Source organism: Oryctolagus cuniculus, chromosome 11 (genome assembly GCF_051225735.1).
Source record: "Oryctolagus cuniculus isolate XC-2025 breed Fujian yellow rabbit chromosome 11, ASM5122573v1, whole genome shotgun sequence".
Taxonomy (NCBI): Eukaryota; Metazoa; Chordata; class Mammalia; order Lagomorpha; family Leporidae; genus Oryctolagus; species Oryctolagus cuniculus.
The window spans coordinates 107,844,197-107,986,350 of record NC_142877.1 but is presented as its reverse complement, the minus strand read 5'-3'; the positions used below and the strand labels follow the sequence as shown (position 1 = coordinate 107,986,350).

The following is a 142,154-nucleotide window of genomic DNA, read 5'->3' as shown; positions in this document are numbered from 1 at the left end:
AGTATTTACTGCTGTGTTCTCACATGCAGGACAAAAGGGACAAACAGACTCTTCCAAGCCCTTGGATTAGGGTGCTACTCCCACCCTCACTGCCTTTAGTCTTAAGGCCGCTGCCTTGGCGATTAAGTTTCAATGTGTGAATCTTGGAGGGACACTTACTTCCAAGTCATAGAAGTAAGGCAGGCAAAATAGTATAGTCCCTGGCACATGGCAATAGCTACAGCAACATATATGTGCAATTATCATTATTATTATAACCAAAGGATTTTAAAATGAATTTCAATTTATTTGAGAGGCACAGAGACAGATACGGGGTGGGGTGGGGGTACTCCCATTTGCTGCTTCATTCACCAAATGTTCGCAACAGCTAGGGCTGAGCCAGGCTGAATCCAGGAGCCCAGAGCTCAATCCAGGTCTCTCCTATGTGGGTGGCAGGGACTCAAGTACTCGGGCCATTACCTGCTGCACATTATCAGAAAGCTGGGGTTGGGAGTGGAGCCAAGGGTGCTGGCTTAACCACAGCACCAAATGCCCACTCTCACCACCAAAAGGTTTTCAACAGCAGAGTGACAAGATCATATTTGTGCCCTGAATGGCCATCAGGGCCAGATCCCATCATGAGATGACCACTCCGGAAAGGGTGAGGTCCTTTCCCTCTCCCTCTCTTTCATTGGTCTCCACGGTGGCCTTTCAGACCTCAAGGTCTCCGTTCTCCCTGCAGGTCTTCGGCTCCCTCTTTTAGCTCCCATGGACTGGCTGCAAGAAGCAAAGTGCACGCACAGATGGTCAGTGCAAACACAGCTGGAGTCCCAGGAGTCCCGGGTGGAGAGACAGGAAGTTAGTCATTCAACAAACACAGAGCATTCAAGGTGAATCAGACCTGGTGGGTGAAGGGAGTGGCGTCCCAGGGCCAGGTAGCCTGAGCAGACTTCCTTCTTCTCTTTGGTTGCTGCCCTGGCATCTGGGAGCCTGGCTCTGTCACATCTGGGCCTAAGTAGCAGCATCTGTAAAACGGATGTGACCACTTTGACTAGCACGCACCCCCTCCCCTCTCCTTTCTTTACCATCATGGTTTGGAGTTGATGGCCTTGCCTCTTATCTTGCTGAGAACCAAGAAAGACAGGAAGGAACTCCTTCCTGCTCCCCCAGGCCATCCACCAACTCACTGTGCCCAGTATCTCTCTGAACCGTCCTTGTGGTTCAGCCCCACTCCTTGTTGTCTGCTCAGTGACTCTGCTCTTGTAATTGTCACTTCCCTCTCCCATGTTCCAACTTTTTCCCACTCTACTGGGTCATTCCTGACAGTAGACAAGGCATCTGAGGAACTGGCTCCTCCCCCCTCAGTTTCAGCCTTTCCCGTTTTCTGTAAGCTAACAGGAGTTAGGGTTATGCAGTTTGCGACAGAAAAGGTCCTGATGAATGCAGGACCCAGAAGTGCATAGGCAAGAGCTAGTGATTAACTTTGTCATTCTCCGCACCATAGACGAGGAAGCAGATTTGGAAAGGTGAAATATTTACCCAAAGTCTGAAGCTTTCTTTAAAGCAAACAAAAAATACCTCTCTAGCTCACCATCTCCTGAGGGTACTTCCCCTCCAACCATCCCCTTCCTGGAAGAGTTCTAGGAAGAACTGTCTTTGTTTTCTTTCCACCACCTTGCTTGGAAGTAAAACTGCTCTTATCAAAGTTGTACCAACAGCTTTCCTGTTGGCAGGCCCAGAGGTCAATTTCAAGTCTTTTCTCACTTGATCTCCTAGCTGCATTTGACATTGTGGGTCAAAGGCTTTTAGCAGGATTAGTACCTCTGAGTTTCCTATTAACAAGGTTTCTAGGGGCTGTATCCCTCTCCTCATTTTCCTCCAACCTCACCAGCTGCTAGATCTTGCCTTGGGCTCAGTCCCCTGCCCTCTCCTCATCTCCTCCCATTCTTCTCCCTCTATTCTCTCCATTCCAGCCACTCTGGCCTTTCCGCTCTTTCTCAAACTGGTGTGCATGCCTCAGGGTCTTTGCACATGCTGTTCACGCCAGGCTTTGCTACTCAATTATCTTACTCAGTTCTCAGCTCCAAGTTTGGTCACCTCCCGGAATCCTTCACCCCCATCACAACGTAAGCTCCATTAGGGCAGGGACTTCTATTTTCTTCAAGTTAAATCCTCAGCTTCTAAAGCAGAGTCGAGCACACAGCAGATGCTAAGCAGTGAATGAGTAACAGGCAGAATGTCACAGCATGATGGTGTCAAATGAAAGCAGATCATGGAAACACTTCCTAAACTCTGGAGTACTAATCATGTGTAACTTATAATAATACACATTACGTTTTAATAAGCATTCATCAAGCAATTGTTTTGTGCTAGGTAATGGACTAGGCACTATAATTACAGAAATAAATAAGAAAAAGATTCTGCTCACTCTAGCTGGAAGGCTGGGGTGGGAACAATTAGAGGTGTTATTCTAGAACAATCCAGCCAAGTGCCATGGATGCACATTGAAGGAAAGGAAGACCTACTTCCCTTAGGGGGACAGGAGGAAATGAAATGTTCACAGAAGCTCACGTTAATCTGGGATGTGAAGGTGGTAGCTGGGCCGGCGAGACAGGGAAGCAGGAGGAACGGCACTGCAGGCAAAGAACTTGCCTACCCCCTCCCCCCATGCCGTTTGCTGAGCATCTTCTCCAAACGGGTCACCTGAGCCCGGAGCACCCTTGGCAGCTGCACCTCCCCTCTCCTCCCTTCCGTCTTTCTTTTCTCATTCTCAAACCCCGAGTTTTTCTCTGACCTGGTCCCTTCTTGGGCCCTTTTTATGTCTCACGGTGTCTTTCCCCCATTGGTCTTCAATGGGCCAAAGGTTACATACGACTTGCAGGGGGCTCATCATCTCTCCCCGGATGTCATGGCAACTCCACACTGTCCATCTTCAAACCCCTGTCACTAACCTCACAGGTGTCCACGAATTTCAGATACTGTTAAGGGGATGTCCGAAACTTCACAATAGTTTTAAAAGGGACAGATTAGATTTTTAAAGCGTCTGGGATATTATATGAAGGTAATGTGAAATTAACTGAATTGCACTTGGTAGGAAATAGAGGAAAATGGAGCAGCACGTATGAGCATGATTCCCCTTCAGGGAAGAAAGTATATGGTGGGGAAACCAAGCAGGATGGAAGCCATAGAATGGCGCAGGCCAAGGGCACAATGACATCCCTCTTCCTCTGGCTTTCAGCTTGACCCTAACCAAGTCATTTAATTCTCTGCGTCCCATTTTCTCCTGTCCGATGACAGCACTGAACCAGATGTGCCAAGAGCAGGGCTGTCCTTGCGTGAAGTAGTGAGAATAACCGCAGCAAAATCCGTTCGCTCCTATCTCCTTCCATTCAGCAGGCTTTTCGGGTGCCCACAAGCAGATAAAGCCTTATCTTCCCACCCTAGAGACCCCTTTCTTCGGTTTCACTCATTCTACGCCCTCACTGCCGAAAGCGGAGCCCCAACACCGCAAGAGATCCCTCTGCGTGCAGAAGCGGAAGTGGGGCAGCCACACTTCCGGTACCTGGCCTGATCCCGCCACACTTCCGGTGCCCCGGCCTGGCGCTCGCCACACTTCCTGTTGATCCGGCCGGCTGGCCGGGGGCTGGGCTGGGCTGGCCGGGGAGGCGGGCCGGCGGGCGGGCGGCGGCGGCCACTGGGCAGGCGTGGGCGCGCGCGTGGCTACCGCGGGCACGGAGCGTCCGCCGCGTCGCCGGAGCCCACAGCACCCTGGACGGCCGCGCCTCTCGCCTTTCGTGCTCCCGTCCGGCCCTCGGCCCCGCCGCGCCGCGCCGCGCCATGCCCGCCGTGGACAAGCTCCTGCTGGAGGAGGCGTTGCAGGACAGCCCCCAGGTACGCCCGCGGCGTGAGGCCGGATCCTTCGGAGGGGGTGGGCGGGCAGACCCCGCGGCCGTGGGGGTCGTGGACGGTGTCGTGACGACCTTCCAGCCTCAGCTGAGACCGAGCTGTGGGGTGAGGACCGCCTGCCTTAGGAGCCGAGTGCTCGGGGCAGATCAGCGTTTGGTGTCTTCGCTTTGTCCTGTGCAAAGTAGGGGTGATGCGTGTCCCTCCTGGCTGTTGAGTGCAGTGGGGAAGTACCTGGAGAGTTGTGGGCTGGGTCTGGCGCGAGGTCTTGTCCTGTTTCACTGCTTGCGAGCTCCGTCCCGCGCTAGTACTGGTGTCATGAGACCTGGTGGGTTTCGGGCCAGGATGGGAGGCGAGGAGCCCGGATGCCGTCCCCGCGGCCCCAGGCCTCCCTGGCATCGTTGTCCCACTTGCAGAGAGAGGATTACGCTGCTTGCCCTATTTGTGGCACAGGGGAGCTTGTTTAGCAAACACGCGAGTCAAAGGCTCTGAGCTGCGGGCCAGAGCTGCCTGTAGGTTCAGCAAATGAGTTCCTGACCCGGAGCCTTTGCTCTGGGGTCTTTTGTTCCTCTTCCTTTTTTAAAAGATTTATTTATTTTATTTGAGAGGCAGAAAGAGATCTTCCATCTGCTGGTTCACTCCCCAAATGGCTGCAAAGGCCAGAGCTGAGCTGATCTGGAGCCAGGAGCCAAGAGCTTCTTTCAGGTCTCCTACGTGAGTGCAGGGACCTAACGACATGGGCCATCCTCTGCTGCTTTCCCAGGCCACAGCAGGGAGCTGGATCGGAAGTGGAGCAGCCGGGACTCGAACCAGCGCCCATATGGGATGCCGGCACTGCAGGCGATGGCTTTACCTGCTGTGCCACAGCGCCAGCCCCATTCCTCTTCCTTTAACATTTCCCCAACTTCAAATCTGCCCTCCTGTGTGCATCCTTGGGTTATTGAAATAAGTGTCTATTCCTTACTGTCTCAACTCTGGGAAAATCCGAATGCAGTTAAGCTGTTCTGGTCTTGCCTGGTCGTCCTGGGTCCCAGTCCCTTTTCTCCCTGGAGGGAATCGCGCCTCCTAGGGTGATCCTTGAGTGCAGGTCCCTACACCTGCTCAGCACCCCTCCAGCCCAGAATAGATCAGAAGCTCTGCGTGCCCATTCCTGCGTAACTGAAAGCAAGCTGTGGCTTTTCTTTTTTCCTTTCTTAAATTCACATCCACTGGGCTGCCTGACCTTCCCAAGGCCTCCTGTATGAGACTTGTGTTGTTCAGTGGACAGAAGACAGTTTCAGAAGGCACCTTACCCATCTGTACCTGTTGTGTGGGATCTGGACGTCAGAAAGAGGAAGTTTCTAACAGTCACTGTAACCAGGGATTTCTGTTTGCTCTGTGGCTGGGGATACCGAGGTGCTAAGATACACTGCTTTCCTTACCAGACGTGGTGATGGCCGAGCCACGTGAGGGAGGTCGCACTAACTGCTGCCATGTTGTCCTCCCTAAGGTCTTGGCTCCCACAAGCGAGTCTACACTGGGAGAGTGGTTTGTAGGGTTTACTCTGCCCTGAGGACGCAGTGAGCGGTCTGGCAGGCCTGGATTCTAATTCCGACCCTGTCCCTGACTTCTCCTGGGATGGGGGTGGGTCAGCAAATCCCCACCGAGAGGCCGGCCCAGTTAGCCCAGATCTGCAGAGCGAGAGGCAGGGAGCCCAGGTGTGTGCTCAGGGAGCCGCAGGAGCCGCAGCGGTCCGTCCTGTCTGCCTGCTTGTGGCTCTGCGCGTGGCGTTTATGACTGTGGACACTCATTGCGCTTGGACGTGCCTCTTCACGAAGGGAGTGCCTCTATCATTGCTGCCGACCTCGGCCGCACCCTGTGAGGGGTCCTGTTGTGCTTGTGGAACAGCACGCACGCGCACTGTAAGGTCCGGGACGCTCCGCAGAGCGGGTAGCGCTGGATGGCAGGTGGCCTGGCCCGGCCCTGCCCGGCCTCGCTCCCAGGGCGATTCATAGACTCGGACCAGAGGGAAGCTTGCCCAGCACCTTCCTCTTACGTGGAAAGATGAAGACAGCCGGAGCTCCTGAGTGCGTTTTATTGCCAGGCCCTGTTGTATCAGCTCACTGGATCCCCAGGCCATCTTTTATAGCTGGTCCTCTAGAAACGACTGGAGAGCAGAGAAGAGAAGGCACTGCCCGAGAGCTCGGCGGCCCGGCCAAGGGCCAGGACTAGAGGATTGTGCACGTTAGCCCAGGCTCCTGGCCCCTGGCCTGGCCACCGTCGGCCACCTAAAACGTTTTCCCCCAGAGGGGGAGATCCCAGAGCCCGTGCGTTTTGTTTCCTCTGGTTTCTGGGGAGCAGCTGCGAGGGAGGCTTTAGTCACCTGCTTGCACAGGACTGATGAACACAGAAGCTTTTGTATTTGCGCCGAGTGACCCAAGAAGAGCTGAATGGACGTTGACTGGCCCTGGACACATGCACTCATTCCCTCCTTTCTAGCTCGCGGTGCTGCTCCATGGTTGTAAGCTAGACTGTGGGCGGACGCCCGGCCTTTCTGCCTGGCTCTGACCTGAGAGAGTGGGAGGTTTTGGGGATTCGGATATTTGCTGTCCGTGGCTGTTGGCGAGCTCCTGCCTCTGCTGGCTGTGGGCATGTGGTGATAAGTGGGGGCCTGCCCCCCGCTGGCGCCCAGTCTGTTCTGGGGAGCCGTCCCAGTACGCCGTGAGCGCTGCTCTGGTAGGAGCACAAGTGAGCCGCGAGCCCCTGCAGCTCCTTCAGCTCCTGCTGCGTTGGGGGCTCGTCCTCTCGTCCTGCATGTAGCAGCTTTTGAGGTTAGGTGAAGACGGAAGCACTGTGGCTTGCTGTTTGGGTGTCTCGTGTGTTTTGCAGTTAGCATGACCGAAATACTGAGGAGTCAAAGAGGACAGGCTGGGTGGCCCAGCTGGGAGCAGCCGTCTCCAGCCACCTAGTCCCTGTGTTTGCTCAAGCCGAAGGCCTCACACATAGCCTGAGTGCTTTGTACATTTCACTGCTCAGGGGTCTTGCTCCATGGCTCTTTTCATTTATGATGCACTTTTTTTTTTTTAGAGATTATTTATTTGAGAGGCAGAGTTACAGACAGAGCGAGGAAGAGACAGAGACAGAGGTCTTGCATCTACCAGTTCATTCCCCAAATGGCTGCAACAGCTGGAGCTGAGCTGATCTGAAGCCAGGAGCCAGGAGCTTCTTCTGGGTCTCCCACGTGGTTGCAGGGGCCCAAGCACATGGGCCGTCTTCCACTGCTTTGCCAGGCACATTAGCAGGGAGCTGGATTGGAAGTGGAGCAGCCAGGACTTGAACTGGCTCCCCAAATGGATGCCAGGGCTTTAACCCTCTCTGTACCACAGCGCCAGCCTCTCTAACCGTCACATTGTTTCAGTCCTCGGTGCTGAGGCTGCCGTTGAGAATGTTAGGACTGTTTGGTTAGGTAGCACCCCGCCTGTTTAAGAGGAAGGCAGGATGCACAGCTGAGGCCTTATCCGAGGGTAAACGGGCCACTCACACTCCTGAGGGAGCAGGGTGGGCAGGACAGGCGGAATGCAGACCCTGAATCTAGCACTGTTACCTTTGGCCCCCTGAGCTCGTGTTCTGTGTGTAGAACTGCAGTGAGAGCCACTGCTTAGCTGAGTTGGCTGTGAACAGTGAGCAGCACGCACAGAGCGTCTCCATGCCCGCGTGCCGGGGCAGCTGGGAGTGACACCCACCGGTGTCTCCTGGCTCTCCTGGGGGAATTTGAGCGACTGGTCTGCCGTTGCCCAGCCCATGGTCTCAGGAATCCCTGTTGTTCCAGATAGAGTTTTGAGCAGACGTCCTGCTGGTGAGCGTCACGAGCCACACAGCGCCTGGCTCTCCGGTTGTGTTTTTCCCAGGGTGATCACGGTCTAGTTCACTTAGGAAGGGAAGACTGGAGTTCTGCCAGTTCTACAAGGTGTCTCACACTCAGTATAAAGAAAAACACAGAGCCGACACTAGTGATGCAGTTCCTTCCATTGCTGTAGGTGAGAGCTTTCCAGTGGGGTGACCGGAGAATCCGGCTGCAGCCAGCCCCTGCCCCACCCTGCCCAGCAGAGGCAGCCTCCTGCCGTGGAGGAGGGTGACCGGCCGTGCCAGCCGCCCTGGGTTTCCGTCCCAGCCCTGCTGCTTTTAGCAGTGGGAGGCTGAACAAGTTTCTTGACCTTGATGAGCCTCAGTTTCATCATCTGTAAAATGGGGTCAGTGCAGTCATGGTGTCTACATCGTCAAGTTGTTGGAAGGCAGAGGTGACCCAACAGACGCACAGCATCTTGCACGCAGGAGGGGCAGAGTCAGTGGTCGCTCTCGTTTTCTTTCTTCCCTCAACGTGGAGGACTTTTAGGCAGGCCCTCTCTCTTCATCTTCCTTCTATCTCCTGTGCCGTTATCTTCCGAAGAGTACTAAAAGCAGGAAATAGGAGTGAGCTAACTGGGCCTCGTAGTGTTGATTTTTTTGAAGAGCTGACCGACTGCGGTCTGGTTGTATCACCTCTTCCCTAGTCATGTTAGTAATAACCTGGGAAGGTACCAGAATCCTCAGCGTCGGGCGCCGTGAGCACAGGAAGTCCTGTGAGGAGCGGGAGTTTGGCCCGGGGTTGGTGCCTGTGTTTCATGTCAGAGTCTTGGCCCCAGCACCCAACTCAAGTGGTTGGATTCCTGGTCTCAGCTTCAGTCCTGGCTGTTGTGGGCATTTGGGGCGTGAACCAGCGGATGGCAGGTCTGTCTTCCTACCTCTCAAATAAGTTTATAAAAAGAACCTTGACTGTTCAATAACATTTTTGTTTAAAGATTTACTTGACTTATTTGAAACACAGAGTTAGAGAAAGAGGGACAGAAAGAGAGATCTTCCATCTGCTGGTTCACTCCCCAAATGGCCACAATAGCTGGGGTTGGGCCAAGCTGAAGCCAGGAGCCAGGAGCTTCATCCCAGTGTCTGATGTAGGTGCAGGGGCCCAAGCTCTTGAGCCATCCTCCACTGCTTTCCCAGGCATGTTAGCAGGGAGCTGGATCAGAAGTGGAGCAACCGGGACTTGAACTGGTACCTGTATGAGATGCTGGCATTGCAGGTGGCAGCTTAACCGACTATACCACAGCACTGGCCCCTAGGTGACATTTATAGATAATTATGTTGAAGACAGTTTTGCAGTAGCATTAAAATGAAATTATGTATTTTAAAGCACTTAGTACCTAGCACAAGGATAGTACCTCTAAAATATCATGGAAGTGGAAGGGCCACCTGTTCCCAGTGCTCGGGTCCCTAGCCCAGAGGGTGGCCAGGCCTCACGAGCCACTTCTCTGACCCCTTAGCTGAAAGAGAGAAGCAGTTGGAATTCGTTTGCAGGGAATAAGGAGCGTTCACCAGGACTCATCCTTCGTGAAACGCTCTTCTGTCACCTCATTAAGGGAGTTTCTGTAACTAACTTTCCATCTTTGCCTAGTGGATTATTTTCCGGAGATCATTGTGAATGTCGGAGCGTCCGTTCCCACTGGACTGGGCACTTTCACGCAAGACGCTTGTGTGGCCGAGTCTCTTACGGGGCGCCCTGATCCTGGCTCCTGCCCGCTGCAGTACATCACCGTCTCCTTGGTGTTTGCCATGTGCCAGGGGCTGTGCGGGGCATGACGGGAGACGCCTGCCTGCCAGTGACCTGGCTCAGCTGCCATCCCGAGCTGGCTTTGTCGTTCTGTTCCGTTTGAGTTTTGTGCCCAGAGCTACCAGTGGTGGGCCCAGGGCATGGGGCATTTCCTGGCCATGAGCTTGAAAGTTGGGTGAATAAAATGCGATGCAAACCATGGAAAGTGACTGTGGCATCCTAAGAGGAAAGAATGACATACTAGTATACAACGCTCACAGTTGCAGCAGGCAGCCGCACAGCTGGCGCTCTGGGGCGACTCCAGGCCCAGGTGCCCCAGGTGCACAGCCAGCTCTCGGCTCGTGCTCAGTTCGTGCATGTGAAGGGAGAGGCTGCCCTTTGCAGCAGTTTTTATCGGATGACCTTCACTGTTGCGTAGGTGGGAGCCCAAATCAGGCCAGATGAGAGCCCTTTAGTCTTATTAATCTTTTAAAAAATGGCTTTTTTATCTGGCCCTGACTCTCCCATTGTAAAGAAGTTCTGGGGGGCCAGAGCTGTGGTGTGGCAGGTAAATCCGCCGCCTACAGTGCTGGCATCCCATATGGGTGCCAGTTCAAGTCCCGGCTGCTCCATTTCCGATCCAGCTCTCTGCTATGGCCTGGGAAACCAGTGGAAGATGGCCCAAGTCCTTGGGCCCCTGCACCCACATGGGAGACCCAGAGGAAGCTCCTGGCTTTGGATTGGCGCATCTCCAGGTGTTGCAGCCAATTGGGGAGTGAACCAGCAGATGGAAGACCTCTCTCTCTCTGCCTCTCTCTCTCTCTGCCTCTCCTTCCCTCTCTGTGTGTAACTCTGAGATAAATTAATAAAATCTAAACAAGAAGGAAGCTCTGAGAGCTCCAGGCCCCCGGTCAGCAGGAGAGGCAGGAGGTGCCAGCTGGTGGACCAGCAGGTGTCGTCCTCTCCCTCAGTGTGCTGCGTGCGTGTGCCGGGTGCGGGGGCTGTGTGTGTCCCACCTCCCACGTGACCTCTCCGCTGAGCAGTCATCCAGCCCCTGCCCTCTTCTCTTGCAGACTCGCTCTCTGCTGAGCGTGTTTGAAGAAGATGCCGGCACCCTCACGGATCACACCAACCAGCTGCTGCAGGCCATGCAGCGCGTCTACGGAGCTCAGGTACACTGCGGGCCTCTGCCCTCCCCGGGGCATCTCTCAGAGCTTGGGAACGTTGAGATTTTGCAGTAACATCCGACTTAATTTTTCTCACTTCCATTCACCTTAAAAAAAAAAACCCACGACAGTCTGTTTGCGTTGTTTAGGAAAGAAGGTGATCTTCCTGTACCCAGACCAGTGCGAGGGCACCCAGAACAGCTTTGGGTTGCTTTCTACAAATCGTACCCCAGTGGGAGGCCTCCGAGTCTCCTCTCGTTTTTATCTTGTTCTCGTGGATGCGCAGTCCTGGATGGCAGCCTGGGAGGGCACAGATGGCTTTCAAGCGAGTTGAGTCACAGTTCTGAAACTGTTGGGTGGCTTCTTTGTTTTGAGGAACAAATATCTCCAGCTTGCAAAACCATGGAAAGTAAGTTGCTGAGTAGCCAGAGTGAATCTTTTTTTTTTTTTTTGGAAGACTTTATTTAATTGAGAGGTAGAGTCACAGACAGAGAGAGGGAGAGATGAGAGAAAGGTCCTCCATCTGCAGATTCATTCCCCAGATGGCTGCAACAGCCAGGGCTGGGCCAATCCGAAGCCAGGAATTTCTTCCAGGTCTCCCACGTGGGTACAGGGCCCAAGCACTTGGGCCATGTTCTACTGCTTTCCCAGGCCACAGCAGAGAGTTAGATCTGTCAAGAGGAGCAGGGCCAGGGCTATGGCCCAGCAGGTTGAAGCCCCGGCCTGCAGTGCCGGCATCCCGTTTGGGCGCTGGTTTGAGTCCAGGCTGCTCCACTTCCAATCCAGCTCCCTGCTAATGTGCCTGGGAAAGCAGCAGAGGATGGCGTGGGTCTTTGGATCCCTGCACCCATGTGGGAGACCCAGTGGAGGCTCCTGGCCTCCTGACTTCAGGTCGGCTCAGCTCTGGTGTTATCATTTGGGGAGTGAATCAGCAGATGGAAGACCTCTCTCTGTCTCTACCTCTCTCTGCAACTCTTTCAAATAAATAAAATAAATCTTAAAAAAAAAAAAAAGGAGCAGCCAGGACTAGAACAGGCACCCACATGGGATGCTGGTGCTGCACGGGGAGGCTTAGCCTAGTGCACCACAATGCCGGCCCCCAGAGTGAATCTTTTTAAGATCAAGCAGTGCTCACATAGGTTACTTTCTAGGAGAACATTTATGAGTTACTTAAAAATAAAATCATGTTACCCATTAAAGTATCCCAGCTACTGCCAGTTTTCATTATTGATTCCTTGCTACCATAGTTCTGTGTTAATGTTTCTTTTTCTAATTGATGCTGTCTAAAGAATGCCACATTCAGTAGTATAAAGCTCTAGTATAAAGTTGTGTGTAGTCAATTATTATATAGCTCTTAGTACTCCTGTTTTTACTCCCTGATTATTAGTCATTCACTCTTGTATAGGGAAGGACTCAGTCCTTGCCACTAGGGAGCTTACGGGTGGGTGGGAGACAGACTGATGTCCAGAGGGTTGCAGGTGATGCTGGGAGTGGCTGGTCTCCTGACCCGGAGCAGTTGGGCTGGACACCTAAAAGGAGGAGGATGGTGATCAGTGAGATTGACTGAATACTCACTGCTACCTGCTAGGACATTTCAGGGACTTTGACATTGATTACTTCCTTTACATTCTTTGACAACTCTGTGGAGTGCACATTGTTATTGTTACCCTATTCTTACACCCCCTTTAATCCTTAAGAAGACTTAAGGATTCTGCTGAGCAAGTTGCCCAGGTCCCCCCAGTTAATTCGTGGCAGAGCAAGTCAGCCTGAAACCAGACTCAGCCACCTCACTAGTCTGCTTGGGGCACCAGGGAAGTGGCCGTAGAGTACAAGGGAATAGCTGGGTTCCCGAGGCAGCTAGGGGTGAGATGCCACTGAGCGAGTGTGAAGAGGTCAGTGGGGGTGCATGCATGATGAATGATGCCCAGGTCTGGCTTGGAACAGCAGGGTGGAGGAGTGAGGGAACACAGGAAGAGGTGTGCGTGTGTGTGGATGTGTGTACATGACGGGGTGCCCAACGTAATTCTCTTGTGAAACACTGATTTTGAAGAGTGGGGAAGGGGATCTTGTTAAAGGTTTGATCTACAGTTGGGTGTTTGGCACAGTGGTTGAGACGCCACATGGGATTCCGATACCTCATAGCAGAGTGCCTGGGGTTGAGTCCCAGCCCGCCTTCCAGTCCAGTGTCCTGCTGATGGAAACCGCAGTAGTATAGCAGTGTAACTGATTAGTTAGAACTGGCTTTGTTGATGAAGGAAGTTGTGCTGGTTTGTGATTTTGCTTGTTTGCTTTGTAAGCCATTCAGAGTTTGGAGACATGAGTACTATGTCAGTTTTTAGACATTTATTTATTTACTTATGAGGCAGAGGAAGGGAGAGAGAGGGAACTCCGTCTCTTCTGCTGGTTCCCTCCCTGCATGGCTGCCGTAGCTGGGATGGGCTGGACTGAAGCCGGGAGCCTGGAACTCCATCCGGGTTCTCTGGTGGGTGGCAGGAGCCCAGTCACTCGAGCTGTTACCCCTGCCCCAGAGTCTATACTGGCAGGAATCTGGAGGCAGAAGCCAGAGGTGCGCTAATGTCTTACCTGGCGTCTTAACTGGTAGGCTAAATGCTCACTCTGTCGATTTTTAATTTGAAGCCCTGCTTATTTATGTGTTGTATGTTTTTTGTATTTTCTCTAAATGTTCTCAATTCAAAAACCCCAGTGTTTTTGACAGGACTTACGGCTGAACTTGTGTGCTGTTCAGTCATCTGAACATTGTCATTGGATGATTTATCTCTTATTGAAGGCTGTCTGTGCCCCTGCCCACAGTGCGTCTGCCTTCCACGGCTACCAGAACCGTTTACCCGAGGAGGCCACACACGCTCTTAACGCCTTTTTCTTTTGAGCCAGAAAACTACGTTTTGCCAACAATAAGTGGGTCTTGCATTCCCTAAGGCTGTCTCCCGGCACATGATCATCACGTGGGTTCTGTGCTGGCCAGGCGCTCTGCCTCCTGCTCCGAGTCCCGCGGCGGCAGAGCTGGGGAAGGCGTCTGCCCTGCGCTGCCAGGCTCAGCCACGGCCTGGCCATCAGTGCCGTCAGAGTGGCAGGCTGGGGGCCAGTGGGCTTTTCAGGTTGATTTGAAACCTCAGATGGTCTATCTGTTTCTTTCCAGTTTAACAAAGAAGTTTCCCGAGTGCTCTTTGACCAGTTTGTTTTAATCTATATTAAATATATGTATTAAATATATTCTCGATGTTTTCATTTTCCCAAAGTTATGTTTTCTTGGACTTATTTCATGTTATTCCTTAAATACTTTACACTTAAACATGTTGAATTAGGTTGATAGTTTTTTTAAAAAAATATTTTTTATTTAGGGACTGCAACTTTGTGCATTTAATATATACAGGTTTGGAAACACGATGCTTCTTTTCCTGCCTGCCGCCCTCCCACCCATACTCCCGATTTACAGAGTTTTGTAATTTCATTTTTTAAAAACAGGCGTTTATCAAGATGTGGCTTTTTCATGATTGTATGTTTCCAATCAGGTTTATGCTCAGAAAAGATATTTTAATCAGCCTGCATAGTAAATTCTGAATTCTAGTCTGTTGAGTTCCTTGCAAATCTCAGTTTTAGACAGAGTGACAAAAACTAGAGAAAAGTTCCGTGAACAGTTTTGCTGATGTGTGTGGTTTGCAGGAAGTTTTAAATTCTGTTGGTGTAAGCTCCAGAACGAAGCTATAGGCTGAAGCTGCTTCCAGCATCTCCCAGCAGTCCCTGGAGTCACGTCTGGTCACTTAGCCCGGCTGTGCCTTTGCCTGCGGTGGGAGCTGAGCGCTCCTTCGTGGGTCATTTGCATGGAGGAAGCTGTATCCATTTCAGTGCATTGACAAAGCAGACTGCTTTCTCACAGTGCTCTGCGAAAACTTCAGCAGTGTCTCAGTAGGTTTAGACAGGCACTTAAATCTGCTCAGATTTTATATTTAATACATTCCTGTGATTCTTGTCTTGATTTTGTATATGGACCGTAAGTTTTTCCTTCCCCCCCTAGTTTACATTTTTTTCTGGTGTTTACAGTGTATTTATTAGGGAGGGCCTTCGAGTGAAGTTTACTGAGACGACGTGCTCAGGGAGTGTCCTGAAATCCCGACCATGGCTGCACAGCCTGACATACGTGCGCACCTGTGCGTTCCGTGGTGGGAAAACCGGGCAGCTGCAACCTGTTCTCCTGCAGCTGCTGCCGAGCCTCTGTAATTGGTGCTGGCCGGTGGCATTTTGTGTGTGTTGTTTATTTCTGCCTTTATGAAAATTGATATTTGAGAAGAGGGAGAGAGAGAGAGCTTCTGTCTGCTGGTTCGCTCCCCAAATGTCCTCATGAGCCAGAGCTGGGCCAGTCTGAAGCTGGGGATCAGGAACTCAGTCTGAGTCTTCTCTGTGGGTGGTAGGGACCCAGGGGGCCTTCCAGAGTGCATATTAGCAGGGAGCTAGAATTGGGAGTGCAGCTGGGACTCTCACGCGGGAACTCTGATAGGGGATGCAGGCTTCCGAGGGACTTTTTTTTTTTTTTTTTTTTTTGACAGGCAGAGTGGACAGTGAGAGAGAGAGACAGAGAGAAAGGTCTTCCTTTGCCGTTGGTTCACCCTCCAATGGCCGCCGCGGCCGGTGCACTGCGGCCAGCGCACCGCGCTGATCCGAAGGCAGGAGCCAGGTACTTCTCCTGGTCTCCCATGGGGTGCAGGGCCCAAGCACTTGGGCCATCCTCCACTGCACTCCCGGGCCACAGCAGAGAGCTGGCCTGGAAGGGGGGCAACCGGGACAGAATCCAGCGCCCTGATCGGGACTAGAACCCGGTGTGCCGGTGCCGCAAGGCGGAGGATTAGCCTAGTGAGCCACGGCACCGGCCCAGACATCTTAACCTCTAAGCCAAGCACCTGCCCCTGCTTTTTTCTCCTAGTGGATATTAGAATTTTTTGAGGCCAGAACCATGGTTAATACTGATTTCAGCAAAGGAGGATTATTTTTTTTTTTTTATTTTTTTTTGACAGGCAGAGTGGACAGTGAGAGAGAGAGACAGAGAGAAAGGTCTTCCTTTGCCGTTGGTTCACCCTCCAATGGCCGCCGCGGCCGGCGCGCTGCGGCCGGCGCACCGCGCTGATCCGATGGCAGGAGCCAGGAGCCAGGTGCCTTTCCTGGTCTCCCATGGGGTGCAGGGCCCAAGCACCTGGGCCATCCTCCACTGCACTCCCTGGCCACAGCAGAGGGCTGGCCTGGAAGAGGGGCAACCGGGACAGAATCCGGTGCCCCGACCGGGACTAGAACCCGGTGTGCCGGCGCCGCTAGGCGGAGGATTAGCCTAGTGAGCCGCGGCGCCGGCCAAGGAGGATTATTTTTACAACATAGTCACAACTCTACAACCGTTGTTAACCATACCTTTTGCAGCACAAAACTACTGAAGCTAAACATTGGTCCTAAAACTCCTGTTCCTGAAAGCCTGGGTTTGAAGTAGGAATACTGTCTCCTCAAATTGGGATAAGACAGTGGGAAGAAATAGGAGTAAAATACTTGGGAAGGAAAATATACATGACTTTGGTATTATCAAGAAAAAACATTTTCATCTAAAATGATATATGTATGGGGCCAGTGCTGTGGTGGTGTGGGTAAAGCTGCTGCCTGCAATGCCAGCATCCCATATGGGTGCTGGTTCTAGTGCCAGTGGCTCCACTTCCAGTTCCGCTCTCTGCTATGGCTGGGAAAGCAGTGGAGGATGGCCCAAGTCCTTGGGCCTCTGCAGCCGCATAGGAGACCCAGAAGAAGCTCCTGGCTTAGGATCAGCTCGGCTTTGGCCATTGCAGCCAGTTGGGGAGTGAACCATCAGATGGAAAACATTCATTCTCTCTCTCTCCCCCTCTCCCCCTCTCCCCCTCTCCCCCTCTCCCCCTCTCCCCCTCACCCCCTCTCCCCTTTCTCTCTGCCTCTCTTTCTCTCTCTGCCTCTCTTTCTCTCTCTGTGTAACTCTTTGAAATAAATAAATCTTTTTTAAAAATGATACATGTAGATACCAAGGTAACAGGAAAGTTTATAGCTAAACAAGGTAACATGAAAGTACTTCAGAAAGTTTATGGGAAAATGGAATTAAAAGGTAAGTTTATTTGGGTGCAGAAAAGTTTTGAAATTCCTGCCTAGTTTCCTTCTTGGTACACATTTTCCAGGAGTGTTTTGCAGTGCCCTTATGTGCCGTGTGGGAGACAGAATGAGCGGTAGGCATCCGGGAGCGTGGGCCTGTGATGGCGTGTGGGAGGCAGGCGGGTCAGAGCTGTGTCTTCCTAACCGCAGCAGCAGCCTCCGTTTATGGCGCACGCGCATATATGGCGAGACATTGCTGTGCCTTCACTCCTTTGGCTTCCCCGGCAGAGGAGAGATGTCCTGGTGAAGTGTGCCCGGTCGTTCTTGGTGTCCAGGGGCATTGGTTCCAGGCCCTCCCCCCAATCCGTAGGCGCTTGCCTCCCTTATGTAAACAGCATGCTATGTGCAGGTAACCTGGCACATCCTGTGCACCACAGGTCATCTCCAGGTTACTGGTAATACCCGTGCTGCATAAACTGTTCAGGGAATAATGACAAGGGGACAAGCATACATGTTTAGTGCAGCTGCAGTTTCTGTGCCGAATATTTTCAATCTGGGATTGATGACGCAGGGCGCTACCTACAGAATAGGAAACCCAGACTCCAAGAAGTTACGTAATCTGCCCAGGATCACACAGCAGCACCAGACCTGGGCTCAGGTCTTTGTCTGCAAAGCCTGTGCTCTTAGCCTGTCACCGTGCTCTCTGTCACCCTGGTCCCCGCGGTGCCGGCGGAGGAAGTCAGGCGGTCAGAGAAGGCTCTCTTTGGCAGTAGAACAGCCTAGCTCAATTTCTCAGCCTGGCGCCCGTGTAGTGCGTTAGAGGGGCCCAGTTCCTTGTTGCATCTCAGAGTTTCATTCGTTTCTATCCATGATTGTTCCAATTTGTGCATTCCAGGAGCCCTGGGAACCAATTAAATTGAGGCTGATATGGCAGGGACTGTGTAGTACAAAGTATGAGGGGCTGGGCCGGACTGGTTTCTGCAAATAACCTCGCAGACTTGGTTCCTGCCCTGGATGTGTGGGCGGGACCTGCAGCTCTCCCTCACGCTGTCCTTGAAGGCTTTCAAACTGAGGTGGCAGATTGTTCTGGGCTAGGCGCATTCACTGAGGTTCAGGGGATAGGTGTGGGACTGTGGGCTTAGCAGGTCTGAGTTCCAGTCTTGGCTCAGCCTCTTGCTGTGTGACTTTGGGCAAGTCAGGTCACTTCATGAGCCAAGTTTCTTCATCAGCTACAAAGGCCATGCCTCATATAGTTGTTGGAGGGTTACTGACATTGACACCTGGACAGTGCTGGGCTCTTCTCTGCAGGAGAATCTCTCCATGTTAACGGGACCGTCTCCCATGGTCCCAATAATAGGTGTGGTGGCGGTGGACCCGGGCCACCCTGGCACTGTTACTGGGTTAAATGGAACTTTGGCCATCCAGCCCTGATTTTCTGGAAGGTGGAGACTGTCCTTGCGGTCCTCACTCTCCCCTCTCCCCCACTCAGGTGGGCACCACTACAGTTTGGTTTCCAGCTGCACTTGTGGAGGGGTTGCTAAGTGCCTGGCTCACAGTATCTCTCCACCCATCTGATCCTCCGCCCTGGGTCCCCTGGACAGACGCTGTCTCCCGCCTCTCCTGGTCTGCCCCGATCTTCCCTGCTGGGCTCCCTTTTGCTCCCTGCCCTTGGCTCTTGCTATTCTCCACAGTTCCGTTTGACTCTTCTCTGGATACTCTGTTCTCTCCTTGGGCAAGATCACTGGAGCGGTAGCTGGCTATTTCTGAATTTGTGTTTAGCCCTCGTCCCTTGGTGAATGAACCCTGGGTCATTCCAGACCACTGAGGCTGTTTGTCATGGTGTACAGCGAGTTTGTAGCTCTTTCCTGGGCTGTTGCAGCTTGCGCCCCTAGGGAGGAAGCTGCCTTCTGCCTTCAGTTCTTCCTCTGCCTCCCTTCAGTTCCCCAGGGTCGGCACGTGGCACAGGTGTCAGGCTGCCCCTTCAGGCTCGTCTCAGGCTGATCGAGGACGTTAACCGCCCTCTGCACGCACTGTCACGTGCTGTGCCGTTCCTGCTGCCCCAGGTCCCCATCAGCCCTCGCCTGGGGGAAGTGTCCTCAGCCTTTAAGGCTGGGTCACATCTGAGAAAGGCTCGGACCCCTTCCCCTCCGTCCTCCCCTCCGTTCCTGGCCAGAGTGCTTTTCCCCGTGCGACCTAGTGCCCCGAACACTTGGCGTCAGAGTCCCCGTGGCGTAGTGGGAGGGTTCCCTGTCCCAGTGTGGGACGCAGAAGATGGGCCCGTTCCAGTGCCCGGCCGTGGCCACGGCCCTTCCATGCTTGGTAGGCGGCTGTTGAGTGAAGCTCACGCAGGGGTCATGGGACATCTCCACCTCTCTCAGTGTGTCCTGGCCGTGGACTCTGCCGCTGACCCCAGATCCCGTCCCCTCCTCAGTGCCGTAACTAAAGGCCCTGGGGCCCCTGCCAGTCACCCTGGAAGCCCTGGTCCTCGGACTGCTCCTCCTGCTGTTCCCTCTCCACATCCTGCTGTGCCCCTTCCTGGCCCGGCTTTCTCTCTCAGCTGCTTCTGGTGGCCTCCTGACCAGCCCCTCATCGGCTCGCTGTGCCCCCGCCCGTTGCAGCCGCTCAGGGTCGCTCTGGGGCTCCTGTGTGGGCTCGTCCTTGTCCCGCCTGACTTCCTCAGCACTTCCGTTGCCTCCAAAATGAAGTCAGGCCCTCACAGGCGTCTGCTCGGGCCTGCCCAGGCTTGGTGTTGCAGCCTTGCCTTTGCCTCACTCCTCACTGCTCCCTGTAGCCCTACCTCAGCTCTGTGCGGCCTGTGGGCCTGGCTCTGAGCGCTCTGTGCAGCGTCTCTGGCTTGATGATGGTGTGCATCTGAGCAGGTGCCTGTGTGGGAGATTTCCTATGCTCTGGCCGTGGCGTTCACATTTGCCGGGGACGCTGCTCCCCAGAGCCTGGATGCCGGCGGTGGTGCATTTGAAAGCTCTCTGCCATGGGAGGTAAAATCCCTTGGCCGGGCACTCAGCTTTCCTTCTGGGTCTGCTCACCTGCTGTCTTTCTGCCTGGACAGCAGCCGGGGGAGGTTCTGTTTAGCATAGGAGGTGCTGTCAATAAACCCTTGGCCAGCCCTTTTCTGGGGCAACAGTTGGCATGGACAGCAGCCCGAGAGCTGCCCCAGGGCCTCAGAGAGAATGCTGCTCTACTTAGAATCTGAATTGGAGGCCCTCTGTTTGGCTGCGCTGCAGCTGGGAAAGTGTGAGGTTTGTGTTCCTCGCAGGGACTCCCAGGCACCTGAGGGCCGGCCAGGTGCAGCTGTGGCCTGCGGATCGGAACAGCATTGTCGGGAACCTGGGCTGTTCAAGTCTGGCAGACCCGCGCTGGGTCTTGGCCTTGCTGGTTTCTATTAGTCGTGTGATTCCAGAAGATTGTAGACGCTTCCTTTCGGAACCTTCCTTCGCGCCCTTGGTTGTCAGGGGAGGGTTGTGAGGGTCCTGTCCCCATGGATGAGGTGTGGTACCATGTGAAAGGCCCCAGCTGCCACGCTGTGTGCCGGGGGAAGACGGGGTGAGCGTTCGCGGCGGTCTTTGTTCTCGCTGGTGTTCCCTCTCCGCCGGAGCCCCGGCTTTGCAGGTCTTGCTTCAGAGATAATTGTGCACTGAGCACTGAGCACACAGGGTGGGGTTCGCTGAGTGCGCTGGTCAGGTGATTCATAAAGCTCTTGTGTACAGTAGATTAAAAGTGAGTGAGATTAAAGCTGCTTGGTTCAAAAGACTTCTCACGTCACGTGCACTGTTCGGGGCAGGTGGCAGGCCACCTCGAGGTGAAATTGTTCTGGTAGAACAGAACCTTAGCTGGCCTTGCAGCCTGGAAGACGCCCACGTGAGAATCCACGGCAGTTTCCTGAGGGCTTCCGGGCGCGATCTGGGGGAGTCCAGTGATCCAGCTGTTTTGTGGAACCTCTTGTGTGCTGCGCCAGGGTTGTGTGAGAGGCCCCTGAGCATCCGGCCCGCCAGCGCCCGGGGCCGTGTGGTGCTGGCGGTTCCCTGGACGGCTGTGCCTTTGCTTTCCAAGCACTTGTCTCTAAGTTCTGAAGAACGCAGGTGTCCTGTGGTCCTCGCTGGTTTGCAGGGCTTGGGAGTGCTGCACATACTTGATCAGTCTCTGAACGTGCAGGTGTGCAGAGTAATACTTCAGAGTGAGCTAAAATGAAAACAACCAATTAGAAGAGTAGAACATGTTCCTTGCTTACGGGAGGGCCGCCTGCAGTGGCTGTGGCAGGAGAACAGGTCTTTCGAGATCAGCTAATTTATTACTATTTATTGGAATGAAGACAGATTCGTTTATGGACTGTAGATATCTTTTTTTTTTTTTTTAAGTTTTATTTGAAAGGCAGTTACAGAGAGGCAGAGGCAGAGAGAGAGATGTCTTCCATCCACTGGTTCACTCTCCAAATGGTTGCAATGGCTGGAGCTGGGCCAATCTGAAGCCAGGAGCCAGGTGTTTCTTCTGGGTCTCCCATGTGGGTGCAGGGGCCCAAGAACTTGTGTTATTTTCCACTGCTTTCTCAGGCCTTAGCAGAGAGCAGGACTGGAAGTGGAGCAGCCAGGACTTGAACTGGTGCCTATATGGGATGCCGGCGCTGCAGGCAGTGGCTTTACCTGCTACAACACAGCACTGGCCCCAATGGCTTCTTTTGTGTTATGAAAACAGAGCTGAGGGCTGGCGCCATGGCTCACTAGGCTAATCCTCCGCCTTGCGGCGCCGGCACACCGGGTTCTAGTCCCAGTCGGGGCACCGGATTCTGTCCCGGTTGCCCCTCTTCCAGGCCAGCTCTCTGCTGTGGCCAGGGAGTGCAGTGGAGGATGGCCCAAGGGCCCTGCACCCCATGGAAGACCAGGAGAAGCACCTGGCTCCTGCCTTCGGATCAGTGCGGTGCGTCGGCCACAGCGCACCAGCAGCAGCGGCCATTGGAGGGTGAACCAACAGCAAAGGAAGACCTTTCTCTCTGTCTCTCTCTCTCACTGTCCACTCTGCCTGTAAAAAAAAAAAAAAAAAAAAAAAGAAAGAAAGAAAAAAAAACAGAGCTGAGTGGTTAAGACTAAGACAGTCCTCTTTCTCTCTGTCTCCTGATCTCTGTCTCTCTCTGTTTCTGGATCTCTCTGACTCTCTCCTTCTTCTTTTTCCTTCTTCGCCCCTTCCCTCCGGTCTGTCGGGTTTCCCCCAATAAACGCTTTCTCTTACTCCGGTGTTCGGTGTGTTTTGTGGCGGCCTTACATTGGTGCCGTGACTTGGATCCAGGCTCCCCCAGTGGCTTTGCTCTCCCTTCGGGGATCTCTGAGCTGCCCTGGGGTCCTGGATTTCTGCCAGTCACAAAACACACCCCCGGACCTCCTTCCACACCACTGAATGCTCCGTGATCTCCATCCACACACCGGCCTTCCAAAATCTGAGGTAAGATGCGGAACAGGAAATTTATTTTCACTGCAACTTCTACTTTGAGTTATGTTTCTACTCTTGTCTCCTGGTACCAGGCGCCAGCCACAACTCCCCAAGGCCTTTCGGTTTCTACAGACTCTGTGTCCGGGCAACAGTGCGTGTGGGTGGCGACTCAACCACCTGTTCAACTTCTACGGGATACGCCCTGGACTCCAGTGGGTGCTTGGGTGACGACCCCACCCTCTGTTCCCATATCCTCTTGTCAGTCGGACGGCTGGGATTTTGGGGACGCCCGATATCTGCCGATCCGACCCTACAGGTCGCCATGGGAGCTTCTTTCTTCCCGCGTTCCAATTACGTAACATGGTCCCTCTCAAATTGACTCCAGACCTCAAACGCCGACCCTGAGAGCTTTATCCCTTCTGTGAGCGATCGGGAAGATGGAAGGAGATCCCGTGTGCTCAAGCTTTTCCTGTCTTTGATCTAAACCTTCTGTGTGTACTTCCTGCTCTCCGGCCCAGGTCCTGTTTGCCTCTGAAGTTTCAGGTCAAGGGCCTGAGCTGAAATTAAAAAAAAAAAAAAAAAAAAATTATAATAATAAAAAAGACCAAGACGGTGGCACCCACAAGCCATAAATGTTTACTGTCTGGCCCCGTGCAGAAAAGGTTTGCCAGCCCCGGTGTGAAGCCCAGACCTTCTGTTCTTTCCTCTCAGTCGGATTTGGGATCTTAGGAAGTCGTGTAGGAGAGTGTGGATTTCACAGTCAGACCTGGATTTGCATCCCAGCCCTGCCACTAACTGGCCGTGTGACCTTGGGCGGGTGGCCTAACCTCTCTGTGCTTGAGTTTCATCATCTGTACCATTGAGTTAATAATTCGAACCTGCCTTACTGCATTACCAGAATTAAGTGAGGTGATTCATGGGATGCATGTCTGGCACAAAGTAAGTCCTGTGTGGCATTAGCTGCTGCCAGTGTGGTGCCTCGCGGCTCTGCAGATCACATTCGGATGGGCTGTCCTGGGGTGGGCGCCAGGTAGCTTGAGCAGATGCGCCAGCGCAGGAGGGGCAGGGCACACTTGTGGTGCGTGCGCGTTGGTGTGCTTGCTGGCTGAGTTGGAAAGCGGAGGGCCCCAGCGGGAGGCCTCGTTGCCCTTGCCTGACGTGGGGGCAAGGGGAGAAAGCCGCATTTCAGGGCTGTTCATGCCTGTCTTAGGCAGATGGAGGAAGTCAGGGAGCAGGTTGGCCAGTTGTCTGCAAAGAAGTCCCCGAAAAAGTGGCTTTGGCTCTGGTGGGTCCTGCACCAGGGGACTGCCAGATCTAAAGCAAGCTCCCGTGGGCTCGGGGCTTGCCCCTCAAGATGCCCAGGCCACTCAGAGCACGCGCAGAGGGCAAAGCACGAAGGCCACCCAGGGCCTTGTGTCGTCCGAACCGGGTCAGGCGTGGTGGTTCGGGCCCTCCCTTAGGAAGAAGCCCTGAGTCTGAGCCCAGACGGGAAGCGTTGCCTGTGCTTTAGACATGCGAGCCCTGTTTCCTAGGCTGCCGCATCATGGTGGGAAGCCGCCGTGTAGCCAGCCAGCGCCTAGAGGAGTGGACGAGGAGGCAGCGGAGTGCAGGGCGGGCCGTCTCCCATGCAGGGCGGGCCGTCTCCCAGGACAGCGCGGCTCTTCACCGCCATGCCTGCGGGGGCTCCCGGGGACGCTGGCGTGCGGCTGTGTCTGTCACTTCCAGCAGGACGGAGCCGGGGCTCCCCTCATGCAGAATCTGGGCACCCGCCAGGGCTGCTTCGCTCCACTGCCCTTCTGTGCAGTATGCATCAGGCCGCGTCCCGGCTCTGCGTCCCCGTCCTCCAGGCGGCCTGTCTGGATCGCTCGTCCTGAGGCTGAGGCCTGGGCTCCGAGAGCGTTCCTGAGGACGGCTTGTGCTTGGGGGCTGCCCGTGTGCTCCTGGCAGAGCCTCCGGGGCGCCGGCGGAACAGGGCTGCTCTGATAGCTGCTCCCAGCGAGCCGCGGGGACTGAGGCTGTGTGTGTCGGGCGTTGAGATGCGTTCCTACGTCTGTTCACCGAGCCGTGTATAAAGGGTTAAAGGATGAAAGCAGGAGTGGTCTCGTTCATGTTTTCTAAATACTGTCCGGACCAGACATGAGTTCACAGGCAGGCGCGCACTCACGTAGGAAGGGATCTGCGGGGTGGCGGTCCCCGCGCGGCCCGTGCCTGGACAGTTGTAACCTGCCCTTCTCCTGCCCCTGCAGAATGAAATGTGCCTGGCCACGCAGCAGCTCTCCAGGCAGCTCCTGGCGTATGAGAAGCAGGTAACCGCCCCTCGCGGGGCCCCGAGCACCTACACCTGTTCTGCTCCGGGCTCTTGAGGGCACTTCTTTCTTTAAAAATGCTTTTCACTTATTTTCATCTGTTTGAAAGGCACAGTGACAGAGATGGACAGAGACAGATCCCCCGCCTACTTGTCACTCCCACATGTGTAGCATTCAGGGCTGGGCACTCCATCCGGGTCTACATGGGTGGCAGGGGCCCGGCACTGGAGCCATAACCTGCTGCCCGCTAGCATGATGCGTTAGCAGGAGGCTGGGTTGGAAGCAGAGCCCGTGTTGCAACTCACCCTCTGATGGGGGACACCCGCGTTCCGGCCGCACCCCCTTGGCCCCGTTGAGGGGCTTTTTAAAGGAATTCTCCAGAGGCCTCCTCCAGAGACCTGCACGTCTGTCTGTCTGTCTGTCTCAGTTATTTTGTTCAATGTGCCACTGATAAATCCTGGCCGGTGATTTTCCCCGGTCTTTACGAGCTATTCTAGTTAGCCCGCAGCAGGCATCAGCTGTCCTTGAGGGTGCGTAGTCTCGGAGGGACTACAAGTGGATCGGCACTCACAGTTCAGGAAGGAACACTCGAATACAGACATCTCGTTCAGGCAGGAAGGGGTGATGGCCAGCGAAGGAATGGCCTTGGAGGGCTGCAGGGCTGGAGGGGCGGCGGCGTCCTGGGCTGGAGTTGCTCGTGTTCCCCAGCCGAGCGACAAGGAGGAGCAGGGCGCTGGTGTGTTGTGGGGGGCTGCGTGCTCCCTCCTCAGCGTGCGCTTAACACCCGGCTCTTTTGTTCTCTGCTCTTAGAATTTTGCTCTTGGCAAAGGCGATGAAGAAGTCATCTCCACGCTCCACTATTTTTCCAAGGTGGTGGATGAGGTAAGAGGGCAACACAGAACATTTTAATTAGATTCTTTCTTTTTTAAGATTTTCTGTTTGTTTGTTTGGTTTATTTGAGAAGTGGAGAGAGTGCTCCCAGTCCTCTTGTTCACTCCCCAGGTGCCCGCAACTGCTGGGGCTGGGCCAGGCCGAACCCAGGAGCCAGGAGCTCGGTGTGGGTCTCCCATGTGGGTGGCAGGGACCCTAGTATGTGAGCCGTTACCTGCTGCCTCCAGGGGTGCACGTTAGCAGGAGCTGGGGTTGGGCGTGGAGCCGGGACTCAAACTCGGGCAGTCTGATGTGGATGCAGGCGGTCCAGCTGGGGTCTGGACGGCGAGGCCAGACGCCCGCCCTGGTTTACTTCGAAGGTTTGTTTATCTGAATGTTGGCCCGCTTTCCATTTGTAAATGTCTGCTCTGAAAAAGGTATCTTCACTTGTTGGCCTTCCAAGGATCCTTTCCTAAGAGAAGTTGTGCGCTGATCGTTTGCTGCTAGTTTGAGGGGAAACCTTTGATGCACATGAGGAGTAGACAGACCCAAAGAATGGTTTCTGAGAATTTCATCTCCCGCGTTGGCTTCCCGGGGCTGCTATAGTAGGTGACCACGACTGGATGGCTTCACACAACAGATATGTATTCAGTCATGGTTCTAGGGGCTGGAAAACGGAAGTCAGGGCGTGGGCAGGGCCATGGCGCTCCAGAGGGAGAGTCCGTCCTGCCCCTTGCAGCTCCTGGTGGCTCCCGGTGACACTGCAGCATCACTCTGGTCTCTGACTCAGACTTGGCATGGCCTCCCCGCCCCCATGCTTTTCCTCGGCGTGTGCGGCTTCACTTCTGAGGACTTGGCATTGCACCTAGGGCTCACCCGTAGTCCAGGACGATGTCATTTCAAGATGCTTCATTAGATCTGCAGAGACCTCTTTTCCAAATACTCGCATGATCTGGGGGGGCATAGTTTTGGGTGGGAGGTGCACAGTCCAGTCTGCTACAAAGGTTCATGCACAACTGTTTGTGTAACCGTGTCACATATTTGGAAGACAAACCAATATTCTTAGGGGAAAAGTGCGTAAATCCTGACTATAAAAACCAGAGTAACTCAGTTGCTACTGCTGCTGTGCAGAACCCTCTGCCACGTTAGGTGGGAATCAACAGTTTCACCTTGGAGGGGTTTGCGGTATGTACCGACAGAAAATCTTGCCAGAGTGGACGAGAGAATGTGCAGGTCGGTTTCCCTGCCCACAGCCACTGCTCCGCAGTAGGTGCTGTCTCCAGCCTAGCCTGTGAGACACGGACCTGCTTAGACAGCGTGCTGGCGGCAGTTTCCTTCAGCAAGCTGCTGCTCGCTCAGCACCACCTGTCGTTCAGCTGACTCCTGTGTGGGCTCCGGGAATGCACCGGGGGACGTGGGCTCCAGGAATGCACCGGGGGACGTGGGCTCCGGGAATACACCGGGGGACGTGGGCACCGGGAATACACCGGGGGACGTGGGCTCCAGGAATACACCGGGGGACGTGGGCACCGGGAATACACCGGGGGACGTGGGCTCCAGGAATACACCGGGGGACGTGGGCTCCGGGAATACACCGGGGGACGTGGGCACCGGGAATACACCGGGGAATGTGGGCTCCGGGAATACACTGGAGGACGTGGGCTCCGGGAATACACCGGGGGACGTGGGCACCGGGAATACACCGGGGGACGTGGGCTCCGGGAATGCACCGGGGGACGTGGGCACCGGGAATACACCGGGGGACGTGGGCACCGGGAATACACCAGGGGACGTGGGCACCGGGAATACACCGGGGGACGTGGGCACCGGGAATACACCGGGGGACGTGGGCACCGGGAATACACCGGGGGACGTGGGCACCGGGAATACACCGGGGGACGTGGGCTCCGGGAATGCACCGGGGGACGTGGGCACCGGGAATACACCGGGGGACGTGGGCACCGGGAATACACCGGGGAACGTGGGCTCCGGGAATACACCGGGGAACGTGGGCACCGGGAATACACCAGGGGACGTGGGCACCGGGAATACACCGGGGGACGTGGGCACCGGGAATACACCGGGGGACGTGGGCACCGGGAATACACCGGGGGACGTGGGCACCGGGAATACACCGGGGGACGTGGGCACCGGGAATACACCGGGGGACGTGGGCACCGGGAATACACCGGGGGACGTGGGCACCGGGAATGCACCAGGGGACGTGGGCTCCGGGAATGCACCAGGGAACGTGGGCACCGGGAATACACCGGGGAACGTGGGCACCGGGAATACACCGGGGGACGTGGGCACCGGGAATACACCAGGAGATGAACTGTCTGGTTCTTGTTGAGCTTTGTCCTCTGACCCTCTGAGTGGTAGGAAGTTTTCTCCCACTGGTGTCTCAACACCCAGCGTGCTTCTGGTCCCCACAGCAGGTTGGTTTTTCCCACACGTGGCAGTTCTCTGATAGCAGGCCTACAGTTGTACTCAGTCCTAGCACTGTCCGCACAGCAGGTGCCCGGTTCTGCCAGCCCAGGCCCCTGTACGGTGGAGCTAGGGCGGCTCAGCCCTCAAGGAGACACTCACTGCGTTTCCCGTTTACGAGATGTTCTGGCACGCTTCCTCAAGTAGGCATGGTCGATGATGAGCCCAATCTCCGGCCCCTCTCCCTTTCCGGAAGATGGGGGTGGGGCGGAAAGGCACAGGCTTCTGGCCATGGCTTGGTCTTTCTGGGGGAGCAGCCCCCATCCTGGAAGCCACCAGTGGTCACCTTGGTAGAACAGAAGATCCTCATCCCCCAGGAATCCCAACACTGCAGGCTGTGTGTCGGGGACCAACTACTGGAACACAGTGTGTTCCTGGTACCCCGTTGCTCAGGAAGTTAGTGTCAGGAGTTCATGTGAACTGGATCCAGGCGGAGGCCCAAATCCATGTTACTCATCCTATCACAATATCAGACCCATTCCCGTGGAGCTCTCTCTGTGTTGAAATGGACATGAGGTGCAAAGAAATGTAACCGTAGAGACACGAAAGTGATTTGGGGAAGGTGGGAGGAGAATTTTGCTTCATTATCAGGGAATAAGTAACCCACGGGCAGAGTTGGTAGGCTGCACCCACTGAAGTCATGTGTCTCTTGAGGAAAGAGAGTTGCCAAGGGAAGGTGGTTGGTTGTCAAAACCCCAGCACCAAGATTTCCAGCTGAAAATATGTACTCACAGCCGTATGTTCACGGGCAGGAGTGGTGATTCCTTAGTGGGAGTGAGTCATCCCACAGGAGGGGCGTGTGAGTCCCTGGGGAGTAGGGTGGCACCCTGGGAGGTGGCTGCTGTAAGTCATCCCACAGGAGGGGCGTGTGAGTCCCTGGGGAGTAGGGTGGCACCCTGGGAGGTGGCTGCTGTGAGGACTTTTTCCAGAAGCTTCTTGACAGGAAGACCCGAGAGAGGAAGCAGAGAGCCCGAGGACCTAGATCCGGGAAGGGCGTGGCGTTTGAGGTTGTTGTCTCTACCTGGGCCCAGGCCAGGTAGAAAAATACACAGAACACCCAACTGAGAGGGATGGGTGTCGCCCATAGTTAACAGCTGCCTTGGAACGACATGTTGTGAATCGTACAGAGATTTCCATGCATGGTGGTTTCCCCAAAAGCAGGGTTCGGGGGCCCCATCTTTGGAGTGCACCTGAGCCAGAAGTCGTGGTCCTTAGGGGTGCCGTTGGTCCAGCGTGTGCGTGTCTGTGTCCGGCCCTCTGCTCTGAGAGCTTCCTGGTCATGTTCCTGTCTTACCTGCTGTCGCCAGGTGGGGAAGACAGTGTCGGTGGGTTCTGAAGCATGACACGGAAGGTGCCGGGTCCCTGCTTGGTCCACCGTCTTCAGGGGAGGCCCTGTGGTTTCCAGTCACTGCCTCGTAGACCTCGGAAGCCCCAAGTCAGAAAGTACGACACGAGCCCCAGATCCTTAGGAATGAGAGGAGCAGCCCGGGAATGTGCCGTTTCCCAGTGCACGGCTGTTGGAAAGCCACTTCTTGTCTCTGAGCGTTGGTTTCTTCACCTGTAAATGGCCAGCAGAAAAGCCCACTCGCTTGGGCTGTTGTGTGGATTATGTTAGATTGACCCAGAGCGTCAGGCACATGGCAGGTGTACTTGTTGACATCCATTAGCTGTTCACAGAAACGAGACGCCTCTTAGTGCAGTAACTGCAGATGGTCGTGGGCAGCGTTCTGCCGGATGGCGCTTACTGGCATCCCCGCAGGGGAGAGCTGTCGGACTTGGACTTGGTTGAGCGGCAAACATGAATGGCTGGGCTTCGAGCTCCCTTGTCTGGCAAGTGGTTGGCCCCCAGCCAAGTGTTTAGGCGTATCAGAGGGGCCTCTGCGGCCACAGCCCGGAAGGACCTAACCCCTCGGGAACTCCGTGGGCAGAGGCTGATGTGTGTGTGACAGCCATTGCCCCTGAAGGAAGTTGGCCGAGTGCAGGCAGCCCGTGTGGCTGCTGGGTGGTTTCCCTCGTCACCCGGCATGGACCTCCACACCCCCACTAGGACGCGTGCAAGTGTGCGAGCCACGGAGAAGCCTTCGCTGGGGTCTCTGCCACCTCCGGCCTGCCGTGCAGGGGATTGGTGGGCAGCTCTGAACCCGAAGGCCAGGCGTGTCCCGGGCTGCCTGCCGGGAAGAGCATGCGCTCTAGACCTGAGCAGCTGGACTTTCAGTCCATGTGCCATCTGGGCTTGGGGTTCTCAGCCTGTCTGTGGAAAGGTGGAAAGGTGGTAATAGAGGAGGTGAGATTGAGTGGTGTGAAGCACGTAAACCTGCCACACAAGAAGTGCTAAAAAATTAAAAAAAAAAAAGTGATAACGCCTGTGGTGATCGTTTTGGGCTCTGAGACCTACAAAGAGTGTTTACTAAGTCTTCGAGGTCGACTAGGGAGAAGGGACCGCGCGCCGTTAGGGACCCTGTTCGGATCCAGTCGTCTTGTTCTTAGTGAGGGCCTGTCCCGGCCACACAGGGGACGTGCTCTCTCCAGACTGAGTCCCAGGCCTATGGCTGCCTGTGGGCTCAGGTTCTAGTGTCGCCAGCAGACCTGTCTGTCCCACGTGACTCCTCCTGCTCTCAGACAGCTGACAGTGGCCTGGTGGGTGGTGACTTGTGATCCCTGCCAGTACATATAAGTGTTTCCATCTTCCCTCCCCCACTTCTCTGTCTCTGGTTTTTTTTGTTTGTTTGTTTGTTTGTTTGTTTTTTTTAAGATTTATTTATTTATTTGAAAGTCAGAGTTACACAGAGAGAGGAGAGGCAGAGAGAGAGAGAGAGATCTTCCACCCGCTGGTTCACTCCCCAATTGGCTGCAACAGCTAGAGCTGGGCCCATCTGAAGCCAGGAGCCAGGAGCTCCTTCTGGGTCTTCCATGCGGGTGCAGGGGCCCAAGGTCTTGGGCCATCTTCTACTGCCTTCCCAGGTCATAGCAGAGAGCTGGATTGGAAGTGGAGCAGCTGGGACTAGAACCGGCGACCATATGGGATGCCAGCGCTTTAGACCAGGGCGTTAACCTGCTGTGCCACAGTGCTGGACCCATCTCTCTTTTTTTTAAAGGCTTTTTTGCCCCCCCCCCCCGCCAAGATTTACTATATTTTACTTGAAAGTCAGTTATGGAGAGGAAGGGAGGGGGTGCAGGAAGTGCTGGAAGTGAAGCAGTCGGGACTCAACTGTGCTCCACGGGATGCCGGCGCTTCGGGCCAGGGTGTTAACCCGCTGCGCCACAGGCTGGCGCGGCCCAGGTCGAGAACTCAGAACAGAGTGGGCACCCTGAGCAGAGAACAGCCATGGGCTTGGAGGCGCCTTCAGCACGCGTCTGACGCCGGGCAGCTAGCACCTTGCGCTTGTTTTTGTGCGTCTTAGTCCTCTGTCTCACTGCTCTCTGAGCGGACGATCTGCTAAGGAGTCCGCCTGAGCTGTGCAGCCACACAGAACTCTGAGTGTCACTGCTGGGCGCATTGAGGCCGTGTGGTAGTAGTGTGTATATTTGTCTGCAGTAAAATTCTCTCTCTTCCAGCTTAACGTTCTCCACACAGAGCTGGCCAAACAGCTGGCAGACACAATGGTTCTGCCCATCATACAGTTTCGAGAAAAGGATCTCACAGGTAAGATAACTGGGTGATTGCCAGTTACCTCCAAAATACGGTTCACTTAGTAATTCCTGCTGTTGCGGCTTCTCCAAACACGAGCCCGTGGGAAAGGCCTTTGTTTCCGAGGGACTCTGTTCAGCTGACTTGTACCAACTCCCTGCTGTGTTCCTGGCTCACCTAAAGGAAGCCTCGGGCTGCTGCTGAGACAGATGTGAAACACATCACGGTCGTGGCGTGTGATCAGGTCGGAGGACAGCTGCACGAGTACTGGACACCCACAGAAACCCTTACCAGGGCTAGTGTGCCAGGAGGGCTTCCTGGAGAAGGTGGCCGTGGTGCTGGTCTCTGATGACTAAGTACACCCCAAGCAGACCACTGTGGTAGCATTGACAAGTGGGGACATTGTACAGGCCCCATTCTGGGGGAACCCTGAATGTTTGGCATTTAAAGTGGGAGGTCGGAAAGGGAGGGACAGAGTGGGGGCCTTGCTTTCCCTGTGCCAGCCTTGGGGGCGCAGTGAACAGGCAGAGAGGTCCTGCTCTCATGGGGCTCACATGGCGTGAGCCAGGGAACCCGAGACCAGTTCAGAAAGCCTTTGGGATTCATTTTGGTTCTTCAGCTACAGATAAGACTTTAGGATAATTTTGTATCTTAGAAATCAGTGAACATGTGTATAAGACAGAGTGAATAATCTTGAAAGCTTAGTTAATATTACAAAAGGGAATCCAGATTTTCTAGTCCCATTGTTCTTTCGTTGAAAATATTTATTAAAGATTTATTTATTTACTTGAAAGACTTAACAGTGAGTGAGACACAGAGAAAGAAAGAAAGAAATCCATCTGCCGGTTCATTCCCCCGATGGCTGCAATGACCATGGCTGGGTTGGGCGTAAGCCAGGAGCCAGGAGCTTCGTCTGGGTCTCCCATGTGGGTGCAGGGGCCCAAGCATTTGGGCCTCTTTCGCTGCCTTCCCAGACACCTTAGCAGGGAACTGGATTGCAAGTGGAGCAGCAGGGGCTTGAACCGGCACCTATATGGGATGCCAGCTCTGCAGACGGTAGCTTAACCCACTACCCACAGTACCGGCCCCAAAAATATTTATTTATTAAAGATTTATTTATTTGATAGGCAGAGTAGAGGCAGGTGGATGACAGATCATCCATCTGCTGGTTTACTCCCCAAATGGCTGCAATGACCAGGACTGGGCCAGATTGAAGCCAGAAGCCGGGAACTCCATCCTGGTCTCTCACATGAGTGGCAGGCACATTAACAGGGAACTGGATCAGAACTGGAGCAGCCAGGACTCAAACTGGCACTCTGATAGGGGATGTCTGCATTTCACATGGTGACTTAACTCACTATACTGCAATGCCAGCCCCACTGAAAATATTTACTGCTTAGAGATTGAAAGATTGTATTTTCTAGAAGAACATGTGAAAATTACTGAAGAAAAAAGGTCTAAAGCTGAATACTGAATGATATGTTCAGTATGGTACTTCTTCTTACACAGTGTTATCACTTAGCTTTTGCTTTTTTCTTTCTCTTTTTTTTTAAGATTTATTTATTTACTTGAAAGAGTTACACACACAGAGAAGGACAAGCAGAGGGAGAGAGAAGAGAGAGAGGGAGGGAGGGAGGGGTCTTCCATCTGCTGGGTTACTCCCCAATTGGCCGCAACGGCCGGAGCTGTGCTGATCCAAAGCCAGGAGCTTCTTCCGGGTCTCCCATGTGGGTGCAGGGGCCCAAAGCCTTGGGCCATCTTCTACTGCTTTCCCAGGCCACAGCAGAGAGCTGGATCGGAAGTGGAGCAGCCGGGACTAGAACCGGCTCCCATATGGAATGCTGGTACTGCAGGCAGTGGCTTCGCCTGCTAAACCACAGTGCTGGCCCCTTGCTTTTTTCTGTAGGCAGAAAAGATGCAAAGAAATCTAAGGGAAGCTCTTTATTTTATTTTTTATTTTATTTTTTAGACAGGCAGAGTGGACAGTGAGAGAGAGAGAGAGAGAGAGAGAGAGAAAGGTCTTCATTTTGCCGTTGGTTCACCCTCCAATGGCCGCCGTGGCCAGTGCATCACGCTGATCCGAAGGCAGGAGCCAGGTGCTTCTCCTGGTCTCCCATGGGGTGCAGGGCCCAAGCACTTGGGCCATCCTCCACTGCACTCCCGGGCCACAGCAGAGAGCTGGCCTGGAAGAGGAGCAACCGGGACAGAATCCGGCGCCCTGATCAGGACTAGAACCCGGGGTGCCAGCGCCGCAGGTGGAGGATTAGCCTAGTGAGTCACGGTGCCGGCCAAGGGAAGATCTTAAAAGCAAGGTGTCTGGTCCCTCGCTTTTCAGTCCCCTGAGGCCCGGGGCAGCACAGGGCAGGGTAACCTCTACCGGAGGCTGGTTTGATGGCACTAGAACTTGACACATGAAAGGCAGGAGGTCAGTGTGGAGGAGAGGCTTGTGTGAGCAGGAATTCTGGTGTTTTTCGTGTTGCTCATCTGTAATTGTGTGTGACGCAAACACCTACTGGAGCCGCTTATCCAGGACTGACGGAAAGCCTCGCTGTATGCTGAGTGCCCCTCGGCGCAGGCAGGGGAAGTGTGTGGGACATCACTTTGAAATCAGATGCCCCAGGTGTCGGGACGGAGTCGCCTGCCGTCAGATCTGTCTTTGGGGCTTGTCTGGGAGGCAGCCATAGGCTTGAGGGCCGCGGCACTGAGGGCAGCACAGTCCCGCGTGTGAATTAGCAGTGTTCGGCCACAGCGTGGATTTGTTGTTTGTTTCATAAAGAAGAAACTGTTGATCAGTAGCGAATAGAGAAGCACCTGTGGGAAAAGTTGGTGAAATTATCCGCTTCTGATGCCGCCAGTCTCACGTGTGAGGTGTTGGGCCGAGTCCACCCCGAGTGAGCCCCAGGCCGCCGTGAGCCTGGCACGCGCCCTGCTGCACGGGGCCAGCTCCTCGCTTTCACCCCTTTGCTCCGTGTACCCCATGCGAGCGACCATCTGAGCCAAGAGAATGGCAGGGACGTGTTTGTAAAGACTTCTGGTTCATTTTACTTGAGAGGCAGGGAGACAGAAAGATACAAAGAGACAAATGGATCTTCCGGGGCTGGTTCACTTCCCAGATGTCTGCAGTAGCCAGAAGCCTGGAACTCGGTCCTGGTCTCCCATTGGGTGGCAGGGACCCAAGTACTCGAGCCACCATCTGCCGCCTCCCATGGTGCGCAGTAGCAGGACGCTGGATCTGGAGCGGAGGAGCGGGGCGCGAGGAGGCACTGTGCCGGGGGCTCTGGCCGTCCGAGCAGCAGCCGCGGTGCCACAGCACCCGCCCCTGTGGGAAATCTTAACGAAGTTGTTCAATAGGCAGAGAATCAGAAAGTCTGCTTCAGGAGGAAGTAAAAGGTAGAAGCGAAGAAGTGGAAGCAAGGTGGGAAGCAGCCTGAAGGCAGAAGGGGGGGATGTGGTGAATAGGAGGGTTTTTGTTTGTTGGTTGGTTTTTTAAGATTTACTTACTTGAAAGGCAGGGTGTCAGAGAGATCTTCAGTCCACTGGCTCACTCCCCAAAGGGCTACAACCACAGGGCTGGGCCATGCGGAAGACAGGAGCTGAAGCCATATCGGGTCTCCCACGTGGGAGGCAGGGGCACCTTTGTGCACCTTTGCAGGGAGCTGGATCGGAAGCTTAGTGACTGGGACTGAGACCAGCACTCCGATATGAGATCGCAAGCAGCCCCCCGCCGTGGTTAAAATATTTGTGTATTTGAAAGGCAGAGTGACACGGTCAGGGGGAGGGCATGGGTAGAGGAATTTAAAAGCATGGCAGCTTGGCGGCAAATTGAAAAACACCTGAACGTCACAGAAAACATGAGGTGCTTTGCTTGGACAGTCACGACGGACTGTCTGTGCTTTAGGTTTTCCGTCTTGGCCGGTCGTGTGCTCGGTGACTTTGGTTTTGGTCTTGAACTTGGGTAAGCCAACTTTGTGGTGGTGAGTGCAGCACCCCTATGGGGTAAGAGGTGCTGGTGTTGGTTTGTTGCAAGTACACTGCACCAGATTGCAACAGGTGTTCATGGATGCAGCACCGCTTGTCCAGTGGTGACTCGAATTCGAGATGAAGATTGCAACGCCAGGAAGCCTCAGTTCTGGGTGTAGTGCCGACTCCGGTGTCATTAAGGAAAGACTTACTAAGACACAGATCTTCGCAGCTCCACAGTCAGAGCTTAAGTGTGCGCTCCAGGTCTCGTGACGAGTCCCTGGCCACCACGCTGTCTCGCCCGTGTCACCGGGGTCCCCTCACCACAGATATAGAGCGGAGGGGCGGGCCGAGTCATCAGGGTTGCCGGGAGTGGGGTGCAGCTACAGCCGCTGCTTCCAGGGGGACCGGGGTTCCAGCCAGGCCCCGTGAGGAGCACCGAGGGTGCTGGCAGGGCCTCCGTCCTCCGCACGGACTCTTGGCTTCATGCTCCTAGCTCCGTGGGTGGGCAGGGCTCCGAGCTGCCATGTTTGTGTGTCTGCGCTCTAAGTGTTTTCTTTTCTCTTGTTCAGAAGTAAGCACTTTAAAGGATCTTTTTGGACTCGCCAGCAACGGTAGGCATCGTCCTCCATTCCTGCGGCCAGAGTTAGCGAGCATGGGGGCGGAGACGTGGGATGCGTGCCCTCCCCCTCCCCTTCACCCCTCGCCCCTCGCCCCTCACCCCTCACCCCTCACCCCTCACCCCTCACCCCTCACCCCTCCCCCTCACCCCTCCCGGTGCTCTGCTGTCTGTTTCTAGAGCACGACCTCGCGATGGCCAAGTACAGCAGGCTGCCCAAGAAGAAGGAGAATGAGAAGGTGAGCACACTTTTCCCCTCGTTCTCTCAGGCTCCTGCTGGGCCTTCGTTCCGTGAGTTTCTGCCATGAACAGCAGTTGGTGAATGTCTTCCTTTCTCTTGCACATGGACTTTAAATGATTGATGCCACAACTCAAAAGTAGACCCCACTTCTGTCTCGCAGCTTCCCAAACTGGCCTATTCAGTGCCAGCAGGGAGCCGAGGTGAAACCTTGTCACAGTGAGGGGCGGTGTGCGTGACTCACGGCCAGGGCCCAGAGCTCCGAGCCCGGCTGCTGACTCGGGCCGCACCCCTGCGCTCTGCAGCTTTGGTGAAGGCGACTGTTGGCCTGCGTGGGACGTTGTACCTGCGTGACAGCACTTCTTAGGCTGTGGAACCCTCTATGCCATGCATGGGGTAGAATCTCACGAGTGAACCGAAACGTCTGTGGCCCTCGGGGCCTGTGCCCTGTTTACCTAAAGGCCGTGGCCCTGGGCGCTGCTCCCGGGGAAGTCGGCGCAGCCTCGCGAGCCCCGAGCTCTGGCTCCTCGGTATTTTCAGTTGATTCCTTTTCCGCCGTGGTGGAACCTTCTTAGTTACTGTGTCGGTCACCGAGTGGTCAGCAGCTGTGTTTCGGAGTCGCTGCCCTCAGGCGCCTGCGGTTCTCCTTGCGCCCGTTCCGCAGGTGAAGACCGAGGTTGGCAAGGAGGTGGCGGCCGCCCGGCGTAAGCAGCACCTGTCGTCGCTGCAGTACTACTGCGCCCTCAACGCGCTGCAGTACCGCAAGCGGATGGCCATGATGGAGCCCATGATCGGCTTCGCCCATGGACAGGTAGGGCCCGCCTCCGGGGAGAGAACGTAGCCGGTGACTGCGGTCTGGGGGAAACTGGACGTTGTCCTAGAGAGACAGGCACAGCCTCTCGGGCAGCTTCCTGGGCTCCCACACCTGGAGAGCTGCCAGGAGGGCCGGATCATCCTCAGCCGGACCGGTCGGGCTGAGTGTTCGGGAAGTGATGGCCTGGATCCCCAGCTCCCCTGGGAAGAGCCTGCGTGGCCCTGAAAAGCCAGGCCTGCTCCACTTTGCCCGACAGAAGCTCACCACCTGGGTGGGACGCAAGGTTGCAGGCTGGGTCTGCTTGCACGCCATCAGCAGGGCAGCCAGGCCTCACCTCCCCACTGCACAGGTGCACCTAGGACTCGCTACAGGGTCGCCCTCGGCCGCTGTGGTGGGGACCGCGCAGGGAGGCTGCAGGGTCGCCCTCAGCCGCTGTGGTGGGGACCGCGCGGGGAGGCTGCAGGGTCGCCCTCGGCCGCTGTGGTGGGGACCGCGCGGGGAGGCTGCAGGGTCGCCCTCGGCCGCTGTGGTGGGGACCGCGCGGGGAGGCTGCAGGGTCGCCCTCGGCCGCTGTGGTGGGGACCGCGCGGGGAGGCTGCGGGGTCGCCCTCGGCCGCTGTGGTGGGGACCGCGCGGGGAGGCTGCGGGGTCGCCCTCGGCCGCTGTGGTGGGGACCGCGCGGGGAGGCTGCGGGGTCGCCCTCGGCCGCTGTGGTGGGGACCGCACGGGGAGGCTACAGGCCCAAGTGCGCCGGGCGAGGAGGGCCCGGTCGCCCACGGGCTGCCTCTGCGCCGTCAGCCTCGCGGCGTGTGCGTTCAGTGCTGCTCCTCCCTGGGTGACTTCAGTATTTCCGGTCTTTCAGATCAACTACTTTAAGAAGGGAGCAGAGATGTTTTCCAAAAGTATGGACGACTTCCTGTCCTCTGTCGCAGATATGGTGCGAAGGTAACGCTGCATCCTGGGTGGGGTCTTGGGTGCCTTTCGCCTTTCCCACCGAATCCCGATCTGCGGATTCCGATCAGTGCTTCCGACCACACGGGGTCCCCGCCCCTGCCCACCCTGCAATGCTGTCACCACTTCGTAGCCCTCAGGTCCTCCCTCGGGGTTCTGTCCCACTGAGGCCCAGAGCCCCACCCACGGGTCCCCACCTCATCCCGTACTGTTTATCTGTTTCCCCGGCCTTGGCAGCGATGAGCAGGTAGAGCCGATGAGGGAGGTCTGGTCTCCACTTGCCCGTCATAAGGTCACCGGTCGGTGGCCTCCCTGGCCGTCGCACTCGAGTGGCAGAGGCCCAGGTCATCCTAGCTTGACTGCTCGCCCCCGGCCGTGGCACACAGGAGGGGAGTGGTGTCCAGGCGTAGGTTCTCTTCACTCCCGAGGACCCGCTGGCCCCGGCCCCCCGATGTGAGCAGCTGTCATGTGCTCCCTCCACATGTGACACAGGGGATCGTGGCGCGCCTGCTCTAGAGCTGGCCTCTGCAGTGGGCGGGCCGTGCTCCCGGGACTGCGTGCCCACGCCGTCTGCGCGGTGGGGTAGCGTGGGGAGACCTCACTTCGTGGCAGAAGGGCGGCTGCTGTTTCCAGCTAAGGCTCCCGGATGTCCGGGTGCGCGTGGAAGCCAGGGACCAGCGTTCCACAGCCTGGACGTCAGCCCGCCGAGCTCCTGTGGGTGGTTCCTGGCCAGCGGGCGCAGGCGGTCTCGGGGCGGCTTCTGGCGGTTGTGAAAGGGCAAGCGCTGCCTTGGCTTTGCTGCTGCACTTCCGGTCCTGTCTGCGGCGACCCTTTCCTGCCTAAACAGAGGGCAGGCAGAATGGCTGCTGTCGCATCCTTGCCTCTGTGGCATTGTCACGGCCGCTGTGCACACGGCCGCTGTGCTAAAATATGGATCCAGGGTTCCGAGGGGGAAGCGTGTCAGCAGCAAAACTGTGTCTCGGGCTCAGGCAGAGCCTCCTGGTATTCCTTATGTTCTGGCGTGTTTTGCTTAAGATTTGTAAATTTTATTTATTTGAAAGGCAGAGTGATAGATCTTCCATCCTCCCACTGGTTCCTTCTCCACATGGCCACAACAGCCAGGTCTGGGCCCATTGAAGCCAGGAGCCAGGAACTCCATCCTGGCCTCCCTCGTGGGTGCAGGGCCCACGCACTTCTGCCTCTTCCGCCACACTGGCAGGGAGCTGGCTCGGAAGCGGAGTGGCTGCTGCGGTACGGGATGCTGGCCTCGCAGGCTGTGCCTTAGCCCCTGCACCACAGCGCCAGCACCTCTGTGCTTGGTTTTCACCAGCAGTCCGTGAGCACTTGCAGTACTCGGACCCCCGGCATTCAGGGAGCAGCCGGGGGCTGGCGGCCCGGTTTGTAAGGCAGGAAGCCGGGGCGGGGCGGCGGCTCTCCTGCCCGTCGTCAGGGACGGGCGCTGGACAGACCCCTTCCGTCCTAAGCATTCAGGTGGAGCTGGAAGCGGAAGCGGAGAAGATGCGGGTGGCCCAGCAGGAGCTGCTTTCCGTGGACGAGTCCGTCTACACTCCGGACTTCGACGCGGCGGCCCCGCAGGTCAACAGGACCCTCATCCAGAAGGCCGGCTACCTCAACCTGAGAAAGTGAGGACGCGGGGCCCGCTTCCCCCAGAGCTGTTTCCCGGGGCACAGCTGCAAAGCAGGCCAGCAGGCTGACGGCGGGCGGGCTGGGACCGCACAGCACCCCTTCCACCTGCGGCCCGGCCCCCGCTGCCCGGGGTGGCGGACTCCGCTCACCGCGGCCTCGTTGACTGTCATCCTCGGAGACCCTTGGCGGCTACTGCCCTGCCTCTGTGCTGCCCCCCACCGCCAGCAGGGTGGGCACGTGCCAGGGACCCGCCCCGGAGGCAGGCACTGGGGGAGGGGCTTTTAGAGCCAGGCCTATACAGATTGAGTCCCACATTGGACACCTGGGGTTTCCAGTGTGCGTTTTTGCTGCTAAGGGCAATGAGAGAACGCTGTCAACGCAGACGTGGATTAGGGATCCTCCCCAGGTCAGGTCTGTGCAGGTGTTCCAGAATCCGAGAAACCCCGGGTCCTGAGCACTTACGGTTCCGAGCGTTTCGGGTAAGGGAGACTCGGCCTGTGTCCGTGTTTGCCATCCCCAAAGGAGAGGGTGTATGAAGAGGAGCTGCAGCTGGTTTCGTGGTGGGTGGCGTCCCTGAGGGTCTGTAACGCGTGCAGACCACAGCTGACATCCCCGAGAGGGCTGTGGGGAGGCGGAGCCCCGCGGGGCCTGGCCGTGCTCCCCAGGAGCGGCTTTTCCTCGTGCGCAGCCCGCAAACCAGACCAGCGTCCAGGGGGAGCAGACCCTGGTGTGACGGGAGCCCCAGGAGCGGGGGTGTGGGGCGAGCGGGCCTGGTGCCCTGGGTTTAGAGCAGTGTCGCTTCGTGAGGTCCTGGAGGAGCCACCCGCGCCGTGCTGGTGGACGCCCAGGTGGCGGGGGTTGGGCCTGGCGTGTCCCTCGTGAGCAGAGCCCACGGCCTCCCAGGTGACCCCAGCTGGGTCAGACTCTGCTGCTCTCCTTTCACCGAGTGACTTGCTGAGCAGTTTTGCCCTAACAGAAGGAAAGGTGGTTTCTAAACCGCCCCAGGCCCCTCGGGGGCAGAGGGCTCGGAGGTTCCCCAGCCCTGACGGGCTCTCGCACACAATCCGTATAGCAAGACGGGGCTGGTCACCACCACCTGGGAGAGGCTGTACTTCTTCACGCAAGGCGGGAACCTCATGTGTCAGCCGCGCGGAGCCGTGGCCGGGGGCCTGATCCAGGACCTGGACAACTGCTCCGTGATGGCCGTGGACTGCGAAGACCGCCGCTACTGCTTCCAGATCACCACGCCCAACGGGAAATCGTACGCCTCGCAGGTTTCATTTGGGAGAACACGGGGGTTGGCTCCGCCCCTGCCATGTGCTGCCTCGCGCCTCCCTGTGTCCCCGCCGTCCGGGGTTTTATTGGCCTGTTGGGGACGAGGTTTGCGTTCTCTGTGGATGAGCATCGTGGCCACGTGGGGAGCAGCTGCCTTATCCCGGGAGCCCTGCTGGGGATCTGCCTGGGTCTCGGGAGGAGACCTACGAGGGTTAGAAAGCGAAGCTCTGGCTTCCGGCTGTGTCTGAGCGAGCCCTGCTGTTGGTTTCCGGTGGGCGGGGTGAGGCGGCGGGAGCAGTGCGCCCCCACAGCAGGATCGCAGCTCCCCGCAGAGGCAGGGCTCTGAGAACTGGCAGCCTCGAGCCACACCATGAGCCTGCCCCATGCTCCGTAGAGGAAGCTGGGATCTGAGGACAGACCGCCCTCCCGGCCCTTCCCCCCCGCGCCCTGCTGGGCTCTGTTTTTCTAGCATAGTCCTGGAGCGTGCGCATGGCCCAGGAGGCCCTGACGTGGGTGTGTTTCCTTCCAGGGCGATTATCCTGCAGGCCGAGAGCAGGAAGGAGAACGACGAGGTGAGGCTCCGCTCCTCTCTCTTGGCCGCCGCGGCGGGCGACTTGGAGACTAACTGTGTCGTTGTTTTTGCCCCGCCCTCTCCAGTGGATCTGTGCAATAAACAACATCTCCAGGCAGATCTACCTGACGGACAACCCGGAGGTAACCCCGTGCACCTGTGCCCAGGGCTCGGTCGCCAGGGCCGGTCTCGGCCGCTCCTGGACTGAGCCATCCCCTGTGTGTTTCAGGCAGTCGCCATCAAGCTCAACCAGACGGCCCTCCAAGCGGTGACTCCCATTACAAGTCTGGGGAGAAAGCAAGAGAGCCCGTGCACCAGGTAACTGGAGGACAGGGACGCCGGCTGTGGTGGGGCCAGCGAAGGCCGGGGGTTAGGGGTCGGACGTGCCTGGCTGTGTGTTCCTCACAGCCCCGCAGCGTGCCATTCAGCGCCATGTTACAGCAGGGGAACCGCGGCTGGGAAAGACTCGGGGTCGCGCCCATATTCACACTGCAGATGAGCTGGGGGGAGCTGGGATTCACACGTGCCCAGCGTCGGCCTCCTGGCCGCCCACCCGCCCGCACCACTCAGGGTGTCCCAGCCACGGCCAAGCCCAGACTGTTTTCAGAACAAGAAACAAGTGGCCTCGCATGCCCATGTCGCTGTGCAGGCCTCACCCGCACGCTGGCACTGCCGTGTGTGCGTGCGTGTGTGTGTGTGTGTGTTTGTTTTGCATGTCCACATATTTAAAATATTTTTAGGTTTTTCTTCTTTTTGAAGATTTATTTTATTTTTGAAAGTCAGAATTACACAGAGAAGGAGAGGTAGAGAGAGGTCTTCCATCCGCTGGTTCACTCCCCAGTTGGCCGCAACAGTTGGAGCTGCACCAATCTGAAGCCAGAAGCGTCTTCCAGGTCTCCCATGCAGGTGCAGGGGCCATCTGCTGCTGCTTTTCAAGGCCATAGCAGGGAGCTGGATTGGAAGTGGAGCAGCCGGGACTCGAAGTGGCGCCCATATGGGATGCCAGACCTGCAGGCTGCAGCTTTACCTGCTACGCCACAGCGCCGGCCCCTTCGTTTTTCGTAATTGTTCCTTTAAGTGCCTACATACTATTCCACATCTTACTGCTGGCGTCCACTTTGAGGCTGTCTCCCCTCCTTCATTTGGTCCCGATTGTGGTGAACATTTTCCTGCGTGCCGCCTTGCATTTGCATCCATGCTGCCTGAGGACGCCTTCTCAGAACTCGGGTAGACAGGAGAGGGCTGTCCTTGGGACACCAAGGCAGTGTGGCATCAAAGGTAGATTAAGTTGTGACCGCCTGGAGCCCATCCTTCCGTGGCCTGGCGGGAGGAACCCCGTGCAGCGTTCTCACACACGGCTCTAGAGAAAGGCACGGGGAAGCCTGGGGTGCTCCCATGGCCTGCCGCCCATGATCCTGCCCCGGCACTGGGCAGGAAACAGGGGTGAGTGCCTGTGGAAGACCGGGGCTTCCTGCTGGCCTGTGAGGCAGGGAGCAGAACTGAGTGCTTTGAGAGGAGTGGCGCTCAGGTCCAAGTTTAGAAAGAGCGTTGTGTGGCACCACGTGGATGAACTGGGGAGGGGCGTCGCCATCGTCGTAGCTGTGAAATAGAACCTGAGACCCCGAAGGCCGTCAGAGTGGCCGAGAGGCGGCAGGTGAGGGGAGACGGCTCCTTGCGCTGCTCGGGGCACGCAGCTGACACGCATGGCAGGCTGACCAGGGGACCCTAAGGAAGGCACCGCGTGCCTGCTTCCAAATGTTTATAAAAATGGAATTCAAAGGGAAATTTGCTGTTTAACTTTGGAACCCATGTGTAGATTCTTCTCCATGAACCATTTTTCTTTTTAAAGATTTATTTATTAGGCCGGTGCCACGGCTCACTAGGCTAATCCTCCGCCTTGCGGCACCAGCACACCGGGTTCTAGTCCCGGTTGGGGCGCCGGATTCTGTCCCGGTTGCCCCTCTTCCAGGCCAGCTCTCTGCTGTGGCCCGGGAGTGCAGTGGAGGATGGCCCAAGTGCTTGGGCCCAGCACCCCATGGGAGACCAGGAGAAGCACCTGGCTCCTGCCATCGGATCAGCGCGGTGCGCAGCGGCCATTGGAGGGTGAACCAACGGCAAAACGAAGACCTTTCTCTCTGTCTCTCTCTCTCACTGTCCACTCTGCCTGTCAATAAAATAAAAAAATAAAAAAAATAAAAGATTTATTTATTAGAAAGGCGGAGTTACAGAGAGGCAGAGGCAGAGGCTGAGAGAGAGAGAGAAAGTCTTCCATCTTTGGTTCACTCCCCAAATGGTCTCGGTAGCCAGGCGTGTCAGGCGTTCCGAGGAGGGGCGAGGTCCAGGGCGGCAGGTGAGCCGGATCTGAGCTGGGGGTTGACGTCCCGGGGAGCTGAGGCAGCAGCTCAGTGCAGGGGGCGTTCCGGGCCTGGCAAGGGCGGCTTTCCAGAAACCCGAGCTGGGTTGTGGTTACATGTCAAGCCCAGATGTTTTCTTTGCTCAGTGAGCGTTCCTGAGTGCCTGCTAATGTGCCAAGTAATAAATGCCACTTGAAGCCCTGCCTCCTAACACCTGCCCCGGGGAGCGTCCCAGCGGAAGACCAGTGGGGTGTAACTCCCGGCACAGCGCTGGGAGCCAAGCACGGAGGCAATGGGCAGAGCTGAAGGGTTACAAAGGATATGCGGGTTGGGCAGTTTTCTTTGGATAACAGCCTGAGAGAGTGAAATCTTCATCATGGTTCTGTACGTAAGCCACACCTGGGCAGGTGGTGTGGGGCGGTAGGTTGAGACACGGCTTAGGACGCCTGCATCCCAGTCAGGGTGCCAGGTCGAGTCCTGGCTGCCCAGTGTCTGATCCAGCTCCCTGCTGATGCATGCTGGGAGACAGCGGGCGAGGCTCCAGTGTTTGAGCCTCTGCCACCTCCAAGGGAAGCCCCGTGGAGTTCCAGGGCTCTGGCTGTTGCGGGCATGTGGAGAGTGAAGCAGCGGTGGAGCGTTCCTCTCTGTCGCTCTGCCTTTCAAGTAGATGAACATAAGTCGTTCTTAAAGGTGACGTCAGCATTAAGCAAGTGGTCACTGGATTGCGAGTAAATGTATTCGTTTTTCCTTTTTGTCTTGTACGCCAGCCAGAACCTGACCAATTCAGAGATGGAAAGTGCCAGGCTCATTCCCAACGCAACAGTCGGTGTAACTGACACGGAGGAGCTGATAGCCCCCGGGACACCCATCCAGTTTGACATTGTCCTCCCCGCTACGGAATTCCTTGATCAGAACAGAGGGAGCAGGTATGGGCGAAGGGAGGTTCTCTGGGAGGAAAGAAAGTGAACTTGATGTGGCTGCGGCCCACCCACACTGCGGGCGCTGTCAGGATTCTCTAACTCTGGCTCCTCCCCTAGGCGGGTCAATCCTTTCGGGGAAACTGAGGACGGATCATTTCCAGAAGCAGAAGGTGCGTGGCTGGTTGGATGTGCTTACTCTCTCCTCTGTACACAATGACAAGGTCCATTTTTATTTTCAGTAGTTGCTCCAGAGTATTTATTCCTTTGAAAGGCAGAGGGCTTCTGGGTAGAGGGAGGGTGGCGGGAGGCAGAGAAACCTTCTATCCACTGGTTGAAGCTAGCAGCCTGGAACTCTGGCCCGGCCTCCCGCACAGGTGGTCAGAACTCAGTACTTGAGGCCGGTGCCGGCACACCGGGTTCTAGTCCCGGTCGGGGCGCCGGATTCTGTCCCGGTTGCCCCTCTTCCAGGCCAGCTCTCTGCTATGGCCAGGGAGTGCAGTGGAGGATGGCCCAGGTGCTTGGGCCCTGCACCCCATGGGAGACCAGGAAAAGCACCTGGATCCTGGCTCCTGCCATCGGATCAGCGCGGTGCGCCGGCTGCAGCGGCGGCCATTGGAGGGTGAACCAACGGCAAAGGAAGACCTTTCTCTCTCTGTCTCTCTCTCTCACTGTCCACTCTGCCTGTCAAAAAAAAAAAAAAAAAGAACTCAGTACTTGAGCCATCAGCTGCTCAGGGTTTGTATTGACGGGGAGCTAGATTGGAAGGAAAGTGGTTGGGACTCAGACTGGCGCTCCAGTGTGGGATGTGGACTGTCCTAAGCGGCGGCATTACCCACTGTGCCACACTGCCTGACCTGACAAGGCCTCTGACGTGAGCTGGGAAGTCATGTTTGAGTGAGCTCTGATGTAGAGTATGAATCAAAATTGTAAGTCTAGCAGGACATGGGTGGTAAGGGCCAGTCTTGCTTAAAAACTGAGGGGCAGTATGAAGATTTCAGCCTTTTTTTTTTTTTTAAGATTTTTTTTTTTGAAAGTCCATATTACTGGGGTGGGGGATATTTTCCATCCACTGGTTCACTCCCCAGATGGCCACAATGGCCAGGGCTGAGCCAGGCCAACGCCAGGAGCCACAAGCTTCATCCGGGTCTCCCACATGGGTGGCAGTACCTTCTGCTGCTTTCCCAGGCTACAAGGGAGTTAGATCAGAAGTGGAGCAGCTGGGACATGAACTGGTGCCCATATGGGATGCCGGTGTCGCAGGTGGCAGCTTAACCTGTGTCACAATGCTCAGCTGTTGCAGCACCCATCTGTAGCTCCTGCACAGAAATGCTGCAAAATAGCACATTCTTGTTAAAAAAGGTCACCTCGAAGTCTAACCTTGGTTATTTTATTTCAGAAACCATAAGGATAAATAATTCATTCTTGAATTGTAAGGTGACCTGAATAAATGATATATTTTTAAAAGACTGAAGTTTATTTACCTGAAAGGCAGAGTGACAGAGGGAGAGAGGAGCCTCTGTCGTTCATCGCTGATTCACTCCCCAAGTAACCTGCAGCAGCTGGGGCTGGGCCAGGCCACAGCCAGGACCCTGGAGCTCCATCTGGGTCTCCCATGTGGGTGGCAGGGACCTAAGTACTTGGGCCACCATCTGCTGCCCCCGCCACCAGGTGCATTAGCAGGAAGTTGGTTGACAGCAGAGTAGCGAGGACTCAATTGGTGTTCCACTGTGGGGTGTGGTTTGTCACAGGTGGCAACTTGGTCTGTGCCATAGCACCTGCCAGATAAATTAGTCTCTTTAGAGTCCTGTTTTTATCTTGTGGGTTTCCACTCTTAGAGTGTGCTTGAGAACACACCCGGTGGGGCTGACCCTAACCTTCCACTCAGCTGAGCAGATGCTGAGCCAAGGCGGGGATTTTAGTCACTGCGAGTGCTAGGGAGACCTCACGGTAACGTGGCCTCACGCTGGGAGCTGAGGGTGCCTGGGAACGAGGCTGCACCGGAAGCAGGACTTGAGAGTTGCCGTTCTGTTGGGAGACTGTGTGTGCGATATTACAGGCTGGGCCTCGCGTCTGGCGCTCTCCCCTTGGATCCAGCCTACTTTTCAGTTTGTACCGTAAACCGTCCGTACAGAGACGTGCATGAGTGTCCATTTAGAGTGTGTACCGCTCAGTTTCCTGCACTGTGTTTAAGCTTGGAGGTGTTTCGGGGTAAGAGTAGAGAAAGGGAGGCTTCTCGGTTGGCAGTGTTGGGGAATGACTGATGTCACAGCAGCAGCTGCGGCCTTGTCCACATCTTCCCGACCTCCCAGTGGCGCTCGCCGCGACAGCTCAGTGCACGCCACAAGCAAACGGCTGTGGCTTGCGCTCTCAGGCTCTCCACCAGTTGATGCCAGCTGCCTTCAGTCGTGACCGTGGCACTGGAATTGAGTGAAAACACCGCGCCTTTGTTTCCTGCAAGTCAGTGATCTTCCATAAGAGGACAGCACCCGTGGGCCGACGCGGTTTATTCCCTGCTACCTGCTGGGTCACGCGCACTTTCGAAGGAAAGGTGACTGTGTCCACGGTCACCACGTGCAGTGCCAGGAGGACACTGGGTGGTACCAGTAACTCGGCTTCTATGAGGCGGTTTCCACCACAGCAACAGGATGCAGGCGGAACATTCGGAGAAGTGGCAGCGTCGGGCTCCCGGGTCGGAGCGCTGAGACCCTGGGTAGGAAGGCCTCCACGGGGAGCCAGCCGGGCCCCGCGCCCCTAGCTCTTGGCCGCCGCCGCGGGCTGGAAGCGGACGTGACCCTGAGCTGAACCTCTTCTCTTGCAGATTCCCTGCTGCAGCAGATGTTCGTAGTTCGGTTCTTGGGCTCGATGGCAGTTAAGACAGACAGCACGACCGCAGTGATTTACGAGGCCATGAGACAAGTCCTGGCCGCCCGCGCCATTCACAACATCTTCCGCACGACGGAGTCGCACCTGGTGGTCACGAGCCAGGCCCTGAGGTACGTTCACCCTCACGCCTCCCTGGGCATACGTGGATCAGAAGGGGGCAGCTGGGACTGGAACTGGAGCTACCGGCAGAGGCTCAGCCTCCTGTGCCACAGCACCAACCCCAAGATGTGTAAAAAACACCTTGGAATCCATGTATAGTTGTTCCTAAGATCTGTGTACTTAGAAAGGCAGAGAGATCATCCATTCAGTGGTTCACTCCCCAAATGGCCCCCCATGTGAGACAGAGGACCAGTGCTTGGGCCATCTTCTGCTGCTCTGAGTTGGATCCAAAGCAGAGCAGCCAGAACTCAAACCCATGCTTCAGTACAGGATGCCGCGTGACCCGCTGCACTGCAACGCCAGCCCTGGAAGCAATACGTATTTTCCTTTTTTTATTTTGAGAGTCTTCAAATCTGTAAGAGGACTGAACAACCACAGCACATACTATCCAAAAAACTGGGAAAACCACCCACAGAACGGTCTGAGGAGGATCTGGTGATACTCAGGGTATATATGTAAAGAGCTTTAAAACTCAGCGAAGGGCAGCCTGGTTGGAAGACGGGCAAAGGAGCTGAAGAGACATTTCTCCAAAGACATCCAAGTGGCCAGGAAGCACGTGAGGAGATGCTGAGTGTCACGGGGAAAATGCAAACCCAGGACCACAGTGAGATACTCATGACACTCACTGGTTATAGTTTAAACAGAAAAAGGCAAGTTTAGCAATGTGTGAAGAAATTGGGGGCCGGCGCCGCGGCTCACTAGGCTAATCCTCTGCCTTGCGGCGCCGGCACACCGGGTTCTAGTCCCGGTCGGGGCGCCGGATTCTGTCCCAGTTGCCCCTCTTCCAGGCCAGCTCTCTGCTGTGGCCAGGGAGTGCAGTGGAGGATGGCCCAAGTGCTTGGGCCCTGCACCCCATGGGAGACCAGGAAAAGTACCTGGCTCCTGGCTTCGGATCAGCGCGGTGCACTGGCCATAGCGGCCGTTGGAGGGTGAACAGAGAAGACCTTTCTCTCTGTCTCTCTCTCTCTGTCCACTCTGCCTGTCAAAAGGGGGGGGGGGGCACTGAGTGTAAACTGGCTTAGCAGCTTTTGAAAATAGTTTGGAAGTTACTCCGTAAGTGTAAAATTACTATAGAATTCTCTACCCAAGTGGATACCCAAAGTAATTAAAAACAGTGTTCAGGGCTGGCACTGTGGCATAGGGGTAAAGCCTCCACCTGTAGAGCCAGCATCCCATATGGGCACTGGCTCTAGTCCCAGCTGCTCCACTTCCGATCCAGCTCTCTGCTATGACCTGGGAAAGCAGTAGGAGATGGCCCAGGTCCTTGGGGCCTTGCACTTGCATGGGTGACCTGGAAGAAGCTTCTGGCTTCAGCTTGCCTCAGCTCCAGCCATTTGGGGGGTGAACCAGCAGATGGAAGGCCTCTCTGTCTGCCTCTGCCTCTCAAATAAGTAAATAATTTTTAAAACTAGGTGTTCAACAAATGATCCAGATGTCCAACAGCAAATGAATGGATAAACAGAACGTGGTATCCACACAGACCACAGTGTTACACAGCTTAAAAACAGCAGCAAAGTGCTGATGCACGCTAGGGTATGGGGGAGTGTCCAGGCCCCTGCTAAGGGGAAGACGCAAGATGTGGAAAGCCCCGACCTGTGTGGCTGTGTTCTTGTGACCTGCCCAGGGTAGGTAATCGGCTGACTGAAGGACTAGAGGATGCCAGAGACGAGGAGCAGGCGGGAATGAGGAGCGACTGCTCAGTGGGGAGGGTCCTCTCAGGGTGACGGGAAGGTTCCGGCTACAGTCAGGAATGCAGTGATGGGAAGTTCTCCAGGATGTAGTTCACACTGGCACATGCCGTCAGTGGACTCACGTGCTCTGAGATTAAAAAGTCCCCCTTTAGGGAAACTGTTTATTCAATCGCAGGAAAAGGAACATAAAGCTTACAGCCTCTGTGACCTCCCCAGTGAGGGTCTCAGCCACCCGTCTGCAGTGTAGGGGGGCAGCGCCACAGCGCAGGATCGCGTGAGGAGCTCCTGAGCCCTGTGCTGGGACAGCCGCGTGCTTGGAGGGCCGAGTTCCACCAGGATGCAGTCCCCGTGCCCTACAGTCCACCCGCCTCACGTGTGCGGTTTGAGTCACTTTTCCCCACAGTACATCGTGCAGCCACCAGCGCAACTGAGTTCAGGAGATTGTGCTGCCCCAGGAAGACCCCTGCACCCACCCAGCCCTGGGTGACCAGGAACCGCCAGTCTTAGCAGTACAGATGCCTGGCCTGGCCGTTCCATGAAGTGGGATTATAACCGTGTTTTATCAACCATGTATAAGGCAGCACTTGATCATTTACATGTTAGCACCACGTCAGTTCTAACACAAGTAGAAATAAGTCTATATCTATCTATCTATATATATGTATTTGAGAGCAATGAATTCTCTGCCATAACCTATTTTACAAGATACATCAGCCTATTAGATGAAGTTTAACATATTATTGTTCAAGAATCTATTCTAGAATACTTTCTTGAAATTAAACATTGCACTTACACATATATATGGATACAGGAGTAATTTTGGATGTAAGTTGGAGAAAGCTGATTCAGTACTTCAGGAGAATGAAGGTACTCAATAAGTGCTACGGAAAGGAGGTGGTGTAACGACTCATCCACTTACACAGCAGACTACTGAAATGATGATGCCTCTTCTGAATAAGCACCAGAACACTGTGAAGGGACCTCTGTTGCTGTGTCATCTTCCCTATGAACGCCCCGAGCTAGCATGCCTGCTCTTCAGTTCTTTGAGAGGCAGAGCTCTCATGCACTGGTTCACTCCCCAAGTGCCTGCAACAGCCAGGGCCAGGCCAGGCCACAGCCAGGAGCCTGGTTCTCCAGCTGGGTCTTCCACACACGTGGCAGGGCTATCGCCTGCTGCCGCATTAGCAGAAAGCTGAAATGAAGAGTGGGGTCAAGGGGACCAGCGTTCTGGTATATCGAGTAAAGCCACTGCCTGGAATGCTGGCATCCCATACAGGCGCCGGTTCTGTCCTGGCTGCTTCCTTTCCAATCCAGCTTCCTGCTAACGGCTTGGGAAGAGCCGTGGAAGATGGCCACGGGTTTGGGCTCTTGCCACCCACGTGGGCGACCCGGATGAAGTTCCTGGCTCCTGGCTTTGGCCTGGCCCAGTCCTGGCCATTGCAGCCAAAAAGGGAGTGAACCAGCTGATGGAAGACCTCTCTTCTGTGTTTGTCTCCCTGTAGCTCTTTAAATTTATTTTGCTATTTAAACGAGCCAGGCACTTCAGCATGGCACACCAGCACCTGCTCCGCACCCTGAACGGGACTGTGCAGGTTCAGGGAGGGTCACAGGGGTCTGTCGTGCCTCCCCTCACACAGGCCTCCTTTCTCCTGCCTGCGGGTATGTGTGGGTTCATCTGAAGTTCTGCAGAGTCTTCTAAGAGTGTAAGTCTATCCAGCACGTATGAAATAATGGCTCTCTCACAATTTCAGGTTGATAGATCCTCAGACTCAAGTGTCAAGGGCCAACGTAAGTACCTCACCCGGATCCGCATTAGTGGTTTACTCTTTAAGTCACCTTTGCATGTGCTGTAAACACAAGCTTGGCACTTAGTACCTGGCACATTTAATGACTGCCATGAACAGTACACTCTTTTCCATGGATTTTCATAGAAAATCCCCTTTTCTGTGTATTTCTACCCCTCCCCTCCTCCAGTTTGAACTCACCAGTGTCACGCAGTTTGCGGCTCACCAGGAAAACAAGAGACTGGTCGGCTTTGCTGTCCGCGACCCTGAGTCCACGGGAGAAGAGTCTCTGAGCACATACATTTTTGAAAGCAACTCGGAAGGCGAAAAGGTCTTGTTTTTTTCATATTCAATCCCATGGCCCCGCTGTGCCGAAGCGGTTTCTGCACTTCCCTCCTGAAGATCCAGTTGCTGACTCAGCGCCTCCCAGGCAGGCCCCCACTGAAGGAATTGGATTAAAAACCTCCCTGTGGGAAAATACCTTTCAACCAGAGTGAATGAGCCAGACCTTTAAGGGCACGAGAATCGTTTAGTATACAGGTATCATGAAGTGACAGTATTACCATGGGCATACTCTCAGCAAATCAATGGACAGGGCATCAGGAAAGTCCATCTGAGCTGTTTTTGTGTTTAGTATGAAAAATGTGACAACACTAGTTAGAATTCAAAATTAATCTTCCTTTCAGTAACTGCTTGCCACTGTGTTTTAAGAACACTGAGTGGCTGAATTCAATTAGCCAATTAGGAGAAAAATGCCCCATCACAAGTTGTAGACACCAGATTGTCCTCTGAGTTGCATACAGTGTGGCAGCAGGTGTTCGGGTCAGCAGGGCCCGACGGGTCTGACCCGCACAGGAGGAGTCTGTGCAGCCAGGTCCTGCCTTGCCAGGGAAATGTGGGCAGTGACCTCACTGTACCCCCAGATCACATTTGTTCCTAAAATTTTTGATCCTCTTCTACCTGTGCCAAATGCTGTTCTTGTTTCTTGCAGATATGTTACGCTATTAATTTGGGGAAAGAAATTACTGAAGTTCAGAAGGTAAGGTGCATTTTAGTGTTGACTGAACTAAAGGCGTCTGTATACATTTCTCTCAAAGAGAAACGTGATGACACTAGACACGCTGGCTAAGCCTGGGATTTCCTGTCTGTGTTTTAACCCTCCACTCTGACCGGCTGGCTCCCCTTCGCTCTTCCGTAAGCAGCTGCCACTCTGCTTGCTTGCTCGCACACGCTAGCCTAGCTACCCTTCTGCTCTTTCAAGTTAAATGATGCGACAAGCACCCATGTGCCCTGAGGCCTCGCGCATCGAAGGAGCAGCAAGTCCAGCCCTTCGACATCACCTGGGAGCCAATTAGAAAGGAAGACTCAGATGACCATGTCTTTCAGCAGCTAACAGTCTTTGGTTCATTCAGTACATTTTTGAAAGTCTAATTCCTGTAAGAAAACCCTGAGCTTCCTGTAGTGAACAAGAGCAGTGGGGGAACCTGCCCCAGGGGCCTTCTCGGTCAGCATGTCCAGGAGAGCGTGCTGCAGAACGTAATATGCAGGCTGAACATGGCTAGTGTGACCTGGGAACTGGACTTCTCAGTTTAATTTAGTAGTGTGGTCGGCCAGTGGCTAGCACAGGTCAGCTTACAGGGACGACAAGCAGCGTCCAGGAAGTGAGGGCAGCACCTTTTCTCTAAAGGGCCCTACCTTTGAGGCTCTCACAGCTGCTCTGTGGACTGTCTTCCGCAAGATGACTCTACGTTAGCTATAGAACCTAGAGTTCAGGAGAAATAGCGTACTGTTAAGTTTTCTCAGAGCAGCAGAGACCCAGTGAAAGCACACGATGTAGTGAAAGCCAGCCCGACTGGTGTAAGTAAGTACATCTTAAGCTCTTTCTTTTTTCCCTCTTAAATGCTCCTAACTTCAGGATCCAGAGGCGCTGGCTAAATTAATGCTGTCCGTTCCACTAACCAATGATGGGAAATACGTACTGTTAAACGACCAACAAGACGACAGTGACGGAGGCCCAAGTGAACACAGAGGCGCAGAATCTGAAGCCTAGCTCGCTGCGCCCATGGGGATGAGCACCGCGGAAGGAGGGCTCCCTCCCTGAAGTTTTCAACTTCTCTGACACACAGGCACACTGAGCCGGGTTCAGGATGCTGACAGTCGGTGGTGGCATGCCCTCTTGATGCCTGGGTGCTGAGACTCGAGAGGGAAACTGGAGATGGTTGGCAGCCTTGCTACCCATCTACAGATGCTATTTAGGTGCTTCGTGGTGAGTCCTTCCTTAGATTGCATTGTTCAGCACTCAGAAAGAAATTTACGAAAAATGCATAGTTCACTTTATCTGAATGTCATCTCCAGTGTCCTTTTTAAAATGGCAAGTCTAGATTTACAATTTGATAAGCACTAAGTATTTCCTATTAATATAATCTATTTTTGTATTTCACTTAACGAGCTTTAAGTGCCTGTCATTCTGAAACTCTCTTCATAGTCCCGCTTCTCTCCTGATTGGACTGAGTCACTGCTGTGTGCGCTCAGGTGCTGGGCACTGCCCCGAGGCCCCGGCTCTGGTAGACGCAGGTCTGGTTAGGGGAGTGTCCCACGCAGCGTGCACCAGCAAGACTGGCAGCTGCGCACCTTCACAGAACCGCACTGCACCAGCATCCACAAGGTGAGGTCCGAGATAGGACGGTTCTGAGTGCTGGGTCACTGTGGCCGTGGGCAGCTCTACCAGCTCCTGTTTCTTCTGAGCCAGACCCTCCTCAAGGAAGGGACCAATTAGTTTAAAAACTCACTTGAAGCGCGGCTGGCTGCGGAGCCTGGAATGAAGTTCCCATTTTCACCCTGATTCTTTTGGTTCCAGGAACCCTAGCCCTCCCCCATCCCTCCTACCCATGAAAGGTGGCATGATCATGAATTGGTACAGTGTTCAGCTGTAATCAGTTTCAACAATTATGTAATTACCTTTGTAATAACTTAATCTAGCAATAAAAATTACCATTCTGTCTCTTGTTCTGGCTATTTCTAGAATATCCCTGGAAGAAAACTAAAATCAGTTTTCCAACACGAGAATGTGATCCCACTGCTAACAATTTTTAAAGTGTTACTTGAAGACAGTAGATTTTCGAACTTCTGAAACCTACAGCAGGCAGTGTCACAGGGTCTGTGTGACATCTACTCTTGCAACACATGCACCACCACAGACACTGCGCTGAGCCCAAGGCCTCCCACCTCCCACATGTGTTAGACCAGCAGGTTCTCTGACAGCTCGCAGGAGCCGTACTGCCCAGAAGTCTTCTTGTTTAAACTTTTCTGGAGGGGTAGAGGTGGCAAGGATCTTGAGCCTGAAACAATTGTGAGGTGGAAAAACTAAAGTGCTGTTAAAGATTACGTGGTTTAAGTAAGACACAAAGCACGCAAATCCTAATGAAAACACAAAAGATTGAAATGTCGTACACTGAACCAAACTTCATCTAAAAACACCAGAAAGGGGGCCGGCACTGGGGCATAGCGAGTAAGGCCGCCACCTGCAGTGCTGGCATCCCATATGAGCACTGGTTTGAGTCCCGGCTGCCCCACTTCCGATCCAGCTCTCTGCTGTGGCCTGGGAAGGCAGTGGAAGATGACCCAAGCCCTTAGGCCCCTGTGCCCATGTGGGAGAGCCAGAGGAGGCTCCTGGCTCCGGACTGGTGCAGTTCCACCTATTGCAGCCAACTAGGGAGTGAACCAGCAGATGGAAGATCAGAAGGGAAAAGTACTAGCAAGCACACACAGCCAATAAAAAGTATCCAGAATATACAAAATGTTCCTGTAATTAGGAATGAATTGAAGTAAAGGCATGTCATACATTAAAACGTACAAAGGACTCATAAGCAGAAGTATGCTCACTCTTTTTAGTCAAGTCAGGGAGAAACAAATAAGACCACACAGATTTTACGTTCACAGACCACAAACACCACGCTATTGGCAAGAACGGAGTAGCAGGGAATCTTACACTGCAAGTAGAGAACAATTCAGCATTGTATCTAGAGAACTTCAAGGTGCACCTGCTCGACCTCTTGGCAGTTTGACATGCGTCCATGCGGGTACATATCCTAGAGACCCTGAACACATGTACGCAGGGACGTGTACAGCAATGATGACAGCACCGCTGTTAATAGCATCCCCAAAATGAAAACCCAGAAGTCACCAAAAGAACAGCACATGCATTCCTGTAACAATCCTGGAGAATTCGCTACGCCTCAGCATGAATTTAAAAGCATTTATGACTCCCTGTAACTTAAACACAGAAAACACCATCTGACTTACCGGTAGGCTGCTGGAAGTGGAGACGCAGGCACACACACAGTGGTTTGTGCTGCGGGGGTGGGGACAGGGAACGGGAGGCTTTTTCACCTACCTGGTGGCTTCCTGAAGCGGTTTCCCTTCTTTAAATACTACAAACATATTCTTGGCATGCATTGTGTATGTATTTTTAAAGATCAGTTGAAAGGCAGAGAGTCCACTCACTGATTCACTCCCTCATGCCTGCAAGTCAAAACTGGGCCAGGACAAAGCCAGGAGCTTAGAACTCCAACTGGGGAGGTCTCACGTAGGAGTCAGGGACCCAAGTACTTGCTGCCTCCTGGGGCACTGGATGTGGAGTGGAGTAGCCAGGACTTGGAACGAGGACCCCAACGTGGGATGTGAGTGCCCCAAGTTGGCTTAACCACGGTACCCTCAAGGCCTAGCTGGCACTGTATTTGTCAGTAATCAGTCTCACCCACTGCAGGCAGAGAACAGTGGACACAAAGGGCAGTTGACCGTTTTTCACCTTTCCTGAAGCGTGTTACTAGTACACTTACCATGTTCTCAAACTGTCCGTGCACCCAGATGAAGGGGCTGGGTGAGGAAACGGGACCTTCTGAGAAGGCAGCTGTCCGCGCCAGTGTCCAGCTCCACTCTGGGTCAGCCGTCACCTCGGCCACACCGCCTTCTTGAGGGGAAGCAGCAGGGCTTCCCTACACCTCTACACCAGCGGAACACCTAGCAGGATGGTCTGACTACAACACCACTCACACACACAATGTGTTCACACTTTCCACCTAACAGAGTAGTAACAGCAGCTACCACATGCCACGTGCGTTCCTATCTATGAGTAGAAATAAGCTGTGTATAATAGCTAATATTTGTAAGTTGTATCCTTGTATAACCTGCTTTACCCAAATTATAAACCATCCCATCTTTTGCCTGAGGAAACTACTTTAACTATTGAAAAATATGATTTAAAAATGAGCAGTAGACCTAAAAAGACATTTCTCAAAGGAAGACATAGAATGGAGAAATACAAATGGCTCAACATCACTGCCTGGGAACACACAGCACAGGTAGCGTCGGACTCCAGCCAGAATGCTGTTGTCAGAAAAACTGAACAGAGCTGCCACGGCATCCAGCAGCACCATCGCGGGACGCAAACAAGCGGCAGGCAAGCGGGGGAAGGGGCACTGCCACGTTCTGCAGCACCACTCACACAGCCAGGAAATGGAAACAGCCGAAACGTTCGTCATCACGGGAATGGATGAAGAAAATGTGGCTGGAATACTATCCAGCCATGAAGAAGGATGAAACTGTGCCACTGGTGGCAACATGGAACAGATGCACGGGAAGTCACCATGCTGTGTGAAGTAAGCCAGGCACCGAGGGGAAAGTGCCTCATGGTTTCACTCACATGTGAGCTCTAAAATAGCAGAACTTAGACGTTCAGCATAGAATGGTGATTGCTAGAGGTTGGGGACAACTATAGTTATTTCTTTGTCTAAAAGTTATTTGAGAGGCAGAGAGATCAAGTGAACTCCCATTCTCTGGTTCACTCACTCATTTAGTGCCCAATATGGCTGGGCTGGGCCAGACCATGGTTGGCTAAAGCAGAGAGCCAAGAATTCAATCCAGGTCTCCTATGTGGGTGGCAGGAACCCAAGTTACCCAAACATTTTTTTTTTAAGATTTATTTATTGGGGCTGGCACTGTGGCATTAGAGGGTTAAGCCTCCACCTGTGGCACCAGCATCCCATATGGATGCCAGTTCGAGTCCTGGCTGCTCCTCTTCTGACCCAGCTCCCTGATGATGGCCTGGGAAAGCAGTGGAAGATAGCCCAAGTCTATGGGCCCCTGCACCCGCATGGGAGACCTGGAAGAAGCTCCTGGCTTCAGACCAGCACAGCCCTGACCATTGCAGCCATTTGAGGAGTGAACCAGTGGATGGAAGACCTCGCTGTTTCTCCCTCTCTCTGTAACTCTGGCTCTCAAATAAATAAATCAAAATAATAAACCATTTATCTATTTATTTGAAAAAGAGAGTTGCGGAGAGCAGAGGCAGAGAAAGAGAGAGGTATTCCAACTGCTGGTTCACTCCCCAAATGGCATAATGGCCGGAGCTGGGCCAATCTGAAGCCAGGAGCCAGGAGCTGCTTCCAGGTGTCCCACGTGGGTGTAAGGGCCCAAGGATTTGGGCCATCTTGTACTGCTTTCCCAGGCCACAGCAGAGACCTGGACTAGAAGAGGAACAGCCCGGACTCAAACCAGCACCCATATGAGATGCCGGCACTGCAGGCAGTGGCTTTAACCACTACACCACAGTGCCAGGCCCAGCATGGAAGCATTTTCATAAAGAGACTCACTCCAGGGGCCAGCACTGTGGAGTAGCGGGTTAAGCTGCCTGTGGCGATGGCATCCCATATGGGCACCAGTTGAATCCAGGCTGCTCTACTTCTGATCTAGCTCTCTTCTAATGCGCTGGGAAAGCAGCAGATGACGCAAGTACTTGAGCTGGGAAAAGGCTCCTGGCTTTGGATCAGCCCAGCTCCAGCCACTGCAGCCATCTGGGGACTGAACCAGCAGATGGAAGATCTGTCTCTAACTCTGCCTTTCAAATAAATAAATAAATAAATCTTTAAAAAAAAATGAGACTCCATGTATTTAATTCAATTAAAGAGGACCAAAAGGGTTACTGTTAAGAACTATAGCTGTAACACAATTTTGAACATAAACATACAAGGGAAGGAATTTGTGAAACTGTATTTATTAATGTTTTGTTAAACATACTGTCTCTTAGAATTGAGGGAGGAAGCCCCACTCAAGTGAGGCAACAAACCTGCCATCTTTTACAAAATTTAATTAAAACTCACAATCTTATGATTAGTCCTTAATTCCTGAGAATTTGAACATCATTATGCTTTCTGTGAAATTATAAAAAATGCTCATATAATTTTTAAATTACAGTATGTCTGAAAAAAATTAATATGTTAGCAAGGAAAACCATCTCCAAATCTATACATTCATAAACTTCGGCATGAATACACTGAAGCCCTGTTACTCTACAGTTTAATACAATTTAAATATAATCTTTTCAGAAATTTTATTTCAAATATATGAACTTATAATTAATCCAGACTACAGTGACATTATCGCATTTTACTATAGATAACAAAATTGTCACTTTCTTCTCAATTGTAGATATCCAAGGAGTCAGCATGTGGACTCTAGTATTAATAAAACAATTAATTTACATGAGTGGGAATAATAAGCAGAGAACATCTGATTCTCTTTTAAATCACAACTTCTATCCCTACTAAAAGGGATGATTTTAGAGAAGAGAAGAAGAACAGGGAAAACAATATTGTTGCTATGAAATGATGACTAAATTGATATAACCAAATCCAAGATCATTAATATAAACATCTGCAATGAAAATATAAATTAATTATGCAGCATGCTTTAGGGCCTTTTCTACAGTTAGTATGGATTAGAAATACTAAAATGCTTTTAATCTACTCACTGTTAGTAACTGTAACCAATGGTGACAAAATAAACAAAAAACATCTCTTACATGTTGTGTTTCTTCTTTACTTTTTGTAAGACAGTGAAAGTCTTGATCTCAGGCTGAGAACATTAACCTGACCCTAAACAGTAAGCACAGACAGGGCACTGTGTACCTACTCAAAAAGCTGAAGTACAAGAATACTAGGAGAATTCTAACAATGTTAGAATTTCAGGATTTATAAAGAAATGTTTCACAGGCAAGTGCGATAGAAAACTCAAGCGTTTCCCAAAATGATGTTCATATTACATTTAAAATTTTCAACTTTTCACTGTAAAGTTATTATTTATTATACCTTAAAAAGACAAGATTAACCATTGACTATTAACTAACATACCTTGAAAAAAATAAAGCTAACAGCTTGCTGGGAACTAAATTTACTCTAAATCTTTCTGTACTTTTTAATCAATAAATGATTTATTTTATTAGAGTTTTATTCTCACAGTGGTAATTTTTAAAAGCCTGCACAGTGCAATTATAATTAGTATTTAGTCTGATGTCTTATACTTTATAAAAAGTCTGCCAAACCATTACCAAGACTTTAATTCAACCTAACAGAGAAGAAACCTGAGTTTGTATATAGAAACACTTTTTTTTTTTTTTTAATATATCATACATCGTGCCTTCCTTCAACCAGAAATGAAGTTTCCAGCAGGTCTCTATGGCTTTATCTGATTTTCGAGTATGAACTAAATCTTAAAGCAGTTGTTGGAGGTCAGATGTTCCCAAAGTCATGTAAACTAGTTATAAAATGTCTCAGGAGAGACATGAGCAGCTCTTGTGAGTCACGTGAGATTAACCATACATAGCTGAGCAACAGTTACTCTGTACAGAAAAGGCAGATAACACACTGTGCCTCACATCCAGTACCAAAGCCATCTTCATAACATTTCTTTCAAAGGATACTGATATGTATACTTCATGAATTCAAGCTCAATTCCTTTTTTAAAATATGTATTTACTGGCTGTATACAGTATATGTATTCAATTTCCAATGACTTGAGACAAATATGGATCAACAACCTATACAAACACAAATTACAAACATGTAGATTATGAGATCTGAGGTCTCAGTTTAGAAATTTAGATTTGTTGTTCTATAACTTTACTTCAATTAACTGTTCCTAGAAACACCTTATAGCCTAAAGTTGAGGCAAAAATCTAATTTTAAAATCTCATTTTCAACCTTTGAAAACGGAGCCTTGTGCAATAGAACAGACTTCACTTTCAAACACTGTTTTACATCTAAATATTTTCCAGAGATGTGACCAGGAAATAATTCAATAGCTTTTAACACCTGTTTCACTGGCAAAAGTATGAACACAATTCTGACGATTTCCTATGGGCACCACGTACCATCAACGTCATTTCACAACCGGCTCAGCAGACACAGTGCTGTCGGGCAGGTCTCCATTGCTTGTTTTAGTTTCTTCTGGGAGCATGAGTGAAAATAACAATGGACATATTTATTTTCATTTTTAAAAACAAACTTAAGTAACATTTTAGAAGAGCTTATTTCCTAAATTCCAAATTAGGAAAAGGTTGCATCTGTCAAATACTTCCCTAACATCACAAGTCATATACCTGGTTTAATTCTTTTTTTTTCAATCTAGGCCAGATCCTGTTAACTTTCTGACTGGCTCCCAATGGGCAGACGGAGTTAGAAAGATCCGAAGTTTCTCTGTTGGGGCTTCAAGCTGCGCCAAGGCCCTCGCACCTATGGAACCTTGACACCTCTGGTCTGAGGACGGCCTGCTGCCCTCTAGCCTGTTCCTCCAGCTAGGGAAGGATGTGACTACCCAAAGGCACGCAAAAACATGGCAACAAACTGGTACCGAAATTGTCAGGAATGAAGAGCTTGCCATTTGTATTTAAGTTCTTAAGGGCAGTTTATTGTATATGTCACAGAATGAATCCCTAGCTTTATGCACACAATGTCATGTGCACACATTTCATTAACGCATGAAAACTATTAACGTATTCAGCAGCTTTGACTCCAGGCACTCTATAGCTGAAATAATCTTAAGAATCTCGAGTGACCTGGGCATATGAATTAGCTGCATCAACTGCAACTCGAGAGATTTCCTGAAGAACAGACCAAGGCAGGGAGTCTCACTGGAATGAGATAACTCTTGAGGCCTTAAAGCCAATGTCCAATCTACTTGCAGTTTTCCCAGTTGCGGGGACTACAGACAAAGATCTTCAGATCACTAAATGTGGGAGCAGAAACTAAGCAACAAATGAGCTGTGTCCCAGCACTAGCTTCACAAATTTATCTTAGTCACAAACTCACAAGTAATTTTTAAATAAATATTATCTTCTAGATAAAATCCTAAAAATAATTTTTTCAAACACATGTCTATTACTTAGTCTAGATTCCATAAATGCCTGGATATGCTCCTTTTAGTAAGTAATATTAGTAGGCAAAAATTTATTTTACCAAGGAATAAGGTAGTTCATACAATTAATCTACCCAATTCAATCATATTTACTCATTGTGGAAAAAAATAATAAAAACATCTTGTTTTATATCCTGATTTAGGAAAATTTCATGAAATACAAGAAAAAAGGGAAGAAAACAAACATGAAAATAAGAACCTACTAGTTGTGATCTTCCAAGTAAACAGAAAAATGTAAGTTACATAATCTTTATGACAGCAACGAGGAAACATCTGCCCCTCAGGAAGACAGCTGTCGCTGCACGTCAGATCTGGAAGCAGTGCATCCTGGGGACATTAGCCACTTCTGCAGTGCTCACAGCATTAAAGCTTATAAAGACTTCCCCCTTGGGGCTGGCACTGTGTTGTAGCGGGTAAAACCTGCCTGTGAGGCTGACATCCCTTATGTGTGCTAGTTCAAGTACTGGCTGCTCCACTTCCCATCCAGCTCCCTGCTAAAGTGCCTGGGAAAGCATCGGCCGCCTAAGTGGAGACCTGGAAGAAGTTCCTGGCTCCTGGCTTCAGCCTCGCCCAGCCCTGGATGTTGGTGTCATTTGGGAAGTGAACCAGCAGATGCAAGATTTTCTGTCTCTCCTCCTTTCTCTGTAACTCTTTCAAATAAATAAAATAAATAAATAAATAAAAAGACTTCCCCTATCTTCCTACATAGAATACAATGGACACAACCCTCTGCTTAGTGGCTCAAGTTCACTGAAATGACCAGCAATGCCATGACCACACTGCCTCTCTTCCCCAGGCCTGACTGTGGAGGGGAGCAGGAGGCTGTTTACCATGACACAAAGTAGCCCTGACGATGGTCTGCCTCTTTCATCACCTCATTCAGCCATGAGCAGTCGCAGCAGCTCTGCCTCTGCAACCTTGAGCTGCACCTCCCGTAATTCACTCCTTCGAACTGGATACAGACTGAGCAGTCAAAAGAGAAAACCAAGCTTGCTAAATTTATTTAAAATAAGAGAAGCTGGCCGGCGCCGAGGCTCACTTGGCTAATTCTCCGCCTGCGGCACCGGCACCCTGGGTTCTAGTCCCGGTTGGGGCGCCAGGTACTAGTCCCAGTTGCTCCTCTTCCAGTCCGGCTCTCTGCTGTGGCCCGGGAGGGCAGTGGAGGATGGCCCAATGCTTGGGCCCTGCACCCACATGGGAGACCAGGAGGAAGCACCTGGCTCATGGCTTTGGATCAGCGCAGAGCGCCGGCCGTAGCGACCATTTGCAGGGTGAACCAACAGAAAAGGAAGACCTTTCTCTCTCTCCCTCTCACTGTCTAACTCTGCCTGTCAAAAAAATAAATAAATAAAAATAAAAATAAGAGAAGCTAAAACTGAGCAGGGGCTCAAGGACCCACAGAGTGAACTGCATAAACTAAGGAATTCTCTCTTCAATGCCACACGTGATCCACACACAGGCTTCAGTTTTTCTAGACTTAATCCTGTATTATTTTTCAAACAAGGAAGCTAGCAGTCTGACCAGACAAAACGAACATTAGTACCTACCACTAAAGAGACTTATTAGTCTTTCCAAATTTAAGCCACTCACTGACCTTCCTTCTCCTTCTTCTCTTGGTTTTCTTCAGCTGCAGTCTTGTCTGCTCTGAAGAAAATTCTTGCACTGCTCAGTGAGAAATAAAGCAACTCAAATTCCTACATAAATGAAAAAATGTGAAACAAAAGCTGAAAATACTGAATGGCAAAATGTAAAAGATACATATATTTTAATGTCTTCATTATTTTAGCAAGCTCAAGTGCAATTTGTTAAATACAGAAACTATGTACTGATCTGCTTTTAAGGTATAAGACAAAATGCTGAGAAAAATTTGCAAAATTTTATGTTCTATTTCTGTAATTTTAAAGCACACTGTAAAATCTGAAGAAAAAACTTAGATGATAGCTCCTGTTCAAGAAAGTGAAAGAAAAAGAAGCAACGGGAAATCAGACGCAGTGGGGATAAACGTCTGTGTTAATCACATAACAGCTATTTTGTTTAATTTTGGAATTAAAAAACCTTTCTCTAAGTCTACTTCTTAAAATAAATAAATAAAATATTTTTTTTGCTTTTTCCTTTTATTAGACTTTATTTTTAGAGAAATTTTAGGCTGACAGCAAAATTCAACAGAAAATACAAGGAATTCTATGAATCCATCCCCAAACCCATAGGCTTTCTCAGTGGGGACATCCCACATCAGGGTGGTTCATTTGCTACAATCAAGGAACCAACACGGCCACATTGTTATCCAAGGTCATTAGCTTATGCTACAGCTCAGTCTCGGTGCTGTCTCTTCTATTAATTTTTTTAACTTTTATTTAATAAATACAAATTTCCAAAGTACAGCTTTTGGATTACAGTAGCTTTCCTCCCCCCATAACTTCCCTCCCACCCGCAACCCTCCTTTTTCCTGCTCCCTCTCCCATCCCATTCACATCAAGATTCATTTTCAATTATCTTTATAGACAGAAGATCAATTTAGTTTATATTAAGTAAAGCTTTCAACAGTTTGCACCCACATAGAAACACAAAGTGTAAAGTACTGTTTGAGTACTAGTTATAGCATTAATTCACATTGTACAACACATTAAGGACAGAGATCCTACATAGGGAGAAAGTGCACAGTGACTCCTGTTGTTGACTTAACAAATTGACACTCTTGTTTATGGCATCAGTAATCACCCTAGGCGCTTGTCATGGGTTGCCAAGGCTATGGAAGCCTTTTGAGTTCACCAACTCCTTATTTAGACAGGGTCATAGTCAAAGTGGAAGTTCTCTCCTCCCTTCAGAGAAAGGTACCTCCTTCTTCTGCCAGAAGAGGCTCCTGGCTTCAGATCAGCCCAGCTCCAGCAGTTGTGGCCATCTGGGGAGTGAACCAGTGGATGGAAAACCTTTCTCTCCCTCTGTAAGTCTACTTCTTAAATAAATAAATAAAATCTTGGAAAAAAAAAAAAAAAAGATCTGAGTCCAGGCCAGTGCTCTGGCATAGCAGATAAACCATCTGCAGTGCAGGCATCCCATATGGGCGCCGGTTCAAGTCTTGCTGGCTCCATTTCTGATCCAGCGCAATGATAATGTGCCTGGGAAAGCAGCAGAGGATGGTTCAAGTACTTGAGTCCCTGCATATGGGAGACCAGTAAGAAACTCCTGGCTTCAGACCTCTCCAGCTCTGGCCATTGCAGCCACTTGGGGAGTGAACCAGATCACTAACTCTGCTTTTCAAATAAATAAATTAAAAAAAAAAAAAAATCAGAGTCAAATGGCTTAAAAATACCGTTACTTCTAAACACATTCTTTCCACATTCATCTCACTTAAAACCTGGGTTTCTACATGGCTTCTGCTTTTCAGATATCAAAAACCGAGTCCAAGCAGATGTGACTCCCTTTCCCTTACCTGCAGATAGATATCCAGCCGCTTCTGAGTGAGATTCATGGTTTGCAGCAGTTTTTCATCTTGACTGGCTGACTGCACATTCTGTTGCTTAGCAACTGCTCTTATCTCCTTCAGGTATTTCTCCCTAACAGACTGGAACCAGTGAAGTGAGTCGAACTCCTGATACTGATCCAAAAGCTTTAGAATGTAAGCCACACCTGTAGTCATCAGTAGACCCAAAGTTAAATTACAATGCGTACAGAAGTTGTACTCCATATCCCTTCACAAATAACTCTCGCCATTAAGTTAATCATTATGAATGAATTCTCATACAAAAACATTTTATATCATAAGTAAGTTTATCAAGAGACTTAATACCTCAAAAAAGATGCAGAAGTATAAAGAACTAAAGATAATTCAGTGAATAAGGAAATAAATAACATGGTCACGAAAAACATATTAATGTTGTAAAGGAAGAGAATAAAAACTTCCGGGGTTGGGCACTGTGGCTCAGTGGTTAAGCCACTGACTGGGACGTCCGTATTCCACACTGGCATGCCTGCTTCCACTCTGGTTTCCAGCCAAGGCACACTCTGGGAGGCAGATGATGGCCCAAGTACTTGGGTCCCAGCCACCAACATGGGAGACCCAGATTGAGTTCTGGGTTCCTGGCTTCTGTCTGCCCCAGCCCTGAGTGTTAAGGGCATTTGGTGGAATGAACCAGCAGATAGAAAATCTCTCTCTCAGTCATTTTGCCTTCCAAATAAAAAAATAAATAAATAAATAAAACAATTTCCACTCCTAACCATACAGTAACTGAAGAGGCTACAGGAAAACCAAACACAAGATGTGCTAAAACTTACAACCACAGTAAAACCTAAATATTGAATCAAACTAGTCAAGTGACTAGCAATACCAAGCAGGCATTCAGTGACAGATACAAATGACGGAAAACAAATATATTCAAACAGATGGCTCAGCTGAAGAATCAGTGAGTGCTGATCGTGACAAATCTTAAAGAGCACTTAGACCTATTCTGAAGCATATGTTTCTAAGATTCTATTATAAGGTGAATATAAAATGGGGAAACAATTCCATTAAGCTTACCCATGGCAAAGCCATCATCAGTAAAGGCAGCTCCAATTTTATTTTTTTTATTTAATTTCTCCTTGCAACTAATGGAATGCTCTACAAAGTTGAGGGTCTAAAAAGACAGAACAAGGGTATCACAGAAACAACTGTGTAAGATAATGTTCAGCATTTAGTTCTCGAAACAAGTATTTCAGAAACTGTCAACAGATTTGCTTCTTGGTTCCTGTCTTCGGCTCTGAAACACACACCTGAGACGCACGGTCGTGGGGGGACAGCGCCTGCACAGGCGCCCTCACTGGCCCTTCTTTCCGAGTCCTGCCACTCCTCAGTCAAGCACTGTGCGTGCATGGCTCCTTATAAGCTACGGCATGTATTTGAGAGAAGAGAACACTGCCGCTTGTGAGGCTTGTCATCTCACCAGAGTCGTACGTTAAGTGAGCACTGAAGTCAGAAAGCAGGCCTGCCTTACTTCAGTGCACACTTCTGGACTACACACCAGGGAGCCAGTGTTGCAGTACCGCGGGCTAAGCTGCTGCCTGGGACACCAGCACCCCATAAGAGCATCCCAGCTGTTCCACTTCCTATCCAGCTCCCCGCTAATGCTAGGCAGCAGAGCATGGCCCAAGTGCTTGGGCCCCTGCACCCACATAGGAGACCCGGAAGAAACTCCTGAATTCTGGCTTTCAAAAACTGTCGGCGCAGCGCGCCAGCTGTAGTGGCCATTGCGGGGTGAACTAACACAAGGAGGACCTTTCTCTCTGTCTCTAACTCTGCCTATCAAAAAAATAAATAAAAATAAAAAATATTTACTTACGTCAACTCTACACCAGGTGTTAAGTACTTAACATAAGAAAAAAATTATTAGCATCCAGAAGTTACGCTATGGAACAGCACAGCAGGCAACAACAGGAGTGCTGTCTCCACCTCTACACACTAAGCCACAAGGCCTGTGAGCACTGGGCAGGAAATGAGGCCAGCGCCACAGGAAATCTTAATTCAAGTAGCCACACACTGGCCACACAGGGACAGCAAAGCTCTAGACAGGTGTAGAGAATATGTTTTTTAAAAAAATATGAATGATACGGTATGCTAAGTACTGTAGTAGCCTACACAAGAAACAAGACAGCCAGTTTTGCTTATATTGCTTTGGAATCCCACAGTGAAGTCTTTATCAATAGCTAGTTAAATCATGTACAGACATCTCACACTTGCCTTTTTTCTTTGGAACTAAACGGTCAACTCACACACAAGGACAGCGTCCTGCATGTCTCTGCAGTGCTCTTACTCTATTTTGTTTTCTGCATCACTGACTGAATTCTGACAGCTGTCCTGTACAACTGCAGACTCTCCCTCAGCTCACCGCTGGCCTCACCGCTGTTTCCTGTGGCTTGCATGCACTGTCCCTCAGAAGAAAACCTACAGGGAGAACTCACCCCGAGTTACCTGCAGTGCAACTCAATCCCTCACCTCTACTGCAACACAAATTTAATATGAAATGAATATGGCTATCTTTGCTAATAATAGTTGATATAACAGTAAGTATATAAAAGAAATAGAAAATTCGCAAGGCAAAAAGCTGCCTATAGACTATTAGCTAATGGTTATCATATGTAAGAAAATGTGCTAATTCAGGCAATATAAAAAGCTATTATTGAGCAAAGTTGGATATAATAAAAAGCTGTGTCTGCTTGGTTATATTCAGATTTTAGAGCTATTCACTAACAAATCTTAGAAAAAACCTTTATTATAGGAAACAATAAATAGTAAGGAAAAACAACCCTTATTTTTAACACATACCTCTCTAAACTCCTAATGCCATTTCCCAACTTGAAAAACTGTTTTTATAATGCAATTTTTATAGCAGGCTATTTTTAGACAGCATATAGGATTAGAAAAGAATACATCATATATTTTAAAAAGGATAAAGCCCGAGGGCCGACAACTGTGGCATAGCAGGCTAAGCCTCCACCTGCAGCATCCCATATGGGCACCAGTTCGTGTCTCAGCTGCTCCTTTTCAGATCCAGCTCTCTCTACGGCCTGGGAAAGCAGTGGAAGACTGCCAAGTACTTGGGCCTCTGCACCCGTGTGGGAGACTTGAAAGAAGCTCCTGACTCCTGGCTTTAAATCGGCCCAGCTCCAGCCATTGTGGCCATTTGGGGAGTGAACCAGTGGATGGAAGACCTCTCCCTCTGTCTCTCCCTGTCTCTGTAACTCTGCCTCTCAAATAAATAAAATCTTAAAAAAACGGAAAAAGCCCTAAGGATTAAAGTGTTAGGATTTACCATTGAATAGAGACAAGTTCCCTTCAAACAACGGCCTCTGAGAAATGTGTCAGAAAAACTTCCCAGCAAGTCTACACTAAGCAGTTAAAGTGACTATGTGATAAAATTCTGCCCAAAAATTCTATGGTATAAACGTAACGATATAAACTAAGTTAATTTTAAAAAGACTAGGCCAGCGCCGCGGCTCACTAGGCTAATCCTCCGCCTTGCGGCGCCGGCACACCGGGTTCTAGTCCCGGTCGGGGCGCCGGATTCTGTCCCGGTTGCCCCTCTTCCAGGCCAGCTCTCTGCTGTGGCCCGGGAGTGCAGTGGAGGATGGCCCAAGTGCTTGGGCCCTGCACCCCATGGGAGACCAGGAGAAGCACCTGGCTCCTGCCTTCAGATCAGCGCAGTGCGCCGGCTGCAGCGCGCCGGCCGTGGCGGCCATTGGAGGGTGAACCAACGGCAAAGGAAGACCTTTCTCTCTGTCTCTCTCTCTCACTGTCCACTCTGTCAAAAAATAAAATAAACAAATAAAAAGACTAGAATTCCTCTGGCAATTATTAACAAATAGACTATTTTTAAAAATAAGTAAGTCTCTTTCAGAATAACTAATTACAATTCTAGGTCACATTCACTGAGATCACATTTAATTTCACCTACAATCAGAAAGTAACATATGGGGCCAGTGCTGTGGTATCATGGGTAAAGCCACTGCCCGCAGGGCTGGCACCCCATATGGCCGCCGATTTGTGTCCTAGCTACTCCACTTCCAATCCAGCTCTCTGCTATGGCCTGGGAAAGCAGTAGAAGATGGCCCAAGTCCTTGGGCCCCTGCACCCCTGTGGGAGACCCAGAAGAAGGGCCTGGCGCCTGGCTTCAGATCGGCCCAGCTCCGGCCGTTGTGGCCAATTGGGCAGTGAACCAGCGGATGGAAGCCCTTTCTCTCTTTCTCTCTGCCTCTCTGTAACTCTGCCTTTCAAATAAATAAATTTTAAAAGAAAAAAAAGAAAGAAAGTAACACAGTCTGTGCATTTTAGGTTATAAAGAAACCAGTTCTATTTATCAGTAATTTCTTTGGAAAAAAAATTAATTTTAGGTTTTGAAAATACTCACCAGAGGGGGAACAATGATATAAAAATTTCGGAGATGTATGTTCTTAGGCCTTCGAAATTCTGGAGCAAAAACATCTACAAGCATTTTGAAATATTCTGTACCTTCAGCAGAATTTCGTGTGTGGTCACTGAGGACTGAATCCAAGTGCCTAAAAAGAAACAAAATATTTCTTGGTTCCTTGTCCAGAAGATAGCATTTTTTTTTCCTCAAAAGAAACAATTTATTTAGAATAAAACAAAAGCAGCTCAACTGTGAGTGCAGGTTTGAGCGACAGCTACTTTTAAGCTGTGTGAGCCATAAAAAGGGTTTTTCTTTACTTCTCCAGAAATCTTGTGTACACAGCACAAAGCAAAGAGGTCATTTTTTTCCACTTAAAACACCGGCACTGGCATCACAATAGCAGATACACAACTTTAAGCTGCCATTTTAGTAAAATGCACAAATACTAAACAGATTAGCTTTCTCCCATCAGAGGCCCATGTAAACTCCACATAAGCCACAACTTCTCCAGAAGACAGCTTTTTAAAAATTCATCTCTAGGGGGCCAGCGCCATGGCTCACTTGGTTAATCCTCCGCCTGAAGTGCCAGCATCCCATATGGGCACCAGGTTCTAGTCCCAGCTGCTTCTCTTCCAGTCCAGCTCTCCGCTGTGGCTCGGGAAGGCAGCAGAGGATGGACCAGGTGACTGGGCGCCTGCACCCGCGTAGGAAACCAGGAGGAAGCACCTGGCTACTGGCTTCGGATAGGCGCAGCTCTGGCCATGGCGGCCATTTGAGGGGATGTACCAACGGAAGGAAAACCTTTCTGTCTCTCTAACTCTACCTGTCAAATAAGTTTAAAAAAAAAAAATCATCTCTCATTAGGTTAGCTAAGAGCACCAGAAGGGGCTGGGGCTGTGGGTTAAAGCCCTGGCTTGAAGCACCAGCATCCCATATAGGCGCTGGTTCTAGTTCCAGCTGCTCCTCTTCCCATCCAGCTCTCTGCTATGGCCTGGGAAAGCAGTAGAAAATGGCCCAAGGATTTGAGGCCCTGCACCCACGTGGGAGACATGGAAGAAACTCTTGGCTCCTGAATTCAGCTCAGCTCAGCTCTGGCTGCTGCAGCCATTTAGGGAATGAACCAGTGGATGGAAGACCTCTTCATCTCTACCTCTCTCTGTAACTCTTTCAAATAAATAAAAATAAATCTTAAAAAAGAAAAAAGAAGACCAATGTTGCAATAAACTTCTCTGTACAGACATGGGGGGGGGGGTGAGGAAGAGCACTGGAAAACAGGAAACGTGACATACCACATGTTCTCCCTGACCTGTGATAATAGAGCACCTAAAAGACAATCTATAGATGTGAAATTGACACTTTCAGAAGCAATGACTTGAGCAGCCCTTGTCTTGACTGCTGACGAACAGTTTTTTTATAACTATTTGTTGAACTCTTTAATTAACATAGAGTTAAACATATGTGTATAAAATCAATTGAAAATAGATGTTATTAAAAAATAAGAGTGGGACTAAGAGAGGGAGGAGGAGGAGTAAATTTCCTTGGAGTGCACAATAAGCTCATTTTATGTACAGAAAGTGATCAACATGATTTAAAGCTAGTTTGAAAAACAGAACATGTAGAACATCTTGGGACTTGACTGAATACTTTATTTCTTCCTACAATGAACCTTGTTGTACCCCATTTCACTGTAAATTCTTCAATTTAAATCTCTTCACTATCACATTCACATTACCTTCCCTCTACTTAAACCTGGTTCTCTTTCAAGAACTTAGCGTCCCTCTCCAATTTTATTCTTTGTCTCCTGCATCTCTCATGCAGACACACACTTTCAAATTATTACTCCTTCAACAGTGAAAGGCAGAAATCTCTCCTGTGAGACTCACATAATCCAACTACAGTTGCTCTTCAACGCATCATGAGGTTACATCCGATAAATCCACCATAAGTTGAAAATATTATAAGAAAATGCGTTGAATACACCTCTCCTTCTGAACATTCCAGCTTAACAGCTGTTTACCCTGGTCATCTCTGGCTAACTGGGAGACATGGCTCACTCTACCACTGTCCAGCATGGCCAGAGGCAAAGTTCAAAAATCAAAATTCAGTATCAACTGAATCAAATCAGCTGTATCAAAAGTACAGTATCAACTGAGTGCATATCGCTTTTGCATTATCATAAAGTTTTTTTTTAAAGTTTTATTTATTTATTTTAAAGGCAGAGTTACAGAGAGGCAGAGGCAGAGAGAGAGAGGTGTCCTCCATCCACTGGTTCACTCCCCATATGGCTACAACAACTGGTGTTGTGCCAATCTAAAGCCAGGAGCTTCTTCTGGGTCTCCCACATGGGTGCAGGGGCCCAAGGACCTGGGCCATCTTATACTGCTTTCCCAGGCCATGGCAGAAAGCTGGATTGGAAGAGCAGCAGCTGGGACTAGAACCGGTGCCCATATGGGATGCCAGCACTACAGGCAGTGGCTTTACGTGCTATGCCACAGCACTGTCCCTTAACATAAAGTTTTTAAAAATCACAAATTCTAAGTCAGAAGACTATCTGCTTATCCAACAACCCAACTACTCCTTTATCAAAGCAGGCTTCTAGTAACCTTTTAGACTACCCTACATTTATCAGCTGGGACTAGGATGCCTATTCTAATTCTCTTCCATTGTTTACATCACAGGGGTGGGGAATGTCTTACCCATGGGCCACACAAGGCCCACTAAATCAGTGGTCTGGCCCCGACAAGACAACTGCATTTGGGACTTGAAATTCAATAAATATACAGCAGGCTAATTTTTGTAAAAATTTATTTATTTGAAAGGCAGAGTTGCAGAGAAAAGGGGGGGCGGAAGGAGGGGGAGAGAGGGAGAGGGAGAGAGAAATCGATCAATCTTCCATCCACTAGTTCACTCCCCAAATGCCAGCAACAGCAAGGACTGGGTCAAGCCAAAGCCAGGAGCAAGTAATTCCATCCGACTCCCCCACACGTGTGGCAGGGGGCCAAGCACTTGAGCCATCTTCCACTGCTCTCTCATGTACATTAGCAGGGAGCTAGTTTGGAAACTAAGCAGCCAGAATTCAACCAGTGCTCCAACATGGGATGCCTACTTCACAGATGGTAGCTTAACCCACTGCACCATAACACTGGCCACAGCAGACTCATCTTTAAGTTGATAATTTGCATGGCCTGCAAATGGTGTTATAAATATCTAAATGGCCAACAGAAAAAAGCTTCCCCACCCCTATGTGGATAAACACTTCACAATCATGACCCCACAACTCCTTGATTTCACCTGTCATGACCTTTCTCTCACTTGCTGTCAACCATCCCCTCTCTCTGCTTCTCCTTCTCTCTTGCACAAATCCAGGCCTTGCAATTACTCAGCTTTACTCTGGAGATCTTGTAAGACAATGTCCCATTCTCTGACTTCTTGGAGATTCTGACTTCCTTGGGCTATTTCAAATATTTTTTTAAGAGTTATTTTATTTATTTGAAAAACAGAGGAGTTACAGAGAGAAGCAGAGCCAGAGAGAGAGAGAGGTCTTCCATTTTGCTGGTTCACTCCCCAAATGACCACAATGCCAGAGCTGAGTTGATACGAGGCCAGGAGCCAGGAGCTTCTTCCAGGTCTCCCACGCGGGTGCAGGGGCCCAGGAGTTGGGCCATCTTCTGCTTTCCCAGGCCACAGCAGAGAGCTGGATCGGAAGAGGAGTAGCCGGGACCAGAACCAGCGCCCATATGGGATGCCGGTGCTGCAGGCTGGCGCTTTAACCCACTGCACCACAGTGCCAGCCTCTATTTCAAATCTTTTTTAAACAGTCACCAATTTTGGGGAAAATGACATTTACTAAGAGGTAAAGAAAGGTCCAGTTTTCTTCCCTTCATATGCAAGCCACAACCCACTGCTTTGGTAATGTGGCAAAGAATCAGACTATCTAACAGGACACCCAGATCAAAGCTTCTGTGTGTTGGGGCTTTATTCTCACAAAAATGTATACACACACTCCACAGTATATATCTGTTTTATTTCAATGAACTTCAAGCCTAACATACTATAGTGTAATGAACACCTGTATACTCTTAACACCAGATTCATTGCTAGCTAACATTTTATCACATTTGTTTGTTTTGTTTTTCTGAAACAAAACTGCAGACCGCATATCACTTAACACATACTTTGGTATGAATCTATTAAGAACTATGTCATTTTCCCACAAAGCCACATTACTACATTAAGATTATTAGATATTAGCAATATCTAATACACAATCCATTTCCACATCTCCTCTACTTAGTACCCATGTGTCATTTACAGTTTTATTTTGCTTTTTTTCCCCCTTTCTAGATCATGATTAAGAATCACCCACTGCATGTGATTATCCAATCTCTTTATTCTCCTAATCTACATCCATCTCCTTTTTGTCTTTCACTTCACATTTAAGGTTGTATCTGTCAAATACTTCCCTAACATCACAAATCATATACTTCTATGGCAGGTGTTTCATAGAAGGCCCCATATTTTGGGTTTCTCAGATTGTTTCTTGGTACTAAATGCAGAGGAAGCATTTCTGGCAAGAATACATACTAGGTACTTTACGTTACATTGCATCAGAAGGCCAAATGGGGGCCGGTGCTGTGGCATAGCAGGTAAAGCCACCGCCTGCAGTGTCGGCATCCCATATGGAAGCCAGTTCGAGATCCACTTCTGATCCAGCTCTCTGCTATAGCCTGGGAAAGCAGCAGACAACGACCCAAGTCCTTGGGCCCCTGCACCCGCATGGGAGACCTGGAAGAAGCTCCTGGCTCCTGGCTTCGGATCGGTGCGGCTCTGGCTGTTGTGGCCAATTGGGGAGTGAACCAGTGGGTGGGAGACCTCTTTCTCTCTCTCTCTCTCTGCCTCTCCTTCTCTCTCCATGTAAATCTTTCAAATAAATAAATCTTTAAAAGAAGGCCATCATGTCAGTCTGCCTGACATTACTAATGATGCTAAGTTTGATTACTTAGTTAAGGAATACCTCTCTCTCCCCATTGTAAAGCCAGTTTTTCCTGTTGTGATGGAAAACACAGTTTAGTGGTATATTTTTTTTGCATGAATATTTTCTAAAACCTCTTCATTCAATGTTTAAAAGTCTTATGGTGGTGTTTGCAAGATGGTGATTTTCCCCTCTAAATGTTCTCATCTCTTATACAATCAGTAAATGGCATTCTTCTGAAAAAAGGAACTTTGATTCTCCTCCTCCAACCTTTACAATTCTTCACTATGAATCATGGATTTTTTTTTTTACTCAATGGATAATCATCTATTTCCACCATTAATCTTTTTGATATTCAAACTGTCTCCACTTTGTCCAGGTATGATCATTCACAAGTGATTCAAAAAACAGTTATAATTACTGAAAATAAAACCCACAGTTTATTAAACAAATTTAACAATTCTCAAACTTCAAGTTCTGTTACAAAATCACTACTGACTCAAGACTGTAGACTGAGGCTGGTGCTGTAGCATAGTGGGTAAAGCCACTGCCTACAGTACCAGCATCCTATATGGACACCGGTTCGAGACCTGGCAGCTCCACTTCTGATCCAGTTCTCTGCTATGGCCTGGGAAAACAGAAGATGTCCCAAGTCCTTGGGCCCCTGCACCCACATAGGAGATCCAGAAGCCCCTGGCTCCTGGCTTCAGATCGGCCCAGCTCCGGCTGTTGTGGCTGTTTGGGGAGTGAATGAGTGGATGGAAGACACATATCTCTCTCTCTCTGCCTTTTTCTTTAATCCACCTTTCAGATAAATAAATAAATCTTAAAAAAAAAAAAAAAAAAGACTATAGACTGATCCAATAAGATAGCTGTTAGTTATTTAAATTAGAACGAAATAAAATTTAACATTCTACTCCCCCAACCCATTCACCCTATTTTAAGTGTCCAACAGTGATATGTGGCAGTGGTTACTGTATTGGGCAGCGCTGTCCTAGACAGCATGAAAGGAAGAACTGGCATTCTAGAGTGGTGCTGGTATATAAGAACATGTTAAAAAGTAAGAAAAAACAGGCTCAGTGAGTTTTACAAAGGAGCTATCTGGCATTTCTTTCCTTACACTAAGTCTTCAAGATCAGTTGTTTGGAACAGCAACATTTCAGGTGTTCAGAGCCAGTTGGTTCATGTTCTAGAAGACCCCTTACAGTTAGAAAGATCTTAAAATAATGAAGTCTTTTAGAAAAAACAGTACATTTCATTAATTTGTATAATATTTGCATATAAATTTTAATTACCCTCTAGTCTTCCTCTTTAATGCTTTATATAAACACACTTTTTTGCATCTTCAATTTAGGCTATCCCATAATTATATTACCTTGCTGCTTTTAATGTTTCATCTGCAAGACCTTCTTCTTTTACCAGTTCTTCAAAATTTACAATATCTTCGAGATCAGGCACAAATCTACACAAGAATTTGGGAAAGAATTCATTAGGGCAAATACAGTATATGCAATTGACACAGATATGAAAGCGACACTGTAGAACTTAAAACTTTCCAACTATGCATTTCGAAACAACTTTACATGTCAGTTATGTTGGTATCATCACTTTAATTCTGAATGTAATTTCAGAAATGAATAATCTAATTTTATTCCTTAAAACCATGTCATCTTTAGATCCATTAAGTCACACTGATAAATTAACTATAATCTTAAAAGAAATAGATTTAAGTCTACTGCAGTGGTAAAATTTAAAAAGAAAAATATATAACTAGTAAAATTAATGATTTTCTTCCATATTCTATTTCAAAAAATGCCAACAAGATCAAACAAACAAACACCTTTTCTACAATATCATTTATAGCACAGACTTAAATGTCATAATTTTTAAAGGCATAAAAGCAAGGCAAAAATGATGTTTGCATCCATACCTAATGGCATTGCTGCTACAGTGAAGACCACCAGATCTTATCATTCGTACATAGCCCATAGCATTACCTTAAAAACCACACAAAAATAATATATATAAATAATTCTAAACTCAAATAGTCAGGGATAGTTATATACAGTAGTCAATTACAAGGCTTCCCCTGCTACATACCAAAACATTTTGCTATTTTACTTCAGCTCTTTTTCCATAAAAAGTAAAACTGTTGCATATTTCTGCACTTAAAATATACATACTTACACACATCTATATTAAAAGAAATGTACCTCTTTCAACTGATAACCTAAATTCATTATTGCTGACAACACCGAAGTGATCAAACATTTTAAGATTACAAAATCAGTACTTTCCTCATTCACAGGGAAACACCAGTGTTTCCCTACCTCCACATACACACACACAACTGGAAGTGATATCAAAAACTCTTTATTTTATGTCTCCCAATTTGTATGTCTAGCCTAGATTCTTCTTCTGAACTCCAGGCTTTGTTAATTCATGCTTATTAAAGTTAGTATGTCCACGTCAAACTCCAGACATTTACCCCCAATTACATCTCCTAATCTCAGAAGCCGGCAGTTCCACCCTTCCAGTTCCTCAGACCAGAACGCCCTGAAGTCATCCCTGACTGCTTTCCACCACACTTTACATCCAATCAGTGGACAAATTAAGTTGCCTCCGCCTTGAAAACACAGTCAGAATCCAACCACTTTCCACCACCTTCACAGCTACCCCCTATTCCAAACCACCTCCATCTCTTGCCCAGACCACTGTGTTATGCCGTGGCCTCCTGACTTTCCTACTTCCACCTTCATCATCCGGCCACACCCTCCAATCTTTTAGTTACGTAACAAGGGGTGACCCTTTAAAAACTGAAGTTGGAACACATCAGACCTTTCCTGAAAGCTTTACAACAGTTTTCCATTTCATGAAATCAAAACTGCATGTGGTCACCCCATGCAGCATGATCTCAGCCCCTACTGTTCTGACGTCATGACCCACCACTTGGGTTTTCACTAACTCCATTCTAATCCCTCACTATTCCTCAGGAATACTAAGTAGACTCAGGGCTTTCACACTGTGCTGTCACCTCTGTCTAGTAGACTCTTTTCCTGAGTATGCACGTGGATTATTCCCTCACATTCCTTAGGTCCTTGCTCAAACATCACCTCCTGTAAACGTGTGCTGAACATCACTGCACGGCACTGCCCAGTCCCATGACATCCAGCACTCATTTTTCTGCATCTTCCTCGGCTAGAAGACAAGATCTCTGAGACAGCCTTTGACTGCTTTAGTGCTCCATCTCTACAGCCAACATGTCCCAGGACACTGGAATTCAATACATAACTGAAGAGAATGGAAATTACTTGGGTCTGTAGAGTGCAGATGCCCACAAGCAGCAGTTACCATCTCATAAATCATTACAGTAGCATGCTTTAGTGGTAACCCTACAAAGCAAGTATCAGTGAATCTATTTCAAGGCCGATGCCAATGTGAGAGACATTAAACTGTGGGGGAAAATCTAAGAGCTAGCTTCACTGTTTTCCTTTAAACTATCAGACCAATGTCTAGTTCATCAAACTGTCAGAGGTTAATTTAGAATATATTTAAGAGCAAAAGCTCAAAGACACACTACCTGGGTTCAAATCTGGACTCTGTCATTTGTTATTTATAAAACCTAAGTCAAATTATGTCTGTTAGCATGTCAGTCTCCTCACCTGTTAAGTTCTATAAGGGCCGGTCTTTATTTACTGTCATACATATCACCGGCACCTAGAAACATTTTACATAATAAATAGCTGTGGACTGAATGATGAAATCATACTTCCTGGTGCTATAGTGAGATTCCTATGAGTTAAAACATATAAAGTCACAGCAATTAATAAATGCTCAATAAATAGTTGTTATTGTTTCAGCAGGCAGATTGTCAAAAAGACTTCTCATTTTGCTCTCAGCTCTGAGATTCTTCTTAAGATATTTAACAGATATAAAAGCACATCATGGTAATTCTATAAGCAGAGAAAAAGAACGTGTGTTTTCTAAGAGGAGAAAAAAACACTAGAGCTAAGCAAAGAGGATCATCTTGTGTAACCGTGAAATGCATCCTGGTTGCTATCAAGGTGACACTAGACAGCAGGCACACTGACATACTGAAGCCCATGATTGAGCATACAAAAGTATACTCCCAAACAATATGAAAACATGAAGTAAGTAACATTACAAGGTAGTATTCACATGACAAAAAAGACTCTGATACTAGTATGTAAATAAAGTTTAAGCAACACTGCTTTGAAAGGGCAGCTCTTAAACTGAGGTCCACAGACCCTAGGACCAGTGCTTGTGTATGATACATACAACTTTGCACATATTCAAGCATATCAGCTTTAGTTCTGGGGGAAACGAACCAGAGTTTTCATCAGATTCTCAAAAAGGGTTAAGAACTACTGCCCTAGAAATTTGCCATCTAGTACGGTATCAATGTCTTCCTGAAGAAATCAATACTTACTTTGGTAATACCTAATATCAAATGGTTTGAAATTTAAAAATCACAAAGATTCTCTTCTTTTACTAAAACATAATTAAAAAATCTAACATACAAACCAATTAATTTACAAAATTTAAACTAGCACTCAGTGACTACTCCAGAACTAACTGCTTATATCTTCCCTACTATTTATTTGAAGCCTCTTCAGAGCAAAGGCTGTTTGTAACTCAGCACCTAGAAGAGTATCTGGCATACTTGATGCATAGTAAATGTTTGATAAATGAATGAATCACTCTCGGGAGGTAGAATTTTCTCAAAACACAGTAAGAGTTTACTACCCACTTTGTGTCAGTTAAAGTAAGCTGTGAAGAATATAGAACATCTTTGGACTTATGAAAGAACCTCAGTTCTTTAAAAGAAGAAAAAAAAGGGGGGCAACACTGTGGTGAGGCGGGTCAAAGCCCTGGCCTGAAGCGCTGGCATCCCATATGGGCGCCAGTTCAAGTCCCAGCTGCTCTTCTTCCGATCCAGCTCTCTGCTACGGCCTGGGAAAGCAGTAGAAGATGGCCCAAGTCCTTGGGCCCCTGCACCTGCGTGGGAGATCCAGAAGAAACTCCTGGCTCCTGGCTTTGGATTGGCGCAGCTCCAGCCATTACACCCATCTGGGGAGTGAACCAGCGGATGGAAGAACTCTGTCTCTACCTCTCTCTCTGTAACTCTTTCAAATAAATAAAATAAATCTTAAAAAAAAAAAAAAAAAGAACCTCAGTTTAAGTGTTTTTTTTTTTTTTTAATATTTATTTACTTGAAAGGCAAATAGACAGATCTTCCATCCACCTGCTCACTCCCCAAATGTCTGCAACGGCTGGAGCTGGGCCAGACAGAAGCCAAGAGCCTTCTTCGTGTCTCCCACATGGGTGCAGAGGACATGGCCCAAGCAATTGGGCCATCTTCTGCTGCTTTCCCAGACACATTATCAGAGAGCTGGATCGGAAGTGGAGTAGCCGCAAATCAAACTGGCACTCATATGATATCACCACAAGCAGCAGCTTAACCTGCTATACCGCAGTGCCAGCCCCCTAAGTTTAAGCAATACCACTTTCTTACTTCTCTGAGTTTTTCTTTCCACATTTTAAAAATGATGATTACATGTCTATCTCACAGGGTTAGAGATAATATACATGAAAAAGCTCAAATAAGTGCAAAATTTTGTTAATTATTTTCAAGCATTTTTCTTTTTTTTTTTTAAATTTGAGACAGAGAGATTCCACCATCTGCTAATTCCCTACCCAAATACCAGCCTTGGCAGCGAGGCAGCGGAACGAGGTTGGGCCTCAGAGTCAAAAAATCCCATTAGTCTCACATGGATGACAGGAACCCAACCGCTTGAGCCGTCACAACTGCCTCCAAGAGCCTGTGTTAGCAGAAAGCTGAGATCAACAGCCAAAGTTGAGCGCTAACTCAGGTATTCCAGATGGGATACGGTGTCTTAACCACCAGGTTCGACACCAGGCTCAACACCTGCCCTTTCTCACTTTTACATGTAACTTTACTGTATTTCAGAAGACAAGTTCTACTTGTAAGATAGAAGACCATTAAGTTATATGTGCAAGTATGAAATGGTATAGCAAAGAAAAAAATACGACATCCAATATTTAATCTTTAACTACATTTATATGTAAGTTACTTATTAACCTCTCATGTAAATATTTTATACTTTCACATGCAGGCTGCAACTTGAAGGAGATTCTCACTTGTAAAAGTAAAGACAGGGGCTAGCACCCTGTCTCACTTGGTTAATCCCCTGCCTGCGGCACCAGCATCCCACATGGGCTCCGGATTCTAGTCCCAGTTGCTCCTCTTCCAGTCCAGCTCTTTGCTGTGGCCCAGGAAGGCACTGGAGGATGGCCCAAGTGCTTGGGCCCTGCACCCGCATGGGAGACCAGGAGGAAGCACCTGGATCCTGGCTTAGGATTGGCATAGCATAGGCTGTAGCGGCCATTTGAGGAGTGAACCAACGGAAGACCTTTCTCTCTCTCTCTCTCTCTCTCTCTCTCACTAACTCTATCTGTCAAATAAAAAAAAAAGAAAGTAAAAACAGTAACTTGAACAGAGTAGCTAAGTTCTTGCCAGCTGACAAACATAAATATGATGTTTGAGATGAGTTACTAAATATACTTTTAAATGATGAAACGTTATTTTACTTAAATTAAATTAGTCTATAGTCGGTCAATCATTTCTGTTGCAACAATCCAATCATCCTTTACTTTCAGGGGTAAGAAAATCACCTAAGTGAAATACAGCTGGGGCCGGCACTGTGGCATAGTGGGAAAAGCCATTGCCTGCAGTGCCGGCATCCCATATGGGTGCCGGTTCAAGTCTTGGCTGCTCCACTTCCAATCCATCTCTCTGCTATGGCCTGGGAAAGCAGCAGAAGTTGGCCCAAGACCTTGGGCCACTGCACCTATGTGGCAGACCCGAAGAAGCTCCTGGTTTCTGGCTTTAGATTGGCACAGCTCCAACTGTTGCAGCCAACTGGAGAGTGAACCAGTGGACGGAAGACCTCTCTATCTCTGCCTCTCCTTCTCTAACTCTTTCAAATAAATAAATAAATGTTAAAAAAAGAAAGAAAGAAATACAGCTGAACAGAGGAGTACACAAACTCTTTAGCAAGTAGGAGATATTTAATATATATTATTTTATACATATACATGTAAATTGTTGAGAGATTCCCAGCATTCTTTCTTGACATTGTTATAACTTACCAATTTGGCTGATGAGTTGCCTGAACTGATCAAGGTAACTCTGTCCTTCTGGTGTTATTCCAAGTTTTCTGATACCTCGATTGAATTTTTCTGCTCTATCAAAAGGATACTAAAACAGATCATTTTTAAGATTATCTTCAATAAAGACCCTCAAGACATAAAATGCCTACTAAATCAACAATGCCAACATCACTCTCCTCAACTAACTTTGTATTTCATTGTATTTAAAAAATCACGAAGTCTAACAGCGAAAAATCTGTAGAACAAAAACTGCCCATCTTCAAGATCAATATAATTTGCTTTCTTTGTGACATCAGCTGAAGGGAATAATCATCAATGTCACTGAACTTAAGTTCCTCACCACCATTATTAGTCTCCTAACACCTAGCTGCTCTATCAGCTAGAACAAAGCGAGCTGTTCCTCCTAGAAACACTTATTCACAGATGTGTCACCAAGTTTCTGAGGGCTGAACAGGATCAGGAACTGAAACACACTCCTTTTCTAATGAACACACACATCAGGTGGATTTAAATCTCTAGTTGCCATCACCAATTGAAAAAAAATGTTTTTTTAAAGTCTTGGTTGATGAAAAGATCTGGGACATTATCCAGTTTATAGTAATAACAAAAGGAAGCATTTCTGACACCACAATAGCATGATTATTTATCTCTGGTACTAGTAATTTCTGTTCCAATAAAAATGAAATAGTTGACAACAGTTCTCTGACATCTATAATCCACAATTTATTATTTTGTTAGTATTTTGCTACTCTGCCAGAGAAGAGAACTACCAAAAATTATATACAAGGGCTCTAACTAAATGACTTCTAAGAGTAACTGAAGTAGTTCTGCTCATGGCAAATCAAACACAGAACCTATCTAAGTTGGTTAGTCCTCTACCCACGTGGTTGCATGTCTCTGTAATGATAGCACTTACAATTCAATAGACTCTCACTTCCCTATAGGAAAGCTCAACGTGAAGAGGAAAGGGAAAATAGTATCCTTGTCAATTATTGGCGGCAATGTCAATTGTGCAATATTTTTGGTATGGTGACATAGACTGCAATTTCAAATACTCATATTCTTTGACCTAGAAATTTCCTGAATAATCTTTAAGAAATAGTCTTCAACTACACAGAGACAGGTGTGTAAGGATGTTACCTGTATCAGTGTAGCAGTGAAAAATCAGAAAAATCTAAATACTAATCAACAGAAGATGATTTACAGTGTACATCTACACTGCTGACTCTTAAAAAGAATGCAGATCTATATGTACTGACATCTGATGAGCACACTGTAAAATAATATGTATACACTATCAAGTTTTGCCATTAAAAGCAATACCTATCTTCAATACATATGTCTATCGCAAAAATATCTGAATGGCATGTTAGTACACCGTTCACACCAACTGCCTCCAAAATACGGAATTGGGAGGAAAGTAAAATGAGGCAGGACAGTTAGTTCAGGTGCTCTACTCTGTTTCACTGTTTCAAAACGAGCACCTTATTTTTCTATTATTTCAAGATTAAAAAAAAAAAGAGTAATACCTGGTTATACTGGTCATTTCATTAGACATTTCTTTACACTGCTGCCTATAGAGAATATAGCAAAGACTAGAAAATTCTCAAGAAAAACATAAAGAGCTCAGAGACATGTAAAAGAATGAAGAAGAAAACCACAAGAGAGATCTAAATAATGAAATTTAGCATAAACATTTACCATGCAATCATCAATTGAACTCAACTCCCTTAAAAAGAATAGGTAGCATACCTTATGATCATTTTGGTCCTTGATTTCCCTAAAAAACCGAATATCTTTAATCAATCTGGATTTGATATGTTCATCATACATAAATTGGCTAAATATATAAAACTTCTTTTTCAAAAACTGGTAGGTGAAATTAACCTACAAAATTAAAATCCAAAACAATGAAAAATGTTAATATGCAAATTTCAAAATGTTACTGAATAATCATTATCTAAAAGTACTATTTATAAATTCGTGTTAGACTTGAAATAGTTTTTTAATTGCCTGAGTTTACAAAGTGTTATATAAGCTTCTCTCATGTATTTTTACAAAAAAAGAAAAAGAGAGAAAAATGGACAATATTCTCACGACAGACTAAGACTAAGAGTTGTAGTGAAAAGTGCAAAACCAGACTCAGGACCCTAGTTTTCCAGCCATGAACCATAGTCTGAAGTTTCTATATTCCCCCATCAGTAAGATTACTTATTACTAACCAAATATTCAACTATGTATCCATAAATATTTTTGAATACCCCCTAGATGTGCCTATTCTCATGGTGGACATGGTCCTTATCTTCAGAAGTCCGTATTCTAGCAGGGATAACAAACATCTTAAATAAGCAGCAATTTCTACAAGTGAGAAGTGTGGGTGCTTTATGAATGAACAGCAGGGGCTAGCATTGTGGCGTAAGGAGTTAAGCCACAGTCTATGATGCTGGCATCCCAGATGCGGCTGGTTCAAGTCCCAGCTACTCCACTTCTAATCCAGCTCCCTGCTAATGTCTCTGGAAAAGCAGTGGAGGATGGCCCAGGTCCTTAGGCCCTTGCACCCATGTGAGAGACCTGTATGAAGCTCCTTGCTCCTGGCTTTGGTCTGGTCCAGCAGTGGCCCCAGCCATTTTGGCCATTTGGGGAGTGAACCAGTGGATGGAAGATCCCTCTATCTCTCCCTCTCTCTGTAACTATGCCTTTCAAATAAATAAAATAAATCTTAAAAAAAAATAAAAATAAAAAAAGAATGAATAATAAAAGATCCTGTCCCAGACTCAGAAACTCTTAGGAAAGTCAGATTTGAGTACACACTGATATCAAAAAACATAATACGATGAATTCTGTCCCACAGAATGAAGCCCTAGTCTCATTTTCATTGCCACTATTCTCGAATATTACCAATGGTTTTGCCCTCAGTTATGTTCATTTTATTCAATCCCCATTTACCCAGTTAGAAAAATGATGTTTTCTTCATACTTATTTTGCAGTACAAATATTGTCCTCTTTTTGCTCTTTTTCTGTTTTTCTCATTTTTTTTTCTTTATTTGACAGGCAGAGTTAGAGAGAGAGAGAGACAGAGAGAAAGGTCTTCCTTCCACTGGTTAACCCCCCAAATGGCCGCTACGGCCGGAGCTACGCTGATCTGAAGCCAGGAGCCAGGTGCTTCTTCCTGGTCTCCCATGCGGGTACAGGGACCCAAGGACCTGGGCCATCCTCCACTGCCCTCCTGGGCCACAGCAGAGAGTTGGACTGGAAGAAGAGCAACCAGGGCTAGAACCAGTGGCCACATGGGATGCCGGTGCCCCAGGCGGAGGATTAACCAAGTGAGCCACAGCGCCGGCCCCATCAAGTACCTTTTTTTTTTTTTTTTTTTTTGACAGGCAGAGTGGACACTGAGAGAGAGAGAGACAGAGAGAAAGGTCTTCTTTTGCTGTTGGTTCACCCTCCAATGGCCGCTGCGGCCGACACGCTGCGGCTGGCGCACTGCGCTGATCTGGCAGGAGCCAGGTGCTTCTCCTGGTCTCCCATGGGGTGCAGGGCCCAAGCACTTGGGCCATCCTCTACTGCCTTCCCGGGCCACAGCAGAGAGCTGGACTGCAGGAGGGGCAACCGGGACAGAATCCGGCACCCCGACTGGGACTAGAACCCGGTGTGCCAGCGCCGCAGGTGGAGGATTAACCTATTGAGCTGCGGTGCCAGCCCAAATACTTTTAATAGTATCAACCAGAAAAAAAAATGGAAGTTCAGGTACAATCCAGATAGCAGTACATTTACTAGACTATTCCATGAGAATACTATCTTCTAAACTACTACACTAAATTAAACAGAGGTCCATTACCCTCCCACCCCCCTAGAAAGGTTCTTACTGTTGTATTCATGATTCCGGTGCCATGTGTTCGAATTGAATTAGCAATATGCCGAATGTTAATAGTATTCAAGTGCTTATTATTGCTTGTTCGTTCAATAAAAATCTGTAATGAAATAAACATACACTCAGTAACAACACAACGCATAGCAAACTGTGGACAGTTATCCTAAGAAATCTATTTCTTTAAATCTATTTCGTTAAAAATAATTTAGCTGAAAAATCATTCATGAATATAGCACAAAGTGAACAAGATGTCTAAGCAATAATTTTTTAATTTTACCCATTTCCACCCTTGAGAATCAATTTCTTGTCCTTCAATCTTCCCATAACATATCAGGGTCATTTAAGGAAACTTTCTAAAACCTACTCACCTGATTATTGAGATTGTAGAGGTATCGAGATACAAATATATGAATGTTTCTCATAATTTCCAAAACATCGAGGCCCTAAAACACAACCCAGACAGAAGTTCTATTATTATTAGACAGTAAAACTTGCATCAATGCAGTTGCATACTGATTATGTTGTTTCTTATTATTTTAAAAAGTTAACAGGGGCCGGCACTAAGGCATAGAGGGTTACACCTCTGCCTGTAGCATCAGCATCCCATATGGGTGCCAGTTCGAGTCCCAGCTGCTCTTCACTTCCCAGCTTGCTGCCAATGCACCTGGGAAGGCAACAGAAGATGCCCCAAGTACCTGGGGCCCTATACCCAGGGAGGAGACCTAGAAGAAGTTCCTGGCTTTGGCCTGGCTCAGCCCTGTCCAACTGGGAAGAGAACTAATGGACAGAAGATCTCTCTCTTTCTCTCTCTATTTCTGCCTTCAAATAAATTTAAAAAAAAAAAAAAAAGGTATACCAAAGGATAAAAGTACACTAATGGTCAGAATCAGAATATGTTGTGACATATAGAAAATGCAAGGTTCTTTGTAAGTAATTCTCCTAGCTCCGGTCATTTGGGGAGTGAACCAGCGGATGGAAGACCTTTCTTTCTGTCTCTCCCTCTCATTGTCTGTAACTCTAACTCTCAAATAAAATAAATAAAGTCTTTAAAAACAAACAAACAAATAAAATGCATGGATTTCAACTTTTTTGGGGGGGACCAAAGCAGCTTATATTTTAATCCCATTTTCAGACAAAAATTTTGAAGTACCCTCTTCTTTTCTTTAAATATATGCTAAAAAAATTCCTTAAGAAATCCCATTATGCTATAGTCAGACTACTAGAAACATGTTATACTATACCTGTTCCAAAGTCTGACTAGGAAGATGTGCCTCTGTCATAACCAATCCATAGCGCTGAGTAGCTAAGTTTCTCATTTCACTGTATGTGGCCCAGTCATGAAGAGCTACTGTTGTCAGATTGTAGAAAGTCTTATCTAGGTAGTGGGTTACATAAGCTACAAAAAAAAAAAAAAAAAAAAAAAAAGAGAAAAATCTAAGAAATTTGATTCATTCAACTAAAAAGGAAAAAATAAGGACTCATCTTTGAACATTTCTTCCCTTAAAGCAAGGTGATAAGAAATAGAAGAGGAAACAAAAAGGAATTAAATAACACACAAAAATGATATCCCTAAGGTTTTGTTTTCTTTGTTCTTTAACAGTGTGAAAACATAAGACTATAAGAAAGAAAGCAGATCACTTACCGCGAATGTCAATGAAACGATTGAAAAACCGAATTGGATTCAGAGAGAAAAAAAGGGCCAGGTCTTTCATGCCAACTTTGAAAGGGTTCCGGTCATCCAGCTTTAAATGAGTATGCACAGAAAGGCGCAGATCCTTCTCTATTTCTTTGCACAACTTGTCCAGCAAATGCTATTCATGAAAGAATGGATATTATGACTTTGCAAATAAGATACAGACACACACACACACACACACACACACACCCCAACTGCTGGTTCACTCCCTAAATGTTTGCAAGAGCCCATGGATTGGCCAAGGCCAAAGGCAAGCCAGAAGCCAAGAACTCAACCCAGGTACCCACATGAGTTGCGGGAATCTAACTACTTGAGCCATCACTGCTGCTTCCCTGAGCCTACATTAGCAGGAAACTGGAATCAGCAGCCAGGGCTGGGAACTGAACTCAGGCACTCCAATGTAAAACACAAGTGTCCAAAAATACTAGCATCTTAACTACTAGGCCAAATGCTCAGCTTGGCTAATTTATTTTTAATTCCACCCTCCAAAAAAATGTATCAGTAGATACAAATTTAATTTCAAGGTATCAGTGTTTATTAACACTCATGTCATTAAAAAAGGTAGGGGGCATACTGCATTTGAATTATTTCTTTTAAACAACTAAATCTTTTGAATAGATCATTTATATTTAAAAATGTAACTAAACATAACTCCTTTGTTCCACAGTGATTTGTAAATAACTTTAACTCAGTGAAAGTTTGCTTCAATCCAAAATTTTTTTCTAAACACTGCATTCCCAAAACATGTTGCTTTTCAATCTCAAATGTGATATTACCTCATTTAAAATTTCCATAATCTCCTTGTCGTAGCAATCCAGGAGTATCTCATAGGACTCTAAATGCCTTGCATGCATCATAGCAGGTACACAGTCACGTAAAGCGCTGAACATGTACTAGGAAGAAAATAAAACGCACATGCATTTAGAACATTATCTAAACAATATTATAAAGATTCGTATCTATCTTGAAAGAGAATTTCAGATCTAAGGAACATTTTTCCACAAGACTGACCTTTCCTAATTTTCTGAATAAAAGAACCTAAAGCATATGCTTTAACAAAGTATTTTTAAAATTAACATTCATTTGTCCTTTCTTGTGAATTCAAACACAATTTTTATAAAGAAATAAAGGTCTGATTAACACATTTTGCTGTTGAGTAAATGTCAGACTTCTATGACAAATTAAAATCAAGGGAAATGAGAATGACTTATGAGATACGAGAGAAATGGGATAATAAGATAAGTTAAATATATTTATTAGTATTAATACAAAATTTACAAACTATAGAAATGCTTATCAGATACGCATAACATTGTACAAATCAGCACTAGCAGTTAATTTTAAAATGGCTTTAAACCCAATAATTCATTTTAAACCAGAATGGTTTGGACAATTATTAAAAATAATGATGGATTTCTTCTATACTTACATGTAATCTGGCTGCATCTACAGCATTTTCATACACATCATCTAAATAAATTGGGAAGACAGCTCGATGCCAGTATAAAAAACAACAGTCACACTGCGTCTGGACTCTACAATGGAAAATAATTAGTGGTACCAACAGTGAAGTATCACACAAAACAATGGGAAAGGGCCGACTTTGCAAACTGAAGGAGAAAAGGTCAGTCTCACTCATTTCACATCCCTACATCAATGAAGCCAACATTAGCACAGAAGGGTCACAAACAGGTATTTTTCAAATTGAACAAAGCTAACAACAATACAAATACTAGACACTGTCAGAATTCTGCACTCCTGCTTTAGTTTCAAAGCACACTCGGAGGGCCGGCACGTGACTCACTAGGCTAATCCTCCGCCTGCATCAACAGCACCCCAGGTTCTAGCCCTGGTTGGGCGCCGGATTCTGTCCCGGTTGCTCCTCTTCCAGGCCAGCTCTCTGCTGTGGCCCAGGAGGGCAGTGGAGGATGGCCCAAGTGCTTGGGGCCTGCATCTGCATGGGAGACCGGGAGGAAGCACCTGGATCCTGGCTTTGGATCGGCACAGTGCCAGCCGTAGCGGCCATTAGGGGAGTGAACCAATGGAAGGAAGACCTTTCTCTCTCTCACTGTCTATAACTCTGTCTCTCTAACTCTGCCTGTCAAAAAAAAAAAAAAAAAAAAAAAAAAAAAACTTGGAAAACAGCAACTTGTAAACAGAGGAGTTTAAATTTACTTTCATTATTAGATATGATAAGACTTAATACTTGCATCGCATGTATTATTTTACCCGTCTCCAAACTGGAAAGCAAAGCCTTTTAAAAAATCCTGGTCACAAAGAAGTCACACTGAACTTGTATACAAACTTCACCACTAAGTGACTTTTCCACACCTTACGGGGCAACAAGATGATCATTAAATATATTACATAATGAAGGTTTAATACTTTCAGGGATGCAAAGTTAAATGCCACAACCACAAAAGATGTCAGCTTCTCACAACAACAAAAAACACTGTTATAAATGGCTCCTGACTTAGGACCGGACCAGCTCTGGGCATTGCGGCCATTTGGGGAGTTAACCAGCGGATGGAAGACCTCTCTCTGCCTTTCAAAATAAATAAATCTTAAAATAAATAAGTAACTAAATAAGTAAGCAACTAAAAATATGTCTTGCAAAAATTAATTCAAGTTAGTGGCTGGTTACCTACAACAAAATTTAAATTTGTATAACAAAACATAAATTATGGAACACTATGTGTCACAGATCTCTAAGTGTCTCACACACAAACGAAGCCTTGCTATAAAACAATTTTTAAGACCAGTAGAGACCCAGCATAATAATCACAATATGCATCAGAGTCCACCACACACTCGGAAGTTGCTCTGCTCTTGTGTGAGCTCTTCCAGACGCTATGTTTCCTGCAGAAGCAAAGCTAAGTAATTTTTTTTTTTTTTTTTTTTTTGACAGGCAAAGTGGACAGTGAGAGAGAGAAAGACAGAGAGAAAGGTCTTCCTTTGCCGTTGGTTCACCCTCCAATGGCCGCCGCGGCTGGCGCGCTGTGGCTGGCGCACCGCGCTGATCCGATGGCAGGAGCCAGGTACTTATCCTGGTCTCCCATGGGGTGCAGGGCCCAAGCACCTGGGCCATCCTCCACTGCACTCCTGGGCCACAGCAGAGAGCTGGCCTGGAAGAGGGGCAACCGGGACAGAATCCAGCGCCCCGACCGGGACTAGAACCCAGTGTGCCAGCGCCGCTAGGCGGAGGATTAGCCTAGTGAGCCGCGGCGCCGGCCTAAGCTAAGTAATTATAATCACTAGTCACAGTCTCATTTGGATCATGCTAAAGAAGTTAGCATTTTATTTCTTCTCTTGCTATGCTATAAAGAATATCAAAGTTTCACTAATCTTATTTTTTGAGAATGTACGTTTTGTCAGTCCTACTTACCGTTCTCTGAGTTCACTGATAAGATCCAGTTTCTTCATAACTACTTGAAGTGGTAAGAGTTCTTCATCTTTAAATGTTTTCTATTAGGGAGAGGGAAAAAGGCAGAGAACTTGCAGTCAAGGTTAAGAACAGATTTCCTGGATCACTAGCAAAGGAATTATGAAAACTCAGAATAAAATCCATAAGTAATATCAAGATATGTACCATCTGTGTGCCAACACTTAGCGCCAAGGAAACAATAAGTCGTCGTTGCTTTGTGCTTGGTCCATTCAGAGTGTTTTCAGCCAAAACTAGAGCAGAGAGCACATCAAGACGCTGTTCACTGTATTTTTTGTCCGAAATTACTCTTTTCTTAAAAGAAAACAGGAAACAATTAGTTTTGTTTCTGAGGCAATAACAAAATACTCAAAAGAAAAACTTCACTATTTTTCCATTATTCAATTTAAGATTAAGAGCACATTAGACAAATGCCTTCCCTTGTTGAACTTCCAAAAATGGTTTGCACTTTACTTCTGAACATTCTCTCTTGGCATTGTCAGGAACAGCAAATGGATTTGCCCTACTTTAAAACCTCCTTATTAATTTTGTAAGAAATCATATCCAAAAAAATTATGCATCAGGGGCCAGCACTGTGGCGCAGTGGATTAATCCTCCATCTGCAGCACTGGCATCCCATATAGGTGCCGGTTCTAGTCTCAGCTGCTCCTCTTCCAATCCAGCTCTCTGCTATGGCCTGGGAAAACAGTGGAGGATGGCCTGAGTGGTTGGGCCCCTGCATCCACGTGGGAGATCCGGAAGAAGCTTCTGGCTTCAGATCAGGGCAGCTCTGGCTGTTGTACCATTTAGGGAGTGAACCAGTGGATGAAAGACCTTTCTGTCTCTCCCTCTCACTGTCTGTAAATCTACCTCTTCAAAATCTTCCAAAAAAAAAAAAAAGGTGCATCAATTTCAGAAGTGAATTTAGTATAATTTTTTACAGGTATACATATCACATGCTGCAATTTCAGAGTAAAGGTAACTTTATAATGCTAAAAACCATAAAATACCATAGCAATGAAGGACTGAAAATATTATGTTCAATGGGAGTAAACAGACTAAACTAAAAAATACATAAAACAGAACAAAGATAAAATAGTTATGTTGAACACTTAGTAATTAGCATACCTTGGCCACAGAAATGGAATTAAGAGCTTGATGCTGAAGGTGCTGTGTAATATGTGAAACTGAATCAGCCACAACCATGCTTCTCCTGTAGAACATATGCTCTATTGCCTAAAAGGAATCAAAAATAATTTTGTGAATGTCAACCTGGAACTTTTTGCCAGTATCATTACGACTGCAGGCTAGGTAAGGAATCTGTAAAGGAGACACAGAAAGCACTACCATCAAAGAGTGGCAAAATCAACTACACTGAATTTTTGTTAAAAGATTTTATTTATTTATTTGAGACACAGGGTTACAGATGGTGAGAGGGAGAGAGAGAGAGTCTTCAATCTGCTGGTTCACTCCCCAGATGGCCCCAACAGCTTGAGCTATGCCAATCAGAAGCCAGGAACCAGAAGTTTCTTCCAGGTCTCCCATGTGGGTACAGGCGCCCAAGCACCTGGGTCATCTTCCACTGCTTTCCCAGGTCACAGCAGAGAGCTGGATCGGAAGGGGAGCAGCCGGACTCGAACTGCCACTCATTTGGGATGCTGGCGCCACAGGCAGAGGATTAACCTTACAATACCACAGCGTCAACTCTCCAACTACATTAAAATTAAAAACTTCTGTTCCTCAAAAGCCACAATGAAAAGAATTTTACAAAGGGAAGCCAATGCATGTAAATATTTGCCACATACAAGAACTAGTATCTAGAATATACAAAGGTCACAAATGAAACAAAGTTTTTAAAAAAGCAGCAGCACAAAATCCAATAGAAAACTAAAGACATGATTTTCAGAAATGACATACAGTTAATAAATAATTGAAAATATAGTCACCATCCTCAGCCATAAGGGAATAAACACTAAAATTCATGTGCAAAACAAGCTGTACCCAGTAATTTACAGAAAAGACACACAAAACATATGAAATCTGATAATATCAGTGCTGGCCAACTGGGAAAATGAAAAATCTAAAAATTGTGGAGGCGTGTACATTGATACAACTATTCTGGATAACAATCTGGCATCATCTCAGTAAGCTGAACACAGAAGCCAGAAAACCATCACATGCATGTAATACCTTAGAAAAACTCTTGTACAACTACACTATGAAACCTATACAAGAATGGCAGGATTGTTTATAAGAACAAAAATGGCAAATCACCCCAAAGTCCATCCAAAGGAGAGATAAATAGTAATGAATATTCTGGGCCGGCGCCGTGGCTCACTTGGCTAATCCTCCGCCTGCAGCACCGGCACCCTGGGTTCTAGTCCTGTTGCTCCTCTTCCAGCCCAGCTCTCTGCTGTGGCCCAGGAAGGCAGTGGAGGATGGCCCAAGTGCTTGGGTCCCTGCACACGCATGGGAGACGGGGAGGAAGCACCTGGCTCCTGGCTTCAGATCGGCATAGCACCGGCCATAGCAGCCATTTGGGGGGTGAACCAACGGAAGGAAGACCTTTCTCTCTGTCTCTCTCTCTCGCTGTCTATAACTCTACCTATCAAATTAAAAAAAAAATAGCAATGAATATTTTAAGCTACTCATCCCAACATGGGTAGCTGGTAAATGGGTAAAATGCTGAGTGAAAAAATCAAGTCAAAGAATACACAAAGTATTACTTGCTTAATATGAACTTCAAAACGTACACAAAAAGAGTATAGATTCACCCATACGTGGTAAGCTAAAAAGAAAAATAAGGAAATGATTGGCCGGCACCGTGGCTCAATAGGCTAATCCTCCGCCTTGCGGCGCCGGCACACCAGGTTCTAGTCCCGGTCGGGGCACCGGATTCTGTCCCGGTTGCCCCTCTTCCAAGCCAGCTCTCTGCTGTGGCCAGGGAATGCAGTGGAGGATGGCCCAAGTGCTTGGGCCCTGCACCTCATGGGAGACCAGGATAAGTACCTGGCTCCTGCCATTGGAGGGTGAACCAACGGCAAAGGAAGACCTTTCTCTCTCTCGCACTGTCACTGCCTGTCAAAAAAAAACAAAAACAAACAAACAAACAAACAAACAAAAAAAAAAAAAAAAGATAAAAAAAAGCAAATGATTAAGCATAAAATTCCCAAGAGTGGTTTCCTCTGAAGGAGGCAGGAAAAGTGCCACCAAAAGCAGACCCACAGGGTGCTTTGAAAATATTAACATCCCGTTTCTTCAGTGGGATAGCATTTGTTGCAGTTTTTAAGCTATAAACATATACACAGTTTTAAGCTATAAACATAGACACAAATATCTATACTTCTCTATTTACATTTTATAAATACAACTGATAACTATGAGAATATTTCAAAAAATTAATGGAAAATGGAATGAAGGGACTGGCGCTATGGCACAGTGGGCTAGGCCTTTGCCTGCCACGCCGGCATCCCACATGGGTGCTGGCTCATGTCCCAGCTGCTCCACTTCCAATCCAGCTCTCTGCTATGGCTATAAAGCAGCAGAAGATGGCCCAAGTCCTGTGCCCCTGCATTCACATGGGAGACCCAGCGGAAGCTCATGGCTTCAGACTGACACACCTCTAGCTGTTGCAGCCATGTGGGGAGTGAAACAGCGAATGGGAGACATATCTGTCTCTCCTTCTATCTGTAATTCTGCCTCTCAAGTACAAATAAATAAAAATAAAATAAAAAACAAAGGCCTATGGCCTCCCAAGAGTTAGGGGGAAAAAAAAGTAGCTGTTTAAAAAAAAAAAAAGGAATGAAAAGATTGGTTTATCTGGATGCAAAAAACGTTTCGCATCTGGGGCCAGTGCTGTGGTGCCATGGTTCAGCTGCCACCTGTGACACCAGCGTCCCATATGAGAACTGCTTCATGTCCTGGCTCCTCCACTTCCAATGTGGAGGCCAGGAGGGAGTTCCTGGCTCCTGGCTTTGGCTTGACTCAGCCCGGGCCACTGTGGCCATTTGGGGACTGAACCAGTGGATAGAAGATCTCTAATTTTGCCTTTCCAGTAAAAAAATAAATCCCTTTCTCTGTGTGTCAATCCTTCAAATCTTTTTAAAAAATGGATATGTGATTATTTTTTAAACGTATGAGTTTAAAATATCCATGAATTAAACTTCACTAGTAATACTGAAGCTAACACATTTTCCATCTTTTCTCTCACTACATTAACTTGTAATAAAGTTTAATATGGGGCTGGCATTTTGGTTCAACGGTTAACTTAAGCCACTATTTGAGATACTGGCATCCCCTATCAGAGGGCCAATTCAAGTCCCGACTGCTCTGCTTCTGATCCAGCTCCCTGCTAACACGCCTGCAAGGCAGTGAAGATGGCCCAAGAACTTGAGCCACTGCCACCAACATGGGAGACATGCAGGGAGTTCTGGGCTTCTGGCTTCAGACTGGCCCAGCCCAGCCTGTTGCAGGTATCTGAGGAATAAACCAACAGATGTCCGTCTTTGGCTCTCCATTGCTCTCCTTTTCAAGTAGAATAAAATGAATAAACACTAAAAAATAATAATAACCACCTAAAACCTACCTTAAGAAGTTCAACAAGTCTGCATAATGCCTTAACTGAAGTTTTGGTCATTGGTTTTTGTAATGACATGTAGAGATTCATTGTGGTTTTAATAATGGTACTAATGCTATATGCATATAAGAAGCCCTGGAAAAGAAAATAAAACATTGATTATAATCACAAGGAAGGAGTGCATTTCTACAGGACTTCATTCTGTATGCAGTAACAGTCATTGCTCAATTTGCCAATAATTAATGTTTTTCAAGTTCATCTTAAAGCCAACTCTTCAGTTTTAAAATATCCTTCCTCACAGAGACATGGTGTCTAAGTTTCAAAGCAGCCCTGATGAGTATATTTACTCAATGACACATCAGTTTAGTTCCACTGAAATTATAATGCATAGTCACAGTTAAAGAATCTCCTCATTGGAATCTCCAGAAAAACAACATAGATGTCAGGAAAATGTCTTCCCATCCTTATTTCACCTGCCAGGGAAGAGAATCAGCGCTCATGTTTGCCACGGCTGATGTGGCGAGGAAGGTTAAACTGCACACCAGCATCCCTTATGGACGCCTGTTCAATTCCCGGCTGCTCTACTTCCAATCCAGCTAGCTCTCTGCTAATGTGCCTGGGAAAGTAGTGGAAGATGGCCCAAGTGCTTAGGTCCTTGTATCCACAAAGACCTGGATGAAACTCCTGGCTCCTGGCTTCAGCCTGGCCCAACTCTCCCTCTAACTTTGCCTTTCAAATAAATAAATCTAAAAAAAAACCTTCCAAATGCTGCTTCTTAGGGCAAAGCTAAGGTTTCTAAAGAGCTAGGAATCTAGGAATCTCAAAAATGACAAGCCCACTCTGGCCAATACAGATATGCAAGAGAACTTCAGCATTTCAGACAATTCCCCCTTTTCTCTTCACCTAGCCAAGGATAGAGAGGCCTTTTCTCTCCCAATGGCCATTTGGATATTTATAACATTACTAGGCCAATCAAAATGATCCACTTAGGGGCCAGCAAAGAGGTGTAGCAGTGAAAGCCGTCGCCTGCCAACACCAGCATTCCACATGGGCACCGGTACATATCTCAGCTGCTTCGCTTATGATCCAGTTCCCTGCTAATGTTCCTAGGAAGCAGCGGAAGACGGCCCAAGTGTTTGGGCTCCTGCAACCATATGGGAGACCCGAAAGAAATTCCTGGTTCCTGGCTTTGGCCTGGCTCAGCACTGGCCACTTAAGCCATTTGGAGAATGAACCAGTGAACAGAAGCTCTCTGTTTCTCCCACTCTCTCTGTAACTCTGCCCTTCAAATAAATACATCATATATATAAATATAAGATCCACTTAAAAATTAGCATGACTTTCAAGTCCTGCCTGTGGTTGGCTTGGCAAGGCTAGAGACCCAATGATTTCATGGGCCTTACACAGCCCACAGGCTGACATTCCCCAGTCAGTCTAGACCAATTCTCACCAGCGACTGGCACCCTTGATCCTTGCTCACCTGAGACGCTAAGCAGGCCTTCTCTCCTTCCAGCCCAACAAGAACAGATTCTCTACTCATGAAGGAGGTACAAGTCTTGTGATGTTTAAAAGAATGGTTTAATATTAAACTCAGGGGAAATAAAGCAGAACAAGAAAACAGGGAAAAGGGTATTAACCCTCAAATGTTGTCATTTAAAACCAAAAGGGACACACAGAAATGCAAAGATAAAGATGGAGATATTTTGAGCTTATAGAAGTCCTACAAAGACACATGTAAAGTTTAAAGATGAAACTAAATTCTATGGTGGATATATCCAAAGAGGAGGGAAAGAAGCAGTTTGCCAATGTGTCTCACTGTATGTGCCCTCACCATGAACGATAAGGCATTGTCCCATCAGTGACAGTGGCTCACTAAGGAAGTGACATCAACACGGATGGGAAGTAGCAATTTCTCTGATCCATTTATAGCTCTGCGGTCAAGAGACAGGCAAATTAAGAGAATTAAGAAGTGAAACAGAGGGTAGCATCCTTAAAAAACAGGCACTAAGCCCAAAACTTGAAGCATACATGCAGAAAGCCGTAGGTTCTACCTTGTCAACTACGGGACTCACACCAGACTCTGTCCTAGTCTAGCACTAGGCAAAGTTAAATGCACATATAAGAAGACCAGGAGTCAACTCTCAGGCAGAAAAGGAAAGGTGGGTGTCCCTCTTTCCAGCAGGGAAGCCTGATGTACAGGAATAAGCCCACATCATCCCGTTCATCATTAAAATCTGAAGCACATCCACAAAGGAAGTACTTTAAATCTAAGCTGGGCGTCGTGGTGTAGCAGGTAAAGCGGTCGCCTGTAACACTGGCATCCCTTAGGGGCAATGGTTCAGGTTCCAGTGATTCCACTTTGCAAGTCAGCTCCCTGCTCGTGGCCTGGGAAAAGCATCAAAGGTGGCCCAGGTGTCTGGGCCCTTGCCACCCATGTAGGAGACCTAGAGGAAGCTCCTGGCTCTTTTTTTTTTTCCTCGACAGATAGAGACAGACAGTGAGAGAGAGAGAAAGAAAGGTCTTCCTTCCATTGGTTCACCTCCCAAATGGCCGCTACGGCCGGTGCTGCGCTGTGCCGATTCGAAGCCAGGAGCCAGGTGCTTCCTCCTGGTCTCCCATGTGGGTGCAGGGACCCAAGCACTTGGGCTATCCTCCACTGCCTTCCTGGGCTGGAAGAGGAGCAACTGGGACTAGAATCTGGCACCCATATGGGATGCCGGCGCCGCAGGCAGAGGATTAGCCAAGTGAGCCACGGCACCGGCTGCTCCTGGCTCTTGAATTCAGTCTAGCCCACCCGCAGTCATTGCAGCCATCTGGGGAGTGAATCAGTGGATGGAAAGTCTTTCTCTCTCTGTCTCTCCCTCTTTCAAATAAGTAAATAAATCTTTAAAAAAATAAAATATAAACTGGGGGAGCACTCTATGGTCTGTTAATGACAGAACAAATTATCTTAAACCACCCTTTCTGCTATGAACAACCAGAAAATCTAGGCAGAGATGGGTGTTTGATCCAGTGATTAAGCTGCCTACATCCTGTATCACAGTGCTTGGGTTAGACTAGAAAGAGAATAGAATACAAAAAAGTGTTTGATTGTAAATTTCCACAGATTCCTAAAGCTCTATAAATCCCAAGGAGCACAAACACCAAATCACACATAGGGGCACTGTAGTAATTATGCTAAAAAACAAAAAATGCATTTGATAAGCAATTAAAGAAAGAGATGTTATATTTAAAAAGCAACAAAGCCCAACAATTGCTCCTGGGTTTTTATGCTTTGTTTTGCTTTAAAGATAAATAATAAAATAAATTTATTTCATTAAGTTGAATGGCAGAGTTACAGAGACAAGAGAGAGGTCTTCCACTCACTGGTTCACTCCCCAAATGGCCATAATGGCCAGGGTTGGGCCAGGCCAAAGCCAGGAACTTCTTCCAGGTTTCCCATGTATTTTGAGACTTATGCCCATAACGATGAAAGTGCAGGGCCTCAGCACTTGGGCCACCTTCTGCTGCTTTCCCAAGTGCATAAACAGAGAGGCAGATCAGAAGTGGAGCAGCTGGGACTCAAACCAGCACCCATATGGGATGCAGGAACCACAGGTGGTGGCTTAACCAGCTATGCCACAGTGGCTTCTTAACCAACAATACCAGAAAAACGACACTTTCCAAAGGTACATTAACAACAAAAATCCCAGCCAGCATAGAATTACAATGCAGCAAAATTGTTGAAGTGGAGACATATTTAGACCAGAAACTGAGGATTCACCAATAAACTCATTAAATGGAATACCAGCAGTTATTTCCTGAGTAGAAGGATAAAAGTTCAGAGACGTCAGAAGGATGAAAAGCAACAGAACAGGTGATTTGTGAGTAAATCTAAAAAGACAATGACTATAGAAACAGTAGCAATGAGATTCAAAATTCAGAGAGGACCAAAATAACCACAGCAGCACAAAGGATGGGGAGGAAGTAAAATTAATTAAACCACTCTCATTTAAGATCCTTATGCTAAAAAGTGTCTAAAGGGTGGCAAAATCACTTATTTAGAGTTGAATGAGTAAATAATGCATCTTAAAATCTCGAGAGTAACCACTAAAAGAACAGTAAAATAATACAGAATTAAACTAAGAGAAGGGAAGAAATAAAATAAATAATACAGTCCAAAAGACAGCAAAAAAAAAAAAAAAAAAAAACCACAGGAAAAGTGAGACAAATAAAAAATAGGTGGCACTTTTAATCCAAATATATCAGTAATGACAAACGTAAGAAATACCACAATGAAGAAATAAAGATTATCAGATTAGGGGACAACCTAAGCTGATTACACAAGACATTCAACAAATGTAAGAAGCCAGAAAGGCTGAAAGTAAAAGTATCAAAAAACATGTCCCATGCATTAACTAAAAGAAAACTCGTATACCTGGGTTAACATCACACACAAGAGAAGTATGACAGGGGGCCAGTGTCATGGCATAGTGGGTGAAGCTGCCACATTTGACACCAGCAGCCCATATGGGCACCAGTTCAAGTCCTGGCTGCTCCACTTCCCATCCAGCTCCCTGCTAATGTGCCTGGGAATGCAGGAGAAGATGGCCCACGTACGTGGGCCCCTGCCACCCTGCTGCTACCCACATGGAAGACTTGGAAGAAGTGCCTGTCTTCAGATCGGCCTAGCTCCAGCAGCTGCAGCCATCTGGGAAGTGAACTAGCAGATAGAAGATATCTCTCTCTCTGTAATTCAGCCTTTCAAATAAATAAATAAATCTTAAAAAAAAAAAAAAAGAAAAAAGAAAAAAAGAACAGAACCACCCTCCAGGAGCCCACTCTCTATGGCCCAAAGACCTCCTACAGCCTCACCCCTCAGAGGCCATCATTAGATCAAGTTTTCACCTTTAATCACTCAAGCATTAACATTAAGACATCCGGAGTGGAAACATCTGCCTGAGTTTAAAAAAAAAAAAAAAAGAGAGAAAGAGAGACATGACAAAAAGCATTACTAGAGATAAAAATGGGTATTTCTTAATAAATGATTTGATTCACTAGAAAGATGTTAACTTTATATGTTATGGGCTTAAGTCTCAAAATACATTAAACAAAAACTGACAGAACTATAAGGATAAACAGACAAATTCACAATAATAATGGGAGATTCTCACCTAACTCTCTCAGTAACTGATAAAATATATGGGCAAAACCATTAACCAGGGGAGGTGTTGTGGTGCAGGGACTAAAGCTGTTGCACACGACATCAATATTCCATATGAGTGCCAGCTGGAGTCCCAGCTGCTCCGCTTCCAATCCAGCTCTCTGCCAATGGCCTGGGAAAACAGAAGGAGATGGCCCAAGTGTTTGAGCCCCTGCACCCATGTGGAGACCTGGACAAAGTTCCTGGCTTGTGGCTTTGTTGTGGCTGTTTGGGGAGTGAATCAGCAGATGGAGGATCTCTCTCTGACTCTCCCTAACTTTGCCTTTCAAATAAATAAATAAAATCTTTTTAAAAAATCATTTATATGACACTCTTGTCAAGGACACCCTCACTTGTTGCAGATATTATCACTGACAAATGCAAATCAGACATTTCTTTCCACTATAAACAGAGCCATAAAGCAAACTTCAAAATATTGATACTATTTCTACAAATCAATAATAAAAAGTAACTTAGAAGTCCTCACATATTTGGAAATTAAGATATACTCTCCAAAAAAACTCCACAGAGCAAAGAAATCACAATAAAAATTTTTAAAGATTTCAAAATAAATAATGAAAAAACATTAAAACATGAGCTCAAAAATGCTTTGAAGGGGATGTGCTGCTTTGAATGAGAATATTAGAAAAGTCTAAATGAGACACAAAGATCCAAATGTTAACCAAATCAATTGTTTTAAAAACAAAAACATATCCTATCCTCTCCACAGTTTTTTCCAAGGTCAATTTCTATAAATTAACAAAATAATGACCCCCAAAATACTCTAAGAAAGAAGATGCAACTACCTGTATAAAAATATTACATCTATTGGTGAGGTCTTCAGCAAATTTATCCATCCTCTGCTCTTTAGATAAGATAGACTCCATTTTCATCATCCATGAGCTCACAAAGACGTAGTAAGACTGCACATCTCTAACAAAGATTGGGAAAATATGGGGATTACTCAGCACAACAAAGATAAAATTTACTTCTATTTCACCACATTAGAATAATATTTCTTTATGGTAGCAATTTCATTTTTCTCAATTTTCTCTATTTTTTCAAGATAGATATTATATGTAAATATATACTTTTACCTCAATCAACAAGTATTTACCAAATCAATTAGTGCCCACACAGGCCAGGCACTGTTTCTCAGTACTAAGAATGAAACAGAAATTAGCAGTAAAAACACACACACAAATCTCTGCTCCCATTTATCTTACATTCTACGAAGAATTGTCTAACAAAGTTAATTAATATCTCCAATTAGAAGGCATCAGGTAATACATGCTATGGAAAAAAATCCATGAGAAGGGACAAGGACTGGAGTGGTGGGTACAATTTTAAACAGTAATCAAAGTAGACTGGTTGGACAGGTGATTTTGAGTGAAGATTTGAAGCATATGAGTAACCCTGCAAATATATGACAGAAGAGAATTCAAGGAAAGTAATAAATGCATGGTGTTTTAAAGTAATAACAACAGAGCCGGCGCCGTGGCTCAATAGGCTAATCCTCCACCTTGCGGCGCCGGCACACCGGGTTCTAGTCCCGGTCGGGGCGCCGGATTCTGTCCCGGTTGCCCCTCTTCCAGGCCAGCTCTCTGCTATGGCCAGGGAGTGCAGTGGAGGATGGCCCAGGTGCTTGGGCCCTGCACCCCATGGGAGACCAGGAAAAGCACCTGGATCCTGGCTCCTGCCATCGGATCAGCGCGGTGCGCCGGCTGCAGCGGCGGCCATTGGAGGGTGAACCAACGGCAAAGGAAGACCTTTCTCTCTGTCTCTCTCTCACACTATCCACTCTGCCTGTCAAAAAAAAAAAAAAAAAGTAATAACAACAAAAGCGTAACTAAAGCATAGTGAACAGTGATAAGAGAAAAGGAGCTCAGAGAGGCACAGGGAGCAGAGTGGGGAGGAGATTTGTGGAAGGCCTTGGAGGACACAGGGACTTCGACTGTCAGTATGCTGGGAAGTCGCTAGAGGTTTTAAGCACAGCAGCTTAATCTAACTTTGGTTTTAAGGGGATCGGCGATAATTTGGCTGACATGCTACAAACAATAAAAGGGACAATGACGAAGCTACTGCAGTAACGTAGGAGAAAGGTGATGACACACTGAACCAGAACAGGAGCCATCGAAGTGGTTTTTCAGCAACTAAATAAAATAAAAATAAAGCCAGCAATTATTGTTTATTATAGGCTGGCCACTGCATTTTACACAAATCAACTCACTCACTCTTCACATTAACCCTATGAGGAGGTACTATGATCTCCATAGTAGAGAGAACTCCATGCAGAGAAATACTGTGCCAAGATCAGACAACTTGTAAGCAACTGATGAGCCACGATTCACACACCAATCGACAAAGCTTTTCCATCCCAAAATGATTAAATCAATAATAGATTGAGTGATAAAGTAAAAAGGGTAACTAAACACTAAATCACCTCTTCAATGGGTCTCATCTCAGACAATCCCACTCAAAACCAAAAGCTGTTTAAGGTTGTCTTTCTTTTTTCTTTAAACAATGTAGGGTACAAAAAAATAGACAATTCTCCTTTCAGTAATCTGGCATTACCAGCTTTTTAAAAACCTTCTTCAGTTAAACAGATTCAGCTAGAAGACAGCTCCATAATCCCACACTGATGTGGGTGGCTGGCTATACAGGTGGGCAATTTGTCAATTTCAAAACTCAGTCTGAAGAGGGATTACAAGAAAATCTCTACTAATTGTGATTTAGGGAGGTGTTATCCTACCATAAAATCAGAAAAATGGATTCTGCAGAGTCATGATTCCATTAGGAAAAAGACATCAAGTCTCGTACTTCTGGCCTTGCTCCGAGTGGTGCTGAAGAGTATTATCTGACTTACGGATGACCTGAGTTCAAAGTTTGGGACAGAGAAGGCAGACTCCTAGAAGAACAGCCCCACTTCTGATGAGTCTGACTCAGCAGAGATACAAAGTACAGGAGGGGAAAGAAAAGTCAGAGGCAAGGACCAGAGAAAGAAATCTAAACCATCAGCACCCCTGACAGCAACTTTGTCAATAATATCATTAAGGCGACATACAGGGAAGGGCATTCAGCCTGCTTTAGATCAGACCATGCAGCATAAAGCAGAGGTTTATCTGTTAGTTTTGCCCATCATTCCTACATCCAGACACCAGATGGTTTTATTCTTGTAAACATAAAAAAGTGAAACTGCTTCACATTTTAAAAAAGCAGTTGACAAAGAGAGCCCCCAAATGACCAAGGCTATGGTCAGACTGCCAGCTTCATTTCAAAGTATAAACAAGTGGGGCCAGCGCTGTGGTGTAGCAGGTAAAGATACCACCTGTAGTGCCAGCATTCCATATGGGTGCCAGTTTGAGTCCTGGCTGCTGCTTTTCTGATCCAGCTCTCTGCTATGGCCTGGGAAAGTAGCAGAAGAGGCCCAAGTCCTGGGGCCCCTGCACCCACGTGGGAGACCCAAAGAAGCTCCTGGCTTCAGATCAGTGCAGCTCCAGCCGTTGCGGCCAATTGGGGAGTGAATCAGCGGATGGAAGACCTCTCTCTCTCTCTCTCTCTCTGTCTCTCCTTCTCTCTCTTTCAAATAAACAAATCTTAAAGTATAAACAGGAAAAACAGCAAGGAAAAAAACATATCTCCTGCCCCAAGAGAAAGCACTAAGCACAGTCAACACCTAAGTGTCAGAGCCTGAGTTCTGAGCCAAAGGTTCAGACCCCTAGCCTCTAGAGCCAGCATTTTCCCAGTGTCAACGCTAGAACTAAAGTAGAAAGCAACAACCATAAACCCTGGACCACAATCAAATAGGTAGCTGGTGCAGCAGCCAGCAGTGATCTGTGTACAGTGTGGAGGAAGGGAAACTTCTCCACTTACTTACTTACCCCCTCAACTTTCTCTATAAAGTCAGAACACAGCGCATGCTGGCCACAACCTCTTCCCATGCCAGATTTCATTTGAACTGGGTGAATTCCTTTGGCAGAACTGTGAGAAGAATAAACCTGACAGCTACCCTTCTCAGCTCCACAGAGCTCAAGGGTGATTCCACAGGAGTGTCTTTGGAATCCAAGAATTTACAAATATGATTTTACCCCGTCAGGCATCTGAGAAAGTCAACGCCTTCATCCTCCCACATAGCCAGACTCACTTCCTGCAGTATCTGGGACTGTCACACACATTCTGCCAAGCCAACTCTAGCAGAGGGAGTGCATCCTCAGAGCAGCATATTCAACTGGAATGGGACTGATGCTGGTTGGAATCCCCCTCTCTGACACATCCCCAATTGTGTACCTGGCAAAGTGCTTCATTTCTCTAAGCCTCATTTTCCTTATCAGAAAACAATTAAAAAAAATAGTACTATAAACTCTTATATAGTGTAGTATTAACTTATATTATACAGTATTAACTTATATAGTATTAACAGCTTGGGCTCTAAAGTTGGACTGCCTCTCCTTGCCCCTTCCTAGTTGAATTTTTATTTTATTCATTTGAGAGACAGACAGATAACAATCTCCAGTCACTACTTCATTCACCCAAATGCCTGTAACACCAGGAGGAGGACCAAGCCCTCAATTCAGGTCTCCAATCTGGGTAGCAGGGATCCAGTTACTTAAGCCATCACCCCTGCCTCTCAGGGTCTGCATTACCAGGAAGCTGGACTTAGGAGTGGTGCCAAGACTCAAACCTATGTACTCCTACATGACATGCAGTCTTGCTGAGTGTAATCTTAATCACTACAACAGAGTTTGCTGCACCTACTAGTTACACGTAAGCAAATTCACTCTCTCTGTACCCAAGTTGCATCATCCATAACATGGTAACAACAACAGTTATCTACTTCATGGGATTTTCTGCTAAGCAAAGATAATACGTGTGAAGTTTCAGGAAAAGTTAATTGGCTTACAGTGAGCAGTCAGTAAGCATAAGCTGTTACTTTATTTTCCACATGAGAAGACCATTCGCGTATACAAGAGATGATGCGTTTAAAGCCTTTAGCATAAAGCCCACTACATAATTAGCATCCATAATGTTAGCAATTATTATTACTGTCATCTTCAGCTTTTGATTTTCCTTTAGCACTTTGGAGCCACAGAGGTTAAATCTGTCCCCTCTTCAGTGCAAATGTCGCTTAGATAACTAAAGAAACCTAGCACATCATTCCTCAGATTTCTCTTTCGAAGGCCACACTGTACAAACTTCTCAGAGCCTTTAAAAGGGGTGGCATGGTTCCAGATCCTCTGACAGTCTCATCTGCTCCACCCAGCAACGCTGCAGTTTCTTGCCTTTCTAAAACATGGCACCACCAAACACAGGCTATGATCTGACCAGTAAGATTAAATGGAACCACCAATCCCTAGCTTCCAAAACTTAGATATTACAGTTATTAACGTACTCTAAATATATATTGGCTTTTTTTAGCAACATTCCAAAATGTTAAAGAATATTAAGAGTACAGTGTTTTGGCATAGCGGGTAAACCTGCTGCATGCGACACCAGCATCCCACATGGGCGCCGGTTCATGTCCTGGCTGCTCTACTTCTGATCCAGCTCCCTGCTAATGCACCTGGAAAAGTAGTGGAAGGTGGCCCAAGTGCTTGGGCTCCTGCACCCACTTGAGAGACCTGGATAAAGCTCCTGGCTCCTGGATTCAGATTGGCCCAGCCCCCAACACTGTGACCATCTGGGGAATAAACCAGCAGATAGAAGACCTCTCTTTCTAAAAAAATAAAAAAATAAATAAAAATACTAAGTTTCTAGGGGCCAGCGTTGTGGCACAGGTAAAGCTGCTGCCTGCAATACCAGCATCCCTTATGGATGCCATTTTGTGTGCCAGTATATTTCTGATCCAGTTCCCTGCTAATGGCCTGGGAAAAGCAGAAGATGGCCCAAGTGTTTGGACCCCTGCCACCCACACGGGAGACCTGCATGAAGCTCCTGGGTTCTTCCTGGCCCAGCCCTGGCCATTGTGGCCATTTAGAGTGAAGTCAGTAGATGGGAAGATTCTCTGTCTCTCCATCTCTCTGCATAACCCTGACTCTCAAATAAATTAATCAATCTTTTAAAAATAGGGAGGGGAGGGGAATAAATCTCCTGGGACTATCCAGTTCATCCCTGGTGATGAGTAGGCTTGATCAGACAATTCAAATGCTTTTTACATATTTACCAGCAGTATAAGATTTCTAAATATTTTCATTATGGTTGTTTATAAAACATACTTAGTAAGTGACTGAGCTTTCTGCTGTAGGAAAGTATCCCTGTGCATTTTAATGGCTTGAAGACTTTTTCTGTCTAGAAGTTTGGCAGCTGCTGGTATTCTCTGGATCAGAAAATTATCAGGAAACCAAATAATATTAGCAGTGAGAGTGATGGCTGGTACCTGAAATAGTAAAGACAAGGGAGAAATATTATAAATGCAGGCTAAACAATAAGCTGTTTAATAGTTCTACAATACAAAGGCAATTCATCTAGGAAAAAAATAACTACAAAAAAATACTCATTCAAACATAAGACAAGTACCTTAGCACAGCCCAGAGTCAGAGTATCTCCAAATCTGGGGCAGAGCATGACAATTTAATTTTCCCTACATATTAAACAAAGCAACACACATGTGTGCACACACCTCGCATTCTTTCATGTATTTTCAGATGAATACAAATATGAAAAAAAGCAAACAGAAACTTGAATCCTCGTGTAATTTACTTTCACTCTGTTAGTGTACAAACTACAAAAGATACTCAGGTCTCATGACCACGTAACTAACACAAACAAGTCTCAAGTTTTAAACCAGAGATTGCATCACAGAAATAGCAAACAGATTCCAAAAATGAGAATGAGGGATAAGAAGAGGAAGAGGAAGAAAACAGAAGGAAAACAAGGAAAAATAAGATGGGAAAAAGTGCTAATTGTAATAATACAAAGTTAATGTACAAGAAAAAAATACCAAAAATATCCACCTACACATGCATTCATTTGAAACAGAATTTATGGAGTATTTTCATTTACTATGTTACTTATTTCTGGAAAGTCTGAATCTTAAAACTGAACACTACTACTTTTTTTGATAAATAGGAATAAAATTCAAAATCTTTTTAATCTCCTCAAATTGAAAAATAAAAGTCTTAGGTTCTTACCTTCTTACAAATGTCCAATAAAGACTTATAAAACTTTTTATCAACAGTTCGAAAAATTTGAAAGTGCAGTACAAAGAGTCCACAAATTCCAACATACTTGTCTCTCTGGTCAATTTCAGAAGGTTCTCCTTATAAAACAGCATCAAAGAAAAGCAGAATAATGTACTTAAATTATGCTTTCAAAGAAAAGCAAACTTTATCAACAATAACAAAAAATTCCAATTTACATTACCAAGTTTGGCTTCTACATTGGCAAAAATTGAGCGAATACTATGTGCAAATTCTTCAGCAAAAGTGCTATTTTTTGACACAGATACTCCTCCATTGAGAGAATCAAACTGTTGTTCTATACAGGCCTGGATAAGAAAACATTTTAAGAGAAATTGACTCTCTTCACAATAAACTATTAAATCCTTTAACACAGTGTGTGACAGACTTCTACATTCATCATTTAACTGTTACTAAAACTCTATCTCATGACCATGTATCTAAATCAACTACAGCTCAGGTTCTTAGCGCATTCCAATCTAATAACTAAAGCCTTTTGAATGGGAAATGTATACTTACTTACATTTCTGAGTACCAGTTACATAGAAGCAGTAAAATTCAATCCCAAATCTATAATTCTGCATGAAGAGATACTCACAGTGATCCTCAGAAACGCATAAAAATTATTTCTAAGGAAATAGTGGAAAGTACTTTTTAATTTTACTTTATACATTAAAATAGTTGTTTTCGATTTACAACTATTCTCCTAGCACTTGATCACAGCACGCACTTGAACACGGCATGTACAGAAATATCTCCTGGAAAAAGCAAGTAACAAAAACAAAAGTCTTCTGAATCTAATGAAGTTAAACTGAAATCAGTAAGAGCTGAGATCTGGCAAAACTGTGATCATACAAAGACAAAAGAGAACCCTGAAACATTTTAAATAGAATATGATGCAACTTCTGGCAGAAATTACCAAAGCAACAGAACTTTCCATGTTGATGGAAATTTTCTACATCTGTGCTGATATGACAGCTTAGCTAGGAACTACATATTGCTTAATATTAAGAACATAAAAGGACCATCGCCTGCAGTGCCAGCATCCCATACAGGCACCAGTTTGAGGCCCAGCTGCTCCACTTCCAATCCAGCTCTCTGCTATGGCCTGGGAAAGCAATACAAGATGGCCCAATCCCATGGGAAACCGGGAAGAAGCTCCTGGCTTTGGATTGGCACAGTTCCAGCCATTGCAGCCAATTGGGGAGTGAACCAGAAGATGGAAGACCTCTCTCTCTCTCTTTGCCTCTCTTCTCTCTGTGTAACTCCAACTTTCAAATAAATAAATAAATCTTTAAAAAAAATGTTAAGCACATAAAATGAGACTAAAAAAGTGAACTTTTTTTAAATTTGACATTAGTTCATTTAAATTTCAATAGCCAAATGTGTGGACCCAAATTATGCCCCCTAAGCCCAGACTTTACGGTAGTCTCACAAATCTGAATCTACAGGTAAACAAACACAATACTTAACGTAACTGCTTAGACCTTAGTTCTCTTCTTTTTTTAAGACTTTTTTTTATTTATTTGAAAGAGTGACAGAGAAAAGAGAGAGAGAGAGAAGTCTTCCATCCACTGGTTCACTCCCCAAATGGCTACAATGACGGGCTGGGCCAGCCAGCCCTAAGCCAGGAGTTTCTTCCAGATCTCCCACACAGGGGCAGGGACCCAAGCACTTGGGTCATCCTCTACTGCTTTCTGAGGCCATCAGCAGGGGACTCAAACCGGCGCTCATATGGGATGCTGGCACTGCAGGCCGGGGCTTTAACTTGCTGTGCCACAGAGTCAGCCCCTAGACCTTAGTTCTTAATTCTTATTCTTTTATATCATTTCTAAATTACTACATCATTTTTGTTGCTACTGGACACTAAAATAAATCACTTATTTCAGTACACTGACAAAGCCAAAGGACTTTTTAAGGAAAATCATATTCAACAGCACAAGGTGGAAAAGTTCTGTAATTCTAAACTAGGTCAACTAAAACTACTTTCCATTTGTTGCAGCCTGATATAACTCTTCCTACCTGGAATATCATTCCATCAAGTAACTGCCCTTCTAGCTTCAGCAAGAACTTCTCAAATGGCTTCAATTTTTCTTCCTGAATTCCAAATTTTGAAGGATTGTGATGGACAGATTTCAGTAACCTTGCAGAAGACGAAGAGAAAGAATTTAAACCTACTTACTACTTAATGAATTCGCAAATTAAAAACTTCCCCAGAAATCAAACTCTTATTTCATGATTTTTGTTTGACTCTACATGTCTGAAAATTTGAGCAAAGCAATCTTAAGAGTCAATTTTCTTGTATCATCTTACATTCAGGTGCCTCATGCACTGCACATAACAGGTATTTAGTGAATACTTATAAATTGAATAACAAAATTGTGTACTTTATCTATGCTTTCCTTATCTATTGTTAACTATGTAATAAACCAAGCTCAAGAGAAAACTGTCACTTGAATAGAACCCAAGGGAAAAAGTAAATCTGGGTCCTAGGGTAGGCAAATTAACATTCTACTACACTTTAAGAATAAGGATGCTCTATACATGTATATCATATACTCTCAAGCCAATATCCCCTGAAATTAAAGAACTGTTACTGTCTTCATAAAAACACCTGACATGACCTCCTCCTATTAGATCACCAGGTCTCCTGAGAGATCTGAATTACTTTTTTTTTTATTTTTTACTAATATTAACATATTAACCATACATACTAAGAGTATTTAAAAACATTGTAGTTGGTATACCTTTTGTACATAGTCCAGTGGTCTTTCAAGGTGACATGATTATCAATGATTTCATCGAGGGTGAGCAAAACTGTTAGCAGTTCTCCCAAGTGCTCATACATAGTCTGTCAAAAAACCTTTAATGATTATCATTTAGTCACTCGTTAGAAGCCCCATGTGGATTTTTTAAAAGAACCCATTTGGGCTAATTAGTAAATTATTAAAGCTGGGGGATAGATCAGTTAACTAAGCTACAGGATTGATCCTCAAATGGACTATTAGCCTTTGACCATTATTTCTTTCTTAATAGTGACACTGCAGATTTGATTCACTCTCCAAGGAGACGATTTGAAGAATGTGCACTGCGCCACTAATGAGAAAAACTAAGAGTGATATGAACAGCAATCAGGAATGCTTAATCAACTTTACAAAAAAAAAAAAAAAAAAAAAAACTTTAAGAGTCTTCCTATAGTTGCATTCCCCAAACATTGCAAAATAAAATACAGTAGAAAGTAGTTTTACAAGTTAAATTATTTACCTGAAAATGAACTCCAGTTGTCTCTATAATTTTGGGTGCAATCCTATTAAAAAAATAAACTGAAGTTTAAAAAAAATTTTTAAGATTTAATTATTTGAAAGGCAGAGCTACAGAGAGAGAAACAGAAAGAGGTCTTCCATCTGCTGTTGCCTAAACCAACTCATGGGTAGAGATACAATGCCACGTGACCTATGGATAACTTTACTCATTTAAATCTAAAAGATGTATCTTGGAATGGAGAAAGGAAAACAAAGCTGATATATATCGTATCTTTCTAAACCACTGAATTTTTCAATTATTTAGAATCTTTGTCAGCCTACACAAACTGTTAATGGGAACAAGTCCTCTCTCCAGTTAGGTTTCAGTACTCACCCCAACTGAAAAACAATGCATACTAAGATTATGCCAAAATCAAAGGTCACCAGAAAAATTCAATTTTACTTTTATTCTATTTACTCAACAAGTCATTTAAGATTGTGTATTAAAACATGATTCCAAAAGACAGAATGCATATTTTAAAAAATTAAAGACAAAATCCATATAAATGTCATCTTCTCAAGGGGGCCTTCTCAGAATCACACACAGGTACTACAGGAGGTAGGGGAGCTGTGCGGTCATTCTCTCCTGCCAAGAGGACAGCTCTCATGAAAAGACAAAACACAGGGGTCAGCCCTGTGGTGTAGTGGGGTAAGCCGCTGTCTGCAGTTCCAACCTCCCACATGGATGCCAACTTGAGTCCCAGCTGCTCCACTTCCAATCCTGGGAAAGCAGAAGATGGTCCAAGTGCTTGGGCTCCTGAACCCACACGGGTGCCCCAGATGAAGCTCCTGGCTCCTGGCTTTGGCTGGCCCAGCCCTAGCCGTCTGGCCATTTGGGGAGTGAACCAGTAGATGGAAGATATCCCTTTCCCTTTCCCCTTCCCCTTCCCCTTCCCCTTCCCTTTCTCTCTCTCTCTCTCTCTCTCTCTCTCTCTATATATATATATATATATATATATATAAATTCTGACATTCAAATACATAAAATAAAAAGACTACATAAACTCAGAGGAAAACCAGAAGAGAAGAGTCAACCGCATCCTCCAGTTTATGAAGAGCTGAGATACAACATGCTATATACTAAATAACCATCAGTACATTGGTAACCAAAAAAACAGTGCCGGCTGCTCAGGGATCCTGGCAAATCACTCCCTTGGGTCTTGGTTCATCTCTTCCCACTGTGAAGAACCCCCAGTCACACACCTAAACAAAGTTATTGCAATGATATAATTAAACGTAAATGTGGAAAGATTTAAGGATAAAGGAGTAATCAAATGTAACATATTATTTTGTGGTAATAAAAACAGCAAGGATATTCTGAAATCTTTTTTTTTTTTTTTTTTTTTTTTGACAGGCAGAGTGGACAGAGAGAGAGAGAGAGAGAAAGGTCTTCCTTTTGCCGTTGGTTCACCCTCCAATGGCTGCCACGGCCGGTGCGCTGCGGCCGGCGCACCACATTGATCCTATGGCAGGAGCCAGGTACTTCTGGTCTCCCATGGGGTGCAGGGCCCATGTACTTGGGCCATCCTCCACTGCACTCCCTGGCCATAGCAGAGAGCTGGCCTGGAAGAGGGGCAACCGGGACAGAATCTGGCGCCCCGACCGGGACTAGAACCCGGTGTGCCAGCGCCGGACATTTTTCTTCACCTAGGGTAGTGGTCTCCAAACATCAAAATTCAGAATGAAAAATTTTTTTTGTGTAGACTTTTTAGCTCTACCTCCTAGAATTTTGATTTTTAAGAAAAGTCTCATATGTTTTTATTGAGTAAGGGAAAAGAAAAGAGCGATAACATGGTACATGTACTAATTCCATATTAGGTTTTTTTTCTATATGGTCAAATTTCTTCAAGATTTTTCTGTTGGGCCGGCGCCATGGCTCACTTGGTTAATCCTCCGCCTGATGCTGGGTTCTAGTCCTGGCTGCCCCTCTTCCAGTCCAGCTCTCTGCTGTGGCCTAGGAAGGCAGTAGAGGGTGGCCCGAGTGTTTGGGCCCCTGCACCCACATGGGAGACCAGGAAGAAGCACCTGGAATCAGGCTTCGGATAGGCGTAGTTCCAGCCATAGTGGCCATTTAGGGGGTGAACCAACGGAACGAAGACCTTTCTCTCTGTATCTGTCTAACTCTGTCAAATAAAAAAAATTAAAAAAAAAAAAAACATTTTTCTGTCAATAGATAATGGGTTCAGTCACCCTTATTAACCTAGGTATTAGATATATATATCTAATATATATATATATATTGAGTAGTGTTTGAAACATCACAAGTGTTCAAGGAATGCTGAAGGGATGAATAAGTGAATAAAAATGATTTCAGAATTGCTTCTCAGCCTTTGGCCAAGATCAAGTGTAAAAATGCTTTCAGGTGATTAGATAATATTAGAACAACATTTCCTACGTCTCTACTATAAAGGCAAAATATTTCTAAAAATCCATTACTTGTTACTGATATAGAGGGCAGCCAACTGATGGACTACATTCATCACCACTTCATAGCACCTGGTAACGAAACAGGACAGTTCCTGAAATGACAAGGCGAATGTATGTTACAAAGTTGCCTTTTAAATATCACCATTTTTGACTGACTTTTACAGTAATAATTCTAACAAAAAATAAAATCATTTTTCAGTCAAATCTCTAGCAGCCAACTTCAAGCAATCAACATTTAACACAGCTTCTGCAACCCTGGTCATGCCCAGGGTTCCTACTGCATTTCATTCATACTCCATGTGAAGTCTGATGTTTCAGTTACTCATGTAACTCCTATGGCAGGGACTATCTCATTCCTTTGTGCACTGCCTAACACAGTAGTTAACACTCAACCATTTCTCAGTAAATTTCTGTTCTTAAATGAGTATCTTTATGGATGAAGGTGTTCACAGACTGCCACTGTATAAAGAATGTAAGAGGAATGAGTTTGCAGAAGTCACTTTAAAAAAAAAAGTCACAATCAAATAGCTTCAATGATCTTTAATCATATCTATAAACAGGTGTGGCACACAGCAGATGAAATATCCATTATCCCAGAGATATGTTTGTCATTTATTAACTCACATCTACCATGTCCCAAGCCTTCTGAAAATTTTTCAGACACTCTCAACTTTAAGATGTATAAAAAGTTTGTAAGTAGAACATTTGAAATCCCATGAAATCTATGGCTATTCTAAATGTTAAGCCTTATGAGGACAGGAATTTGTCAGTCTTGTGCAGTGTTATTCTCTGCACCAATAACAGTTTCCAATTTATACTAGGCTCAAAAACATAACTGGTCTAATATTTAAAAATGAAATGTTCACGCAGCTGTGAGATCCAAAAACAACTTAAAGTTTTTGACAATGAAAAATAATTCATTCTGATTTAACTTAATCAGCTCTCATTTTACATGTCTTAATAAACTTCTAAAAGTTTAACAAGAGTAAAATACAAAAAATGCAGAACACAGAGCAGGCACAAAATAAAAAGGCAGAAAAACTCAGATTTATTTAAAAAAAAAAAACATCAAAAACACAATAAATTAACCACTTAATAGACCGAGGTTATCAACTGTAATAAAAGCAGTCCTTTGGGAATGAGTGCCTTCATTGACCCAGATACAGCCATGTATCTCTTCTCCACAGGGACATGTTTTGAGAAAGATGTCTTCAGCCAGCTTCCCTGTTGTGTAAAAGACGATACTTACACAAGACAATTATGATACCTTCAAGGTACAGAATCTGAGACTGCTCTCATGCATGCAGTACATCAGTGAGCACGTCACTACACAGTGCATGGCAGTATATGCAATTTCAAAGAAACACAACTAAATCATAACATTTTGTGGCACTGAAAGTTTGAAAGAATGGAAAAAGATGAATATTAACTGGAAAAAAGAGAAGCAATATTACTTTCAAATGAAAACAGACTTTATTAGGATTATTGCAGTTACTTACTAAACAGGGTGAATACCCCTCATCTGAAACATTTGGGATCAGAAGTATTTTGGATTTTAGAATATTTGCACATACATAATGAAGTATGTTGGGGGTGGAACCTAAGACTAAACATGGAATTTGTTTCTTACACTCCTTGTAGCCTGAAGGTAATTTTATACAGTATTTTTATTAATTTTGTGCATGAAACAAAGTTTCGCAGCATGAAATTTTCCACTTGTGGCATCCTGTCAGCATTCAAAGTTTCAGATTTTGGTGCACTTCAGATTTCCTATATTTGGATTAGGGATGCCCAATCTGTGTAAGTAACATACATTTGTGCAATTATATATAATATACATAATTATCACAGCTTAACAGAGTCATCACATAATTGTAAAAGGTTCTATTTATCAGGAGTCATTATTAATTCTAAACTTACACATACTAAGTATAAAATATTCTTAAAATAAGAAATGTAAAATGTAATAAAACTGAAAGATTAATTTGACACATTCATTGGGACCCTGTAAACTACCTTTCTTAGACACCATTATTCCTGATAGGTTCTGCCAAAATGTGGCACTAAAGGGAGACCAAAAGGCAGGGAAAGCACATCTACTTCTTGCTGTTGCTGGTCAACACAATCCAGGCAGGCACAGCTCACCCTGACTCAGCAGTGCAGCTTGCTCCAGCACCAGCTTCCTGCAGCAGGCTCAGAGGTGCGAGCAGCAGCTGCATAGTGTCACTGCCCCAGGCTTGAGTGTCAGTCCTTGGGGATTCCTTCTCCAAGCTCCAGATTCTGGCAACCCCAACCTCTCCCTTTTGTTCCCCAGATGAGGAAGTATGTCTGCTTCCTCCAGAATACCTCCGTGTTTTCTTAGCTTCAAGTCCTCCAACTCCTGTGTAATCAACTCTGTATTAAATTTCCCTCCTTTTAAAAAATAATGATTATTGTGTTTGTTTAAGGTATACACGTCTTAAATTACATATAAATAGTAAACAGGTTACTATAGTGAGGCAAATTAACATGTCCATCATCTCACATGGTTGTTAAAGATTTATCTATTTGAAAGGCAGAGGCAGAGGGAGAAAGAGATTTACCATTGTTGGTTCACTCCCCAAATGGCTGCAATGGCCGGAGCTGGGCAGATCCAAAGCCAGGAGCTTCTTCAGGGTCTCCCACATGGGTGCAGAGGCCCAAGGACTTGGGCCATCTTTTGCTGCTTTCCCAGGCCATAACAGAGAGCTGGATCGGAAATGGAGCAGCCAGGACTAGAACTGGTGCCCATATGGGATGCCGGCATGACAGGCAGTGACTTAGCTATACCACAGTGCGGGCCCCTACCTATCTTTAATTTTGTGGTAACAGCACAGGTGAAATCTACTCAATAAGTACAAATCCCAAATGCAGGACATTTTTAGTATCTAAAGTTTTTATGTTGCAAATTAGAGTTCCAACCTTGTTATTGCTAGTATTTGCTACTTTATTAATGGGCTTTTTGTTACTATAAATACCTGGAACTTATGAAGCCGCCTGGGGTTTTCATGAACAACCCTCTCAGGAGAACTACCTTCTAAGTGTGCATTCCAGCAACCTATGCCCACCTCCTTCTATGCCCACCTCCTAAACAGTGTAACTGGATTACCTTTCCAACCCATTAGTAACACTAACAAAAGACTTTTGGGTTTAAACTTTAAACATCTGTATGGGTTCTGTGCAGCCATATCCTGTTCAAACCAGAGCAGCTACTTTGTATCCTCTGAACTCCACAGCTTTTAAAATATCTTCTATAATTTGTTTTCTAGAGAGGATCTTGAATTCACATACTGTATTATTAACAACGTGACTTCAATTAGGTAAATTAACAAGCAAAAAATAGTAAAAAAGTGTGAACAACGTTTTTAAGCCTGACTTGATGACATTTATCAAATCTTGTACCCAGAAATCAGAAGGGAGGCGGGAACCACAGTTGTGCTTTCCCTATCTCCGATGTTTGCTTTTTTTCTTATTGTACATGCATTATTTTTACTACAGCTGGGGAACAGCAGTTATTGTTGGATAAAATTAAGTAAAAGAAAAAAGTCTGCAGTCATGAAAGCATATATAAACAAACGTTCTGTTAGATGCATCAAATGCTGCTTTTTATTTTATTTTTTATTTTTTGACAGGCAGAGTGGACAGTGAGAGAGAAAGAGAGAAAGGTCTTCCTTTTCCATTGGTTTACCCTCTAATGGCTGCTGCGGCCGGCGCACCGCGCTGATCCGATGGCAGGAGCCAGGTGCTTCTCCTGGTCTCCCATGCGGGTGCAGGGCCCAAGCACTTGGGCCATCCTCCACTGCACTCCCAGGCCAGAGCAGAGAGCTAGACTGGAAGAGGAGCAACCGGGACAGAATCCGGCACCCTGACCGGGACTAGAACCCGGTGTGCTGGCACCACAGGTGGAGGATTAGCCTATTGAGCCGCAGCGCCGGCCCCAAATGCTGCTTTTTAACAACTTTGTTGGGGCCGGCGCTGTGGTGTAGTGGGTAAAGCCACCGCCTGCAGTGCCAGCATCCCATATGGGTGCAGGTTCCAGTCTCAGCTGCTCCACTTCTGATCCAGCTCTCAGCTACGGCCTGGGAAAGCAGTAGAAGATGGCCCAAGTCCTTGGGCCCTGCATCCATGTGGGAGACCCAGAAGCTCCTGGCTTCAGATTGACACAGCTCCAGCCATTGCAGCCAACTGGGGAGTGAACCAGCAGACGGAAGACCTCTCCCTCTCTCTCTCCATAATTTTTTCAAGTAAATAAATAAATCTAAAAAATAAAAAAAAGACATTGCTCAAGTAAAAGCTTAATCCTCACCATTAACTTTTCGTGATATAATTTGTCTTTTCCTACTGGTATGAAGTTAAATGCTTCCAAAGGCAAGAGGACAGGCCTGGCATTTTGGCAAAGCAGGTAAAGCTGCAACACCAGCATCCCATTTGGTGCCGGTTTGTGTGCTGGTGATCCAGCTCCCTGTTAATGGCCTGGGAAAAGCAGAAGATGGCCCAAGTGCTTAGGCCCCTGCTACTGATGTGGGAGACCTGGAAGAAGCTCCTAGTTTCAGTCTGGCCCAGCCTTGGCCTTTGTGGCCATCTAGAGAATGAACCAGCAGATAAAAGATATTCTCTCTCTCTCCCCTCCCCTCTGGGTCTCCCTCTCTCTCTTCAACTCTTTCAAATAAATGAATCTTAAAAAAAAAAAAAAACCAAGATGAAATACTGTCCATTAATGAAATTACACAAACTTATTTTTATACCCATTTCCCTAAAAAGGCAAGTACATCTTTCAAGAGTTATGATTTCCTAAACTATAATCCAATGTTAATTAGTGTCTTACCCTCTGAGTACGCATCCTTAGCATCTAAAGGTTTCAGAATTTTAAAGATTATGTAATGTACTTAAATTTTTCAAAAACCTCAATAGAAAGTAAAATTCAGTTACCTGTAAGAATGAAATGAATCTTCCCATTTGAATCTGGCAATCACCTTCCACCATGCTAGAATCTGTAGCTTTAAAAGACAACATTTAGAATTTTATTTATATTTTTAACTTAAACTCAATCAGCACTGAAAAAGTGTTTTTCACTAGAACATCTTCTAAAGTGGATAACATTAAAAACGAAATTTTTACATGCAAGAGAAAAATGAAATAATCATTAATCACACAATTAAAAGTAATTACCTGCTTCATTAATGAATTCAAAGAAAAATCTCATCTAGTTACAATACTTTGTAACCTATGAAAATATCACAAATGAAGCCACTGCTGCTCCATCACTCAGTTTTTCCACCCATTTAACCAAATATACAAAAAACTGGAATGATTATTTCTCACACTAATACATTATTTAATCATGGCAGCGGTAGTACTATTATTTTTTGTTCATTTCAATCGTAAAAAAGGCATCACATTACAATTCTGAAATTTTAAAACTTACCTCCTTCTCCATAAAACAAGAGACCATTGTAAAATTTAGTTTCAGCCTGTTAAAAAAATTTTAAATAATTTCAAAGATTGTTATTGTTTTCAAATTACTAGTCTCTCCTATTTCTCTATACTTAATAAATGACTATCATTTATATACAAATTCATTTAAATTCAAAAACTGATTACAACATAAGTAAATTCATTTTATCCTTAAAGTAACCAAGATATAATTGATATGCAAAGAGGTATCTTGGCTCCTTTAGCCTTTCCTTTATCTTAACTGATCACCCTCTTGGTCCCACATCCTCCCATTAGTTAAGGGAACAGAGAGAGCAACCACATAGTATCAAAGAGGGGAAAAAAGATGCTTTACCATTTCTACTTGAGTTTTAATGGCTTTTAAGTAAGGATAAACAAAAGCACACACTAAATATTCACAGCTTTTTAAAATTTCAGTTCTATATACAAAAGCAAATGTGGCAGATCTAGATTCAACCAATCACTACCAGTAAAATGTTTCGCAAGTGGCAGCTTCTCTAAGCCTCATGTACGCTCTGGGTCATGGTAAGCATGAATTGTGTTTCTGGCACACAGTACATATTCTATGAATGGTAGTACTACTGTTAACTGCATCCTTAGTATTACTATTACTTTAAGTAAATCATTCAATAAATATTTATTCTACATTGGGCATATATAAGCTTATATTGGTTTTATTGAAAGAAAAATTTTTTAAGGGGCAGAGAGACAGCTCTCACTGCCATCCACTGGTTCACTCCCCAGATGCCCACACCCGGGCCAGGGTAAAAGCCAGGAATACAATCCAGGCTTCCCAAGTGGGTAGCAGGAACCCAATTACTCAAGCCATCACCACCGCCTACCAGGGTCTGCATCAGCAGAAGCTACAGCAAGGAGGCAAGCAGCCAGAGCTCAGCCTCAAACTCAAGCTCTCTGATGTGGGGCACAGGCATCCTAACTGCTAGGGCACTTCCAGGTACATAGTGTTTTTCAATTATCTGTTTAAAGTTTTAAGACAATAATACAAAGTCTTACCTCATATTTTAATTTCTTTATTTCACAACAAAGTGCAGCATAAACAGTGATGACTTTGTTTAAGACCTAGTTTCATGAGAAAAAACATTTTTAAAAAAGCAAATTATAACAGTAAACTAAGACATTTTTAGATTAAGGATTCTGTACCTTGTTTTCAGTCTTTATGAGTTCCAAAAGGGAAGACTGTTCACAAGGCAAAAGCTATAGAAACAAAGGGAAAACAACAATTATTTTTTTAAAAGTCACTGAAATTTGAAATATACAGATTGAGACAGTTCTATTCTATTAAACTTGTTTTAAGATACTGCACTCAGCAAGAGGACCACATCAACCATTATGTCCAAAGCCACCTCACTAGGCAACACAATAAGGAAACCAAACAATCTCAGAAAGACGTGGCCCCAACATGACACAGTCAAGCTGCCCTCTAAGGTGTAAGGTTGTTCATTATGAGTGCAGTGCTAGAAAACGCAAAGTAAAAAGGTAATACCACTATTACTAAGCTTCATTAGTTATGACCATTGTAAAAGACCTTGCATGATTTTGGAATTTGCTATGCAGTCATATATTTAATAAGATATTATAATTAAAAGGATAAAAATAAGTGATAAAGAACAAGTATCTTTTCAGAAACACAACAGTGTCCAGTTTACTTACCTTCTAAAGCTAGCTCAATTTCCACTTCTTTCATAAAGGCTTTCTGACCCTCATCTATAAGTCATAGCTTGATTAAGTGAAATCTTAAGTTCTCTTTTGGTTACATGCTAACAGTTTCCAAGAATGTACACTATATACACCCTTTCTCATTAGATTGTAATTTCTGTTTACAGAGATTTTGCCTGAGTTTGTGATTTTCCCAAAATACTAAGCAAAGAATCCTGCATAAGAGCAAAAAGAGGGGGCCAGCACTGTGGTGCCATAGGTTACGCATCTGCTTGAGGCACCAGCATCCCATAGATGTGCTGGTTCTAGTCCCAGCTGCTTCTCTTCTGATCCAGCTCCCTGCTGATGGCTTGGGAAAGCAATGGATGATGGCCCCTGCACCCACACGGTAGACTGAAAGACGTTCCTGGCTCCTGTCTTTGAATCTATTCAGCTCCAGCCATTGTGACCATTTGGGGAGTGAACCAGTGGATGGAAAGTCTCTGCTCTCCCTCTCTTTGTAACTGCCTCTCAAATAAATACATCTTTAAAAAAAAAAAAAAAAGCAAATATAATAAAATAATTCCTCAACAATGGAACTACAAAGAGGTTCCTGATAAAGCAAATGGGTGTGCATGATAAAAGAACCCTTCTGTAGAAGAAGATTGTGAGAGATGATTTTGTTTCTTTACTAAAGTAAGAGTTGAGGCAAACACACTTTTATGACCAAAGGGTCCTTTATAGTCCAAGAGCAAGTCTTTAAAAAAGCTCCAAAGTTGAAACAGGTCAGGTTATTCATAGAAATAATGCTTTAAAAGCCACAAAGCTTCACATTGCTTTAACATTTATTTATTTATTTATTTATTTATTTATTTGAAAGTCAGCATTATAGGGAGAGAAGGAGAGACAGAGACAGATCTTCTATCCACTGTTTCACTCCCCAGATGGCCCCAACAGCCAAGGTTGAGCCAAACTGAAGCTAGGAGCCAGAGAGCTTCACACGGGTTTCCTAAAATCATACGCTATAAACATCCTACAGACTATAGACTGGAGGACAAAATCTATCAATTCTTTTTTTTTTTCCTAAAGATTCATTTATTTGAAAGTCAGTTACAGAGAGAGGGAGAGATGAGATTGTCCTGGGCCAGCGCCATGGCACAGTAGGTTAATCCTCTGCCTGTGGTGCCAGCAACCCATATGGGCGCTGGTTCTAGTCCCTGCTGCTCCTCTTCCAATCCAGCTCTCTGCCATGCCCTGGGAAAGCAGAAGATGGCCCTAGTTCTTGGGCCCCTGCACCCACATGGGAGACACAGAAGAAGCTCCTGGCTCCTGGCTTCCGATTGGCATAGCTCCGGCCGTTGCGGCCATCTGTGGAATGAACCAACGGAAGGAAGACCTTTCTCTCTGTCTCTCGCTCTCACTGTATGTAACTCTACCTCTCAAATAAATATATAAAATCTTAAAAAGAAAATAAATATCGTCCATATGCTGGTTCACTCCCCAAAGAGCTGCAACAGCCAGTGACTGAAGCTAGGAGCTTTTTCTGCATCTCCCACATGGGGAGCAGGGGCCAAGCACTTTGGCCATCTTCTGCTGTTTTTCCCAAGCCATTAGCAAGGTTTTGGATCAGATATGGAGCAGCTCGGACTCGAACTAGTGTCCATATGGGATACTGGCATTGCAGGTGGCAGCTTTACCCACTATGCCACAACGCTGGCCTCTGTCATTTCAATTCTCATGTTGTCAGAGAATGGTCAGAGTACTACACCCTAACAGTCAATCAACATACAGTTACATCAATAAACTTTGGCTGTAATCTCTTAAATTGGGCCAATTCAAGATAGAAATGTTTAGGTATAAAGGACAGTATTTATGAGCAATAAAAAGTTTCCACAAAAGAAAGTTAACCTCATTCTCAGTCCTACAGCTTTTAGAATAAGGACCTTCCTTGCTGAAATTGGTTAGGACAGTACATGGGGCATAATACTGCCATTACTGAAAGCTAAAACATATAAACATCCTGTGATAAAATGTCTTACTGGCCCTTCGCAAGAGAAAAAGAAACAAAGTGCTGACATATGGTCCAACACAGATGAGCTTTGAGACAATATGCTAAGTGACAGAAGCCAGCCACAAAGGACCACATATTCTATGAGTCCTCTTATAAGAAATGTCCACAGAAACAGAAAGTAGAGGCCTGACGTTGGCTAGGGCTGGTAAGTGTTGGCATGGCATGTCTTATGGAAGTGAGGGGACTACTAATAGGTACAAGATTTCTTTCTTTTAGGTAGTAAAAATGTTCTCAAATTGACCATGGTAATGGTTGAACAATTCTGTAAAAACATCAAAACCACTGAGTTGTACAACTTGATTGGATGAACTGAGTGATACGTGAAACTCAGAAACACCATCTTAACAAAGTCAATGCGTGTCATCCCAGGACAATGTCAAGTTATGTGGTAAGTGTTCAGAAAATATCAGTTATTATTTAAGCAATAATAGACCACGGTTTCAATGACAGACTAAGAACTTTCTCAATGGAAACAGAGTAAGAATGATTTATTTTATACACATTAAAAAAGTACTCACACATCAAGATCACCTAGATAGCAGGACAGAACTTTCTGGAAATTATGAGAATATACTACATCTTAATTGGGATATGAGTTACATGGGTATGCATGTCTGGCAAAACTCTTTCACCAATATTCTTAAAATCCATGCATTTCCATGTATGTAAAATAACCTCAATAAGAAACAAATAAAAGCCTGAATATTCTATCCAGCTGTCCTCTTCTTCTTGATGATAAAAAACAAAGGCCAGTTTGAAAAGTTGGACTTTGCGCCATTCTTTAACAATAAAGGCTTTGAGTCTCTATCATTCTTTAAAAAAAAAAATAGCAAATTAAAAACACCTAGGTGGCTTAACGAAAACGAAATTAAAATCTTTTCCAAGTTTCTTTTAACACTTAGATTTCAAGTAAAAATATTTTGCCATTTAAAAAGCTGCTTTGAGGATCTAGTTTGTCCTGAAAACATAAACATAAAGAGAAAGAAATTTCAATCAAACCTTTAATGCTATAGGATCAAGATTGAAATCCCAGACGTCTCCAATAGAATCATCAAGCGCATCCTCGATTCTTCTCAGTTGAGACGTATACTCCTCGAGAAATTTCCCGTAATTCTTAAGCTGGACTTCAGCATGAATTTCTAAATTTAAATGTTAAAACGGTATGTGGTAAGTTCAAGAAATGAGTTACAGAGCATTTACTTCAAATAATCTCAAAAGTCACAACAAAGCATTGTTAATTATTACTTTGGAAGGTAGGAACTTCTGAAAAACTTCAAAGTTAAACAATAATGCAGTGTTCCATCTTCTCCAAATACATTAAATAATTTTAAAAGCAGTAGCCCATACAACCCATTACCATGTAACTGTCTGGACAATGCCTTAGACAACGTAATGTCTCTATGTTCTAGTTCTAAATGACTTTATTACCCTCCCCCCCAAAAATACGCAGGTGTAAAAATCTGTGTTGTCACAGAACTAGTACTTTAAAATGTTGCTTCTATACACAGTAAACTGCTTCAATAAACTAACCTTTGTTAAAATGGAGGTTTCAGATCTTCAGCATAACAATAATCATTCCCATAATGCCTATATTTACCAACATATTTATTTAATCATTTAACCATAATCAGGCCAAAAGAGCCAGTAATAAACATTGGCTATGGGGCCTGCGATGTGGCACAGCAGGTAAAGCCACCACCTGCAGTGCCAGCATCCCATTATGGGTGCCAGCTGAAGACCTGGCTGCTCCATTTCCGATCCAGCTCTCTGCTAATGTACCTGGGAAAGCAGCAGAGGATGGCCCCAACTCCTTGGGCCCCTGCACCCATGTGGGAGACCCAAAGAGGCCTCAGGCTCCTGGCTTTGTCTCAGCCCACCCCGGTTATTCGGGCCATTTGGGGAGTGACCCAGTGGATGAAGACATCTCTCTACCTCTGCTTCTCTATAATTCTGCCTTTCAAATAAATAAATCTTTAAAAACAAATAAAACAAACATTGACTGAATACAGAATACTGTCCAGATATGGACAGAATTTACACATTAAGAGAAGACTATTTAAGGAGTCATTGAAAAAAACTGGATTTTAAAAATGACTATTCATCAAAACTAATCAAAGTAAATATTTCACTTTACACATAAGAATTCATTACTTATTCCCAAAGGCAACAAATTCAACTCCAGTTTCTTTCCTTCGTTTATTTATTTATTTATTTATTTTTTGACAGGCAGAGTAGACAGTGAGAGAGAGACAGAGAGAAAGGTCTTCCTTTTGCCGTTGGTTCACCCGCCAATGGCCGCCACACTGCTGCTGGCGCACCGCGCTGATCCAATGGCAGGAGCCAGGTGCTTCTTCTGGTCTCCCATGGGGTGCAGGGCCCAAGGACTTGGGCCATCCAGAGGGGCAACCGGGACAGAATCCGGCGCCCCGACCGGGACTAGAACCCGGGGTGCTGGCGCCGCAAGGCGGAGCATTAGCCTAGTGAGCCGCGGCGGCGCCGGCCTTTCTTTCCCATATGGGATGCTGGCGCTGCAGGTGCAGGCTTTACCCGCTATACCACAGCGCCAGCCTCCTCCAACCAGTTTCTTTATGGGCATGACTAACTTTATTTAATCTTTGTCGTCTAAAAAAGAAAAATTTTTCTTCAAATTAGTGCAAAGCAACTAAGAAAGTGTGCTCTGACTCATGCTGTATAAAAGTATAAAGACTTAATCCTTTATCCTCCCTCGGTTTACAGCCCGTTCTCAATCAGGTGAATCCATTTGGTTCATTAACGGTCTATCTCACGATTGTAACATTAATCTTGGCCAGTTGGGAACACATTTAGTCTAGATGTGATTCGCAAAAATTAACGGAAAGTAGATACAAAACAGGTGAACACTCTTCTCTTTCCTGCAGCTAACGTAAGAATAGTGAAGATTCTCAGAACCCTAGGGAAATGACCAGCCAAAGCTGCACCTGACCAGCAAGTAAGAGCTTAAAGACAACACCAGAGAACATGCTAATAAATCACTCTTTCAGAATCTTCTAGGGGATTCTCAAGGAAGCGAGCAACAGCAAACCTGTATTAACATTAAAAGTCCTTGCTGACGGGTGGTTGGAAAATTGACAAAAAGTAAAACTGAGACTTGAAATAAAACTATAGAGCAATTCAAGAGATGCCAAAAACCTATTTAACAAGCTTACCTCTCCCTGTACCCTGCATTCTGGTCTCTCATCTTTGCATCCCTAATACCCAGCACAGCCTCGCTGTGTAGAAAATGTCTGCTGGGTAAATCAGATCCTCCTGCTCTGAAGTCCATCCAGTTTCCAACCCAACTAACCAATCTCTGCTCCAGTGTTTCCAATCCACTCGAATAAAGGACCTCAGGGCCTGAGGTGCAGCACCCTTTGCAACAGTAAACACAGAATCCTCTCCACAGAAGAGTTTACCACCACCTACATTTTTTTTTTTTTTTACATAAAGTTGCAAACCATCCTGGATGTAGCTCACCCTTGGCTAATAAAACTTACATGTAAGTTTGCAGACGTTAGTCTTTGCAAAATCAAGCAAAACTCATCTCGAATTTTAATGACATTCCAACTTTCAGAGACAATTATGCATCAAAAATTCACAAACACGCCCCGAATTATCTAACGCTAACACAGATACTATGACAAAGATCAGACACAGATTGCCAATTTGCATTCATCTTAAGCAGCGTTTCATTAAATTATCTCAGTGTAGCCTCTACACTGAGCTGAAAGAAAATGACTGTTTCCTTTGGTTGGACTCCTGAAAGTTCGAATTAGACAATTCCATTTTATGAAGCAAAACTGAAGATTTTCGGTCAGATCTGAAACTTTTGCAGATCCAGCGGCAACTGCAGGACATCACCGAAAGACTCCGCTTAGCAAAAATAAAATGTCTGGAAGAGGATAAAAACGACGTCCAGGAGATGAGTTCTTTCGCTCGGGATTTTCCACGGCTATACAATCGCGAGCGGAAAACACCCGAACTTCCAAAAGTTGGATTGGGAGGAAAAGAAGAAAAACAGGAAACCGAAACAGGAACCCGGACACCAGCCTCTTCTAGCACCGACGGCTCCGAGAAGCCAGCGACGCGAGCAGCCCGGGCTCCCCCGGGGGCTGCGGGGCCTCCCTGGGCGCGCCCGGCCAGCGCGTGCCGGCGGCACCCCAGACACACCCGAAGGCCCCACCCGTGCCGGCTGCACCGGCGGATGACTGGGACCCCCGACCCCGAAAGTGACGCCGGAGGGCGCGCCCCTCTCCCATCCCCAGGGATAACGCGACGGCCGCGCGGTCACCGCGACGCCAAGCCCTCCCGCAGGGGCGCTCCCGGAGGAGCGTCTTCCCGCAGCCCTCGCCCCGACGCTGCCTTACTCTGCGAGCCGTCGTCAACGCGGTCAAACTCCCAATCTGGGGACAGAGTCTCCACCGCCATCACCCCGGCGCCTCCCACAGACGCAGCCCGACCAGCCCCGCAGCGACAGCAGCCTCACCCCGGCGCCTGTCACCGCACGTGACTTCCGGCCGCGGCCCCGCCCCCGCGCGCGCGAGGGCCGGCCGGGAGCGCTGCCCCCTCCGGCCGCGGGGGCCGCTGGGAAAGTGAGTCTTCCGCGGGGGCCGCTGGGAAAGCGAGTCTTCCGCGGGGGCCGGACGCTGCCGCTAGGGTGGAGGTCCCCGAGCGCATCCTCCGCCGGGGGTTCGGGCCTCGCCACTGTTCCCTACTCTTCTGGTGCCAGGTCATCCGCGCCTTCAATTTCGCCCTGCGGTGCGGAGGCAATTTTTCGTAGGTGGGAAGAGTTGCTCCCTCGGTCACAGCGACAAAAGGGCAGAATTAAAGGGCTGGGGGCCTCGCAGACCTTGTAGGCTTGGAGGATGGCACAGCCCCCGCGCCTGTGAGCCCGCATCGCCAGCCCCCGAGCACCTGACTCCCTGTGACAAGATTGTGCGGATCCTTGCCTTGCGAGGGACGGAACTACTGCTGCCCTGCTCTGGGCGCCCGCCTGTGCCGCCCTCACCTTGGTGGTCACCTGCCGCCCTCCCCTGGCAGCTCACCTGTCTCCCCGCCCCCCCACCCCGGGCGCCCTCCTGCCGCCCTCCCCTTGGCGTTCACCTGCGCCCTCCCCTGGACGCCCACCTGCTGCTCCCTGGGTCCTTCCATATAAGCTGGGTGGCAGGAACGGGGCGTTGTTGGAGTCCCTTCTGAAATGCTCCCCCTGCCCACGGGGGTCTGCGTTCCTGATTCGTAGTATACAGGCATGTTGGTTGCTATGTGGCTTCAGTAGCTACTAATAGAAAACTGCGTGCCCATCAAGAGGGAGTAATTACATCAAGCTCGACACAGCCAGACTAGGAATTACTGCAGAGCTCATAGGAGAGAGAGGTTTTACAGGGGGCAAGAAGAACCCACAGGAGACAGCTGCGGAACAGTGTGTATTGGTGGCTACGTCTGTGCTTGTAAGTTCTTTAAATGCATTTGGCTGTACGTGTGTAGTCGCAGAGGAAGAGAATTCAAATCGCAGTAGACAGGACAGTGGGTCCCCCGGAAAGAGTATGTGTTGGTGAGTTGAAAGTGGACGTCTGAGTTTCGTTGTGTCAGCTTAAGTGTTTGAGTCTTCAACAATGAAACCCCATTACAGCTGCACCTGTGCCAAGTAAATGGTCTCTTGAAGAGCATTCTCCTGGGACCGTTGAATGTGCACTGGGGAAACTACTGAACGCCCATGAGATACCGGGCATGTGCTAGCACAGAGACTGTAAAACAGAAGACACAGATGGAGCCCTGCTCCTTTGGCGTGCTCAGTTGTAATGAGCGTTTGAGAAAGCCAACAGCAACTTCAAAATACTCAGAATGTATTTTTGGCAGTGCCTAAAGGCTGGCTGACTTTTTTCCCTTTATTTGCTGTGTGATCATGAGATGGACCTTGCTTTGTGTTTCACATTGAAACTAATCACCATAATTAAAGTCTCACAACAGCCCACTGTGATAATTGAATTTACAAGTCAGAGCAATTTGAGCCTGCCAGTACACTGATCTGTGAATAGATCAGTAGCAAGAAGCAGCATCCTGTAATAATTAAACACACAGTTTTTCGGGTTTTGTTTTTATTTATTTGAGAGGCAGAGAGACATAGACAGACAGAGCTACCATCACTGGTTTGTTCCCCAAATGCCCACAATGGCTGGGACCAGGACTGCACCCAGGATGGAACTAGGAACTTAATTCAGGTCTCCCACACAGGTGGGGGGGGGGACCCAACTGCTTCAGCCATCATCTCTACCTCCTAGGGTGCACGTGAGCAGGAAGTCGAAATCTGGGCGGGTCTGGGACTCAAGCTCTGGCACTCTGATATGAGAATTTGGCGTCTTAACCGGTCCACCAATGGCCACCTCAGAAACAGAGTTTGGACAACCAAATTGCCTAGCTCCGAATCATGGCCCTACCACTTCCTTGAGATGTAATTTCAGGTCAAATAATTTAACCTCTGCCTCAATTACCTCATCTGTAAAAGGGGAAGAAGAATAGTAAACACCTGCTAGGACTTGTGAGGACCGCATCAGTTTATACATGGAGAGCCATTAACAATGCCAACCACATATTGTAGTGACCTTCTTTTTTTTATTTGACAGAGTTAGACAGTGAGAGAGAGAGAAACAGAGACAAAGGTCTTCCTTCCGTTGGTTCACCCCCAAATGGCTGCTACGGCTGGTGCACTGCGCCGATCCAAAGCCAGGAGCCAGGTGCTTCTCCTGGTCTCCCATGTGGGTGCCGGGGCCCAAGCACTTGGGCCATCCTCCACTGCCTCCCCGGGCCACAGCAGAGAGCTGGACTGAAAGAGGAGCAACCGGGACTAGAACGCAGCACCCATATGGGATTCTGGCGCCACAGGTGGAGGATTAGCCAAGTGAGCCACGGCACCGGCCCAATGTAGTGACCTTCTTTAAAAAGGGGGGAGGGGCTGGGGTGCGGGCCTGTAGCCAGTGGTTAGGATGCCCACATTCCCACATTGCACTTCTTCAATTCTATTGCTGTCTGTGGCTGGGTACTCTAGCTTCCAGCCAATGCAGACCTTGGGAGGTAGAGTGAAGCCCCAAGCAACTGCACACCTGCGGTCCACGTGGAAGACTGGATTGCCAGTACTGCATCCCAGCTTCAGCCACTTGAGGCACTTGGGGAGTGAGCCAGCAGACAGGAGCGCCTGCATTCTGCCCCTCCCCCATACCCCCTCCAATAAATTTATTATAAGATGTATTTATTTTATTTAAAAGTCACAGTTACATAGAGAGAGAAGGAGAAGCAGAGAGAGAGAGAGAGAGAGAGAGAGAGAGAGGTCTTCCATCCGTTGGTTCACTCCCCAGATGGCCGCAATGGCCAGAGCTGCACCAATCCCAAGCCAGGAGTCAGGAGCTTCTTCTGGATCTCCCACATTGGTGCCGGGGCCCAAGGACTTGGGTCACCTTGTACTGCTTTCCCAAGCCATAGCAGAGAGCTGGATTGGAAGTGGAGCAGCCAGGTCTCAAACTGGCGCCATTATGGGATGCCAGCACTTCAGGCCAGGGCATTAACCCATTCTGCCACAGCGATAGCCCCTCTCAAATAAATTTTTAAAAATTGATTTTTTAATCTTAGGCAACCTTGAACTTAATTCTCTTTCAATCAAATTCCATAGCCTAGAATCCCAAATTTTGTTAGAGAATTACAAGTGAGATACTAGATTAAAAAGCACATTCACTAGGGGCCGGCGCTGTGACATAGCAGGTAGAACCACCACCTGCAGTGCCGGCATCCCATATGGACACTGGTTCGAGGCCTGGCTGCTCCACTTCAGATCCAGCTCTCTGCTGTGGCCTGGGAAAGCAGTGGAGGATGGCCCAAGTCCTTGGGCCCCTGCACTTATGTGGGAGACCCGGAAGAAGTTCCTGGTTCCTGGCTTTGGATCGGCACACTCTGGCCATTGCAGCCATCTAGGGAGTGAACCAGCAGATGGAAGACCTCTCTCTCTGCCTCTCCTTCCCGCTCTGTGTAACTGACTTTCAAGGAAAATAAATAAATCTTTTTAAAAAATTTAGCAAAAACCACATTCACTAACTGGGAAATGCCATCTGAAAGTTATCTATCCTAATAGCCGTCTTATATTTCTTAGAGCTCGTCTACAGAAAGCAAATAGTTGGTTTGAGAAACTGAGTATCCTTCTTTCTGCTACTCTGAGGTCACACAGTGCTTTCTGAAAAGTAAGCTTGGAAAAAGAAGAGAAACATTTAGTAATGGTATTGTGCTATTTTGAGAGCTTGTAGGAACTGTAGGACAGCTGCCCACAGAAAGTGCCTGCCTGCCAACTCCTACCAATTCCTGCCTGCACCGTGCCGGCCCTTGGACCCAGACCTTAAATATCAGTTTATTCTGCACCAAAACAGTCCCTATATTCATATGGAATATATATACACATCCCTATATTGGTGGGTAATCAGTCATTGTGGGATCTTATAGATTACCATCATATCTGGCTCCCCCTGTGTGTCCATATATTCACCACTTAAGATTTTTTAAAAAGATTTATTTATTTTTCAAATCAGAGTTACAGAAAGAGAGGGAGAGACAAAGAGAAAGAGATCTTCCAGCCACTGGTGCACTCCCCGTGTGGCTACAAAGGCAGTGCTGGACCAGGCCAAAGCGAGGAGCCAAGACCTTTGTTTGGGTCTCCCACGTGGGTGGTTGAGGCCCAAACATTTGGGTCATTTTCTTCTGCTTTTCCCAGGCCATTAGCAGGGAGCTGGATCAGAAGAGGAGCAGCCGGGACTCAAACTAGCACCCACATGGGATGCCAGTGTCACAGGCAGTGGCTTTACCCACTACACCACAACACCTGACTACTTTGAATTTGTCTATGAATGTAACTGTCTTCTCTGTGTGGCTGTGTGCGTTTCCCATTGCTGCTATAACAAATTGTTACCAATTTAGTAGCTTGGAAGAGAACAAATTTATCTTTCAGCTCTGCAGATCTGACCTCCAGAATCAGGCTCACAGCGTGCAAGAGACAAGGCGACAGCTGAACTGGTTCCTCCTGGGCTTTCTGAGGGAAAATCCATGTCCTTGCCTTTTTCCTTTTCTTTTATACATTTCTCAGATCTCTTCTATCGTCACATCTTCCACTACTGACTAATTCTCCTGCCTTCCTCTTATAAGGACTCTTGTCATTATATTCAACCTACCCAGAGATTCTGGGATCATCTCTCTCTCTTCTCAAAATCTTTACCTTGGTCATATCTACGAAGTCCATTAAACAAGTAGCATATTCTACCATTAAAAGGTAGCATATTCGGGGCCAGTGCCATGGCTCACTTGGTTAATCCTCCGCCTGCAGCACCAGCATCCCATGTGGGCACCAGGTTCTAGTCCCTGTTGCCCCTCTTCCAGTCCAGCTCTCTGCTGTGGCCCAGGAGGGCACTGGAGGATGGCCCAAGTGCTTGGGCTCTGCACCCGCATGGAAGACCAGGAGGAAGCTCCTGGCTCCTGCCTTCGGATCGGCGCAGCGCCGGCCATGGAGGCCATTTGGGAGGGGGGAGGGGAGCAGTGAACCAACAGAAGGAAGACCTTTCTCTCCGTCTTTCTCTCACTGTCTATAACTCTACCTGTCAAATAATAATAATAAAAAAAGGTAACATATTCATGGGTTCTAGAGATTAGGACTTGGACATTTTGGGGGGCTTGTCATTCAACCTGACGTACATTCCTTGACATCAGGGACCGGTATTTATTCCTACATTCCATAGTCCCTGGTACATAATAAGCAATCAAGAAATGTTCAAGGTGTTAAAAGCTATAGAATTACCAACGGCCCATCAAATTGCTGAACCTTTTTAAAAAGTTTTCAAAATCGGCTGACCTCATGATTCTAGTGGGCCGACTTAAAAACAGCAGCTATAAATATATCAAAAGCCCTGAAGTCTTTTCTGGTAATTCCAATATCTGGATTTCCTGTAGGTCTCTTTTCTATTGTCTTGTGATATTTCTTTTCCTCTTGGTTTGCCATCATTTCACCTTACTTCCCAGCATAGCTGATATATTTTGTAATGCATCCTGGCCTTTATGCATGAAAAATTTCAGAGACAACTGAAGGCTCGGAATGATGATCTCTTCCTGCTGGGGGAATTAGTATTTCTTTCCGGAAGGCCATTAGATTAGGGGCAGGTTGTTTGAAGCTGGCTCGGGGCTGTTCTGATTCAAAGGGAGGTTTTATTTAGTGAGAGCTGATCTATTTCTGTACCATTTTAATCCTAGGATATAGTTTTGCGGGGTTGCTTGGCAAGGACTGCCAACCTTCTGCTTAGCTTCTCAGCCTCCCGCTACTGCTTCCTTCCTCGTAGCCTCTCAGACTCCCAGCTGCCACTCACAGATCAGCGCGTGCTTTGGAGTGAAATGCGGTGCCAAATATCAGGCACATCTCTCGACTTTCTCTCCTGGACTCCAGTTCCTCAAGTGCTCACTATCCTGGGTCTCCAATGCCTTCAAGAAGATTTTCTCTATAAAAATGGACAATTTAGACAACATCGAAGTTAAAAACTTCCGCATACCGCAAGAAACAATCAGAATATGATTGCAAATCATCTATGCCAAGGTGTTAATCTCCAAAATATGCAAAGAACACCTAAAAATAAACAATAAGAAAATGTGTAATTCAATTTAACAATGAGTTGGGGGCAGGCACTATGGTGTAAAGTATAAAGCTGCTGCCTGGGATGCCAGCATCCTATTTGGCCACCAGTTAGAGTCCCAGCTGCTCCACTTCTAGTTTTTTTTTTTAGTTTTTTATTTTTATTTTATTTTTTTGACAGGCAGAGTTATACAGTGAGAGAGAGACAGAGAGAAAGGTTTTCCTTTTTCCGTTGGTTCACCCCCCAAGTGGCCGCTACGGCTGCTCCACTTCTGATCCAGCTCCCTGTTAATGCCCAGGGAAAGCAGAAGAGTATGACCCAAGTGTTTGGGTCTCTGCCACCCAAAAAAGCTCCTGGCTTCTGACTTCAGCCTGGCCCAGCCCTGGCTGTTGTGGCCATCTGGAGAGTAAACCAGCAGATGAAGATCTCTCTCTCTCTCTCTCTCTCTTTCTCTCTCTCTCTAACTCTGTCTTGCAAATAAATACATATTTTTAAAATGTAAAACAAATAATAAAAATGGGCAAAGGACTGAATAGATATTTCTCCATAGAAAATGGACAAATGGCCAGCAGGCATATAAAAAAGATCAAAATCACAGTAAGACATCACCTCATACCCATTAGGATGGTTGCTAGCGAGAAAACAGACAAGAAGTGCTGGCAAGGATACGGAAAACTTGAACCTTGTATGCTGCTGGTGGGAATTTAAGATGGGGCAGTCACAGTGAACAACACAGTATAGAGGGGCCGGGGCCGCGGCTCACTAGGCTAATCCTCCGCCTAGCGGCGCCGGCACACCGGGTTCTAGGCCCGGTTGGGGCACCGGATTCTGTTCCGGTTGCCCCTCTTCCAGGCCAGCCCTCTGCTGTGGCCCGGGAGTGCAGTGGAGGATGGCCCAGGTGCTTGGGCCCTGCACCCCATGGGAGACCAGGAAAAGCACCTGGCTCCTGGCTCCTGCCATCGGATCGGCGCGGTGCGCCGGCGGCAGCGGCCATTGGAGGGTGAACCAACGGCAAAGGAAGACCTTTCTCTCTGTCTCTCTCTCTCACTGTCCACTCTGCCTGTCAAAAAAAAAAAAAAAAAAAAAAAAAAAAAAAAAAAGAAACACAGTATAGAGGTTCCTCAGAACACTAAAGAAAGAATTACTGGGGCCAGCGCCAAGGCTCACTTGGTTGATCCTTCGCCTGTGGTGCTGGCATCCCATATGGGCACCGGGTTCTGGTTCCGGTGGCTCCTCTTCTAGTCCAGCTCTCTGCTGTGGCCCGGGAAGGCAGTGGAGGATGGCCCAAGTGCTTGGACCCCTACACCCGCATGGGAGACCAGGAGAAGCACCTGGCTCCTGGCTTCGGATCAGCACAGCTTAGCAGCCATTTAGGGGGTGAACCAATGAAAGGAAGACCTTTCTCTTTATCTCTCTCTCTCTCACTGTCTATAACTCTACCTGTCAAATAAAAAGTAAATAAATTTAAAAAAGAGAATTACCATATGATCCAGTAACCCTTCTTCAGAAGACCAGGAGAAGCACCTGGCTCCTGGCTTCTTCAGGGTGTCTAGCCAAAAGAATCAAAAGCAGGATCTCGAAGAGATATTTACACACCTATATTCAAATTGCTTCATCATTCCCAATAGCCTTTGGGGGAATGTCCATTGAGGAGTGAATAATTTTTTTTTTTATTTGACAGGTAGGTTCACCCCCCAGATGGCCGCTACGGCCAGCGCTGTGCTGATCCGAAGCCAGGAGCCAGGTGCTTCTTCCTGGTCTCCCATGTGGGTGCAGGGGCCCAAGCACTCAGGCCACCCTCCACTGCCTTCCTGGGCCACAGCAGAGAGCTGGACTGGAAGAGGAGCAGCTGGGACTAGAACCCGGCACCCATATGGGATGCCGGCACTGCAGGCGGAGGATTAACCAAGTGAGCCATGGCACCGGCCCTGAGGAGTGAATAATTTTAACAGTGTAATATAGGGACTGGCGCTACTGTAGTGTTGTCGGTGAAGCTGCTGCCTGCAGTGCTGGCATCCGTGTGGCTGCCGGTTCAAGTACTAGCTGTTACTCTTCTGATCCAGCTCTCTGCTATAGCCTGAGAAAACAGTAGAAGATGGCCCAAGTCTTTGGATCCCTGCACCCATGTGGTAGACCTGGAGGAAGTTTCTGGCTTCTGGCTTTGGATCAGTCCAGCTCTGCCTGTTGTGGCCATTTGGGGAGAGAACCAGCAGATGGAAGACTTTCTTTCTCTCTCTCTCTCTCTCTCTCTCTCATTCCCTCCCTCCCTCCCTCCCTCTCTATCTGCCTTTCAAATAAATAAATCTTTAAAATAAAGTGTAATATATACGAAGTATGTGATAGGTCACAGGATATTCTCCCCCAGTGGTTTCCAGCTGTTCTCACAGAGAAATAGCAACTCCTACTAGACCTGAGCTCCAGAAACACCCAACCAGACATCCTCGGTTCAGTTCGGTTCCAAATGCAGCGCTTGGTCTGTGGATGCTGTGTATCCTTGTTGAACGAGTAAGCCACTCGCTGTCATCTTTGGAACTGCTCTGTAATAAACGCCCATTTTGCAGGAAAAGTACTTCCTCATAGTTCTTCAGTGGATGGCAAATTTTGTTAAAGAATCAGTGGAAGTAAAGCAAAAAGTTGCTCATTGAACCAGTGTTTAATCTGTTTGGTATATCAAAATAACTAAAGCCTTTCAAAGAGCCCAGATTGTCTGATCAGAGAAAATTTAGGGTATTTTAACACGGGGTGGGCCAAGTACAGTTAGCCGATCTGTAAATTAAAGTTTTACTTTATTTACTTTTGTGAATAAGATTTTATTGGACCACAGCCATGCCCATTCATTCTCCTGTTAGCTTTGGCTTCTTCATACTGGAATGCCAGGACTGAGTAATTACAACTGGGATCATCTGGCCCACAAGCATCATATAGTCACTGTCTGGCCCTTCAGGAAAAAGTTTCTAATCATGTCTAACTCCAAAAGAGCAAAATAAGAGAGAGAGAAAAAAATCAAAAAATCTGGGGGCTGGTGTTGTGGCAAAGCCCATTATGCTGCCATCGCAATGCCAGCATCCCATATCTGGATGCCTGTTAGAGTGCCTGCCCCTTCATCTCCTGTCCAGCTGCCTGCGGACGTGCCTGGGAGAACTGTGGAAGATGGCCCAAGTACTGGGATCCCTGTCTTCCATGTAGGAGACCCAGATGGAGTTCCAGGCTCTTGGCTTCACCATGGCCCAGCTGTTGTGGCCGTTTGGGGAGTGAACCAGTGAATGAAAGATTCTCTCTCTCTCTCTCTCTCTCCCCCTTTCTATGTCTCTCTGCCTCTCAAATAAATAAATAAATCTCTAAATGGGAGCATGGATGGGAGGAAGGGGAGGGTGGGAAGTATCACTATGTGCCTAAATCTGTATATATGAAATACATGAAAATTGTACGCCTTAAATAAAATATTTTTAAAATAAACACATTTTAAAAGTTAAAAAAAAAGTTTGTCTATATGTTATAGAAAGTGAGTTGAAATAGCCCAATTTTTAAAGCAGCAAGTGGTTGAAATGATCTAACTTTAAAGCATGAGTATGTCAGGAAAAGCCTCCTATCAGAATGATTGACAAGGACACTTTTATAACGGAAGCTGCATGAAGTAGTCAAGAGAACCTGCCTACCGTTAATAAGTAAAAAAGTAGACAAAATACGATCTGAAATAACTTTGTAAAGACCTGAAGGAGAATCTGAGCAGGTGGGAAGTGTGGGGAATTTGCTCATCAGCTGAGAAAACAGTGAGCGTGTGGCTTCTTGCCAGATGACCCCTCTGACCCCTTGAGTCCCAGCAGAGAAACACTGCAGGCTTACTGGCTCACGATGGTAGCAAGCTAAGCTCAGGGCTGTGGGAAGGGTAGCTAGAAATTTGGGGGAAGGGACTGGTGGTGGTGGTGGGGTGGATCCTGAAGCAAGAGACACACAGAATGGGTGAGATTTCAAAATTTGCATATAATCTCTACCCGAATCCCTGGTTAGCCACTAAGAAGAACTCATGAAAACAAGAAGATGCGCAGTCCAACTTTTACTCAGTATGCTGACCACAGGAATGCTCTCGCTTTGGAAGGCCCTGTGGAAGTAGAACGTGGTCACCAGTCACCTCCGCTTGATTTAAGGCTGCGGAGGGAAGTTGCCTGCTCTTTAGTCTTAGCTTTTCCCTTGTTGTAATCCTGTATTTGTATTTTTCTTAATTCGAGAGGCAGAGAGACAGAGACAGGGAGAGCTCCAATCTGCTTAATTGCAAGGCCAAATGCTTGGCCTTCCCCAGAATTTTTTAAATGCCACTTTACCACCATTTCCTATAAAATCGGAACCTCCAAGTTTTCATCTCAGATGAGGATAATTTGCTTCCTTGGATTTCTCTGGCCTCGTCCTTTTTCTCCTGTTCCCTCCCTCTTCTCAGCAATGATGCCTTTGGAACGTCTGTGGATGGTTCTCCACACACTGAGCTCTGAGGACAGCAAAGAACCTGCTTCCTCCTCCAGCAACTCCTGTCCTTACTTAGGTGTGATTTTCAGAATTTCCAAAGTGGGGACTATATCAATTGTGTTTGTTTGGCATCGATTTCTAGTTTAATTGCACTGTGGTCGGAGCCCACATTCCAGGATTTAAACTGCCTGGTATATAGTGAATTTTTGAAAACGTGTTGTGTGAGTGGGTGTTGTGGCATAGTGGGCAAAGCCTGCAATGCTGGCATCCCATACCAGTGCACATATGAGTCCTGGCTGCTCCACTTCAATCCAGCTCCCTGCTAATGGCTTGGGAAAAGCAGCGGAAGATGACCCAAGTGTTTGGATTTCTACCATCCATGTGGGAGACCTGGATGAAGCTCTTGTCCCTGGCTTCAGCCTAGCTCAGCCCCAGTCGCTGCAGCCATCTAAGGAGGGAACCAGCAGATAGAAGGCCTCTCTCTCTCTCCCACTCCCTCTTTCTCTATAACTCAGCATTCAAATATATAAATAAATATATATTTTAAAAAAAACCATGTTGTATGTATTTAAAAAGGAAATCTATTTAGTAGTTGGCTGCTTCTATATTTGTTAATTAGTTTATTTAACTAGTTTGTATCACTTCTGATTTTTTCTGCTTTAAAAATGTATTGAGAAATATATATATATATATCTATTTTAAGAATTACTTTATTTACTTGAAAGAGTTACAGAGAGAGGTAGAGCCAGAGAGAGAGAAGTCTTCCATCCGATGGTTCACTCCCCAAATAACTGCAACGGCCAGAGCTGCGCTGATCCGAAGCAGGAGCCAGGAGCTTCTTCTGGGTCTCCCATGCGGGTGCAGGGACCCAAGGACTTGGGCCATCTTCCAACTGCTTTCCCAGGCTATAGCAGAGTGCTGGATTGGAAGAGGAACAGCCGGGACTCGAACCGGTGCCCATGTGGGATGTTGGCGCTGCAGGCTGGGGCTTTAACCCACTGTGCCACAGCGCCGGCCTCGAGAAATATATTTTAAAACTTTAAGCTTGCAAACTTGTCTTTTTTTTTCCCTTAAGTTATGACAATTATTTCTTTTTAAATTTTGAGACAATATTATTAAGTATACCAAATATAAGTTTAGAATGTTTATGTTGTTCTTTCTTTTATTTAGAGTTCAAGTGAAGCTTTTAAGACATCATCCTTTGGAGATCTTTTTATATTTTATAAATTTCTTTAAGCGATCTGACAAGCTTTGTCTTTTTTAAAAAAAGATTTATTTTATGTATTTGAAAGGCAGAGTTATATATAGAGAGGGAGAGACTGAGAGAAAGAGAGAGAGAGAGAGATCTTCCATCTGCTGGTTTACTCCCCAAGTGGCTACAAAAGCCAAGACTGGGCCAGGCTGAAGCCAGGAACAGGAGCTTATTCTGGGTCTCCCACAAGGGTGCAGGAGCCCAAGCACTTGGGCCATTTTTCCTGTGCTTTCCTAGGCACATTAACAGGGAGCTGGGTCAGAAACCAAGCAGCTGGGACTTGAACCAGTGCCCATCTGGGATGCTGGCATCACAGGCAGCGGCATACCCAGATATGCCACAATGCTGGCCCCAAGACCATCATTTTTTAATTTAAAATTTTATTCCATTTTCATTTAATGCAATTACTGGAATATTTAAGCTCAAAACTAACATCTTACTAATTTCCTTCTGTTTTTTCTACCTGTTCCATGTTCCTTTTCCTCCATTTGTTACTTTGCTTTGAATTTTGTTAAAGATTTATTTATTTGAAAGGCGGAGTTACAGAGAGGCAGAGGCAGAGAGAGAGAGTGAGAGAGAGGTCTTTCATCTGCTGGTTCACACCCCACATAGCCACAATGGCCGGAGCTGTGCCGATCTAAAGCCAGGAGCCAAGAGCTTCTTCTGGGTCTCCTACGTAGGTGCAGGAATTCCAAGGACTTGGGCCTCTTCTACTGCTTTCCCAGGCCATAGCAGAGAGCTGGATTGTAAGTGGAGCAGCTGGGACTTGAACCTGTGTCCATAAAGGATGCCAGCACTGCAGGCGGCGGCTTTACCCACTATATCACAGTGCCAGCTTCTGGATTCATTTTTTAAAATCATCCTTTTGGAGTCAGCCTTGTGGCATAGCTATTAAACTGACACCAGCATCCCATATGGGCTTCAGTTCAAGTACCAGATGCTCCACTTCTGATCCTGCTCCCTGCTAATGTCCTGGGAAGGAAGCAGAAAATGGCTTTGGTGGTTGGGCTCCTGCACCCATGTGGGAGACCTAGATGAAGCTCCTGGCTCTTGGCTTCAGCCTGACCCAACCTTGGCAGTTGCAGCCATTTGGGGGAGTTAATCACAGTTGGAAGATACTTCTCTCTCTGTCTCTCCCTCTCTCTCTAATTCTGCCTTTCAAATAAATAAATCTTTTTTAAAAAAAGCATCCTTTTGTCTTGATAATCATACATTCTATTTTAACCTGGTAGTTACCCACTCTATTTTTGGTAGTTTTACTAGAGATTATAATATGTATCCTTAACTTATTAAAGTCTAAAATACATTAGTACTTCATTATTTCCAGATAATACCGTAACCTTAGAATTCTTTAACTCCATCCTGTCTCCCTGAAAATCTTATGCCATTGTTGTTATGTATTTTGATTCCATTTATGTTTAAACTTTGATTATTGTTGACATATACAGCTAATATTAACTTAACCTTCATATTTGCATTTTCTGTTGCTCTTCTTTCCTTCATCTATGAACTTCACCTGGGATTATTTTCTTTCTACCTAATGAACAGTTCATTCCTCCAAGCTCTCCAAACATATCCAACAATTATCTATTACACTGTATATTTATTTGTATATTTTCATATATACATATATAAATCCACAGTATATTTTTTAAAGATTTATTTATTTATTTTAAATAAATAAATAAAGAGTTATAGGGTACCAGCTGGGTCTGGGCCAGGCCAAAGCCAGGAGCTAGGAGCTAGGAGCCAGGAGATTCTTCTGGATCTCCCACATGGGTAGCAGGGGCCCAAGCACTTAGACCATCTTCTGCTGCTCTCACAGGCCATTAGGAGAAAGCTGTGGATCGGAACTGGAGCAATCAGGAGAAGAACTGGCACTCACATGGGATGCCAGGGTCCCAGGAAGTGGCTTTACCCATTACACCACACTGTCCACCCTATCAAGTTTTTGTTTCTAAAAATAACTATTTCATCTTCATTATTGAAGATTATTTTTGCTGGGCATAGAAATCCAGGCTGATAGGGTTTCTTTCTAAATGTGCTTTGCTTCCTTTTTTGTTTTTATCTATTTTCATTTTATGTGAAAGGCAGAGAGACAGAGAGATCTCCCTCCTGTTGGTTCAGTCCCCCAGAGCCTACAATAACCAGAGCTGTCCAAGGGTGGCAGGTCTCCCACGTTGGAGCAGGAACCCAAGTATGTGAGCCAAGACCTCCTGCCTCTCAGCAAGTGAGTTAGCAGGGAGCTGGATCAGAAGCAGAGGAGGGGCTTGAACCCAGGCATTCCAATATGGGATGTGGGCATCTCAAGCAGCAACTGAACCACTGGGCCAATGCCTGCCCCAAGCAGGGAATTTTTGGTTTGTCCGTCTCTCTCACTGTATCTGACCTAACCTCCAATTATCGATGGAATCACAGTTTGGTTCTTCCAGGAAAAAAAGACGTCATGAGCATCTCATTTTATTTCAATGAACACTAACTCTACATTTCTTTAAGTTGGAGTGGACCGCATGTAATTATGGATCCCCACTCAGCGGAAACCACACTCTTCTCCCACCTCTGACCTAGTAGACACAGCTCAGAACAAATAAAGTGGATCATAACATTTGGAAGTTTAAAAGAAGCGAGAAGTCACAAAATGCAGTCCTGCAATTGGCAAGAGGTGATGTTCAAAGCAAAACCTGGATGTCTGCTGAAATTCTCCAAGCTGCAAGGATGGTTCTGGTTCTCTCTCTCTCTCTCTCTCTCTCTCATCATCATCATCATCATCATCACCATCACGTTCATCCTTTTCTTCTGTCGACAAGTGTTTTCAAAGTTCTGATAAGTGCTAGATACTGTAGACCATAAAACACCAGACGTGGACTCCGCGTGCACGAAGCGTCCAGTAGGGAAGGTACCAGGCATACAACTACCAGAAACACATGGAGACCCTTTAAAGCATGCATGGACAGAAATCCCGCCCGGGTTAGGGAAGAAGAGGGTCATTTGAGGGAAGCGAAGAGGTTAAGGCAGGAAAGAACCAAAAGACTCCAGAAGGCAGCATTTGAGCCGCACTTGTAAGCAAAGAAAGAATTTCGACGAATAAGATGGTGACGACTGACAGGTGACACGCCTTCCTGGGGAACACAGTCCAGCAAGGGATCGGCTAGTACTGCTGTGTGGATGAATCACGTGTGCAAAATAGCAGCGAGAACAGGAGTCAAAGCCAACCCGCAGGCGGCCTTGAGCGCCGCGCCCAGGAGCTTGGTCTCAGACAGGTGCCCCGCTGAGG

General features: G+C 47.0%; 2 protein-coding genes and 1 long non-coding RNA gene across 14 annotated transcripts; 1 reads left to right on the top strand and 2 right to left on the bottom strand.

Annotated features, from left to right (window-relative positions):
- Positions 1-265: 265 nt before the first annotated feature.
- Positions 266-4,290, bottom strand: LOC138844422 (uncharacterized). 3 transcript variants are annotated; one of them, XR_011380245.2, is made up of 3 exons: positions 4,117-4,290; positions 881-1,004; positions 266-756 (listed from the first exon to the last, which is right to left on the bottom strand). It is a non-coding gene; the product is annotated as an uncharacterized LOC138844422 (long non-coding RNA). The 3 variants fall into 3 exon arrangements; XR_016217003.1 differs by lacking the exon at positions 4,117-4,290 and adding an exon at positions 3,419-3,542; XR_016217002.1 differs by lacking the exon at positions 4,117-4,290 and adding an exon at positions 3,542-3,818 and having other exon boundaries at positions 620-756.
- Positions 3,736-54,349, top strand: APPL2 (adaptor protein, phosphotyrosine interacting with PH domain and leucine zipper 2). 6 transcript variants are annotated; one of them, XR_016216998.1, is made up of 22 exons: positions 3,736-3,870; positions 10,558-10,656; positions 24,438-24,497; positions 25,308-25,379; positions 31,410-31,497; positions 36,015-36,056; positions 36,242-36,300; positions 36,964-37,110; positions 37,976-38,058; positions 39,549-39,707; positions 40,784-40,972; positions 41,516-41,558; positions 41,644-41,700; positions 41,787-41,875; positions 44,679-44,837; positions 44,949-45,001; positions 47,203-47,541; positions 47,650-47,824; positions 51,316-51,352; positions 51,539-51,679; positions 52,340-52,387; positions 53,264-54,349. XR_016216998.1 is itself a non-coding variant. In XM_051846053.3 (21 exons), the coding sequence occupies exons 1-21, from the start codon at positions 3,817-3,819 to the stop codon at positions 53,481-53,483; spliced, it is 1,863 nt and encodes a 620-aa protein (XP_051702013.1). In that variant the 5' UTR covers positions 3,736-3,816; the 3' UTR covers positions 53,484-54,349. The 6 variants fall into 6 exon arrangements, 2 of the variants coding, with proteins under 2 accessions (XP_051702013.1, XP_008255341.1); XR_016217000.1 differs by having other exon boundaries at positions 40,784-40,985; XR_016217001.1 differs by lacking the exon at positions 47,203-47,541 and having other exon boundaries at positions 40,784-40,985; positions 53,475-54,349.
- A 4,031-nt stretch (positions 54,350-58,380) lies between these two features.
- On the bottom strand, positions 58,381-127,078 carry WASHC4 (WASH complex subunit 4). 5 transcript variants are annotated; one of them, XM_051846048.3, is made up of 34 exons: positions 126,895-127,078; positions 123,512-123,651; positions 119,947-120,000; positions 119,800-119,865; positions 118,757-118,802; positions 118,261-118,328; positions 113,323-113,405; positions 110,849-110,891; positions 110,332-110,435; positions 109,607-109,727; positions 107,769-107,892; positions 107,537-107,664; positions 106,622-106,782; positions 101,216-101,342; positions 95,237-95,362; positions 91,780-91,887; positions 90,820-90,966; positions 90,616-90,695; positions 88,660-88,765; positions 88,007-88,123; positions 87,177-87,345; positions 86,776-86,930; positions 85,903-85,977; positions 85,530-85,634; positions 83,416-83,550; positions 81,643-81,751; positions 76,379-76,445; positions 75,824-75,910; positions 69,477-69,624; positions 66,113-66,209; positions 65,027-65,223; positions 63,191-63,290; positions 60,554-60,629; positions 58,381-60,220 (listed from the first exon to the last, which is right to left on the bottom strand). In XM_051846048.3, exons 1-33 carry the CDS (start codon positions 126,953-126,955, stop codon positions 60,562-60,564), a joined length of 3,522 nt encoding a protein of 1,173 aa, XP_051702008.3. In that variant the 5' UTR covers positions 126,956-127,078; the 3' UTR covers positions 58,381-60,220; positions 60,554-60,561. The 5 variants fall into 5 exon arrangements, with proteins under 5 accessions (XP_051702008.3, XP_051702010.3, XP_051702007.3 ...); XM_051846050.3 differs by having other exon boundaries at positions 60,554-60,626; XM_051846047.3 differs by having other exon boundaries at positions 58,381-60,629.
- Positions 127,079-142,154: the final 15,076 nt, after the last annotated feature.

What these genes read in the sequence shown, in the direction of transcription:
- APPL2 (XM_008257119.5), top strand. Translation starts at nt 3,817, where the DNA reads ATGCCCGCCGTGGACAAGCTCCTGCTGGAGGAGGCGTTGCAGGACAGC. An exon ending in TTTCCAAGGTGGTGGATGAG is followed by an intron (nt 25,380 to 31,409) that starts GTAAGAGGGCAA and finishes TCTCTCTTCCAG; the next exon opens with CTTAACGTTCTCCACACAGA. An exon ending in TTTTGGACTCGCCAGCAACG is followed by an intron (nt 36,057 to 36,241) that starts GTAGGCATCGTC and finishes GTCTGTTTCTAG; the next exon opens with AGCACGACCTCGCGATGGCC.
- WASHC4 (XM_051846047.3), bottom strand. Translation starts at nt 126,955, where the DNA reads ATGGCGGTGGAGACTCTGTCCCCAGATTGGGAGTTTGACCGCGTTGAC. An exon ending in GCAACTCATCAGCCAAATTG is followed by an intron (nt 76,446 to 81,642) that starts GTAAGTTATAAC and finishes GTGGTTTTTAAG; the next exon opens with GTAATGCTATGGGCTATGTA. An exon ending in TGTAGCAGCAATGCCATTAG is followed by an intron (nt 75,911 to 76,378) that starts GTATGGATGCAA and finishes ATTCTTGTGTAG; the next exon opens with ATTTGTGCCTGATCTCGAAG.